Raw genomic sequence first — 142,041 nt, 5'->3', positions numbered from 1 at the left:
GCAGTAAGTAGTCGACAGTGACTACGTACTTCGTTGGCACGAGACTTATACCATTGCACTACAATTGTAAGCAGCTGCACATGATGCAACAGGGTATACATGTAGTTGATGGTACATTGGGCTGTGGAGTAGTGCAGGGCACAAATCTGACAGTCTGTGACATGATCAGATTTCAATGAGCAGCAATAGACTAATAGTCACCAGTGATTGAGCTTAGTCGGTGTAACTATTACGGTAGAACCTGTCGGGGGGGGGGGGGGGCACATTGCGAAACGTTTCATTTGCTCTCCACAGTGGAATGCTAGTCCCTGCTGTTTGCACTACGCTGACTGTTGCCGCAGCATTGCGACTCGTGTGAGCTGAGAGCTGATTGACTGACTTCATTGTTAGTCCCATGATGTACTAAAACCTACTTCCTACAAGCAGTAAAAAGGTTACAACTTATTTACTTATTTAGCTAAACATACTGCAACTGTAACTGCCCTAGTCTTGTTTGTAATGTATGGCATCATGTAAATAATTTTAATGTACCGGTATAACTACCACAGAGATGTAACGCGTTTGCACGTGTCAGTCAATGACTATGTACAATACACCATGTATTCATTGTTTTTGTTACTATGAATGATACTTGATAGTATGACATGGTACTTAGCAGGCTCGCACACGTCTTACTGGGTACCAAGTACATGAACCCAAGTCGCAACATTCGCACATAATCATTACAATGGCATTGTACGAGAGAGTGTTACCAACCTGTTTATCGTCGTTGAGCTTGGGTAGCTTCGTCCTGGAGCTGGGCTCATCTGCCCCGTGGCGGTGCAGCCTCTTCTTCACCCTGGGCGGAGGCTCGAATGTGCTGTACTCTGCGAGAAGGCATGGTATATGCTGTGGCAGTGTTCCCAGCAGCTCTCCTTGACGCGGCTTCACCTGCTTCTCGTCCAGGCGAGGCATCTCTGTCTATCTTGCCGCTGACCCAACCAGTTACCCTCCGTGCGTTGACTCACATCAGGGCATCGATTCTGTAGCCGCTGTCCATACGAATCCTTTCTTTATCTACTCGTGGATGACATTCAACCAAAAATAGGGAGCAAAGTTTCACGAGGATTCAAACACACCATAGCGAAGCGCCACTACTCCACTAGTAGCACACATTGCCACTGATCGCATGGATCAAAAGATTTTGAAAGCCTACAAAGTCGAAGTACAAATAATTGTAGTGCCACTGCCAGCACTAGCGGGTCCTGCCTTGCTTCGTCACTCCCGTCAGTCTAGTCGTGAGCAGTGGTGTCTCTCATGTCAGCTATGACTTACGACATTCGAAGTTCGGCTTATGCCTTAGTTATGGCTGCTATGGCAGTACCGGTATGGCTTATGCCATGGGTCACACTAATGGCTATGGCCCATATTCAGTGATATTATAGGTCGTTTCATGTCGCGTCCTAGACTGCTGCTGTTCTGTCGTGAAGGCAACCAGAGTGTTCACCTGTTGTCACGGAGCCGGAGCTAGGCCAAGAAGGCCGCCTATTCTCACGACACTACTCACTAGTACTAGCTACATCATGCAACGACGTTACTTTTGAGTTTTGTTGTTGCTGTTGTTGGTTGACAGCATGTAACAAGGACTTAGCCTTAGCCTCTTACTCTTACAGTGTTACCAAGTGCCCTCTACCCCCATACTGCCCAGTGCCATTTTGCAGAATTTTTCAGAGTTTTCCGTACTCGTTTTTCAGGTCAACAATTTGACTGATTTAGTGTAATTTGGAAGAAAAAACGATACTGTACAACTATTACTTTTCCAGCCACAGAGTTCACTTGCGAAGCCTACGAATTCAGTACAATTTTCAACTTCACCAGGTCATAACTTTGGTCTATATTTCTGGAATCCGATATCATAACGCTTCCGTGAGTGTTGCATTGGACAGCTTGGAGTTTTGGCTGCCACGTAGATCCTTCGATTGTTGAATTGGCACAACAAAGGATGGAGTTACGAAGGTTTAGCAATTGATCATATACATGATCGTTTGCGTGATATCCGATTGAAATCCGTACTGCGGACAAAACTTCTTTTTTCCGTAAAAATACGGACAAATACGGGCGGTTGGCAACACTGCATGCTCTTAGGTCCGTTAGGACAGGTGGAGGACACCGGTCAGTGTTCGGAAACAGTGACCTAAGCAGGCTAAGGCCTTTCTACAACCATCCACGGACGTCCGTCGGTGTCCTCCACCTTGTTACATGCTATAAGTATCCGTTAGTGTTTTCCTCAACCCAATGCGAGTTTTCCACACCCTCACCGTGCCCCATGTGAGGCATTGCCACGGCATTGCATACTCATACAGTCATACTCACACTAAGTCACAGGCAACCACACGTCTACGCTGCCTGCACTACTGTCTACACCAAGGACGGTCCCAGAGCCTAGCTTGGCCGACTCCCTGGCCGACTCTACTATACATGGTCCCGGACCGCCAAGTGTCAGCACCACTCATAGATCTACATGTAGATCCACGAGCAGATAGCAAGTGTGCACTGATATCTGGATATGAGCGCCACTAACATCTTGAACCGGTAAACCAGATCCGATTGGCATGGCCGGTATAGTATGCTCATCTACATGTACCTATGCCAGGATCGAGTCTATGAAGAGGCTTGCGATGACCATGTCACGGATGACCGTCGTCCCTTCGTTCCATTCGATCTCTTGTCAGACCTTTCGTCGCCATCTAGAAAGAACCTTTGAGTTTGAACTAGTATGCGATCCGGTTCAAAAATTAGCCACAGGCTAGGCCCACAGACATGGTTAGCATTTTACCGTTCGCGCTATTTTCGACGGTCGGCGTGTAGAGGGCGAGTCTACTGTTTTTGATGTGTTTTCGAGACACGGTTAGCAGTTCGGCTTCTGAGTCCTGACTCCTGACGCAACGCGTTAACGATAGACGTGTGACTCTGTGAGGTAACCTAGTCGGAATCTGACCGTTTCGTTCTCCCGCTAAAAAGAGCTTTCTATCGTCGAAACTGTACCAAACCGACGGTATTATTTTGGGTTTGGGGGGTACGCGTATACGAGTGCCGTTGGATCTATCTACAATGTATGTAGCGCGTGAACTGTAAAACGCCATGTCTACACACACAAAAAACGGTGCAGGCCGACCGTCGAAAATAGCGGACTGAAAATGCCACACGTCAGGTACTAGGTGCAGGGGGCCGGGCCAGGGCATTTCGCCTTTTCGGTCTTCGCATCTCGTGAGTCCTGGATTTTCAGGAGTCTGAACTGATAAGTGATAGACTATCTAATAGACCAATCCCGAAAAGATTGTCTGGGTTCGTGAAAGGGGGCACGCGTGCAAGCCAGCACGTGTGAAGTGCATCGTTTTGTATTCAGTTTGTGTGTGTCAGCTCATGGCGGAGGAGAGAGAGACTTTTGCTCGCCGAGCTGAAGCTAAAGGATTTGATGGAGTCCTGCCAGCAGCTAGTCAAAGGACCTTCGGTACCGTACCTCAGAGAGACCCTGACGGAGTTTGGAGGCCAGATAGCTCTCGGTGAGGAGAGAAACATTCGCGTGGCGATCGACTCTCCGTAAAAAATGCAAGCTTCATAGCGCCGACATACTGCAACAGCTACGATTTCAGCTAACTTCTCGATCTGCTGCTTCACAAAGTTCAACTATTTACAAGTCCTGACTGTTGTAGTCTGAAGCTGGAGTCTCATCGCCCACCTACAGGTAGCTTTTGGAGCTGATGGATTTCCCGACTTGGACTCCTTCCGCAAACTCTCGCAACATTACTACAGTGTATGCTGTGTTTCCGCACGTTCGTGTCGACATGTCACCTATACTGTGCATGTACCGGGTCGCGGAGGAGCTTGACGACCTCCGCTGACTCCAGGTTTGTTGTGACTAGAGTCTAGACTCTCTTAGTTCCACAACATAACTAACTTCATAAGGACTGGGATTAATTCTCATTCAGTACTACATGACTTACTCTAATCTCTGATCATCAAGAAGCTAGGTAAAACCATAAAGCCATCACAACAAACAAAAGGGCTAATGCTACGTGGACGATAACGTCACACAAACATACACGTGATATTATGTACAACTTCGTGATGTAATCACGACATTCCCACGGCCACACACAGGTGGAGAGATCAATCACAAAAGACCTGGTGACCAAAGGGAGAAAGATTATAATAGCGCATAAGAACCGCGTATTTAGGTGATTATTATTATTTGGGTATTGTTAATGTTAACTAGGGCAGTCCCCACAGACGCATGTCTCCTGACAGGCTACGCTAATGATGTGACATATCTTGTGAACCAAATTGCGAAGGTACTGAAGAGCAAGGACACATAAGTCATGGAGCCCATACTACACCCTAGTGCCAAAGTAGTGAGTGGGAGAGCAAGTTGGCAGAGGAAAAGAAAACTCGAATAAAAAGGGGGGTGAACATAATTATACAGCTTGAGTGGATGATAGCTGATTGAGACAGACACCAGCATGGTGAACTAAACCAAGTCTGCCTCGTGCAAATCCAGGACACGTCCTAAGCCTTCGATAGCAGCTCGTCTTACCGGTCGAGAAGCTGTTACAGGGACGTGTGCGTCGTTGGTTACAGCGGGAGGCTGTGGTTCATTCGACGAGTGGTCAGCAGGTCGAGCAGACTCACACTCCAACGGATATAGGTGCTGTAGTGAGCGCCGTAGGAGCTTGTTATTGGGCGTCCTCACAGTGGCGGAACGCGTTTCTCCATCACGACTAGCGTGAAGTTCGCTGATGATACCCAGTTTCCACATACCTCTGGGCGCGTCATCCTTGATGAGGCACACATGTCCAATCCTTGGCTTCACGGTAGAATGAGCAACCTGTTTCAACTGCGATTGTTGCCGTTCTCGTAGACTGGTTAGGTATTCAGATCTCCAACAGTTCCAAAACTCATTCAATCGCTTCTGACCTTTCTTCCACGTAGAAAGTAGCAGTTCCGCTGACGACATTGTTGGGGCGAAATCAGGGTCCTCTTCTACATGCCCTTGGGGTAGACTGATTTCGGCTGATAATGATAAGAAGTGGGCAGGTGTCAAGACCGTATAGATCTCATCGCTTACGTACACCAGCGGTCGTGAATTTACTACTGCTTCAACTTCGACGAGAATGGTTGACAGCTCCGTTGTTCCGAGAACTAGTCTGCCAATAGACTTACGGAGGGCTTTCTTCACGATTCCAATCAACCGTTCATAGAACCCGCCCATCCATGGGGAGAGTTGCACAATGCAAATCCATTCGATTCCATGGGAAGCAGCATAATTAAGAGTGTGGTCATCCTTCACAATGGCTTCCCAAGCAAGCTGTAGAGTCGATTTCGAAAGCAGGAATTGCTGAGCGTTGTCAGAGAAGATCTTGCGCGGTACTCCTCTTCTTGCCACAAATCTGCGCAATGCCATCAGGAACTGTTCTGTGGTCATGTCAGCAACAAGCTCGAGGTGGATGGCACGTGTGACCATGCACGTAAATAGGCACACCCATACCTTGTGGATGAGTCCATGTTCTCTGACTGTCATTGGGCCAAAGTAGTCGACGCCGACGTGTGTGAACGGTTTAGACTCAGCTACGCGCTCTGGAGGGTAGGGTGCCATTTTCGGTAGCGAGTACGGCCGACCATTGAACCTCTTGCATACACCACATTTCTTGAGTACAGTCTTGACGGTTTGTCGTCCTCTGGGGACCCAATAGTCATACCTGACTCGCGATAGGGTATGGTTAGTTCCACTGTGCAGCACCATGCGGTGACAGTCATTGATGATAGCTGTGGTTACTGGATGTGAACGAGGTAGAAGGATGGGATACTTCGCTGAGTATGGTAGGGATGAATTCTCCAATCGACCCTTGCAGCGGATGAGGTTATGTTCATCTAGAAAGAGCGCAAGGTTTTGGACCAGCTTGTTCTTGGCGTTGCTTTTGATAGCCTCAATCTCCGGTGTATAGTGTGTTGCTTGAACATGTTGAATCCACAGATGTTTGGCGTTGTCGATTTCAGCAGCAGACAAATGAGTGCCGCATGTGGTCTGTTGACGGCATCTCTTGACAAACTTGATACCGTATGCTGTTACACGGGCTAGCTTCTCAAACGAAGTATACTTGCTCTCATCTATACTCAGCGGTGATGGCTTGCTGCTGGTCTCGGTTTCCGCAGGACCCTCCGCCGCGAATAGTACTGTGGAAGGAGCATCGATGACGTCTTTGGGCCAGTGTACAGGAGGATCTCGAAGCCATTCTGGACCACACCACCAAGCTGTACTGTCTGTCAGTGTGGCTAGCGATGCTCCACGGGATGGTAGGTCGGCTGGGTTGTCGGCTGTACGGATATAGTTGAAGCACACACTCTGGTCTGCACGGATTTCCTTCAACCGATTGGCGATGAAGACAGGGTACGATTTCTCAGTATTCTTAATCCAGCCAAGCACGCACTGTGAGTCAGACCACAGGTGGGTAGCTGAGATGTGAACTGCGCCCAGAAGCTCTTTCTTTAGAAATTTGATGATCCTGGCGCCGATGAGTGCTGCTAGGAGCTCTAGACGTGGTATACTTGTTGCCTTGATGGGCGAGACTCGTGTTCGGCTGTAGATCAGGTCAACTGACGAATAGGCACCGTCAACTTGTCTCACACACAGGTACGCGGCTGCACCGTAACCATCTTGAGACGCATCACAGAAGACGTGGAGTTCATAGGTGACCTTGTCGACGTGGATTTTTGGTCCAATGAAGCGAGGAATGGCAACGTCACTTGCGCAGGACAGATCGGACAGGATATCCTTCCATTCATGAACGAGAGCGTCAGGCAGCGGAGAGTCCCAGTCTACATGTAGCTTCCATATACTCTGTACTAGGATCTTCGCACGCATGATGACCGGGGAGAACAGGCCCATCGGATCATAGAATTGGGCTATGCTGCGGAGGACATCTCTTTTGGTAATGACGGAGTACTGGTTTGTGGTTGACTTTGCCGTCGACAGAGTATCGCGATTGGTATCCCATGACATACCCAGTACCTTCATTACATCACAGCTAGACTTGTCTTCAGGAGCTAGAGCATCTCTGAAGTCAGGATCGTTGGTACCCCATTCACGCAAGTTCATGGTGGCACTGGCAAAGGCGTCCTTTGCCTCTCTGTAGTATGCAGTAGCATCCTGGACGCTGCTCTGCCCGGTGACAACGTTGTCAACATAGATACTGCGACGTACATCATCGCATGTCCCTGTCTGTTGCTGTTGGAGATGGTGGTCGACTGTGGCGGCAAGAAGAAACGGGCTAGCGACAATGCCAAATGGAACTCGGCAAAAGCGGTAGATCACTAGGTTGGCTGTGGTGACGGGTGTTGTAGGATCGCGAAGCCATAGGAACCGTGTTACATTGCGATCTGTCATAGATAGACCTAGCTGAAGGAAGGCCTTCTCAACATCGCTGACAATGCCAATGGGGTGTAGCCGAAATCTCACCAGGATACCACACAGATCCGGCAGAAGTATCGGACCTCGGTGCAGGCAGTCGTTCAGGCTGTTGTGTTCTGCGCGAGTTCTGGCGGAAGCATCATATACCACACGGACCTTTGTTGTGGTACTGCTGGGGCGAACAACACAGTGGTGGGGGATGTAGTGAATCGGCCCATCCTGGTGATCAAGGTTCACTTCCTCGATAATGCCATTGGCTAACTGCTCTGTGATGGTATAATGATACTTCTCTAGCACTTGTGGTGTCTGCTGGAGTCGTTTGACTAAGGATTTGAGACGGCCGAAGGCGAGCTCGTAGTTCTCTGGTAGATTAGGTTGTGGAGTATGGCTATCTTTCCATGGCCAAGATACCATATATCGGCCGTTGATCAGTTGCAAGGAGCTGCGAAAGTGTTCCAGGGCAATGTCGTCCGCTGTCTGCGGATCACTGATGTCATCGGTGATACCAATATCTTCAAGTCGCCAGAAACGTTGGAGATCAAATACTGGGTCTGGCAAGGTGGTAGCATCTGTGAGCATTATGTGGCCCGCAGTGTCATCTGTCTCTGTGTCAGTAGGGCCTGCTGTCAGATGGACAACTTTCTGAAACTAAACGTTGGCACTTCGTATCGTCATCGTGGACAGTAGAATACAATGCACTAATTTTATTTGCTAAAACTCGGAGACTCCCTGGATACTCGGACATGGTTTCGGCACCAATTTATGTTGTGACTAGAGTCTAGACTCTCTTAGTTCCACAACATAACTAACTTCATAAGGACTGGGATTAATTCTCATTCAGTACTACATGACTTACTCTAATCTCTGATCATCAAGAAGCTAGGTAAAACCATAAAGCCATCACAACAAACAAAAGGGCTAATGCTACGTGGACGATTACGTCACACAAACATACACGTGATATTATGTACAACTTCGTGATGTAATCACGACAAGGTTTCCGAAATACTGCCGTCGTCTTCGTTGATGTCTCTGGTGACATTCTCCCCTTGCAGGACGTGCACATAGTTGTCGTCCCGGGGGTAAAGACTATGTTGTCTTTCGAAATAGTTCTTCATCACGTTCGCGCGAATGATGTTTCTCATCATGAACTCGTTCCGACGGTGTGACACGGCGATGGTCTTTGGCGGGGCACTGGCTTGGCGAAAACGATATCTTCTTGTGCAATATAACATTGATCGGCTGCAGATGAGTACAGTCACTTCGTGGTTGATCCTATAGGAGGGCAGCTGCCAGGAAAGAGGCAGGACTCATCGAAGACGAAGCGCTCGCAACAAACAATAGCACTCGAAATATCTCGTGAGATTTAGGGCCTATCGCTTTGAGCCACAGCGCTCACAGCCTTGCCTACTTCATCAAAGTGAGCTCTACATGTTCGTTGACCTCTTCACACTACACAGAAGAGCGAAACAAGGATTATGTCTTAGCATTTCCACTCCAACAGCAGACCATCACCAGTGCGAGAGACAAAACTACAAAGGGCTTTGCTTTCTGTCGCATCGTCCGTCTTGCATGCAACTAACGAGAAAACCGTGTACTTACCCTCGCATTCACACGCGAACTATTATCACGTCCTGTGCCGCATGCTGATCAGGTAGTGCCATGTATGTGTTGTACAGTCAGTGTACTCTCAGTTGACATGCCCCCTTTCGAACCCAGACAATCTTTTCGGGATTGGTCTATTCTTGCAGTAGACATGGTAGGTGTTAGACCAATCCCGAAAAGATAACCTGGGTTCGAAAGGGGGCATGTCAACTGAGAGTATCCTCCGCCATGAGCTGACACAATTATGATACAAAACGATGCACTTGACGCGAGATGGCTTGCCCGCGTAAATTTTCCCCCTTTCGCGAACCCAGCCAATCTCAGTTTTCGGGATTGGCCTCTATTCTTTTCTTGGAAAGAACTAACTTGCGGCAATATCAAATATACGCACTGTCACAGGTCACAGTAATCTAACGCGTGTAGCCCCGGTTATCCGGTTTGTAGCGCCGCGTTATCAATTCATAGTTATACCCGAGTCCTCAGACGGCAGCCCTGTGTTACTATCGCTGCTGGCAATTGGCTGCACTAGATACAGGTACAGATAGGAGGAATAAACACACCCAGAGCTTTTCAAAATGAAAGGCCATCTTTTGCTTCTCGAAGCGAGCGCTCTTCTGGTGGTGCTTGGCGTTCAGCAAGCCAAGTCGGAACACAGCCACACGTTCAGCAAGGACTCGCAGCTGGAGGACAACCCCGGATTTCAGATGTTCACGTTCGACTACGGCTGGAGGTTTCAACTGGGTGATGCGAGTGGCAGTACGAACACGACCTGTCCGGCCAGCGAGTTTCCCAAGAACCTCACCGGTGTAGAGATCTCGGGACTGCACAGGAGCGATGCGCAGACCCTGGAAACGTGCCGTGGTGCATGCTGCCTGGACCCGACCTGTGAGGTGTGGCAATGGGCCGGTACGCCGGACGAGCACCAGCTGGGTTGCTGGATTGGTCAAATGGGCCCCATGCACCACAACAGTCCGCGCTGGCAGAGCGGCGGCCGGGATATCTCCCCGGGACCTCGCCCCACCGCACCACCAGCAACCAGTGGACCAACAAGTCGTGGCTACAACGACTCTTCCTGGGCACTGGTGGACGCACCACACGACGGTATCATTGGTGGCGTGTATTCCCAAGATGCGTCTGGGAGTCATGGCTACTTACCATTCAACATCACCTGGTACCGAAAGCACTTCAACTTGCCGGCCGAGTGGAAGGGCCAGAGCGCGATCAGCGTGTACTTTGAAGGCGTCTTCAAGTCCAGCACAGTCTACCTTAACGGAATGGCCCTGGTGTCGCACGCAAGCGGTTACACCAGCTTCGTTGCACGCTTGGACAACGCCTCGACTCTGCTGTACGGTGACGGGCCGGAGAACGAGAATGTACTGGCCGTCATGGCAACGGCCAGTGGTGGAAGCGGCTGGTGGTACGAGGGAGGTGGCATCTACAGACGCACGTTCCTGGGCAGAACGCCGACGCAGGTGCACTTCGTGGCCGACGGACTCTACGCAATGAGTAACGTCACAGGGAAGATCACCGCGCACCGGGAATCGGATCCAGCGTCCGGAATGGTGGCCAGTGAGGCTGCCATGGACCCCCGTGTTGAAGTGGTACATGACGGGGCAGCGGGAGGTAAAGCAGGCCCGTTCACCGTGGTCTTCAGAATTCGCAACAGTGAGGGGGAAGTGCTGGGATCCACGGTAACGAATCAGTTTGAGCTGGCTCCCGGCGAGACGCTGTTAGCGGGTGGACCTGAGCTCGTTCTGACGGACGTCGAACTGTGGAGCTCAGCAAGACCTTACATGCACAGCCTGGAGACGGTCATGATGAACGGCGACATCATCATAGACAACATCACCAAAACAATGTTTGGTGTGCGTCGGGCACAGTGGACCGCTGATGAGGGATTCTTCCTGAACGACCAGCCGTTCAAATGGCGCGGATTCTGTGACCATAATGACTTTAGTGGCATTGGGACGGCATTATCGGAACGTCTTCATTTGTTCCGCGCCCAGTCGCTCAGATCAGTGGGTGGGAACAGCTGGCGAATGAGTCATAATCCGCCAGCCCCTCCTCTGCTGGATACCCTCGACGCACTGGGCGTCATGGTCTGGGACGAGAATCGCAATCTGGGTAATGAGACCGAGTACATCGATGCACAGCGCGACATGGTGAAGAGAGACCGCAACCACCCCAGCGTCATGTGCTGGTCATTCTGCAACGAGGGCGGCTGCGATAAGAGTGCAGCGATTGGCGCCATCTTCAAGAGGGTCTCGTACGAACAGGACCCAATGCGGCCGGTGACCGCCAACACACAGCAGTATGGGCCAGGTGACTTGAGTGATGTTCTCGATGTCCAGGGCTTCTCACATAGACCCGGGAGCATGTTCGACAGCTTCCACGCTAAGTACCCGTCCATCCCTACCATAGGCTCGGAGTGCTGCTCTTGTCGCACACAGCGAGGCGAGGACGTGGCAAACTCTTCAGGAAAACTGTTTGGCAACTTCAACGGGGATTGCTTGCAATCACAGACCGGAGTAGAAATGTCACGCAAGTTTGTGTCGGGAATCTTAGTCTGGACGCTGTTCGACTACTATGGCGAGCCAACGCCGTACAACTGGCCACACGTATCCAGCTCGTTTGGATCTCTAGACTTGGCCGGATTTGCCAAGGCGGGAGCCAGCTACTACCGGGCCTGGTGGCTACTGAACTCCACTAACATGTCAGCATCAGTTCATGACCAGGTTCACAGGGCTCCCATTCTGCCCGACTCACGCATGGCCAGTCAGAGTGATGGCCTCAAGACCGGCGATGCGCAGTTCATGACCCACATAGTGGAGCACTGGCAGAAGGACATGGGCGGACAGTCGCGCTCAGTGCATGCCTACACGAATGCTCCCATGGCCGAACTGTTTGTGAATGGCAAGTCCTACGGGCGTGTGAGTGTTTCATGGATTGGCTATGCTGCCTGGGACAAGGTCACCTATGCCGATGGCAACCTAACTGTTACCGGATTGAATGCAGCCGGACAGGTGGTTGCCTCACATACAATCATGACTCCGGGTGCAGCAGCCAGCTTGCAAATCTCATTGGATGCACCAAACACGCAGGCAGGTATGGGCGATGCCCTTGTGCTGGATGGACATGACATGGCGCTGGTCAGGGCATCCATCTTGGATTCCAATGGGCAGGTTGTCATGGCATCGGGCCACAACGTCACCTTCACGGTGGACTCAGGACCGGGGCGCGTCATCGGCGTCGGCAACGGTGATCCAATGTGCCACGAACCAAATACGGTCAACTGGCGCAGCTCCTACCATGGTTTGGTGAGAGCCATTGTGAAAGTCACCGAACACCAGACTACCAGTGAAGCGGAGTATCGCTTCTTGAAGCAGGTCGACGCAGAAGGAAACATTCGGACGCGGATCCGTGCCCCCTGGGAACCCCAGCATGCTCTGGAGGGAATCCAGGTCACGGCACACGCGATGCTGAACGGCAAACAGCTGCAGGTATCTATCACCATTCCAGTGTCAACCGACTTTGACCGCCACAGTCCGCAAGCTGTGGCAAGGCGCTGGATGATGGATAAAGAGGATCGAGGTAAATAAAACCATTCCTTGTTTTAATTTCTGACTAGTATTTTGTGCAATGTACTATAATAATATTATATTACACAATAAATCATTATTCTGCTAATGTTACCATCCTTTCTCTTGGCACTCCTTCAGTGTGATATGTTGCTATGTATCACTCTTGCAGCTTGCTGCTGATATCGATCGCCTTTTCTCCCTTCTTGCCTATTGCTCCTGTTGTTGGCTCAAATTTCATGCGATTTTTTTAAAAACTGTTGAACATTTACCTAGTCCTATTGGCACCGATCTTGCCTGTGTGACTGAGTGCTTTGGCTAGACCAGATCTCATGCAATTACATCATCGCCTAGGATGTTTTGTATGGAGTGACACCATGAGCATTACATAATCATTGGTGTTGCCTATAGGCCTACTTGCCCCCTCATACAGAGCAGATAGGCCATCATTCGCGCCACCTCTAGGCTATGGATCACCTTAGGTGTGAAGTGTCAAACATCGTTACATGCTTTGTGGCTGGCCTATGTGAGAAGCTCATGTCCTTCTCCTTCACCGCTCACACCAACCCAGAATGTGGCTCTAAATAGTGCACGTTGGGTGGTCCCTTATTCAACAGGGGCTAGAAAAGAATTAGATGTAGACATGTGAAACCAAGAGTACATTCCCCCCTGGGGGGTCATGTACTCTAGTCTTGAGTCTTGCCTCTTGCCTGAGTCTTGGTGAAACATGTCACCCAGGCCAGGGAATCGACAAAATTATTCATGGTGGTGTTTTTACCCCTAGTCACTAGTGCTAGTACGACTACATTGTAGTGCTTGTCAACAAATCAACAAAAATAATAATTATTCACTTGCTGTGGCCACTACTCACTGTACTAGTACAGACAGTAGTAGTCACTACGGCACTGAGTGATTCCAGTGCTGTTGCTTGGGTGACAAGCTCCAACTCAAGCGCCAGCTTCACGTAGTCGTTGCTAAGGCACTTCACTCCTTCAAAACCAAGAAAACACAAGCAATCAGCCGTCCAGGATCAGTGCGGCTGTGTGAATGGCTGCGTAGATACGATAATAAGGTGCCGGTGCACATGAAAATTAACAACCAGAGATGGCACTGGCGCCATGGCCCTGACTGGGTCACTACCGTTTTCAAATTTCACTGTCAGCAATAGTCATTGTAGAGAAACGATTTCGTCAGTAGCGCTCAAGTTCGCTTGCAATACGCTGGCTAGCAGCGCCCATTTTCTGCTGCGTCCCTTCGTCTAGGGTAGTAACGTCTTCGTTGTTTCTTCATCTCCCCCATCGCGCGGCTGTGCGGTGGAACATCGAGAAGTGCTATTTATAATCTGGAATTTGCTGCGCGACGGTGAAGATGTCTGCGCTCCCAGAGCACCGGTTCATACCGGGTCTGAACGAGGCCAACCAACGATTGCAGTCGCAGGTGGGAGAAGACCACAATGATTGTCATGCATGATTGAAGCTGATAAATATACTCGGACGTAAATAGATAGGTGCACTATTAGATGCGCTGTTGCATGACCAAGGATCCTTTTCACAATACGGAGTTACCTCAAACAGTATGGGACAAGAACCTCAAGAATCTCACACGTACATATATTAATTTACTTATCTGCATCATGCCATCAATAAAGTAATTCCACCTCCAGCACTTTTGAGAACATGCATCATGCCATGGCTGTAGTTCAACACAGCACAGACAGTGACTGCGCAATGATTATGTAGTCCACTCATTCAGTGGCGCAGGCTGACTAGTTCATGGAATACCTATAGTGTAGGCATGATCAGGTAATTCCAGCTTGGATTTCATCCTCAGAAAAAGTGCCGCACACCGGTGGACTGTCTGATACCGGGTATGTACGTAGAGCCTCCACGGTGATAGATAGGAACCGGGTTCGAGGCAGCCGGGCCTATGTGCCTGTTCTGGCTTCCGGCATGCCTCGGTTTCACGGTCAACATTTCGAATATATTCTTATGATTCCGAGGACACCGAGCAGTGTACATGTATTCAGCTTGGTTCATGATGATAAGATAGCAGGGGCGTAGCACCCGCTACGACTGGTACGACCATGGCCGTACCACTTTTCGAAAAGTGTGGTCCGTCCGGAACGTGCGAAACCGTAATAAAAAATCAGTATCCATCGATGCATAATGCGCATCAGACACCTTTTTCTAGACTCGTACTCGTAGATCTGTTATCTGCAGTCGTACTGAGTACTGTACTGTACTCGACTCAACTGCACACTGTGCCAGAAGTGTGCCAGAAGTGTGCCAGAAGTTCCCAGAACGCAGGATTTTGTGTCTTTTTTTTACAAAATTTTCCCGGGGGAAGTCCCCCCGACCCCCCTCCAACACGGCCTTCGGCCACGCCGACCTTCGGTCGTACCACTTCCAAAACCCCTCTTACGCCCCTGGATAGTATTGCATTTTGGACTGACTGGGTTTGTGCTGTGTAACTGGGTTTGTGCTGCGTGGCGCTGCCATGTGTAGGTGCACTCTCTGGAGCGGGATGTTGCACGTGTTGACACAGATCAGGGCCGAGTGGTCGAGCGTATCGGTGTCATGGGCGATCACCTGAAGAACGTCACACAAGAACTGCAGCACACACGGGTAAGGCGTGCTTTTGTTGATACTACCGAGGGCGGTGGTAGTGGCCGGGCTGCGGTGACCGTGTGAGTGTGTGTGTGTGTGTGTGTGTGTGTGTTTGGATGTGTGTGTGTGTGTGTTTGGATGTGTGTGTGTGTGTGTGTGTGTGTGTGTGTGTGTGTGTGTTTGGATGTGTGTGTGTGTGTGTGTGTGTGTGTGTGTGTGTGTGTTTGGATGTGTGTGTGTGTGTGTGTGTGTGTGTGTGTGTGTGTGTTTGGGTGGGTGGGGTATTGTACATGATGAGGTAAAGGCAATTTTGACTTTGAACGATTCTTTGCTTGGCATGCGGTGACAATGTTTACTACCTGTAGTATTTCACATTCTCATCTACTCTTTGTGCTATAAACCCATCTCCATCGGAAAATGTAACCATTGATAACTCTAGAACTCATGCAGCCACCTAGTGGTGGAAAACAGATGCAGCCCCGCATGATCATAGTGAACGTGTGGCATACTTGAGGCTTGCTGTCAATGACTGATTGGATTGCTGGTTGTCAAACTCTTGTAAGTTATGTGCAGGTTATGGTGTTGATTGGTTTGCGTATTGGTCGCTGTTGCGTCTTTCTCCCATTAGCAGTTGATACCTGCGTCGATTGCATCCATGCCTGTGTCCATGCATGCCACATTCCAATGACAATCCGGGTCCCAAGGATCCTTGGAGAGTTAGCCCTTCCCAGGGCATGTGAACGACTATCTGCCATAATGTGCAGGTTTATACTGGAGTGACGTCCATTCCGGCTGCAGAAGTTGATGTCTTAGTCAAACTGAAATCCTGATTCCTGAATCCTTGCTTTCTGTCTGTGCGTGTATGTATTTGTGCATGTGGGTGGGTGTTTTGCCATCTATGTTTATACAGTCACTCTGCGATGCACGAAAACGTGAGCTGGAAACAGACGAGCACATGAAAATCATAGGTGAGGCCTCACCTTATCAGCTTCCACTATAGTGAATCAAATCGTCTTCTTCTTCATCATCATCCTTAACCCATCTGGGTTGCTATGGCAACAATGTCACGCCATTTCGCCATCAAATAGCATGAAGGAAATGGTGGATAATGGTTAGAGTTATCACACTTCAAGTTGGAGCCCAACTAAAGAGCTTGGAAGTACATCATTGCAAGCATTTGGACAGACCACCAAAGTTTGGATTGGCCCATGTTCTCCAAAGTAATGTACATCGTACGGCATGTCTGCTTATTGTGAACTCAAACAATACTAACATGATATGTGTACATACATGCACTTGAACCGAACAATTCTGGCACCTTGAGATGTTTTAAAACATTTTGACAATACATGTTATTTTGTACACGTGGCAAGTTTGAGTCTGATTCTTTGATAGCTCAATGTCCTTGTAACTTTGTATCCTGTGTGTAGCTGAGCAAGAGAATGCGCGCCTGGAAAAGGAGATGAGGCGCCTGCAGGATGAGATGAATGACTTGAAAGGCCGTGCCGAGAAATACGAGGTGACTACACTGGCAGTGCAGACACGCAATCTTGGAGCTTTGATTCTGTGTGTGTGTGTGTGTGTGTGTGTGTGCATGTGTGTGTATGTGTGTACGTGTGTGTACGTGTGTGTGCATGTGTGTATGTTAAAAGGTGTATTTAGATATGATTGCTAACTTTGTGTTCATGTACTTTGAAGTATGGATGTGAAGTTTACTCCCGGGCAAGAGAATGCTACTGCGTGTAAAAAATAGAAAGGTTAAATATGGGTAGCTCGAGATCAGTTCCGGTTGTAGGGGCACACACACACACGCACACACACACACACACACACACACACACACACACACACACCTCAGACCTCAGACCTCAGACCTCAGACCTCAGACATGCCCATCGCGGGAGCGATGATAGCGAACAGCTATGTTTTAGACATAGCAACTTGTGCTGGGATTACACCATTCCACAGCTTGCAAGGCTGATGAATTGACCGCCACTATTTTTAGCCAGGTATCCACCACACACACACACACACACACACACACACACACACACACACACACACACACACACACACACACACACACACACACACACACACACACCAGGCGATGTTAGACACCTACTCACATGTACAATGTACATGTATGTGTGGATACATCTTTTTTTTGCATGTTTTGTGTTGTTTTTGCAGCGAGACTTCCTGAAGGAGAAGAGTCGCTCCGATCAACTGCATAGTGATATGGTGCTGAAAGATTCGGTAAGCTTCAGGATAAACTCATAAGGCTCACCAGTATCCGCACGATTTGTAATAGGCCATTGAAACATGGGGAACACATCCATCATCCATGAGTGTGCTTGTAACCATAACTGCTATGCTGTACACACATCAGGCACAAGTATCTTCAAGACACGTAGCTGCTAATGTGATACATGTACATGCATAGGCGAGTAGATAACCCTTGTTTTTGTCTACATAGTGTTCATCTGTTTCCGAACACGGTGTCCTCCGCCTTGTTTCATGCCGCTGTCAAACTATGAACACTATGTACATGCATGTATATGCACACTTGGGACTGTACTCAGGACCATTGCCGTAGGCCAGATGCTGCTGCACATTAATACGCCATGGTGTGCTTGTCATAATACCAGCAGAGACTGGTCGTAACTCCACAGATGCCAGGAATTTGATGAGGGGAGTCAGGAGTTGCCCTCGAGGTCATTGCAGCTCCAGTATATTCAGTGCGTATGTATGGTGTGTTTCATGACGGTTTGCACTCGCAGAGTCAAAAGGCGTATCTAGATCAGGCAAAACTGCGTGATGCTGATGCCCAGCTGTTGCAGAAATATGCTGCTGCTGATAATGCACGAACGAAGGTAAGATATGGCTTAAGAATGGCAAGAATTCGGTATAATTATAATTGTAGTGATCCAACACCAAACATTCTATAGTAACAGCGTCAGTATGGCTGGCAAGGGCAAACATGGCTAACCTTAACTGACCATAGAAAGAAGGAGATAAAGTAAGCTATTCACTGGTTCAGTGAGGGAATGGAAAAGGGAAATTCTGAAGAAAAAAGTGACTGTCACCACCAGGACTCAAACCAGGGACCCTCGCCTGAGGCCAGTGATGCTTGAGAACCACTGAGCTATGGTGAGCTGTCAGACATTGCTTAATTTGAATGAAGACATGAGGAGGGGTGGGATTGGAGTTTAAATCCGACAAATGTACTTACTGCAACTGAGCAGAATTGGGACCGGCGAAGTGACTGTACGACGGTGTATGTTCAGCTGTGACTGTGGCCCGGCTTGACTCTGAAATTATCATCCACAATCCTTACCAATGGTTTCTACAACCTAGCAATCCGGGCATTGTACAGCACCCGATATCCCAAGCTAGCAATGGCATTGCACAGTACTCGATACCCCAAACTAGCAATGGCATTGCACAGTACTCGATACCCCAAGCTAGCAATGGCATCGCACAGTACCCGATACCCCAAACTAGCAATGGCATTGCACAGTACTCGATACCCCAAGCTAGCAATGGCTTTGCACAGCGCCCGATACCCCAAGCTAGCAATGACATTGCACAGTACCCGATACCCCAAGCAGTATACAGGTGTGTGCAATGTCAGTCCAGTGCCGTCCACCATGCAGGGGATCTCTCCTGGGCCGTGTTGCTTTGGTTTGAGCAAATAAACTACTGTTTGTGGCTACCCGAAGTAGCATTGGGATAACTGCGGTTTCTAGCAACAATAGTATGTCATAGTTTTAAGAAATTAGAGTCCACATGCCACGTACTGCTCTTTTCTCTCCGAAACTCAACACTTGCAAGCCAGATATGAAAGAAAGAAAAAATCACCAGTCACACCACCTGGACTCGAGCGGCATGTGGCCTCTAATTTCCTAAAACTTTGAAATTCTCCGTGAAGTCCAAATTTGAAATTGCAATAGTATGTCATCCGGCATTCGGAAAGAACGTACAGACCTTCTTTGCTGGAGCGGCACGCACATGTGCATAGGCCAGCACAGTGACATAGTATCATTATGCGTATAACTTATTCTACTGTTTTCTTGCTCTGATCTTGCAGGAGATGCAGCTAAGAATGGAGAGGGCCGAGGAAGCATGCGTGCAGAAACGCCAGGAGCTGGAAAAGGAGAATACGGAAAATCTGACAACACAGGCATGTTTCTCTCTGGAGTGTAGCTTGTTTGCGCTTAGAAGGCCGCGGTGTTGGGCATTTGACGAGGACATCAGTGCTATATGTCTACCAATCAAGACCTTGTTCCAACTTCTGTGCGAACAGAGCCAGAATTGTATTGTGTACTTGGTTACGGTGCGTAGCAGATATGGACAATGATTTGCTGCAACTCAAAAGACTTCTCGTAATTCCACATACATGTATTCTGTGTTGCTGCTTACTCTGTGCTGCCCGTCTTGCGTTGCTTACCTGCAGATTGCCCTGGACAAGACTGCAGAACAGTTCCGAGCGGCGCAGGTAGAAAGAGAAGAAATGCTGAAGCAGTGGGAGGCCACCGTGCAGCAGATGAAACGGCGCGATGATCAGATAGACTCCGTATCACTGGTAGGTTGAGATGATCAGATAGACTCAGATCAGACTCAGATCAGATAGACTTGGTATCACTGGTAGGTTGAGATGATGAGATAGACTCAGATCAGACCTCAGATCAGATAGACTCAGAGCAGACTCAGATCAGATAGACTCAGATCAGACTCAGATCAGATAGACTCAGATCAGATAGACTCCGTATCACTGATAGGTTTGCCATACACTGCAGTATTATGGACACTCACATCGTATGCAGCATGGCAGCGGTACTGCTTTCCTGTGAATATTTACATCAAAACCTGACCAAACTGTGACTCAGCCAAAGGGTGGGGGGTTGCTTACAAGTCATGTCAGAAGTGAACACTAGAACACGATCATCTTGTATGTTCACTTCTGTCAGGACGTGTAAGTAAGACCCATGGTAATATCATGTACTCCTACTATCTGTGGTTCTGCCGTGAGTCTTAGTCATAGCCTGTGTGCTTGTGTTCATGTATTTGTCCCTGCAGCAAGTGGCCAACAAAAAATTTGATGTCAGCGAGAAGGAAGAGGGCCTGAAGGAAAAGCGGGTGAGCACTGCAGTAGCGGCTAATGTCTAGTGTGGTATGATTAGTAGCGTATCATTATGAAACGGTCATGTGGTTGCATAGTTTCCCGTGCTTTGTGTGAATGGTCGAGCACAGGAACCACCCATAGAAAGAGCAGGACTGGTATCCAGCTGGGCTTTCACTGCCTGGGTCTTTACCCCAGATCTTGTAGATTTACTCTGCGGTGACATCATGCTGGATCAGCATGATCAGTCGATGGCGACGACTTTGACTCAAAGGGACGTTGTGATTGCTGACTGATGCGGTACTAGTAAGATCAGTGCACAGTTCGCATGGGTGAATGCCGGAACACGTCAGTTTAGTCCCAACGTCCAAAGTGTGTTTTCACGACTATGTATCTGTGTTTTGCAAACGGAAGCTAGGTGCATGCAGCCATCTTACCGAGCTTCTGGATTTATACACACTCAATTGTCACCGGCAATTTTGCCAGTGGTCGGATGTGTCCTTATGTTGTGTTCTAACTACCTGTGGGTATGGGTGTGTCAATATGCTGTGTGCTGCTGCAGTGGTTCCTAGAGCAAGAACTGGAGAACAACCGCGAGGAGGAGCGGCAAGTGCAATGGCATGAGAAGACGGTGAGCTAGACACAGCGGCTTTCAGGATACTCAGTCACGCAGCAGTCTGCCTGACTACTTCATGAAACACTGTGACATGGATTACACAAGCATTCAGTATTGTATGTGGTAGGTGATGTATAACTGCTGTAGCACTTCCTCATCCAACATGTTTCAGTGCATCTCAACTCAACAACATGTACTAGCATTCCAGCACCGATTTACGTGAAGAGCATAGGCTTCTGACTCTGTGAAGTCAATGAATGAAATTATTGTTTTTCAAGTGCTGCTGCTGTGTGCTTCGTTATACAGGTCGCTAGAACACGCGTCGATTTGCAACACGCCGACACTTCTCGAATGCAGATAGCAGATGAGGTAAGGGTAGTGGTTGTCAGGGATGAGATGATTGGGGATTGATCTGTTGGGAGCGTGCTATACTTGGACTGATGCCGTGACAAACGCCTACAGTAACTTATTGCAATGCCTTTCGGCTTTCTGTTTCTTTTTTGCTTCTGTAGCTGGAGACACTGAAGTTCACAGTTGACAAGGTTGCTTCTGATGAAAGATCGACTCGTGCTGAAGTGGCACGCCTCAAGCAGAACCTAGCAGAGAAGAAGAAAAGGTAGGGCTTACTGCTCCCTGGTGCCTAAAGCCATAGCTGCTGTTTGTGGACTACGTAACACCAACTGGACATTCCCCGTCGTCAAACAAGAACATAACGAGAGAGCTTGGAAGCTCAGGGCCCTACGCTATGCTTTTTTGCCTTGATGACCTAGACAAAAAAAAAGCATAGGGATGTTATAAATTCTTTAAAAAAATCCTTTTTTTTAAACCTAGGATTCGAACCCGCACTATTGCGCGCCCTGCATGCATCCCCCTATACACTTCGCATACATACTAATTCTTCCAAGTTGTTTCACATTGTGATCTTGCATTTGAAAGCCCTATTTGAATATGCATTGTGGCCAGCCGTCTTTGATGGCACGGTACGGTAGGGGATAGGTACGGGACAGGTACGATCGAGGGTAATACGACACCGTCTAGCTGCCCGCAATATTCAAATAGGGCTTTCAAACGCAAGCTAATAACGTGAAGCAACTTGGAAGAATGGGTATGAATGCGAAGTGTATGGGGGAATGCATGTAGGGCGATAGTGCGGGTTCGAATCCCAGGATATGCCTGAAAAAAAATCCTATGCTTTTTTGCCGTCAGATACGGATAGCGCCAGGCGTGACACAAACACACAAACAAATACCAAATTAAAGCTGTGTGGACCCTGGCTAGCGCCAGACGCTACTGAAGTAACGTCTTCTGCATAGCTACGGGAATAAATTAATACTAATGTATGCCCTTCAGAAGTTCCCGTTGCGGAATTTGAGGGTATATCATTGCATGACAACACACCGATACAGAGCCTAAATCCCTAAAACTCGGCTTTTACCATCTGTGTGCTACTGCTATACCGGTAACTGTAGGCTGGCAGTCATACAAGCTCAGTGCGATGCGAATAGAGAGCAGCTTGCGATCAGCACAGGCAGAACGTTAGATTCGGAGAACACCGCCCAGACCATGGAGATGATGATAGCGGAAAAGGAAGAGTCGCTACGGCAACTACAGAAGGAACTGGACAAGCAGCATGGAGTGAAGGTAAGCCGCATACATGTGTGTGTTTAGGCCAGATTTGAATACAGCTCATGGCAAGTATGGCAAAATCGGCTTTGCCATGGTAGCTGTGAATACCATGCATGTATCTACAGTGTATTTTATTTACCATCCCAGTTATCAAGCATGGGCAAAGTTGAGGCGATCCAGTTTCATTTCAGAAAGGCTGTAGACTCTGCGACATTTTAGATTCTCTTCTCTGGTAGAATTTTTTCAGGCTTGTTTCTCGTTTCTCAAGCAGAAACAACAAGACATTTTAGATTTTCTTCTTTGGTAGAATTTTCCGGCTTGCTTCTCCTCTGACTAGCGACTGGCCAGGGTAGTCAGTGAATTATCAGTTACATAAGTTTTCCGAGGCCACCACGCTTTACAGCTCCTTCTTTATTTCGGCTCACAGTCTGATAATCTCAAGTAACCTGCCACTCTGTTCTCACATGTACTTGTTTGCACTGGTTTGCACTGGTTTGCACTGATTTCACAGTTCAAGCGATCCCAGGAGCTGTTCGAGCTGCGAGGACGACGAGAAAACATCAAAGCAGAGTTGCAGGTATGTTGTATGGGACAATGATTTTGGCAGGAGCACAAACCTCTAAATGTGAGACTTGTGTTACGAAAATTCTTGGAGGCCATTTACATGTAGCCAGCCTATGCAGACTGAACCTTTGAGATTCCAAAATCCACCTCGGCAATTCCGATCTTGGCCTCAATAGTGCAATTTTGAATTATTGATGTGACTTTGCATCTGCTGCCCCGTACATCGTGATGGAGAAAACCTTAATCAGTGATGTGAAACCTGACCAAAAAGTCAACCCACGCAGTCATCATCGTTCTGCAAGAACACCCAAAGCCGATCTCTTTCTGAATGGACAGTATTAGAGTATTTTGTACTCTACACGTCCGGCCGGCCTGTTTGGTGAGTTGCTGTTCACTTTTCTTCTTCTGTCCAGGGTTCAAAGTTTGCATTCCGCAATCTGGGCAGTACACTGCGCAAGGTGGACGAGGAGACTCGTAAGCAAGCGGAACTTATCTATACACAGGTGAGGCGAAATGTTTGTGTTGCCACAGTGTCACTGTGTGTGTGTGCACGGATTTTTGCTGTAGCAAACATCTGGGGCTGGAGGAGGGGTGTCAACTCTCGGCATCCATATAAATAGCAATTTTGTGCTAATCTACAAGCTTGGTGAGAACATTTAGAAGGGTTCCAGTGCACATCTGGGGTTCCGGCCTTCACCCCTGAAAGTGCCTCATACCCAGTGTACTTACAGTGACAGACAGTTTGAGTGAAGGCATTGACTACTGGCAGTTGTTGCTTTCCCCACGGTGATCTGGTGATCTGCAGGAGTACACTATTCAGCAACTGGAAGGTCGCACGGCACGTCTGGAAGGTGATCGTACGAATGATGAAAAAGTCCAGCTGAACAAGCAGATTGAGGTGAGCCCTGTGTACGCGTATTGTGCTCTCAATCAGCATTACGCCGTGCTCGGGTACCAACCACCCTGACGTGAATTATTTGGTGTAGGTCTACACGCGATGAGGCGTTTATGTCCCCAAGATACATTATTTGAGCCCTGTGCGTGCACTGCTGTAGGACCCTGCACAAGCCTCTTTTTTGGGCGAAAATTTACACAATGGATTAAAATTCAATACAACACTGGAGAAGAAATCAGGAAAATGCATGTGTAAAATACAAGTAAAGATCTTCAAACACAAACCAAAAAACTTCAAATCAAAACTTTCTAAAATGCTGTAAGACCCTCCTTTTTACAGTGCAAATGGGAGGTGGAAGCGTGTGCACTGCTGTATGCCTGTACATGGTGTGACTTAGAGTCCTTAATTTTGGCATGATGAAAGCCGTTGTACGATGAGTGTATCGTCAGGAACCGTTTGCCGGAGTTCGCTCATGGCCCGCGCAAATAGGATGCCTGGCTGTCTGCCCTCACCTGTGCTGTTGCTGTGGTTCTCCAATGCTTGTTGCGTAGGAACTGAAGGCACGCTGGGAGGATCAGAAGATTGTTCAGACCGTCTTGACCGGCCAGCTAAAGAAGATCAATGTACGTTGGTAACTTGGTATACATGTATATCTGACTGCTCCTGGCCAATGACTGTCTGACTGCTAGTGGCTGGTGACTGTCGGATTGGTGCTGTCATTTCAAGTGATGCGATACATGTCCACGTAACTGTTCATCATTGCTAGCCGCTTGAGCGGTGTTGCACATCCAGTGTGTACACAGTACCATCTGCATATTAGAACAGATGCCAGTGTCAGTTCTATAATCTATACATCATGTAAGTTATATCATGACTGTTATAGCTGGTGTGTGTTTGAGTATGCACTGGTGCTCCCAGATTGACACGTGTGTTGTTTTGCTTTCCTACAGGATGACATTCGCCGCTTGACAACTTACTTGGAGAAGTACAGCAGCGAGAAGCAGGACCTGCAGGGAAAGATTCAAGAGATCGAACTGCACAATGACAACGCGGAGCGTGAACTCAAGAAAATGGTGAACAACAAGCAGGTAATCGGAGAACGAGCATCAGCATTATCAGATTCCTGTCCAGTTCATCAGCATTATCAGATTCCTGTCCAGTTCATCAGCATTATTAGATTCCTGTCCAGTTCATCAGCATTATCAGATTCCTGTCCAGTTCATCAGCATTATCAGATTCCTGTCCAGTTCATCAGCATTATCACATCCCTGTCCAGTTCTATATGGACAGACAGTCACAGTGTGTTGCGTGACCAGGGGAGAGGCAGGGACACCCCGATTTGTCTCACCAATTTCCTTTCTGGCTGCAGGGAGTTGGCTGCTTATGTTCCTGTGCAGGATGTAAAGGATTCCTTATGACCTTTAACCCGATTGTAACGAGTGACTTGTGTGCGTGTGTGTGTGTGCGTGTGTGTGTGTGCGTGTGTGTGTGTCTCCGTGTGTGTGTCCGTGCATTTTCTTTTTGTTCGTTCTGATACAGGAGCAACAAGTGGAGCGCAATATACTCAAGTTGTCTCTGAAAAAGTGAGTGACAGTAGTGACTACTAGTCTATTGTATCTTTGAGATAGTAAACCCAGGATTTGGAACAGCTCCGAACAGGCATGGGAACTCCAATTCAATTCAATTTTCAATAGTTTAATACTACATGTACATGTAGCTCCCTACCGATTATGAGTGCTGCGTGTTGGTTGTCTTGAACTGCCGTGCTATGCATGTGTGTGTGTGTGTGTGTGTGTATGTGTGTGTGCATGTATGTGTGTGTGTGTGTGTGTGTGTGTGTGTGTGTGTGTGTGTGTGTGTGTGTGTGTGTTTTATCCTGTTGCCCTCTGCTCTCTCCCACATTGTGCCATCAGTCGAAGGAAAGCCATGAATGCCCGGGTTGGCGAGGTGTTGAGCCTGGAATCTCGGCAGCTGGAGCTGCAAACGGTAAGCTGAACAAGTCAGTCAAGCCCTTGGCCATCACCAAGCACCGATTTGTACTTTTTGGTGCTTAACGTAACACTTTTCAATCAGATGTTTGGTCTAAGGCTCTAATACGTGCTATAGTGAATGAATAATTGTGCTGCCCGGCACGGGTGTGGTCTTCATCCACAGAATCTGCACTAGAAACTGCACCAACAAGTGCAAATAAGTACGAATCTGCTGGATTTCCTTGTGAACGACCCCTTCCGGAAGAGTTATCAGTAGTACCTGTAAGCTGCTACATCATTAGCCTCGTTCCATTCTGCACTGACGCTAACATTTCTTCTACTTCTTCTCATGCACTGCAGGCGATGACTGAGCGAAAGATGAACATCAAGGCTCACAAGGAGCTGCTCGACACCAAACTCAGATCGGTCCACGGGGAGAAGAGCAAGCTAACGTATGTTGCACTCAGTTAAAAGGGTCATTGTGATGCCCTCGTGTGATCCCCTCGTGTGATCCCCTCGTGTGATGCCCTCGTGTGATGCCCTCGTGTGATGCCCTTGTGTGATCCCATTGTGCAATCTCCTCATGCGATCCCCTCGTGTGATGTCCTTGTGCAATCCCCTCGTGTGAACCCCCTATTGTCATACAGCCAACCAACAAGACTCCTTTGTATAGTAATGCACCTACACTCCCCCCCCCCCCTAGTTGTTATGTACATCTTCACAGCTCTGATCTCCACTGTTTGTATTGCCTTCAATATGGTTTGTGTCAATGGCTTCAGGGTGGAACTTCATGAGCGAGAGGCTCGCATGGATCGACTGAAGAAGAGGTTGGTAATGGGCCGTAATGAGAGGTTGAGCCGTATGTACGAGTGTATACATGTGTGCACATGTATGTGTGTGTATACATGGGGAGAGTGCACAGGGAAGTGGTGATGGCCGAATCCCTGAAGGGCATGTATGCATGTCTATATTTGCAAAGTCAGTACTTTCAGGTCAGAATAGAGTGGATAGAGGGTATAGCAGGCCGTGTCGTGTTATGCGTGCATATGACATGAGACTGTGGCATACAGTCATGACCATGTATTGTGCATTCGTGGGTCATAGTGCGCTTATGGGCATCTGTGCGCTTATGGTTATACATGTAGTGCTTTTATGGGCTGTATGCATTCATGGGTATTATGTGCTTATGGGTTATTGTGCGCGTATGGGTTATTGTGCGCTTATGGGCTATTGTGCGCTTATGGGCTATTGTGCGCTTATGGGCTATTGTGTGCTCATGGGATATTGTGTGCTTATAGGTTATTCTGTGCTTATGGACTATTGTGTACTTACGGGTTATAGTGGTCTTATGGGTTATTGTGTTAATACGGGTCATTATGCGCTTATGGGTCATAGTGCGCTTATGGGTCATAGTGCGCTTATGGGTCATAGTGCGCTTATGGGTTATTGTGTTCTTATGGGTTATTCTTAGGTATGAGATCCGGATGAGGCAGATGTCTGGCCCCAGCGGTGAAGAGGCTGAGTCTCATGTGACACTTCTTATCAAGGTACGCCTTAGGCCTAGGCTGAATTTTACTGCTTGGCGTAGTACTGCAAACCCATAATCTTTCTGTGCTATACAACATTAGAGCGAAACACACTCCTGTTATTATTGTAAGCACAGTTCTGGTGGCAGACAAATGAATTTCATTCATTTCTGGTCATAGCCATACATACATGACTGTAGACTTCTCTGATTACAGCATACGCTAGCTTATTATTCACCGTCAATGCAGACATGGAAGATCAGATATTGTCCGCAACAGCTGGATCATTCCGATTACTTTCCTCTTAACCCTGTATGATTATAACAGCCCTGTCTGTTACTGTCAGTACAGCACTGGTGCTGGTCTCTTTGAAACAATATGACTGTTGTTTGCTGGCTTATGCAACACAGAAAGCTCAAGAAAAGGAAGAGCTCCAACGTGCCGGTGACATCCTAGATGCCAAACTACGCAAAGGTCAGAAGGAGATCATTGCAATGGAGAATACTCTGACGTTGCTCGGTCAAAGTAACCAGGCGTACCGCAAGAGCTTGAATCCATTCCAGGCAGGCGGTAAGTTGGACAGCACCCACCAGCGCTAACAACACCCACCAATACTAGCAGTGTTATCAGCTCTATTAGCAATTTAGCACCCATTAGCACTATCAATACCCACCAGCACTATCGACATGATTAGCCCACAATGCAGTGAACCGAAGTAGTATTTCTATCTTGCTGTATTCTAAACAGCAACCCCCGCCTAGAGCTCTGCAAAGCTCCATCAGTAACACGATGCCTACATACAGCGCAAATGCAGCATGCATACATACAGTGCCAGTGCGCACAGTGCAGTCTAGGTGAACTACATATACGATAACAGATAACGGCACAGACAGTACAGGGTGCTGATATGAATGCAACAGTCCATGTCAACGCTACGGCCAGGGTTGTGCTCAATGATGACCTGGTGAGTTTAAAGCACACATCCGTTTCCCACAAAAAAATATCCGGATAGGCGAGGGACCAAAACCATTATTACTGTTATCTACTTTCTGTTATCTGTGCATTCCTAGACAAAGAAGCTCAAGAGCTCGAACGCCTCCAAGCCCAGCTAGATTCTGCTGCAGAGAAATTCAAGCTGAAGAAACGGCAGCTGCAGGAGATCTCAGAGGATGCCGAGGTTAGAGGGTGTGCGGTGCCTGGCACAAGTCGAAACCCCTTCCCAAGGTTCCTTGTGATGCTAGCCAGAGACTAGTATGTAGTCAGCGACTACCGTGTTGTGCAGCATGGACCGTGTGGCCTGTTGTATGAGTAATGTCTCTATTCCATTCAGTGTGGCTTCATTGGATCAAATGATATGTTGGCATATGCTTTCCCTTGCGATGTTTGTAGAAAACTAGACAGCAGGCTGATGAACTGGTGAAGCGTGAAGCCATGCTCATAGAACAAGTCGGCTCTCTGAAGGTAAGACACTCCATCATTTCAAGTGTACCATGATACTTTTACGACGTCTGTGTGAAAACGAGCTGGACAGGTAATGAAAGAGAATTATCTCTTATGTACAGTGTGTAGTCTAAATTTCAATACATACCCGTACATGTAGTAACTCATTCAGTTTGCGTTCTCTACACTCTCTCGTATGCATGTTGTTTAGAGTGAGTCCACGTATGCCAAAAGAGAGAAGGACGACCAGGCGGACAGGAAGGACCGAGCAGAAAGAATGGTAAGAAACCGGGTGGGAAAGCTCCGTGACCCGGCTTAGCAATGGCAGGCCGCGTATAGCAGCTGGTCTGGCTTGTCGGGCTTCAAATTTGCTGGACAGTCAACCAACCGTGGTGTGCCTGTGAGGGAGGCATACAAGTAGCTAGAAGTAGCCCGCGTTGTCAAGGGCATTCGTATTTGTAGTATTTGACAGACATGTTCTAACCGGTGTGCTACACGTCTGAGTGCTGCCACTGTAGATGATGTACTTTTCAAAACATATCCTCCCTTCCCGGATAAGAAGATTTTGTATGGCGTTCTGTGTATGTTTCATTCAACAGGTTGCAAAAGCGAAAAAGGACCTCAGGCAGAAGAACAAGGAGAACTTCGCTGAAATTGAGGTAACACATCCACATATTAAAGATACATGTGCTGCTAGCAAGTAACGTTATGACTGTGCTTTACACGAGCAGTGCAGGACAAAAGTCTGCTCACATACCCCTACTATCGGCACATCGCCCCTACTCCCCTTTGTCTTGTTGTCCAGTGTCATTTCAGTTGTCCTCTTCCCCTGATTATTAGTAGGGCTGTGTTTTCTAGTAAAAAATAAAATAATATAAAATTACATGGTGTTTATCTGTGTTCCGTGTGATACTGCCGTTGCCGATTGTCCACTGACCATGTTCAAGGCCGAACGCGGCAGTCAACCTGGTGAATAATGGCCTAGGCCGGTACATGTATAACAACACAGGGGCGTCCGAAGGTATTCGACATTGGTGTGGCCGCATGAGTAGGTGGGGGTTCGGGGTCCTCCCCTAGGAAAATTATAGGGAAATTGGGCCCCAATAGCCCATATTTCATTGCTTCAACAGTCACAAGATTAAATTATTGGTGCGGCTTTGACCGTACATGCCGCACCGGTTCCGACGCCCCTGCAACAACTCCCCTGCAACAACTCCCCTGCAACAACTCCCCTGCAACAACTCCCGAGTAAACGACACAATCTTCAGACCTACAAGTGTAGTGATCACTAGAATGCATACTTTCAACCTCACAAATACTAGCAACTCGCGGATAAGGACACTTTTCTCATGCACAATTGAGGGTGGCTACTCACTACATTGGCGATATTGAGGGTGGCTACTCACTACATTGGCTATATGTACTGCTCGAACTAGATGCTGAACCCCTCATGCGTTCCTGTCATTCATGATTGATATTGCTTATGGCTGCAGAAAGATATCACGGCGCGTGAGGTCCGTGACTTCAACTTGACGATAATGGAGACCCTTGGAAAGATTGCAAAGGAGCAACCAGACACAGCGGACACCATCTTTCTGCTATGCTCTCAGGTAACAACTAACAAGGCCATTTCTCTACTCGTATATGTACAACACTTTATGCGGGATAGTGTACATGGTAGTGTGCATGGTAGTGTGTGTACAGTGGTGTGACGGGGACCATGAGAGTAATGGGTGGCAAACCCCTGAGTGTATCCAGTTACCGTACTGTAGCATCTGTATTAGAAGTCACCGTCAAGTGTGATACCAAGGTGTTAAGAGAACTTTCTGTATTATCATTCAGAAATCATTTCATACTGGCCACACTCCTACACTGTATGTGGCTGTGTCATGTGACTATGCATCTCTCTCTCTCTCTTTCTAGATGGATCTACCTGCTCCACCAGCACCTGTTGCCAGTGGCAGTTCTAGGAGCAGTTCTCTGGCTGGCAGCAGGCAAAGCAGCGTAGGCTCAGACAGGTTAGTACGTTTCTATGGTACATGCTTGGCATTTCTGCCCAGGAGCATCATGGGATGCATCTACCAGCGTGCATGATAGTGTCACCTTGGCTCTCCCAGATATAATTCATCCCTTTGTGGGCCGCTTCACCCATCTGCAATAGGGCCGGTCAGTTGGGTTCTTCTTCTATCTTGATGTAGTCATTCACGCAGGTACATGTATGTATGCCCACTTTGCATCACTTAGCTCCATTACTCAACATGTGCTCTATGTTTGAGGCAGAACTTAGTCAACAAGCAAGGAGAGTATGCAATTGCGTTATAACTGTGTGCTGCAAGCTTTCCCCTCCTCAGTTGTGATCATGAAGTGATAAGTGTAAATTTTGCTGTTAAACTTGCCGAATTTGGGTTGTCTTTTTCCTTTGGTTCTTGCTTCATGATACCGTACTGGCAATATATGTTGCCGCGTAACGCGTAACGCAGGGGGGTGCGGCGTAACGCGCGACCAGGCTAGTGCGACAAATTTTCGTTGAGTTCGTAACGCGCGTCCGGCGGGGTGCGGCGATCTTTTCATTGCAGTTTGCACTGCAAAAAAAAGGCTGAAAACTGTGAAAGCACGTGTACCGCGTGGTGAAAAGTTCAAAACTGGACGCAGCAGGAAGTCCTGACACTCGAAGGTGCATCATTCAGTGGTTGGCGATCTCAATGGTTTCTTCTTTCCCGAGGTCGTTTTGCGAAGAAGAGCGATGTGTTTACCAGTTTCCTTGTGACAATGCAGAAGTCTCTATTCGCCTTCGGCGTGAAGAAAATCACGCCCAAACATCATGACTGTGGATGAAAAGAAAAAATGATGCGGCAAAAGCAAAAAAAATGATGCGGCAATAGCAAAAAAGTGATGCGGCAATAGCAAAAAAAGGACTGCGGCAATAGAAACCTGTGTAACGGCTCCTGTGCGACTTTGCATGTAACGCCCTGCGTGCGGCAAACATGTGCCAATGTAACGCTTCATGGCCTCACTGCGGCAACATATATTGCCAGTACGGTATCACGCAATTGGCGTTGTGAATAAACCCGTTGTCTGCAGTTGGGGGCAGGGCAGGGGAGTGTCAGGAGCTCTTATCTCTTCATAGACCTTGCAAGTCGGTTACAGAACCACTGAGCTAAGGAAACCTGCATCCACTAACTTTTTAAGAACTGTTCAGTGGAAATCGATGGTGAGGTTTCTGTAAGATGCTCCTGACTTCACTGTTTTCTTTATACTGTAAAACGTGTTTATCTGTAAAGTGTACAATGTAGTTTCACTGATGGCAGTTTGAAGCATGTTGCACTGTTGGCATATACACTAGCGATGCGGTATGTGCTGTGTTGCATTCTTTGCATTGCCAGGTCATCTCGTGTTTCATCGCTAGCCAGTTCGCGCAGTGGCAGCACGGGAAGTGTCGCCTCAAGCGGCCGCGTTACACAGATATCGTTCAATGGCGACAGCAAGTCCGCATCTCGCAGCGCGGGGCAAGGTAACAAGCAAGCCATGTTCAACTTAAAATGCTTGGTGGGACCAGTATTTGAATACAATTCCTGTCTCAACTTTGGACCAGATGTGTTCAGAAGTCCATAAGGGGTGTAGATAGTGTCCTCCATGGGTTGGGTAAAACCAGTTGGGTTTGCATTTGATTCCCGTATCGCTTTGCCAGAGGTGTTTGGCGTTGCTAGATGACTTAGTACTTCCGGCGTAACCAAGGTCCAGCGCCCTTTGTTACAGCCTATAATGGGGGGCTGACTATGGTCACATAATATACCATGTGATGCATTGTGTGAGAGTGGCCAAGATACATAGGTCACATGACTGCATAGCAAGAGTCCTGGCCTAGGCCAACGCTGTCTTACAGGCATGCTCTCCTGAGTCTTTTCATGCCTGCACGTACTTTAGCGCATGGACGATTTCTAGTCCATTTCAAACCAGTACATCAGCGTATTGGCAAGGTCTTTGGAGGTAGTTCTTTCCTTGTCTACTCATAGCTTGACACATCTTAGCATTTACTAACACAACTCCTTGTCACGGACTGTGTGGTTCCACAGCATCATCCGGTTCCCTGCGACGGCTGTCGTCTTCCTCTCGGGCATCGTCTTCCACACCTGTGTCTTCAGCTAGAGGCAGTCAAAGGCACCTGTAAGGGCTATCTGTTTGGGCAGCTGAGGCTCTTTCCCCTTCCTGCTAAGCCGATCAACACACAGCACTATCATGCCGGATGGAATAATGCCATTTGTCTGAGGCAAGCTCACGCCCTGTTGAGAAGGAGCAATGTATGTACATGCTATCCTCGTCCCCAGAACACCACCAAGACCTTTATGCCGTATACATGTACATCTGCCGAGGTCCGTCAATGCTTCCGAAACTTGATTGTGTGAGTCGGACACTAGATTCTGTGGCTCTGGTGCTGGGATATTTGAGATTTTGCCATCGCTGGTAAGTAACATGAACAGCAGCAGTGGTGGCATGGAGTTCATCACAAAGCCATGGTGTGCAAGACTGAGTGTTGCACGCTCACACCAGTACAGGATATGCTATCCGCAAAACAATGCCGGCAGCAATGCATGCATGACTGAATATGCCACCATTACATTCATGGTCTCTTTGCAGTTCTCTATCAGCATGCACGCTCACAGTTATTGATTCAGCTGCTGGTGGTCATCCTCGGAACAGTCCTGCTATCCCAGTCCACTGCTCTGTTCATTCTATTCCGATTATTTGAAGCATCAACATGATCGATGCCTAGCTTGTGGCATGCACAATCGTGACAAATGTCCATAGCATGTGTGCATGGCTATACTTGAAAATGACTAATTGATTTTGTCGTCAATGGCTTCTACTTTCATGATGTAACACATTTTATGAACGCCAAATTGCATGCATTATCATGCCAAAGATCTATGGAGCTACCTAGTGCTAGTACTAGTGGGAACTAGGATTGACTCTGAGTGTGATCACATCAAGTTGTGTTGTTACACTGATGTAGGGCAGGATACAAGGTATACAGTCAACTTCACTACTAACGACTTCGGATATAACGACAATTCGCGAATAACGACATAATTTTCATACCCAGAGCAAAGTCCCATCCAACTGTGACACATATAATGAGACTTCGGGTATAACGACACTTCGCGAATAAGAACACGTTTCTGATGCCCCGCCGAGTGTCGTTATACCGGTAAGCAAAGTTGACTGTACATTCTGAGCTACAAAACGGACTGACTAGCAGAACTGTGCGGAGTGGAGAGCTAGGGAAGCTAGCTTTAATAAGTACGAAGTAGGATCGGCCGAAGCAGGGCAACGGCTGTGGGAGTCTATGGTGGTGCCTTCCTGTGCAATGAAAGATGTGTAGGAGCGGAAAGAGAAATGAGCGCTAAGAATGGTCCAGCTAGTACTCCTCTAAGTATGGTTTACATCCGAGGCATGAGATGATCATTTTAGAGTGTGACAAGTAACAATACATGACATGCATACCCTATACTGGTTATGCGAATGATTTCACGTGGGTGAGTCATCGGAACAGCTTATGGGCGCTAATTATACGTTACTCGTTAGTGCATGGCAGGGAGACTGAGGGAGTGCCTTGTGCCAAATTTGTGGCTTGCTGATGCCCGACAAGTTAGTTAGTTAGTCCGAGACTCTGATATGGCCCTCGCCCTTGGCGGGAGCGTCGCTGATCATATCCTGGACAACGAGACAGACCTCGTTCTAAATTGGTACATGTATAAAGCATGAATCCATACGTAACGTTGTATGGACTCACGCTTACCAATACTTTGAAGAGGTTCCAGTGAAGATTAATCTCAGAATCTCATTCCGCTGTACCCATGGTACCTCTCTCTCTCTCGATACTGTACAGAAGCCATAACTTGGCATAAGTCACGAAGTGGGAGCTTTTAAATTAAAATTACTATCCTCCAGTGCACTAGTGGTAGTACTAGTAGCTAGCCTGCAGAACTCGCAGCATGCATGCTCAAGGTACCGGACGGTAGCTGCAAGTGTGCCGCTCCCGGCCGAGGTCGGCATGTACTTGCTTGACGAAGCGCCTTACTCAAGTTACTGCCTTCAACGAGTGCAGTAACTGTTGCAGATTCTACGTGTGATGCAAATGGCTGCATGTACGACTCGACTGCCAAGTAATCCAACGGGTAAGACAAGCTGGGACTTTTGCAAAGATTTAAAAATCTTTGCATCCTAACAGCTAAACTGGTAAAAGTTAGTAAAAGTCTTAACTCCAGCAAATCGAGAAGACGGACTTGAAGCTGGCGCCGGCGGGCACTGAACTGACAATGTTAGCTCAGCGGCACAGTCTCAGTGCCAGTTTTGCCCGTGGTCAGATCACGGAGAGCCCCAAGACATGCAGCTGCGCAGGTGCATGGGGCGTTTCATCAGTTTCATGCATGCCGCGGTCACGTAGTGCGGTGGCAGAAGTCAGTAATGTGTACTAATGTAATGAGCAGTTTGCAGCAGTGACAGTAGTTTGTTGACACCGTGCGAGGGGCAGTCAATTATTCTCACCTTTTAGACTGAATTAGGGCAACATCTCACAGATCTGCAAAGGAGCAGTATTACTATTAGCAATAGGCAGGGCACCGTGCATACCTGGCCGCTGATAGATGGAATTCTCTTCCAACGGAGTGCCAGGCGCCTAGGCAGCCGCCTTCGCCATATTTTTTTACAGCTTTCTACGCAGCCCCTTTGCAACACATGATCCATTGATGGCATAGTAAGGATAATTCTTTGTTGCCATGATAGTATGCAGCCTCCAGCCTCCTGTTTCTTCACTTTTTACATAGGCCTAAAGAGAGGAGATACACAGTCTGGGGATTGTCCTAGAAAAATACACTGTGACAACAACAACAACAACAACAACGACAACAACGATCACCTTTACAGCACAAGCGTCATGTGATGCCCGTGGATAGTGGCAGTGCATCAAACCTGAAACACCTGAAACTCACGCGGAGAGCTCGCTCACGCGACGCTCAGTCTATACTAGGGAGTCGTATAAAAACTATTATCTTGTAGTTATATAAACCCCTGGTCTATGGCTTTGCGGCGTAACTCTATCACTACGACACCAGTGCCCTGACTACTGATAGGGATAGGGATTATGGACTCCTACTGATATGTGCAGTATGTTGTTACTTACCCGGACCCACCCAACATCGCACAACTCACAGAAAACCTGATACTGAGTACTAGTGCTGTAGTGCTGTTTAGTACTAGTACATCTATTGTCCACTGGATCCCATAGTTTTATGATAATGGTCCATCGCACTGCGGTCAATCGGTTACGGTGTATGTACGTGTACATGTGTGACTGACTGACTGACCGGCTGCCAAGTCAACATATTGTAGACTGTTGCGGTCGTCCCTTGCTTGTGCTGGCCATGCGCCAGTTACCAGGTTACGTTACTCGAGAGTCTTGCCAGACGTTGTCGATTGCACTGACTATCCGTGCAGTGCTGTGGGCCATCCAGCCTAGCCTGCATGCTCTTGCCCCTATTTCTGTTTATATTCGCTCGCCAGTTATTCGGAGGAGACTTACTGTATACGAGTTCCGCAGTCAAACTAGTTCAAAGTAGTTGTACGTCTTGTGACCGACTGTGCGGTTCCTGTCGAAGCCTGCTATGGTGTGTGCCAGTTGTGCATCCGATCCCCGACTCACTGACTGTTACTTGCGTATGCCAGCGTGACGGTCACGGTCCATCGTGCCGATACTCGATATAGTGTTCCCACTGCACTGGGGAAATGTAGAAACCCTGTCCGTTCGACTGCAAGGCAGGTAGATACGCGGGTTCGTAGATCTGCTGATAGCAGTACAGACTGTCAGTGCATGCAGTGAGGTGCAATGCGCCTCTACAATACTAAAAATCTTGTCCATCAATGCGGCCGATGGCATCCGCAAGGAAGCTTCAGCGATTCCTAATCCTACTGCATGCTAGCTGCTGCTGGCGCGGCGACGATCATTTATTGTTTTGGTGGTGCGTTGACGCTTTGCGCAGACGGGACGGCCCGGCCATTGGCGGCCAAGAAGGACTTCACAAGCCATGAGTCGGATGACCGCATTGTAACGCAGCTGCAGCTGCAATCCAACATTACACCGATTGCGATTATGTGCTTGTTGATCTACTACTACTAGTAGTAGTAAGGTAGTAGTGTATGACAGTTACTGAGTATTGTGTTTATCATCTGTCCGATGGTGTACAGTAGTGGACAGATGACTCCAGTCCTCATAGACCTACGTCTAGACATGAGCCTGATCTGCTGAGTGGTCCCTGCAGTCGGATCTGGTGACGGTACCCGATCCCTGACCACTCATACTGGTGCCCATTGCTGGTCGACACAGTGACTGAGTACACCGTCATTGATTGCTGATGCCAGCTCTATCGCCAGGATCTGGATCACGAAAATGAACCAGAAACAGAGGACTAGTTGCTATTGACCGAATAAATTCGGCAGATCTGCAGACGAGGTGATCCGAAATTTATGCCTGGCCGAATATTTCCAGTTTTGAACCCTCAGTGCAGCACGGATGCAGGTGTGTAGTACTGGCAGCAAATCTGTGTAACTACCACCACCAGCGACCTAAGTCCTTGGGACTCAGTCTTGTGATACCAAGAGTACATGATTGTAGTCTTGATGATACTGATCATACCGCTCTGCTAGCTCAGCAGTCAGTAGTAGTAATGCACTAGTAGTAGTAGGGTAGTGTGCCTTGCCTGAACTGATGAACTGATCATAAACCCCGGCAGTGCTGGATGTGCATCTGCAATGGAGCTGAGCAGGAAACGTGTGGCAATCGTTGGCGCTGGGGTGGCAGGGATTTGCAGCTGTCGTCATCTTGCAGGCCGACCAGAATTCTTCGATGTCGTCGTGTACGAGCAGAGTGCTGGGATCGGTGGAGTGTGGGTCTATGATGAAGCAACAGACCAGCACACCCAGGTCAAGCCACCACCGACACTGAGCGGCTCAGAGCAAGCTGAGGACCATAGCAACCACAGTAGCGGCAGTAATGGCGCTGGCCCGCCAGACCAGGTCTGCAGTAATGGCGCAGGGCCGGTTGAGATCAGCAGTAATGGCGCAGGGCCAGACAAGGTCAGCAGTAATGGCACAGGGCCAGACAAGGTCAGCAGTAATGGGGCAGGGCCGGACAAGGTCAGCAGTAATGGGGCAGGGTCGCACAAGGTCAGCAGTAATGGGGCAGGGCCGGTTGAGATCAACAGGAGGCGAACTCAGTACAGCACGTGCAGTACGGAGGACACCGGATCTCTGATTCACAGCAGCATGTATGCCAACGTCAAGTAAGTACATTCATGATCAGTGACACTGAAGTCTGCATTTGCCAATTGCTCACAGGACCTCACTGAATGCTTTCCTTACTCACAGGTGGTCTCCGTATTCACGGTTCTATGACTACTTCGAAGTACGTAGAAATGATATCGGATCAGAGTGGTATCTGTGACAGGGACTATTTAACAGTGCATGTACAGTAGAGTCGCGCGCTGAAGAACGTGGAGCCTGAAATTCTAAGAACGCCACAGCCTAAAGCTAAGAACGGCGGTGTTGGTTTTCTGGCGCTTGTGGAATACATAACTACGTTCTTGGGCGCGCGACTCTACTGCACATGACTAGAGAGTGCCCATTGGGTCCTTATCAACTCCGGCAAGAGTCCCAACAACCATGACTACAGAATGTAGGCCTGCTTTAAAGAGTAGCTAGTGCCTTGTTTGACGTGCTGCAAGACAATGACATACCCACTACCCAGCTCAGCAGTGCTCTGCTTCTCTCTGCAGGACCAACCTGCCAAAGGAGGTGATGGCATTCCCAGATTTCCCCTTTCCAAGCGACCTACCTTCCTACCTAGGCCACAAGGAGATACTCCAGTATCTACACAATTACGCACGGAGACACGACGTGATGGCGCACGTGACACTAAACACACACGTCGTCACTGTTCAGCCCGTACTGGGGGATACTGCGCCAATGAATCATACTGGTGTGCAGGGCAATGATACACACAAGGTGTTTGCTAAGAGTGGACCCCAATGGCGTGTCACCACTGAGTCTAGGGATGGCTGCATGCACGAGGAGACATTCGATGCTGTCCTCGTATGCAATGGGTAAGCGCGTGATGATGTGCTGACCTTTGTACTGTAACGATGTGCTGCATGCCTTATGCAGTAGTCTTCGATGTCTGCGTTTAAGGTTCCATTGAGCGATCACCCTCTTATAGTCAGAGGAAATTGAGACATCCCATATCATCAGTCACGCTTGAACTGTACTTGGAGATGCTTATTGGTAGGCTTATGGGGGGGGGGGGGGGGGGAGAGAGAATGTGTTGCTGATCTCTACCACTGCATGGAGAATGTATGGCTGAGCTCCACTGATGACTGTGTTCTCTGACTCTGACACTGCCGTGCTGTTCCTGATACGCACAGGCATTTTTCAGTACCACTGATTCCGGCCATTTCTGGGATGCATCACTTCAACGGTCAGATCATACACAGTCACAACTACCGGCGACCGCTTCAGTTCAAAGGGAAATGTGTGATGGTCGTCGGATGTGGGCCCTCCGGATCTGACATTGCTCTGGATGTTGCGACAGAAGCAGGCCGGGTTCTGCTCTCAGCCTCTCTGGACAAGTGGATTTGCTGTGATCTGCCGGAGAATGTTGAGATGAGGGACTGCATCGACCACGTGAATGCTGATGGGCACATTGTCTACGTCGGCGGTAAAGTGGAGAAGTCCAGCATTGATGCCATCCTACTGTGCACGGGGTAATGCATGCATCTACTAGTACACTGAGTCTGTGATACACCTCCCTGACCTTGCCACACCCGGTGTCCAATGCACGTGTACTGTGTGTATGTGGAGGACCACTTAGGCCATGCATACACACTGTGATATACTAGTACCTCCTTGTCCATATATTATAGGTACATGTACTTTGATCATATTACCTGGGATGTACTCACTACTGCATGATGGGATTGAAGAGTGCATGACTACACGCACATGTTATACAGTTGGAAGACATGTGCCGGCTGAGTCCAGAACGTTATTAGTCAATACTTTACTTAGTAACTGTTACATCAGTAGTCAAATGCGAATGAGGGTGCCCGACACTTCTTGTCGCAAAGCAGCTCACCAAATGACATTGTGCAGCCCCCCCCCCCCCCACACACACACAGAGGCAGGCAGGCAGACACTATCGATGCAAGTGTGCCCAATGTACCATTTGCAGAGCTGATCACACACACTGTGGGCAACTTGAACTTGATGGAATGAGTTGTTAGGTGTGACTCTGAGTGTCACGCCCAAGGACAGTCATTAGACAATTGAGTAGTTTTTTGAAGTTTCACGCAACAGGGTAATTATCAGACATCATCTGCCAGTGTGTTTTTGATGATTGCACCCTTTGGCATGAAACTCGGATTAACAACCAACAACTCGTTCCATTTTGCCGTCCTCAGTGCATGTGGGTACAACATACAGATTTCATGACCCGTGTCATGTGATGGTAGTGCAGTTGAAATCATGCACCTGGTAGCTCAGTCAAAGGTGAACTGCCATATCTCTGTGGCATAGATGCAGTATCAAGTTGTCTGTAGAACAAAGATCGTGATCATCATCGGAACTGATATGGAGTGTTAGTTCCACTTGGCCTCGCTTGTGCTGCTCTAGCTTTCAGCCCCATTCATGGATTGCACAATGTGAAGACTGAAAGTTTCATTTGCCCCGTATATTAGTGGCATAGCTGCTGTACTGTACACACCATACAAACTACAATACTAACCTGTGTTTGTATTCTGTGTTACCAATAATTCTCCTTTTGCAGATACGCATTCTCCTTCCCATTCCTGCACTCTTCGTGCAATGTTGCCGTGGACGGGTACCGGCGTATTCGCCCTCTGTACAAGCACCTCGTGCATGCCATCCATCCCAGCATGTTCTTTGTCGGCATACCGTACACGGTGTCCGAATTCCCCCTGATCGACCGGCAGGCACACTACATAACGGCAGTGCTCAGCGGTCAACATACCCTTCCATCGACTGAACGCATGCTGCAATGGCAAGCGGACGACCTGAAAGTCCGGGAAGAAGAGGGCTTCACGTTGAAGTACTCTCACTTCCTTGGCCCCAAGCAGTGGAGCTATAACGCAGACTTGGCTGCATCTGCCAGCGTCCCAGACCTGCCAGCACACCGAAGGAGAATCCTGGAGCATGTCAACAGGAAGCGCCGCAGCGAGCTCATGACCTACAAGACCTTCAACTACAGAGTGACACGTGATGCAGAGCAGGGTTTTGACGTTCTCTAGCAACAGCATACTGGTGGGTACTGGTGTCTTGGTGGGTACTTGTGTACTGGCGTACTGGTGGGTACTGGTGGGTCCAACTTGCCTCTAGCTAACTACTCAGTTATACGTACGTATCTTTCCAGTGGATTGTCAAACTGGGAATGTTTAGGAACCAAATGTGTGCACATTGACTTATGCACAACGCAAAACTGACCAAGTTAAGAATCTTGGTCTGCCTTCTGTGTAAGGTTTGTTGAGCATAGCTATACTGTATGAATGGCAGACAGATCATGTGACTGTCCACATCATCGTCGACTTATATTGTGATTTATCTGATAATTATGATGATGCCTGTTGATTTCATTTCCAACCGTCTAGTCTTGCCACTGACTTGTCAAATTTTATCAATTGATGGGTGTGTGTGTTATTTCCCTAGTGCATTTACACTTAACAATGCCATGTCACGTGATGGTAGTACCACGAACAATCCATTGCGGCTGCTCAGGCTGATGATATATTGCAGGTTTTTGCATTTGTGACCTTAGTAGCACTAGTGATGTCTACCTGATTGAGTCCATCATTTCTTCAATTCTATTTATTGCACGAGCCCCCTACCACAAACATACTTATACAGTTAATCAGACCCGCTTATCCAGTTCCTCGGTTACCGATCGGCAGCTAGCACTTGATTGGAGCAAAATGAATAAACACCATTCAATATAGCACATTTTTGGTTATCCAGTTTCCATGCCTATCCGTGTTGTGGAGTCTGACCTATCCACTCATTTGCTTGCGAGTCACCTGGAAGGCCTGCACTGATGCCTGATGCACATACTTCAACCTGTAACCAAGAGTACACAAGGTCTTGCTGTATCTAGAAGTATGCCACCCAACCCGACAATTTTCCTGGGTCATTTTCCGGAGCCCCTGACTGCGCCGCAGCAGTGTGTGTGTTGTTTTCAAATGTTTACATAGCTATTGTTACGAGCTTAGTGCCCATTGCTGTCTGCAATGACTATGTAGATTAGTGTGTGCACGCACCACTTGAACAGTAATACCGAGAGTACTATACACACAAAACACAGGGTCTAAAAGCTAGCTATACAGTAGCTGTCCGGAGATTGAGCATTGGGTATAGTAATAGTATTATACTGGCAATATTGTGCTCCTTCGACATCAATCGTGTGTTGGTCGTCTCAATACTGAATTGGTAGCAATAGTACATCTTCAAAGGACGTTCAATGATTATGTGTGTCACGTCATCCGCTAAATATGCACGAGTAGGTCTATTCGTATTGTCAAGAGTCCATAACCCACCGGGTTATGGACTCTTGGTATTGTGTACACGGCTAACGGTCCCGGCACATCCGGCGGCTCGGCGAGGTCAAAAATAACCTTCCGTTATCAGTACGGACAACGCTACTTCCGGTATCAAGTTCAAAGACAGTTAGACGACGCTACCCACTACCTTTTGCGTCGTCGATCTGCAAAGAACGAGGCTGTACAATATCCATTCGAGTGACCACTGACTGACACTTGACAGTCTGTAGACTTGCAATCAAGAGGAATAATTATTAGCCTATTTTGTGCTTACCAAGTCTTGACTCTTGGTAATGGCCGCCTGCATGCAAAATCGCGCCTACGGGTGCGAAGGATTCCGAAGCGCACGAAGTGCGATGCAAGTTGCCGGAAAAGGTGTGAGATGAGCTGATGAAAGCCTGGGAAGATTTCACAGATCGCCAGGCATGGGCATGGGCTGGCACTGGCACGAAGCCGCCTGTTGGCGTTGCTGCTAGATACTACAGTATCTTGCAGATTTACCACCGCGCATCCCGCCAAACTGCATTCTGTGCCCAAGCTTGGTAAGCTTGTTTGTAGAATAGTTTCTTGTGAGCGTCTTTCCCAGGCTTTCTGGCAGTCGGCGGTGTCCTTTCTAAACGGTCACCTTTGTCCGCACACCACACAGGCGGCTAATGCCGAAACGCTCGGTAGGACCCGTGGAATCCTATTGCGATGTTTAGACTTACCGACTGCATGCGGTGGGCAGCTACAGGCGTCGCCGTCGGTATTGCAAGCCAGAACGCCGTATGGCTACTTTCATGCACCTTTGCTCTGCTCTTCTCCTCTATTCCTTTCTGAGCACTAGTACCCGGCATTGGCTTTTGTGGCGGTTCCGGCGGCTGAGCTCAAGGAAGAAGCGAGAAGGCCAAGCACAACGTCACCCAGCGGACAAGCTCGCGAACTGGGTAGGCGCTGTGTTGTCATAATGCATTCTACAAGTTGCGTACTTCAAAAGTACCTTGTGTGTGTGTGTGTGTGTGTTGTGCGTGTGTGTTCATGTGTGTGTGTTCATGTGTGTGTGTGTTCATGTGTGTGTGTGTGTGTGTGTGTGTGTTCATGTGTGTGTGTGTGTGTGTGTGTGTGTGTGTTCATGTGTGTGTGTGTGTTCATGTGTGTGTGTTCATGTGTGTGTGTGTGTGTGTGTGCGTGTCTGTGTGCATGTGTGTGCATAATTATGTGTGTGCGTGTGTGTAGGTATGTGGGTGCACATCCAGTGCATTTGTAGATTTGCGTGCGTCTCTTGCGACGGGCGTATACATGGTACATGGTATACATGGTACATGGTATGTGCGCATGTGTGTTCTGTGTGTATGTATATGGTGGCCTAAGTCCAAAGTGATGCACACGGGCCATACACCAGTGACCTTACTACATGTAGCCCACTCCAAAGACAAGTAAGACGCCCACGCCTGCACTCCTGCACTCCTGCACTCCTGCACGCCTGCACTCCTGCACTCCTGCACTCCTGCACGCCTGCACTCCTGCACTCCTGCTGTACAACATTCAACAAGCTGGGTATCTTGAGCATAATTATAATCAGGACCACCGGAAGCAGTTTTTGATTGGTCCGGTAGTATCATGGCCTGTCATACCTTGTGTGTGATACGGCGGGTATAAATAACCTCCACTGTAGTAAACACACTGTTGGCGGCCGACAAGTTGGTACGGTGATAACCTGACCAAACGGACCGAGTTCTGGCAGGCCTGATAATAGACATGTATGCCTGGTATCAGTGATGTGCATAGCTGCTTTTGTGCAGTCCGTACAGTGCAGTGCTACTCAATGCAATCCTATGCAGTGAGCCAAGCACCGGTCACCATGGTGACGGTGCAGCCCTAGACCTGCGAGCACTGCGATGCGAACTGGTGCATGCACTGATGCAGGGTGCAAACTCGAGTCTCGACTCGCATGATCGGATTTCACTGCTGTAGTACCTGCACTTTAGTGCAGGGTTGTGGGTTTTGTGAGTTTCTAAGAAAAAAACTGTGTTCGCAGAAGTACAGGTTCCTGCACGAGTACGAGGGCAGTACCGCGGAATCCAGCCCGCACCGCGATAGCGGCAAGGGCTGCATGAACAGCGGTACTGGCCGAGTATGAGTGACTGGAACGTGTCTCCTGTGTGCACCCAAGCCAAAGACCGAGCATGCATGCGCGCGCACACCATACAATCATGTAGATCTACATAACTCGCTCTTTCCGTTGTCTTTGTATTTCGCCAAGTCCGTGAGCCAATGAACGCAGTGGATTCCGTTCCTGCCCGTCACTTGACGACGGGCAGTGGAATCCGTTCTTGCCCGTCGTCACTTGACGACGGGCAGTGGATCCAGTTCCATCACCTTTGAGCAGGCAGGACCGCGCTTTCCAGCCCGCGCAGTTTGATCTGCCATTGGTCGACTCCAAGGCGACAATCACGTGACATACAAGAATCATGCTTATACAGGGAACACGCCAGAAAGAGTGGATTTTGGCAAAAGTACTGGAGTACAGAAGGCTGTGATCATTTCGTCGGATCCACATCAAGATCCAGATCCAGGTCCCAGATTCACTGGATCCATCAGAATCTATCGAACAGATTAGGTACATACTAGCTGCTACCATGGCCATGTTGAGGTAGAAAACCACAATCAAGAAGATACTCCGGGTTCGTCACTCTTCGTACTCCGACTAGTCTGCATGGTGCACCGCTTTTCCACGTGTATGTGTACAAAATGCGTATAACAATGATTGTTACCTGCCAAACATATACAAACATCTTGTTTGGCAAAAATGAATCCGTTGGATCCGGTCAACCCTGCTCCCGGGGCAGGGTTGCTGGGATCCAAATCCGAGGGATCGGGATCCAACCAATCAATCACTGCAGATCGAGTGCATCCATGGATCTGGATCCAACCAAACGAGCACGGCCTAAGTCAGATAAGAGTGTACAACTCCCAGAGAAATAGCACATGGTGAGGTTTTTTTGTTCAGGTCCTTTCCCGAGGAAAACGTGAATGGGATTTTCGGTCTTTGACCACTTCCTGGTGAGCTGATCTACTCACCTCCCACCGCTTTAGGAGCTGCATCTGCGCCTTGATCCTTGAAGGGTGCTGGCATTCCTACGGATGCGGAAAGGGGGGCACAGCGCCCCCTACTCTGTTTGCGCCCCCCCCCCCCCCCTTGTGAAAAAGTGCCGCCAGCGCCCCCTACTCATTTTCCGCTTTTCGTGTTTTTCATGCAATCCAACGAAACTGCAGTCGACAGTCATTAGTAGATGGTTCATAAAGGCACATTTGTCTGGAGCGAAGTTGGGGATTCGCCCCATACGTTGTTGCACTTAGCATGGCAAGACAATTTTGGAAATTGGAAAAATGGGATACAGGGTGACTGTTTCTCATGCCCCCCCCCCCCCCCCCCTACTAGTTTGACCTGGCTAGAACCCTGAACTTACACTCGGCTACTATGTGACAGATATCCTAGGATTCATGCATGCTGACCAAACAAAAAAGACTTCGCCGCGTACATGAGTGAAGTGTATGCAGCATAGGCGGTACGGAATTGCACACTCTGCTTCGATCATGTATAAAGCAAACAACTGGAATTGGTCGTGAATTCCAGAAACGATCTACTCGGGGCAAAACCGTGGAAAGCGACCACACGTGTGACTTTGTGTACAAGTTGCACCTGTGTACATTCAGCACATGCTTGGAATCAAGAGTGCACCCCAAAGGCAAACGTGACTTCCGAGACAGGAGTGCTAGAAATTCTGCTTTCACTTCAGAATCAATGGAAATGGATTTCGACAACACAATTTTGTCTGTCCTCCGTGGATTCCGCGATTATAGAGTCGCACAATTGTTTGCGTAATCGAACAAGAATCGCATGTTCTTACAACTTCCGCTTTGATGATGCATAATCCTTGATGTTTAGCTGGCATGTGTCCACTGCAAGATGGGTTTTGTGCACTCTTGCTAGCGGCTGTCATGGTAATGCCAATGCCTACTGTACGTAGATGATGTGCGAAGACTACAGTGCTGCTCAGTGAAATTCGATTGCATGTATGCCCTGCACCAGTTCACCATTCCAGTGTTCACAACCTGGTCTAGGACAGCACAGCGCCCGGCAAGGCATTGATTGAATTTGATTCGCTTGATCGATTTCATTGAGCATGCAGTTCGGTAAATCAGTAGACTCCGGGAGGGGTGTGAGCCAAAACAGGAAGTTGACCGACCCTGGTTCGAGTCCTGGTGGTAACAGTCAATTTTTTCTTCAGACTTTTGCCGTTTGTGTCTTTCCCTCAAACCAGTGAATACCCTGTATTACGTTCATGTTTATGGACATGCATGCAATTTGCGTCGTCTAGCATAGCAAGCTTCACTCTTTTCGGAGGCGTTCCGAGTACAATGAACGATGTTCGCTTCAGGGACTACAAAACAATTGCGACAGCCCCTAATCATTCATCTGTCTGAAGAGCTGTTTTGTTGCGTACAATTCTTGGAATCCAATAGATGATATGCCCAATAACGTGCAACTAGACTTGGTAGGGCATTGCAGAGTAGTTGCATACAAATTTCAAGTTGTAGAGGTACCTGTGACTTTTGCTCCTAGGCCCTGCAGAGCTCAGAGCCTACCATGTACACATTGTAGCACAGTTTGTATGCAACTGGTGTGCAATGCCCTCCCAAGTCTAGTTGCACGTTATTAGTTTGGCATAATAAGCATAAAGATGATAATAGGGAGGTTCCGGAGTACGATTTTTCGTGCCAAAATCCGTAGAGGCGGTACGGATTTTATATACGTCGTTTTCGAGCAGTGAAATGTTCCGGAGTACGGAACTTATGTGTTTGCCGTCATTGCCTAGGTTACGATCGCAAACACGTCACATTCCCGCGCTATGCCTTTTTATTTTGAAAATTTGTACCGAAATCAAAACTTCCTGCCGAAAATCGATGTTTCTCGTGCCAAATTTGTACGCGAAAAATCTTTCTGCACCCGATGACGCAAAATCTCCATACGAAACATGGTTCGTGTGAAAGCCAGTCCACACGGATTCTCCGTGCCGAAAAATCGTATGGAGCACGCCTGGAAAAAATCCGTAGCGCCCCTACGGATTTTGGCACGGAAACTCGTACCCGGAACCTCTCTATTATCTTCTTACATGACACGTGATCGTTGCCGGGGCCATGGCCAATAGGCGATCTTCCCGCCGCGGGCATAATCAGGCCATCAGGACCGTTTGAACGTCATTTCGGGAATGTTAGGACCGTTTGACGCCATCTCGAGAATAATTTTTCGACCTTTGACCTTCCCTAATATGTTGCTTCGCGCTGTAAGAAATCAAATCAAGCACGCTCTGTCTGTCCCAGGTCTCCAATAATGACCCAGGGTGAGGCCTGTTTGAAATAATAAGAGCACAGTATCTAATAGTAGCGGGGGCCACAGTTGGAGTATACAACAAATGTAGTAGCCTCAGGATTTATTGCAATTACATACCAGGTATAAAACCTCAGCTTCGCCTCGGTTTTTATACATGTATTAGTATGTAATTGCAATAAATCCTTCGGCTCCACATAAACTGGAGTTGGCTCAAGTTGATAGTGGAGCATTGAAAAAATATTAGCACAGTCTCTAATAGTAGTGCATGTAGAGCTGTCACTGACATAAGAACCCCGGGCTCTTACTAGAGAGAATACGGTACATGTAGTTCGAGATAATTGTCCACGCAAACCACAAGGGGATAGGTTTGTGTAACCGAAATCGAACTGCACGTGTAATATATGGAATTCTGGAGTGGACGTGTGCAATGGTCCTTATGCACGCTGTACGGATGTGTGAAGTCCCATAGGTGTGCATATGCCCGGTTGGGTGTAACCGTGTTCTTGTAAGTATTTGACCAATGTAGCCCAATATTCAAAGGAATATAATCGCTTTTCCACCTTCTGCCTTCACCACTTTGAATGGAGCAAATGCCTAACTGTATCTTCTTCCGAAAAGAGCAGTCAGTCGAAAACCCTTCTGGGCATGTTTTGCCGTGGAAATAGCAGTAACCACTAATCAGGCCCAAACCAGGATAGGGTCCTGTACATTCGACCAGGATTCTATGGGATTTCGTTTATCTGTACTACCAAGAGTCCATAAGTTAATAGCCCCCAGAGTGTGCAACGCCACACAAATCTCTGTCACGACTCGTTTTCAACATTACGTCATTTTCATGTAGCTGCGCGTGCAGGCCGCGACATTCGCTACATAAAAATGACGTAATGTTGAAAACGAGTCGTGACAGAGATTTGTGTGGCGTTGCACACTCTGGGGGTTATGGACTCTTGGTACTACCAAGAGTGCAACTCGACGATACCCCAGCGGAATTTTTTTATGACATCAGTCTTTGGCGGCTGTTTGGCTCGCTGATGCCATCATGCGTAGCCAGAGATCAAAGTACAAAGAATTTGTACATCACAGCTACAGTAGGCGAAGCAGAACAACGGACGATAGATCGATGTGTCCTGAACCTGGTGAACTCTCACCGTATCTACAAAAAATGCGCGGGAAAGCATACGCACTTGATCATACTTCAGCCGAAGAATGACGCAATAATAAAATTCCGCCGTGGGTGACCCATCGCAGCTCGACACACTCTTGGTTACGTACTCTCGGTACTACTACATGTATACCCATGCAAACAAGTTATTTTCGGTGTAACTTTAAAAATTTCGGCAACTTCGGTAGAGAAACCAGGCACCTAAATGTAGATTATGCCTATAATGGCACTGGACTATGCACTGTAGAGTACACCCTGGGCTGGGGGTTATGTACTCCTGACTGTATGTCTGGCCCCGGGGAAAATCGCGATTTCGCGGCCGCGTTTTTTTGCCATTTTTTAAAAGACCGCGATTTTCCCGCGTTTTTTTTAACTTTTTTGTTGCACTACAACGTACACACAGTGCACTGTTCGGTCAGCAACGTCTCATCGTGGCAGCTTTCCACTCAAATAATTATGACGAGTGCTTACACCAGAGACTTGTAACTGATTGATTTCACTACATACTCACTGAAAATTGCCTCATATCAACTGCAAACTTGCCGCATATCAATAATATCAAGAGTACATAAACGGTTTATGTACTCTTGATAATATCAAGAGTACAGTCATAACCCCCAAGAGTGTGCAACTCCAGCTATGGGGTCTGCGACGGCAGAACTTCACATCACACATTATTAATATTTTGCACTCTGTGCATGATAGATACAGGGTTGTACGCAGCCCAGCTTTGGGTACAACTCTCTTGTGGTCACTTTGCACTGTTTGCCAGCATAACCTTTTGAACCATGTCATGTGATGTGAAGTTCTGCCGTCGCAGCACAGCATAGAGGTTGTGCAGGCAGTTGCACACTCTTGGGGGTTATGTACTCTTAATAATACGAGGTGAATAGCAATTTCTGGACATGAAAATAAAATAGAGGCCCACTGGCTGTGTGTTTTACATTTTTCATATCTTTTTGTATCTATTGTATGGCCTAATCCTTCATCTTTCCAAATATGTGACAATTGCTCATGCTGTGATCCCCCAGAGACTTTATAGCAGGATGTTTTCGACAGGCCAATTTTTTGGCCTAAATTTCAGTGTTTCGAATTCTGGACATGAAAATAAAATAGCGTCAATAGGCATCCTATACTGCACCATTTTTGTTATTTTTTCTATTGGTGGACTGCAGTTGGCCTCTTCACACTTCCAGCTAACAGGTCCAAGACTATACAGAGTCTGAAGTGAGGTGCACATGGGGAAGCCAACAATTCGTCCATTACTTCTTATTTTACTCAAAATTCAAAATTCTCATGCGACATAGTACCACAAAACTCGTTGAAATGCCTCCCAAGAAAAGACTATCAACAAGGCACCGACACGAGGAGAAACTACAACAGCCCAGCTGTCAACTACGAGGTGAATTGCTATTTCTGGACATTGGACATTTCTGGACATTTCGAGTAAAATAATTTTTCGTCGCGTGTAGAATCAAGTCAGTCAGGTTGATGAAGTTTTTTCTTTTGTTTTTCGTGTAGAGAGTGTCTGTCGTATAGCGTGTACACAGTGACAACATGGGGTGACTGGTGTGTGGATGCGGTACGCTTGCATTTCATGCGTCCCCAAACGATCAAGCTTTCACAAGGAGCAATAAATAGGCCACGCAACGCCCTCGAGTACCAATTTTCGACCCTGCCAGTCAAAGTGATCCCAACTGTGCAAAAGTACAAAATGAAACTTTATGTAGTTCTTGTCATATTTTTTCTTCCGTTCTAAAACTCAGCACACAAAATGTCTGACAATTGTACATGTGTGTGCGCATGCATCAACTGTATAAAATAATAATAAGGCATGTATCATGCTGAAATGCAAGTATCCTAATGGGAAAGAAAGACAATTTTAAAATAATGACAACAATGACGAGTGACTACAGGAGAAATCACCTCTGTTTATTCGAGAGCAGATGCACCAGAAATGATTTCAATGAGTTCGCGAGTGATGACAGCCTGTCGAGTACGGTTGAATTTCAATGTCAATGTGCTGATCATTTCACCTGGAAGAACAGAGGCGAAGAAACACAATAAGAAGCCAGAGTGAGCATTTTGCACGAGATCCAAAACATGTTTACGCCGCAGCCTATGCATACATGCAATGAATCAGAATTCTTGACCGTCATACTGTATATCACCTTATTTTCGGTGTTGTAAAATTTCGGTAAAAGCCAACCCCTGACCTTTCGGTGTAAGGATAAATTCGGTATGCATGGCACCAAAAAAAAAAAAAAAAAAAAAACGCTCTTGCACTTATCTCCGCCAAGGCCAAAAGGCTCCACATATGTATACCGGTACATGTTATGTATGTACAATGTACTACATCATAGTACATGTACCGGTATACCAGTAGTTGATTTTTTTAACTTGACAGTGGTTTTCATGATTTTTACATATTTTTGGTAATTCGGAAAATTTAGGTGTAATGTTAAATTAGGTGATCCAGGACCAGCACCGAAGTTACCGAAGTTTAAATTACACCGAAATAAAGGTGTTATACAGTAACTTGCACAGAAATTCAAAATTAGGGGTCAAACAATTACCGGTAGTTCAAATAATCGGATGCTCGCTCGGAAAACCAGGATCGAGTGAACATGCAAAGTTTTGCACTGAATCGTTAGTTAGCTTTGTTAGCTACCTTTAAATAGGGCATGTTCGATTGTACAAATCCATCAGCCCCAGACCCGGATTCGCCAAATTCGTACATGTTCGATTGTACGAATCCGGATCCAGAGAGCACGGATTCGGATCCAGTCAACCCACCTCCCAGAGACGGATTCGACGGATTCATTTCCATGGCACGACTCGTATCTACTCAAAACTCCCAATATGCGTACAGATACTATGGGATGAGCTGTAGCAACGCGGTTGCTAAGGCCTTGAAACAGATTATCGGTTGTGCGCGGGGATCGGGATCCAGTTTCCACAATCGAATGCAGCCTTATGTAGGTGGGTGGGGGCTGAAAAATACTAAAACTTTTCGTTCTGTAAAAACAATCGGTAACCCAGGATGGGCGCTTACGTAAGATGGTATTGTGCGCAATATTCAGGCCAGTTTTTAAACATGTCTTCCCCTGAGAAATAGCTGTATGGCTCCAGTTCACAACAAGCTCAAAAGCAGGAAAACTGCGCAAATATTTTGGCCTTTTCCTCAAGGATGTGAAAAAACCAGTACTGGATTAGAGTACTAGATTAGTTAGTGGGAATGCGGTACATAATGTGAACATTGCGAGCAAGCGTCTATCATGAACGCCCATCATGAATAAGCACCTACATAGTGCGCTGAAGTTTCGATATCTGCATGCTTCGAACTCGGTACATGCCAGGTAGTGTTTCCTTCGGGTATCGCGTTTGGGTAGTTTTCTACGAAAACACGGGTGCCCTATACGGAAACATTACTATGGAAACACCATGTCTCCTATCACTTATGGTACAAACTGCAAGCATTGTAATCCTCTCTTCAAGAGCACTCCAACGAGCCCAGAGCCAAAGCTATGGTAGAAATTTTAGTCTTGTACACATGCACGTGCATAATGTTTTTTGACAATGTGTTACCCAGCAATCCATGGGCAGTCCTACTTTGAACATATTCTTCAGTAGAAAATTCACTGCATGCTCATACTAGTGTGAGAAGCTTGTACAAGTGCCGAGTACGAAACGTGCGTTCTGTTCCAAATAGGCTGTGCACACCAGGGTGGGTGCTTAGTTGCAGTTTTATGGTCCCTGTAGTTACGTATACTTACTTCAAAGTAGACTACAATCCATCATTTCCACGCAACAAGAAAGTACACAGCACCAGAATTACAACTCCAAACTGGCCTAAAGACAGGAATAGTAGACCTAGTAAAGAGGATGAAAACTTACCAGCGTTCTTGCTTGCACCCTCCATAGCAGTCATACGAGATGACTGCTCAGCTGCAGCACCGTCCTTCATAGCACCGTACACCAGCGCAGCGAGTGAGAACTCTGTGTAGTTCTCCAGAACAGACGCATCAACACTGTCGTACACGGACAGAGAGTCTGCACACGCACACACACCACATTCGAACAAGAACAACGACAAACACAGAACACAAAGCAAGGCTTGATTTGAACAAATCACATTCCTTTCTAAAACTGATATTGTTTACAAACCTGTGTACTGGAGCAGCAAATTAGCATACACCAAGCCTGCAATATATCCAGTCAAAGAACAGTGGCCCATTTAATTTAGAAAGGGGCAGCCTGGGTGTGGGCTTAGCACAACTATAGTATGTAGCTCTCGGGTGGTTGCGGAAAGAGAGGAAAGCAAGGATCATACTACACTTGGGCAACACCCACGTGCTGTGCAATGAAATCCGATCGCGTGGGTCAGGTACGCGCCCTGCACCAATGCACATCCCAGTGTTCACAGGTCTGGGACTGCACAGAACACGGCATGACATTGACTCACAAGATCAGATATCATTGAGCAGCACTGTAGATGATCCATTGAAAAGCTTCATAAACACTAGTGGTGAAACGAATGTCAAAACCTACTAGTCGAATATTCTTCAGCTTAACAAACGAATGAACGAATATTCTTTTGGTAACACAGATGACATCACATGCCCTCCTCTCAGTCATTTGATGGATATTGTCAATACTAATATATTATTAGGTATGACAAGCGGTAGTGCCACGTACAATATACTGCCACATAAGGCTACTTCGAAGTTCATAAATGTTATGTGCAACATTGGCAGTCCAGTATGGACATACATGTGCGAACATGCAGTACAAAGTCACCGGCAGGCTGTACGCACTGCACTGTACCGTGTTCGGCGTGCATGTATGTACAGGCACTGCATTCGAAGTGACGTAACGAATACTTGAATGTGACTTAACGAATATTCGAATGTGACAAACCGAACGAATGTTCGAATATTCGTTTCACCACTAATAAACATCAGTGGCAAGTACCTTTTAAAATCAGGGCAACACACATCCTGCAGTGCGCGCAGGAGCGGGAACGCAAGGTACTGTAATATGATATCCACCAACCTACCACAAAAGTGCTTGAGAACAGGACATGATGATGAAAACAAAGCAAAGGAACTCACCAGCCTTCGACAAAGCGCCGGGTGAGATGAAGCCCATCTGCGAAGCCTGGAAAGCAACAACAGACTTGAAGCGGTTGTAGAAGATTGTTCCCTTGGTGAAGGGCATTTCGCTCTCAAGAAGCTGTTGTGCAACAAACGAGGCGTCGCTGAAAGTGGGTGGCATGCGGCCGTACTCGTTGAAGGTGACAATGAACTTGTCAGAGTGTTGCTTCTGCAAAGCACAGCATGATGGGACAGCAAAATGAACAAAAAACACGGACCATCAGTAAGACAAGTCTTTTATGCACAATAATTGGACATGCTGAGCCCGTGAACGTTTATTCAACCATGTTCGATTGGGAATAAGGGCCAAACGCTGCATCGCCCATGCACAGATAGTTCTGCACAGAAACTGCACCGACTACCTGCATTGCGCAACAATCGACCGACTTTTAGTGTACCAAGTGCCATATTGGACCTGCATACAGTGACCAAAACTAGCCAAAAGTGCCATCTTGGCTGATAGGGTTGAAGTGCGCTCTGAAGCAAGTGCATGCAGTCAACAGAAGTGACAAGTGGCAGTGCAGGATTCGCTGCACGCACAAAAGTATTCTGTGCTCCACACCTGTCAATATGAATACACGGAATTACAACCATGCACATGCATGTAAAAGTAAACTTTGCACGTCCACGTTGCAACCCGCTATACAATTGCGTTGAGAAACACAACCAGCTTAGGAAGTTTCGCTCCTACCAGGCCACCACCATGCCTGTAATGCAGTCAGACCTCGCTTATCCGGATCCCTCGCCATCCGGAAGAAAAAAGCTGGTTACATATTTACAGCATACGTGATGCATCTAACATAAACGGTGTTCGGTTATCCGGTTCCCTCGCCTATCTGGATATTTTTTTGGAAAACGGATGTGTGCGGTTAAGCGAGGTCTGACTGTACCAGGGTGGCAGATGCAGCGCCTGGCGGTGAGGGTGAGGTGGTAACTCTCACAACCAATGCCCCGACAAGGGGGCGAACCTCGTTAGCTGCATCCATGTCACTGTAGAGGCAGAAAATTTCGTCGGTCAATAATTATCCAAAGAAAAGGAGTTCGTCCGGTTGAAAATTTCGTCCATGGATCATTAGAGTGTATAGAAAAGCTGGACAAATCGACATTAGTCCTACATTTAATTTAGTCCAAAAGCTCCTTGGACGAAACAGACGAAATTAAATTCCAGACCAATATTTCTGCTTATACAGTACCCTCACTCCGAGTAGTGAGTATCCAGTTGACTGTGGGTGTCGGCGAAGTTCCTTGCACGTATAGTGGTTCATGCATGCATCACCGCATTTGTTAGCACAGTACACGCTCCCTGCTCCCAGCGCGGGTCTCGAACTTGTGATTCGCAGGCAAGCCCACAACCACCCGGCCAAAGCACTGGTACTTAAGATCCGATATGCCAAGAATGTATGGGACCTGGTTCTAAAGACCACCTGGCTGTAACGACCACTTATGCTTGCACGGTGGGGTGCCAAAGCACTGGTACTTAAGATCCGATATGCCAAGAATGTATGGGACCTGGTTCTAAAGACCACCTGGCTGTAACGACCACTTATGCTTGCACCGTGGGGTGGTCGCTTAAACCAGGTTTTACTGTACAACTACAGCAAAGTACATGTATACAGAAACCTCTCATACTGTGAATGACATTGGCACTGAGAGCACCAAGAAACACTAGCACAACATACCTGGAGCATCTGGCGCGCCTTATCTCCGAGCACCATCAAGGAGGTCTTCTCCTTAGTCTCAGCAAGCTCGGCACGGACAGACTTGACCACGCTGCTGTGAATGGCACCGCACAGACCACGGTCGGAGGACAGCACCAACATAATATTCTGTGCTTCAGGGTCCACCCTGTCACTCTCCTCTGGCTGCACACGGTCATACAGCACTGAAAAGAGAAGACAAGAAAAGTTCAGAATAACCAGACAGATGCTCCATCAACTAGTAAAAACTGTCCGACTTGAAGTGAACGTAACAGGGTATCACTATGTGATGTTACCATGTGGTTCAAATCAACATGCGAACATATGCATGCCAGCACACACCAAAGGAAAGAATCTTTCTTGGATGGCGAAAGCATACCCACACAACCGAATACTACTGAGAAATTATCAAAGTAGCCTAAGAGCACTACTGATAAAAGAAAGACAGCACTGGGGTTTACAGTCAACACATGCTCTCACTTGCATGCACCACACAATTCCAGCGCGAAGCGCACACACACGCACGCGCGCGCCAGCACAAACTCCACCGAGCAACACATGTGTAACAATACAAAAATGGGGACATGACATATCATCACCCATGTTGTGAATAGCACACAAAGAAATACAGCAACAGGAAACTTTTAACCAATAAGTCTGACACTTCGTGGTATAGGGTGATGTACGCCTTCAGATAGCGCTAACAAGTTTGAAAACAGCATAATTATTTGACTACAGATTGCCCAAAACAGACGGACGGTGACAGTTTGCCCCATGATCGGGTCAGAATACATGTAGAGCATTTTAGTGGGTCACACCGAAAATCCTGGAGTGCCAAGTTACGCAAAAACGTGCAGGTCGATATGAGAAAACTCTGGCGAACACACCCACAGTTGAGCGACCATGTGTTCATTTTGCGGAGCTTGACAGTAAGCTGGGAAAGGCCAGTTATGTGATTATGTGTGGAGCTGCATAATGTCGCAAACCACCATGGCAGACAAGCATAGCACAACGCCCCTGATCTCAACGTCCTTGCGGGGCTCACAGACATGCACACGAATTCGAGAAGTTATTGCATGACCACACACGTAACAGCCAGTGAAAGCACAATATCTAAACCCCTGAACTGGAAAACAGGCCTCAGGGATGAGTCTGGTTCATACTTTGTATTGTATTCGGAAACAGGGTGCAGCATGTATGTGGCACACACAGTAAAGCTACTCAGCTGTGACTTTGATGGAACCTTGATGTGGCATGTGTGTACCCTATAAACACATGCAATGATTTATATAGATATAAGCGTGCTCGCGCGTGATGTGTGCTATCAAGAGCACAGCTACATGGGAGTTATGCTACACGAATGACTAGTGAATCTGCCATATGGACAGTTTCGCATGCTCTGGTCCGTGAATTATGAGACCCTGCTACCCACAATAGAATGTGAACTAAAGCACAAAATGTAACAGATCCCTGGACACCACGACCAGCATCACGTGTTGCAACATCCTTGTTGTTGTGTGCAGCTCAAAAGTTCACCTTCCTTCACTTATACTCCCCTTCAACGTACTCATGAGTAGAGTCATTACTAAGTACAATATGAAATTACTTGAGAGAACATTACTAGTTCACAAGGCATTACTCAATGCACAGTATTGTAAAGTACAGACAATTTCGAAAATCTCACCATTTGCACCAGCACCAAAGGCACGAGCTGGCTTGAGGTCACGCTCTGCTCTGGCGAACTTAGCCGCTGACACCATCTTCATAGACTTTGTGATTTTCTGAATGTTCTTAACACTCTTCAAGCGGTTTGAAACTGTGCATAACAAACATTTTCAAATGTGCTTGTCACTCAGTCACCTAAAAATTCTCTTGAGAATTGTATTATTTCTTTCTTACTTTCTTTCAGGGTGGCCATCTCCCTGGCCGGTTGTCTGTCCAACAAAACAGCATCAAAAACCTCCTTAGGCACAATTCAGCTACATCCCAAGCTCTCCAGAATGCCCTTACCCGGCCCGAAGGCCCGACGAGCGGACACAGCGACACAGTACAGAAGCCATTTCACCAGGAACAAGAAGCCCCAGAGCATGCGCACTGACAGTGAAGTCACTTTCAAAATGATGTTGACGTCATCTTGCGAGCAAAAGAGTTGTAATCTTACGACTAAACTGGCAACCCTTGGCGCCTTGGGGGCTTCATCAATGCTTTGGGAACCGGTGGGTGTTTTTTTTCGTTTTTTCCCGTTGTCGTTGTTCTCACCTGGCTATACCCTCGGCCTCCCCGGGTCAACAAGCAAGGGTTTTTACTTTCTTGGCTGGTGAAGAGTTTGGTTGCTCAGATCATCATGCAGCAGTCTGTGCATGTCCTTGCTCGAGTCATTCTGTCTTGGGTGAGGATGAAACACTTCCCTACGACTCCGCTGCTGTCCGCAAGCAGCTTACTGGAGTGCAGATCGACAGAACCAGCAGTCAAACCGACCGTAGATGCTGTCCTCAGGCAAACCCAGTGGTGAATATTTTTGAATTTTCATTACATGACTGAGCTGTGAAGATGGTGAGGATATTGATGTCCCGCAACGGTGAGCGGCAGTGCTTAGGAATGCGGATCTGTAGCCATTGGAAGCCAGGGAGTTGAGCTCCCTGGTACGCTGTAGTAGCTGCACTGATCATCTCCCTTGAAATGAGGCGGCTGTTGATATAAGGAGGGAAAGAGGGGGGCATTGTAAACCACACAGATCAGCTCAGTTTCTTTTGTGGTGGCAGATTGATGGAATCAGGGAATGCTCTCCCTTCGGATTGTCTGTCGCCGGGCACAATCTCCTGCCTTTCTTTGCTCGTACTAGAATTCATCCCTTTTAAAGGGGATATTTGCTGAATGGAGCCTCCGAATATTGAAGACATGTAGGGTTCCCTGTAGTAAGTCATCCCTTGTTTGTTGGAACTTTCCCAGTGAAACCACCACACAAGTAAATTCTTCTACTACCCACTGTTATGCACTGCACGTGTCAATCAGTTTACTGTAAAACCGGAAAGTCTGACGTTTTAACCCCCAATTGTTTTTCGTTATTTGAAGAAACGTTATCGCGAACCCGGTTCGAGATGTCTGTGTAAGATGCGCATACCGGTATTGATGCATGTTCTGGGTGGCCAGGTAGTACTGTCCCCGGGGAAAATTGCGATTCCGCGGCCGCGTTTTTTTCCGCGTTTTTTGCGATTTTTTAAAAGACCGCGATTTTCCCGCGTTTTTTGAACTTTTTTGTTGTACTACACGTGCACACAGTGCACTGTTCGGTCAGCAACGTCTCATCGTGGCGGCTTTTTACTAAAAAAAAATAATATAATTATGACGAGTGCTTACACCAGAGACTTGTAACTGATTGATTTCACTGCATACTCACTGAAAATTGCCGCACATCAATATTATTCACCGCATATTTACCGCAAATTCACCGCAAATTATGCCATTATAATGCCGCGTTTTCCCCCGCGTTTTTTGCGATTTTTTCCGCAATTTTCCCCGGGGACAGACTGTAGTAGTAGCCATCGTTAAACTTTCTGCACGTTCTCATGCCTCATGACGGTAATAGAGGAACACAAGATCAAGCAAGGCTGTGTTTCACACCTTTTATTACTCGCCGTCTTCTACTTCAGAAGTAGAAAGTAACAATTGCTTAAAAAATTGTAAAAATTATCAAAAATCTTTGAAATATAAAATGAGCCTTCACCTGATTTCGAGGCTTCTTCAACGACCTAAATAGACATGGAGGTAAATGGTGTCATATCAAGAATAGTATACGATATGCATGATATGAGGGATACATGAGTGGTTAATGTTTCGTTGGGTTCTAGTTTGCGTGGTGGTATATCTTTTTGTGGATAGAAGGAATATTCAATATACTGACCGCCTCGCCAGGATCTATGATTTACTATGATGCGATTGGTGGTGCAGTACCAGGTGCACTGGGATCAAACTAAAAAGAGCAAGGCAGGGCATGCCAAGCTTTGTGTGTGTGTGTGTGTGTGTGTGTGTGTGTGTGTGTGTGTGTGTGTATGTGTGTGTGTGTGTGTGTGTGTGTGTGTGTGTGTGTGTGTGTGTGTGTGTGTGTGTGTGTGAGAGAGAGAGAGAGAGAGAGAGAGAGAGAGAGAGAGAGAGAGAGAGAGAGAGAGAGAGAGAGAGAGAACAACCCTACATAGAAAACGGTCGAAGCTACACAACAATACACACTAGAGGGGGAGACTAAGACACCACGGCTGTACCATATCAATGGCACAGAGCAATGTACGCAGCCAGACAGTAGGATAACTAAGGGAAGGAGGTATAATAACTGTTATGTACAGACTATTCCAGTGCACTGCAAGCTACTATTGAGCACTCCCTAAAATTGTAAACATTCCTACTACTACTGTACAGCCAAACTGTCATGCTGCACTTGCCGCAGGTAGTCGTACACGCACAGCGGGCAGGCAGCAGCCAGGCATGGTGAGTGCAAGTAGTGGCCCTGCAGTTGATACGCTGTGTTGGATAGTGACACAGGTAGGTTGGACAGCAGGTCACGGAACTCCGGCACAACGCTGTCATCAAAGTTCTGAGAGCAACGAAAGAGGAATATTTCGCAGAACACAACATTTCCAGGAGGTCAGGTGTGGCTTGTCATATACACAGAGTCTCTCTGTCTATGAAGACTGCAATCACATCTGATAAGACAATAACTCTATTCTGATGAAAAGTTGTACACACACACACGCACACACACACACACACACTTTGTTTGATTTTTAAAAGAGGGTGACGAAGTTCCCATGTCAATACTTGGCAGGCGCAAACATCACCCCCTTTACTTCATGACTGGCATGGCATATCCTGTATGACAACATCGACGCGCACTGTGCTCCCTCTTACTTTTCTAGTGAAGGAGTGTCCACAGCTAAACACGACTAGATCATTAGTGCTCTTGCTAGCAGCATTGCCCCCAATGCCGGACAGTCGACGAGGAGGCGATGTTGAAAATTCCTGTGTATGGCAAGGAAGCATAACAAACACATACACAAAACACTTGCTGAATGGTGTGTACACCCGGGTGCTTTGGTAGTTTGAACAAGAAGATGTATGTCAAGGTTACGACTGCAACCAAACTAATTGCTAATAAAAGCTTCTACAGTGCTGCTCAATGAAATCCGCTGGAGTGAGTCAACGTTGCGCCCCGCACTGATGAACATCCCCCAGTGTTAGTGTCAGGTCTAGTCACGCACTGTGCCCGGCGCCGACGAGTACTTGACTCACGCGATCGGATTTCATCAAGCAGTACTGTAACAGGCTAACAGCACTGTACTAGCCAGCTTGGCTATTCCAAGCAGGAACATTGCAGGCAGAACACTATCGGCCAAAGAAACAAAAACAATCACCAAGCAGGAACATTATATTGCAGGCAGAACACTATCACCAAGCTGGAACATCGCAGGCAGAAGAACACTATCACCAGATGCACTTGACTAACAGCAAGCGATGCTGAAGAAGTTACCTTTGCTGCTGTTGCTGTCGATTGAGACGAGGATGATGGGGCTGGCGTCAGTGATGATGATGGTGATATGGTGGCCATGTCGAGAGCAGACTGCGGTACTGTGATGCTGTGGTTCTGGTGGAGGTTTTTGCTGAGATGTTGGAGAATATCACTCCATAATGATTGCTCCACGTTGCGACCACTGGCTGCCAGCTGGAGAAACATACAATCCACACAATCAACAACGTTAGATGTTCACGGCAACTACCATTGAAAATTTGAAATAGCCCTCCATGTATGCTTCAAGTCACAGTAGTCTGCAACGTTCATTTGTGTATGCTTTACACTAGTGCACGTGCGATCAGGAAAATCTCTGCAATAGATCGCGTGAGACGGAGTGGAAACTGACATGGACTAGGTGTAAGATGAAACATTGAGACAAAAATGGATGCCTCTATCACTGCCCCCCCCCTCTCCCTGCATACTAACATCTGCACTGGATCTGCCACCTCTTGGTAGAGAAGATGCCGGCGCAACGTTCGCTGGCCCCAATGCCGTGACCTGCTTGACTGTCTGTGCCACCACTTGAAGATGGAATGACGAGCTAAGTTCACCAAGCAACCTGACCGCTGAATCAGCACGTGCCTTTGCTGTCTTCTCATCTCCACCTCCACCTTTGTAAGCACTCGGTGGTGATTTGGAACTACTGGAGAAGAAGCGAACCACACAGAACAAACAACATAAAATCAATGCCCTGAAGGGCCTGAACTGAAGCAAAAAAACCCAAAAGCAATCGAAAGCAAAAATCCACAGAGCTGGCCAGTGAAATCCGTTCATTGCTAGAAATGTGCACCGAAGTTCCGCGGTGCATGGTGGCCTTGTGAACTGAGCTGGACTACCGAGCTGCAGGGCCTCAGGGGCGGCTGAAAGTGCACCCATGGTCGGATTTCACTGGCCAGGACTGCAGTAAAAACTCCATACTACGAATAGTATAACCATGTTAATCTGATTTCTGGTTGTGTTGCTAGCAGGCCTACCAAGCTCTAGAGTGTGCGTGGCAGCCTAACCCTGGATCTTGTGCCTGGACCAGCACAGCCCAGTGTACACAATTTATTTAGAAGTACACAGCATTTGGTCTCTGCATGGGACTAGCGTGAGGTGTGTGCAGGCGTGAATGCTCCCAGCACTGCATACATGTAGTCATGGCACTGTATCGTGGACACAATACACCAGGGCCGCCGGAACCGGTCCGGTGATAACTGGACCAACTAAAAAAAAAAAAAAAAAAAAAAAAAAAAAAAAAACTCTGGCTCAGGTCACCCTGGGATTCATCTAAAACCAGGGACACTCAGAACAGTTCATGACTCTCAATGCAAGACCAAGCCAGGCATGCAGCAACATTGAAGCACGGTCCACTGACATTTCCCTGCTAAGAACATGTTGTTCTATACCCATAATACCATACCCAACTTACTGGACAATGAGATTACTGAGCGGCTCTGCGAGGACAGAAAGATGTCGACGCAGTGCAGCTTCCAGGTTGCTCAGTGGCAGCGAGACGCGCTTCCAGAAGCTGACCAGCTGAGGAAAAGTATTTCACAAGGCACCATACAATTACCTTTTAAAACTATGTGCTATTGCTTGTGTATACTTGCCAGCATAAGGACTAAATTCACTTTCTTGTGTGGGTCCCTTAGACCAAGGGTGTTGAACTGTGCTCGAGAAACTGTATGTTTTGAGGTGAACTGTGCTCTAGAACGAATGTGTGTGATATTAGAGCAGGAACAAGGTGAAGTCAGTTGAAATCAGCTGGACAAGTGGAAGCAGAAGATATCTAGCTATGAAGTCTCTACTCACAGCTAATATCAGCTTTGTCAATTGGCCAGTGTCCAGAGCAGTGTCAACAGCATCTCCAAGGATATAGCTAAGGAGCACACAAAAGCAGAGAAGCACATGCAAGAGGAAAGGCTTGATACATGCTCCCCATCATCTTCTCAGCATAGCAATCATACCCCCGCACACACAGCAATGTACACGCACAGGCGCATGCAGCAACAACACCATGAACAATACAATAATTACGACCGTGAAAACATACCTGAGGTACTTCTCAAACAGGATTTGCACTTCATTCAACGTCTCATTGGATGACAGCTTGCACACTGCCAAGTGCTCCAGGCGGCTTTCCAAAGCCTGAAGTTGCATGGGAATACAAGAGCAACAGTATAGCAGGTTAGTGCTTGAGTGAAAGCCGTGGAACGGCCGATGCTCTCTGACCAGCTAGTCACATAACGTTAAACCCGGCAGAGGACATGTCACAGATTTCCGTGGATCCTGTTCGACTGGGGTCAATACCAGTACCGTAAAGTACGGCGAGAGCACCCCACCAGATTTTACAGCCAGGGAAAGGGAATTCGTATGGCAGAGCGTAACAAAGTTTGTACGGTGTGAGAACCTTAGTGTACTAAGGTCATGCTTAGCATGTTTTTGTGTGGAGCTCAAAGGTAAACTGAGTACGGATTGACTGCACAGCGTGTGATGTATGTACAAGGTACGTGTCATATGACTTTCAGACAGGACACCACCTCCACAGCACGACCACGAAAGGACGAGTTGGTGGGGCGCTCTCGCGGTACTTCTTGGTACATTGTTCCGCAAGAGTACTCAAGAGTCAAGGCATAAGCATTCACGGCTTGACAAGCCACAACAAAACTGTCTGGTAGTCGGTTATCCACTACAGTCTACTGTTCTTCTTAGTACTGTAAACCATGTATTAGGAGATTGCCTACAATACATCATGGTGAGTCGGATATCTCCACCAGAGGCATGCTGCACTAGCATACAGTTACATGTATACCAGTGTACAGTACATACCAGTGGCCACAGCTGTAGTTGATCACACATGTCAGCTGCACTCTGCCATTGTTCCCAGTCCATACATAACCTAGGTCAGACAAGGAGCAGCAGCAGCAGCAGCAACAACAACAATGGGATACACACTAAGGTGCGTGCAAAAGCTAGCGAGTGAAAGCATTGTGCCGCAGCATGTAGCAGGTGCGCACAGTGCATGCATGCATGCACTGTGCCTGTGGATACACTCACTCCACACAGTAACTTCACTTACCTGTATGCATTACATACACACGTCTGATTCCTAGCAAGACATTCCTAATCTAATCTTCAACTAGTGAAATTTCGTTGTTTCTTTCATTGTTGGATACATGTCATTAGGGCCATGCAGTATGTGTTAAGTGGGGATATATCTGTAAACTCCCAGATTGTTATAATCAAGAGTACATAACCCCCCAGAGTGTGCAACGCCGATCCAGCTCTGTGTAGGGTGTTGGTCGAGCGGAATCGGATCTTCTGATGTCATGCGTACACTTCACACCAGCGCAAGACCGGTCTTGAGGCAGGGCACCATTGTTTTTGATCCAAGAGTACCCGCGACTCCCCGGGTTCCCCTCAGATGTGTACGGTATTATGACGCAAAGATCCGATTTCGCTCGACCAAGACCCTATGCAGAGCTGGATCAGGCGTTGCACACTCTGGGGGGTTATGTACTCTTGTTATAATCTATTGCTAACCTACAGATTTAAGATATTCGTTAAGTTGAAAACTTAAAATACTTTTTTAGCAACTCATTACAGTAGAATGTCTTGTGGTGGTAATCTGTACACAGTAGAATGAATGCTAACAATTCCAGCAGGTGTATAGCAACTCTCTTCATGCTAACTACAAATTCCTTCCCTCAAAGGTAGTAGTACAGTGAGTACAGTATCGGCTGCTAGTGGGCGGCGGGCAGCGGCAGCAACTCACCGAAGAAACCGCAGAATGCTGTAGTAGCCTTGCAAGTGCTCCAGGCAGATTCTCAACGCCTGATCACCATACGGTACACCTGACAGGACACGCGTGTGGGCACAAGCGCACAAATATGGCATTCAGATGTATTGCATACACGCACGCCTAACACCAACTGCATGTTAGCACCTGCTGTGTTCATGATCACACAGAGCTGAAGACCCATACAGACATTTCAAATCACGTAGCTGCCCTTGGCAACTCGGAACGAGGCAGTGTACGACCGGGTCGATCTGGGGAGAGAGTCAAAATTTGTACTCCAAACCACTTATGGAGCACCTACGTTATCAGAGCCCTATCTACATACTCTACGTAGACAACTTTCCGCAAGTGGAGTGCAAACTCGCGAATTCACGGTTTTTCCCGCCCACCAACGTAAAGTTGCTCAACTTTACGTAGTGCGGAACCTCTCTCTTTACTCCAAAGAACACACTTTACTGATACTGCAGGTTACAAAACTTGCTCCACGTGCCACCGCTGATAACGGTAGAAGAAACAAGCGTGAACAGCTGCAGCGTTTGCTGTACCCTACGGAAAGAAATCACAACACAACCGAGTAATGTGAAGAGGTTCTTGACGAGAGTTTGTTGCAACAGACGTGTGTATGCAGGACACACAAGCAGCGCAACTGCACCCACCTCCAAAAGAAGCCAGCTCTGGCAAGTCAAAGTCGATGTCCAGGTCATCTTCCGTATCGGAAGGATTCACACCAAATGATGATGGCACACCTAACTGCTGTGAACCAGGAGATACCAGACCAGTGGACTGAGATAAACCTTGCAATGGTGTTGGCTCCTCCAAGTCACTGCTGTTCACCGCAAAGTGACGTTTGTCCATACCAAGCTGAGACGAAGGGAGAAGGCACACATATCAGAATAATTGTACACAGTGCTGAAGATACGCATGCGAGCGCATGTGCACTCACAAATACATAGATGTAGGTGTTGTGCGTGCCCGAATATTCACATATCAGAATATGGTTCATATTATGTACATGTACCTACAAATGCAAATCTCCTGCAAAAAGTGGCAAGTGTATGCATACACAAAGAATAAAGTTGAGAGTAGCAGGGTCCAGGGTGCCATTCGCACACAGGGTTGTTGACTTCACAAACCAATGTAAAAAGATATGGGCACACAGACAGACAGACAGACAGACAGACAGGCAGGCAGACAGATGGACGAACGGACGGACATACATGCATACAGACAAACAGACATGCAGACAGACAGACACACGGAGAGACATGCTGGAACACACAAAGTACACACTATACGTACCTGTCCGCCGTCACCCCGACCCCACACCCAGACTTCACCATAGTGGTCCAGTGCCACAGAGAACTGATCACCAGTTGCCATAGAGATGATGCGCCGGTCCTTCAGAGAGCTTATCAGTTTGGGCGTGATCTGAGGCAATGATATAGACAGATGAAAGAAAAACACATGCTGTGTCGACCACAGTGTGCAACCAGAATTGTTCGCAGGAAAGCGTAACTTGCCATTCGCCTCAGTTTGTGACACTGATGGATAAATAGAAAGAGTGGACACGGTTAGCATTTCAGGCTGCGTTGGTTTCTGTCCACTGTAAAACCGGAAAATTCCGGTGGAGATATATTTCCGGTACCTTCGGTACTGGTAATTTTTACCTAAAATAAAACACGACCTAAAATTATTCAACCATGCCATTCCATGCGCCACACAGTGTGCAAAATGCATTTTTGGATCTGGAAAACCGGTTTACCGAGATTTTCGCGCTACCAAACCATTGATTTTGGGAAATACCGAAAATATTACACCACCGAAAATTACTGGTTTTACAGCACTTGATAGAGTGGAGTGGAACAGGCTTTGGCAGTAGATGGAAGTTAGTGAACGCAAATCTACCCATGTCGGCAGATCATCGATGTAAAACCTGTATATTACCCAACTCTGCAACATTTACAGTGCGGCGTACGGAATATTTGTAGAAAACAGCTCTCACGGTCATTATGCGTACAGAAATGTCGTACCTTCACCGACGTCTACCGACTTCTAACTTTGAGAACAGGTTTATACACAAAGCCAATTGCGTGAAACCGTAAAGGTTACCAGTCTCAAACACTGTGAAGCAAGACTTTAGTCAACTACACACCAGAAAAAGTATATCCAGGCAGAACACAACACACTGTCCCATTTATATAACGTTATTTGCCGTCATCTGTTAAGTCTTAGCCTGCCCAGTGTATACAGCATGGTGTGCATCTGCTCTGGGTTGATACATACCTGAAAATTCCTTGCGCCTTGGCCTAGTTCGCCATAGTCATTAGCACCCCAAGCATAGAGATGACACGAGTCAGTGAGTAGTAAGCCATGGCAGCTACCACAGGATATCTGTATGATGGGACACATGCACACGGACAAACACAACATCAGCATGGATACACAGACACAGACACACACACACCCACCCACACACATACACACACACACACACACACACACACACACACACACACACACACACACATACACACATACACACATACACACACACACACACACACACACACACACACACACAGAGACACAGACACAGACACACACACACACACACAAGCACGCACACACAAGGAGATTGAGCATTGCCATTTGCAGAGTTCCTAGAAGAATTGACCCTTGCCAAGACACACGAAAAAGTGGAACCTGCTGAAAATAAACATGTACAGATAGATCATGTGAGTGTGAGTATGGTCCAGAAATGCAGGAGGATAAGAAATAATCTATGCTCGTACCTGCTTAACCTTGCCTTCAAAGCCACACTGGATCATCTGTGGAACATTCAGATTGCAGTTGACCAGTTCAGTGATGTTCTGACGAGATCGGATATACCCTCGAAGCTGTCCTCTCTGCACAGCAAAGGTAGAGATGGAGACAGAACAGACAAGGGGCAGGAAGAGCAATGGAAAGAAGAGAGCAAAAGAGAGAGAGAGAGAGAGAGAGAGAGGGGGGGGGGGGGGAGAGAGAGATGTTTTTAGAAGCAAGCCAGGCCTGCGTGGAAGATTATAACAAAATTACAAGTCAGTTGTTCTTGGACATAAACACTATTGCCAGAACATGTCAAAGAACAAATGCGTGCAGTGTAGGTGTGTCTTGCCAAGATCGTAGCTATTGAGAAGTGGGCCGTACCCAAGTCCGTGCGAGATGTGCGTGTCTGTCTGGGACACATCAGGTAATGCCGTCACTTCGTTCGTGGAATGGCCCTGCGGTCAGCCCCGCTGACTGTCAAATTCGACAAGAACGTGTCATCCACACGGACCAAGAGCTGTGACGTGACACCCAATGCTCCGAAGCGGTAACTTTCTACAGCACCAGTGCTTGCGTATCCTGACTTTTCGGATGTGCCCGGTGGATTTATGTTCTTGCCTACTTTTCGAGTCTACATCCTATGTTGCTGATGTTGATGGCCTCAGCAAGGCACTTCACTTCAACCACCTGAAGCCTGCCTGCATGCCTTTGCCTTTCGCATCAATGCCTCTGGAAGATCCTGTTCCTGCAGCCACTCTGTTGCCGTTCACTACGCCTATTGATGTTCCACTCAGGTCCCATTATGCTCCTCAAGCCCTGGACTTTGATCCTAGTTAACTATCTACAACACCCTAGCAGTCAAACAGAGCCCATCTTGCTCGCAATGCTGGACTGCCTGCTCGTGTTACTGATGTAGTAGCGATGCCCAACACCGCCACACGCATGCAATCATCAACTCACGTGTGTTGCTTGCAGATTACGGCCCCACTGGTAGATGTCACCACCTTCTGTAATAGCCACCTGTACATCATATCATGCATGCATATACATGGCATGTGAATAGAATGCATTGCCACACAGATAGCCGATCCACAATACCCCCTTCAAACATGCATGCACGTGCACGCACACACGCACAAAAACACACACATACACACACATTCACGCACAACAAACTATACTGAATGCACTGTTAGCGCTCAAAAGGTAGATAGGACTACTAAGCAACGGCAGCCAAGGTATAACTCGCAGAGACCGGGGAGAAAAGGACTAATGCACAGAAATCCTCCCATCACAAAATAGTAGAAAATACCCATCCTTTAGCATAGCCACCGGGTTAGCCGATCTATTTACGATTAGAAGCAAGTGGCTTACCGTGAAGAAGTTGCCACACGCGATGTGCGTGACGCGCTCCTTTTCCAGTGACTTGACAAGTTGCGGCGCTGACTGCTTCATGTTGTTGCCGAGTCCCAGCTGGCCATACTGGTTATTACCGAACGTCAGCACTGCACCGTCGCGAGACAGCAGCGCCGAATGGCAGTAGCCAGCCGAGACGGCCTTGATACGCAGATTGCCGACGGCGGTGATGCGCATGGGGAACATGCTGTCCTCGCAGCTGCTCAGCCCCAACTGGCCGTGCACGCCCCAGCCCCAGCTGTAGACGCGCTGGTCACGCGACAGCGCCATGCTGTGGTACTGGCCGCACACCACCGTCATGATGTTCTTGTCGCTCAGCTCGGTGATGATGGACGGCCGTGTACGCCGGTCCCTGTCGCCCAGGCCCAGCTGACCGTACTTGGACGAGCCCCAGGCGTACACGCCGTCCTGGCACAACGCTAGCGTGTGCTCACAGCCGCAGTCCACGGCCAGCACCTGGATGCCGTGCATGTGCAGGATCTCAACGCGCAGTGGCAGGGTGCAGCCTTCCTCTTCAATGATGTCACCGTGGCCAAGTCTGGTGATGCCGGTGATGATCGGAAAAAAAAGAAGCAGCAATACACACGTACGAATACGCACATGTACACACGCACATGTACACACGCACATGTACACACGCACATGTACACACAGACACGCACACACGTACACACGCACATGTACATACGCACATGTACACACAGACACGTACACACGTACACAGCACACAGCACATAGCATAACTGTATGGGATGACATGGCAAACACAATCACACCATACAATGCTGGTGCAATCAAGAGTACATGAACCGTTTGTTGTACACTTTGGCAGAGTGAGGTGAAGCCTGAAAATAGCCATGACTTAGACCTCAACCATACAACCTACAGAGATTACTACTTCTAGTACCGGTATGTGATTACTATAGTACATCATAGTTTGCTATGCCTAGTATGGAGTGGCACCATAAACACCAGTTTGTCACTCCATACAAAGCATACAGAGCTATGTCATTCACATGACCTCTTTAGAGTAGTAGCATAAAACAATGATCATAGTGAAGTAGGAACGGTGTCACTGCCAAACGATGGTCACAGTGAAAGAGGAATGGTGCCAAAACAAGGGTCACGGTGAAAAAGAAACGGATGTTACTGTGACTCCCAGTGCACTCTTAACCAGATTCACCCCACAAGCCTGTCCTATCAGAACCAGTCACTATATCCAAAGCAGGAGAACGAAATGATCGTAGTTCCTGAACTACTGAACAGTCAATAGCATGCTCAGGTATAGGTTAGTTGGCAGACAGAGGTGTGCGTGTACAGTTGTGGACCGAGTGGACATTGCTTGCACAGGTCTCTCACCTGCCATCCCTGGTTTTACCCCATGTGTGCAGGGCACCACTGGACACGGCAGCGGCGTGCAGTTCTCCACACGCCACAAGCTGTGAGGGGCGCTTTGAGTGCGTCATGGGCAGCTGAGTGTGACGCTTCCGCCTCGTGCCATGGATCTACAAGTGGAGAAAGCACGAGCACAAAACACACGCAAGCACGGATACACACACACACACACACACGTACACACACACGCGCGTGTGCGCACACACACACACACACACACACGCACACATACATTTGTCCTTGCCCACTCCAGACCAGTAGAGATTCCTGAGACTTGATGACAGTAAAAGTTAAAAACAGAAGATGAACGAATCACAGCCAATAATTTGCTGGTCAAGTGCTGTCACTGCGGAGTACAGACTGATTGGAACTAGCACCTACGAATTGCATTTAAAGGTATCCTGCAGGTACGTGTACATACCGAATCGCTGCGCTGCCTTGCCAGGTGGCGAGAGATTTCCTCATCAATGCCCGACATGATGAAGGCTCTGTGGATGCACAGTGCACGCAGAATCAAACAAACACATATGCACATACGCACACATGCACACACAAACACACACACATGTGTACTTGTAAATACAGCAATATCCTAAGTCAACACAGACATGAACACATAGAGAGCGTGAAAGTTTACAAGCGCAGGGTTAGAGAGAATAAGACAGCTAGCTGCTAGCATGCTGGTAACATACGTTTCAGACACGCTGCTGACGGATCTTCGCTGTCGCAGAAGTAGCAGGACAGCGAGAAAGAACTCAACATACGCTTCACCAGTGGTTCTCCGAAGTTCTTGCTACAAGTCATGAGTAGAAATAAGACACACACAAACACACACTCAACAACTAGACAAGTACTTGACCTTCAAAATGAGAGAGCTTTCGCACATCGAACCTCTCTTTGCTGACCATGCTCACACACATGAGAACTCTCACTCAAGTATAACTACTTTGAAGTACACCAAGAATGCTCATGGAGACAAGGAACTCCATACAATTGCTGGACACTAGCTTCTTGCGCTTGACAAGACTGATAAGCACCTTTGTTTAAAAGACTTAGAAACAAAACAGGCGCATGCCTTGGCTGCAAACAGGCGCATGCCTTGGCTGCAGCTGGATCTACTCTATGCACTCCAGTCTGACAAGGCTGCAAGTACATGTAACACAGACACACTGACTGACTGATCTATGAACAATGAGAACAATCAGAAGGTACAGGGACACCAGACAACGCAGTGGTGATGCCCAGCATACTTACCTGTGTGAATGATGAATCACTCAGCACAGAATTCAACGATGACAGAGACGCTACTGACACATTCGATCCACGTCTGAACACACCAACAAACAACAACAATCTCAACATGTTCAGTTCATGGTTGGTAATCACCACCCCTACAGAAACCTGGCAGTGTTGGTGCACAATGGATGGGGCTATGCATGCTACAGTTTAGTTCTGGGGCATGCAAGAAAAAGAGCATTACATATACCGGTAGCACGATGCATAATAGTGATAATACCCAGCATGAACAAGGTACAGCCAGCATACATGGAACTACTCTGGCATACATGTACATGTACACCCTCGTTTGAAGATTGAATCAAAGCCCCTTGGTTACAAATTTAAGCAAAAGTCCTCTGAACACTATTCGCATCGCCCCCAGTAGCAGACATGTATACCGGATAAGCGCAGACAGCCACATACCGTGCATGTTTGCGCTTGGACTTGGCCAGCCGTGGGCGTATGATGGAGCGACTCGGGTCAAACACCCTGGCCAGACGCAGCAGAGAGGAATGCTCCAGCTGCGGCAAGAGCTGACGGAGGAGAGGAAGATGTGAGGACAACTTGTCCAGCTGCAGCAGTGGCAGACAACAAATAAACAAGAGTGGAAGATCATCATGATGGTAGCGCCAGCCATTGGCATACCAAAATAAAATGGACTTACAATGTAGAATCATGCACAGTAGAGAACAGGGACCAAACTATTAAGAAAGGCAAAACACACACACACTGGAAAAATGGAAAAGACTGGGCCAGGGAGCTATTGGTACATACCTTTAGGTATTTGTCACTACTAGTACCCCCCTCCCAGACTATCCCTGTCCACACAGGTGGGACTACAAGTAGTATCTGTAGCTGACTAGCTGATGCTGACAGGTTAGGTGGAAACCAACTAACAAAGATACCAGTAGTCAACATAGCATGCAGTACTGTCTGCATATTTGTGTGAAAGCCCAGCTCTTCAAAAAAGGTTGTGGAGTGTGGACACAAGCAAGCAGTAAGCAGAGGGAAGCTCAGCACCATAGTAACACAACTGATTATAATATATTGCGGGGCCCCGAACAATACCACACGACAACATGGACTACTGATTTCCTACACTACAACAATACACTAGACTGGCACGCCAGTGATGGATGAAAGCACTGTCTTAGATACGTACATCAGCCAGGACAAACTGAATAACAGATGCAGGTTGCAGACAGCGCAAGAACACACCTAGCCACAGGAAAAAGACACAGCAAAAACAGACAAAAGTCAGGTTGGGGAGCAACACCTCTCTTGCAGCTCATCGACAACTAGATGAACTAGATCTAGAGATTTCCAAATGGCAAATGGCTGCTGGCTGACTGAAAGACACCCCCCCCCCCCCCCTCCACACACGCACACACACATGCACACACACATGCACATACACGCACACACATACCATGCACACATGCAAACACATACGAACACATGCGCATACACATGTGCCTTTGGTAGGTAAAACACATGTGGCCATTCACAACACTTCAAAGCAAACTTACCATCCCTGTAGGAGGATAAGCCGCGGGCACCACCCCGACTGATGATAGTGTCACAGGACGAGCTAGGGATCTCTGCATGCCCACGTTGTAAGAGCAGCTGGAAGCCATCAGAAGCCAGTCCGCGCGTCTGCACAAACAAGAAGCCGGAATACGGACACGTTCGCTATGCTTGTTCACTTTATCCGCAGTAAGATCTCAAATGCACTGACAGAGGTCCACAGTTGCAGCAGGGTAGTTGTGCCCAACAATAGTCCAACCAACACAGTACAGGTGTGGCAAGTGAAACACCTGTACTAGCAGACTGCTGCTGCTGCTGCTGCACATTCACCTGCTGCCACGGCCTTCCCATAGTACAATGTACTGTTTGGCATGGAAACACAACACTCAATGCACCCTACTAAGATGCACCGTGTACAATTGTACATGCATGGATACTAAACAGAGTTCAAACGTACGTGTGCGATGTCCAGGACCAGGCCAGCAAAACCATGGTCCGCCAGCTGCGTCATGGCTTCCATTGGGTCGTAGTTGAAATCATCCGTGACAAACCGCCTACACACAACACAGCACATGTTGAACACACAGAGATCAGTCCACCGCGAGCTTAACGAAAAGTTTGAATCTAATATGTTGCCCTGAGAGGAAAGATAGGACAACAAAGGACACACACAAAAAACACACGTGCAAAAGGGTGCCGTAAATGTGCAGGGCTGCCAGATATCGCTACAAACATGTATCAGGGTTGCACAGCAAATACATGTATGGCCAAACACAAAGAGAGCAGAACGGTAAGGCACCTACTCAAACAGTTCAATACAGTACACAAGCAACACGACCATGGATATGCACACAAGCAACACGACCATGGATATGCACACCTGCATGCATGCATGCATGGATGGATGCACACAGGTAAACTGTACAGCACACACACCGCATGCTTACTGGAGGCGTGAGAGCAATTTGGTACGTTGGCCACCTTGGTCCGGGCAGGACAGCAGCTAGAGCACACAGCAAACCACAGAACGTAGTACATGAACATATACCGTAAAGTACCGTTGATCCGCCCCCTCTCTAATTCCCGCCCCCTCTCTAATTCCCGCCCCCTCTCTAATTCCCGCCCCCTCTCTAATTCCCGCCCCTCTCTAATTCCCGCCCCCTGTCGATTTTCTACCTGTGACGCGATTTCGGCGTATACAACGAAATACGATGTTGAAACGACGCTTGCACTGCTGTACACAATACGTGCCAATCCAGGATGAAAATGTGCACAATCCAGCACATCGAGTCTGATCCTCCACGTTGTTGTACATCGTACTGCGCTTCACTGCCTTGATCTAATTCCCGCCCTCTGCCGAAAAACCAGCTGGGAAGCGACATGGCGTGGGAGGAGGGGGGGGGGGGGGGGGGGGATCAACGGTATTTTACGGTACATGTACATGTATACTGTATACAGTACATAGAGTTGTGGCTAGAATGAGCCAATTTAGGGTATTTTGGAAATGCAGTGGCTCTTCCCACAACGTCAAAACCCACATGGTATAGCTGCACAATAAATCCATTTTAACACACTCACACACACACACACACACACACACACACACACACACACACAAACCCACACACAGCCATGCACGCATGCAGGGTGCCTTACCTGCTGAAGAAAGACTTGGAAGAGAATGTCAGAGAGTTGCTTGCTTTCAGGCCCACTTGTATCAGCTTTCATAACCTTACAAGAAGACACGAAAGCCACAGCAGCCAGAGAGGGAAACAAATGCAGAGAACAACACAACCGAGGAGCATTCATATCAGGGAGTACATGTAGTTTGATTCATATTGAGTAAAATTAACATTAGCGACCGGGAAGTACGCATAAGACGAGAGCTGACACTCACGAATGCTAAAGCCAGTAAAGGACAGCTGGGTCAGTCCGCATAGACTGGACAATGCACCAATATGCAGAGTAATGTGCACATACAATAGATGCAATGCTGTGTGTGTGTGCCGTAGTTACGACGTAAGCCGTATTACACTGTCCGGGCAGATGCCATACTCGTGAAAACAGCAAGACTGCGCTGTAGTATGTATTGCTACAGCAGGCAGATCATGCCGTTAGCCTTTAGCCCCAATACACGCATATACTGTATTTTCGGCAATACTGGCTGAGGCACTTTATATTAATAGTACTTTGGGAGCTTTAAAATTTCACCCAATTTTGACAAAAATCCACACAAAAGCCCTGAAATAATGAAGCGCTTATTTCAGACAGGCAGTAATAAAGATCGGCTCTAATTTCCGAAATACGGTAGACATATACATATCCCACGCACACGCAGAAGTCATGGAACCCTGCAGTCATGTAACCATGCATGCTTGAAGCAGCGACACACACGCAACAGCTGCACTCTCAACTGTCCTGGAGACCCACTGACCTTCTGCAGGTAGGCCAAGGCAGCCTCCATGTGCTGCGATGATGCTAGGCGGTTCACCAAACTAACATGGGAACACTGCAAGCAGCCACATCACACAACATCACACAACATCACACAACATCACACAACATCACACAACATCACACAACACCAGTGCACCAACATGCATGTAAGAAGCACAGCACAGAATGGCAAGCCAGCATATAGTAGCTTCAAGCAGAAGATGAGCTTCTAATCAGAATAACGTGTCCCGGAATGGCGTCCATCTACACAGAACTCTATTGTGCCGGCAACGAATTTCCCTGTGACAGTAGAGCCATGGCGTTCAGTCACATTTTGCTATGTATAGGAGGTTCTTGCCATGAATCCGCTCGATTTACATCAGTTTCATTTCCTGTGCTGCATGAGCAGAACCTAGAGAACAAACTCGCCTCCAAATCAGCTGGGCCACTGCAGAAGAGCATTCCTCCAGACTGTACGAGATATATTAGGAACATGAAGTTAAGAAACGGGTCTATCGCACTGCACAATCGTGAGCAATCATCAGTATACAGCTGACGATGCAGTATACATGTACACATACACCAGACACTGGACAGCAAACTGACCTTTGAGAGGTGATAGTACTTCATTGCCTCGCTGACCAGGCCGTCTTGCAACTTCTCATCAGCTGCAATCTAGATACACACATACACACACACATACACACACACACACACACACACACACACACACACACACACACACACACACACAAACACACACACACACAGTGACACACAACACACACACACACACACACACACACACACACACACACACACACACACACACACACACACACACACACACACACACACACACACACACACACACACACACACACACACACACACACATACACACACACGCGTACACGCCAATAACATTCACAAAGCAACTGCAACTTGGTACAAGGTCTCTGGACTCCAAGCGTACTGTGTCATATAGACTCTTCATATGCAGGACTCAGTGGATACACCACAAGAGAGAGAATGTTGGAGCATTGAACAACATGAAGTGACTTCAATATTATTCCCGTAGCTATGCAGAAGACGTTACTTCAGTAACGTCTGGCGTTAGCCAGGGTCCACACAGCTTTAATTTGGTATTTGTGTGTTTGTTTGTTTGTTTGTTTGTGTCACGCCTGGCGCTATCCGTATCTGACGGCAAAAAAAGCATAGGGATGTTATAAATTTTTCAATTCTCCTATTTTTTCAGGCCTATGCTGGGATTCGAACCCGCACCATCGCCCTACATGCATTTCCCATACACTTCGCATTCATACCCATTCTTCCAAGTTGCTTCACGTTATGATCATGCGTTTGAAAGCCCTATTTGAATATTGCGGCCAGCTGTATGTGGCCAGCTGTGTTTGATGGTACGGTACGGTACGGGAGACGGTGTCGTATTACCCTCGATCGTACCTGTCCCGTACATATCCCCTACCGTACCGTGCCATCAAAGACGGCTGGCCATAATGCATATTCAAATAGGGCTTTCAAATGCAAGATCACAATGTGAAGCAACCTGGAAGAATTAGTATGTATGCGAAGTGTATCGGGGGATGCATGCAGGGCGCGCGATAGTGCGGGTTCGAATCCCAGGTTATGTAAGGAATTTTTAAAGAATTTATAACATCCCTATGCTTTTTTTGTCTAGGTCATCAAGGCAAAAAAGCATAGCGTAGGGCCCTGAGCAAGCTCTCTCGTATTATCATGACTGCTGGTCGGTTTAGGGACCATCCGTAAATATAGATATTTATTTAGAAAAGAAAACTAGTCGTTTAGGGGGGAGGGGGTTCAGCGCCTGTTCGTTTCTCGAAAAATATCGATGTACATTTTGCATGCGTGAGCATGCCCAGAAAAAAGACCAAAAATATCGATACTACGTACCATTTTGCATGTGTTCGTTTCTCAGGGAGGGGGGGGGGGGGAGGGGGTTGAAGAGAAACGACTAGTTTTCGTTTCTAAATAAATATCGGTGTTTACGGAAGGCCCCTTAGGGGCCGTCCAAGGTTACCAATCATATTTTCAAAACGAAAAGTTTTCGTTTGGGGGTGGGTGGGTTTAATGGAGTTTCGTTTTGAAAATAATTATTGATTGCAGATGGAGAATGCCCAGTAACTTCTGGGTACCGAAAATTGACATCAATATTTTACTGGAATTCGTATTACCTGCAGAAAAGGTGGGTGGGTGGGTGGGGCTGAAAAATACTAAAACTTTTCGTTTCGTAAAAACAATCGGTAACCCCGGACGGCCCCTTAGTGAGGCGGGTGGAGACCGAATTTCCACCATAGTACTGTATGAATCAAGCTTAGCATACAGTCCCTGATGATGTGTACCACCTACCTGGTAGAGTTTGCACACGTCCAGTTTCATCATCACACCCAGACAGTCCGCGTCAGTCGTGTCACAGTTGTGACTGCTTAGCAGATCCAGGAACATGGCCTCCGGGTCGTTCCTAACAGCACAGATACGCCACACAGTGGGTGCACGCAACACAATGCGATTGAATATTATGATTGCATGGTGCATACACAGTATTGATATGAAATAACGCCAATACACTTGACGGACGGCCATGCACCTGTAATGGCCAGTAGAGGCTGATTTTGATTGCACACCACTCACGTCTGCATGCAGTGGTAGAGCCCATGCGTGGTGACAATCACGCAGCCAGGCAGGCGAAACGATGGCCGAGCAGACAGCGATGGTGTTGATGCCAGCCCTCCTCCGCTGACCGACAGGAGAGGAGATTCGTCACTGTTGGGCTGCGGCGAGCAGGCATACACGCCGAGAGGATGTTCCCCGTCCGGAAATGAGAAACGCTGCACGGCAAGATCACCGCTTGACACAGACTGAAGAATACGCCAACCAAACACACGCGCACACATACGTACATGTACATGATTGTATACAACATCAGACACAAGTACACCAAAACAGTTAAAACACACATACATGTAATTTGAAGTACAATACACAAGATGTATGTACTATCACTCAGTTCAATTGGAAGGACATGTTAAAAATCAGGAGGCTCCATTGAAGCTTCTCTACCATAATGGGAATGAGTAGCAGTGTGGCACTTTGCTTGGAATTTTCACTTTTGCCTTTAGAAATTCACTATAAATCTGCTAGATTTCAGCGTATACCGTGGCTCTGTAACTTTTTACAGTGTAGATTATATTCTTTGCCTTTTGCGGCTAGTACCCTTATTTGATTATCCTTAGCCTTGTTTTCCGCCATGTAACGCATTCTTCTATATTCAGATTCTCACCGTACGAGTACACTATCTGTACAACAATCATACAAGTGGATACAACTGATTTCTAGTTTCCCACTTTTAGCGTTCTGGCTGCTGGTGAAGAAAGCAGTGTGGTAGTTAGTTTTGAGAAAATTCCTTTCTTGTCCAGGATGTGTTCTTCTTGCTTGAGATAAGTCACAGAGGTTCTTGCCATTCTGTTTTTAGAATTATGTTAGAAAAGACAATGCAGAGTCCTGCGTGGTGTTAGTGTGATAACTCAGCCTGGTTTTACTCGAACTTTCCGGTTTTGTGGGAACCGGGTACTAGTAGTCTAGTAACCAAATCCCGAAAGCATTGCCAATGGCACCACACATGTTAACAAAGAAGCATTACTCCTGTTCAAGTGGGTAATGCATACCAGTACGCGCATACTTACACGTACTGGTGGGCTTAGCCGAACACCCGGAGAAGCAAACTGCATGGACAGCACATTGAGTACAGCAGCTGACGGAGTCTCTGGCTGTAAGAACATCAATGAAGGGCATACACACACGCGCACGCACGCACGCATGCACACACGCACACCTCAGACCTCAGACATGCCCATCGCGGAAGCGATGATAGCGAACAGCTATGTTAGACATAGCAACTTGTGCTGGGATTACACCATTCAACAGCTTGCAAGGCTGATGAATTGACCGCCACTATTTTTAGCCTGGTATCCACCACACAGCTGTTTGAAGTGACTTTTTCTGGCCAGTGAATCCCTATTTTTCATTTTTTCCATTTTTTTCTACACACACACACACCACACCATACTCCGGCATGCACTGGCTGTTGGTAACCACCCAGGAGAATGAAAGAAAAGTCAGGAAGAGTCCGAGAAAGAGAAGAAAGACGTGTGCGACCACAATCGTCGGGAATTGAACCCGCAACCTCTCGATTGGAAATCGACTGCACATACCACTGCACCATATGGGACACACACGCACACACACGCACGCACGCACGCACGCACGCACGCACGCACGCACGCACGCACGCACGCACGCACGCACACACACACACACACACACACACACACACACACACACACACACACAAACACACCACTTGGATAAGGCCAAAACGCAGCCAAACAATGGCAAATGTAAGCACCAGAATCCATCGTGATAGAAAGGCTCTATCCAAAGAAGTGCGTCTGGTACATGAAAACAAGCGTGGTGCCCTGAGAGGTGACAATAGACTGGAATAGAGTGAGCTGCCGTACATTGCCAAACATCCAGCCTTGTGGCCGGCACAACATCCAACAATCGAGGAGTTATTTTTCTCTTTTTGACAACGTCGAAACAGCCACTTCCAGAGGCCAATCTATCTTCACACCCCACACTCTAGTCAAATGCCTAGAGTTGATGATAACCTATGCGTTGCCATCGAAGCCTATTCAAGTCTGTGAAGGTAGCCTTAAAGTGACTCAGTCATGAACGAACAATCACCTGCATTTGTCTCTCCTATCCTTTCATTTTATTCCATACCTGTGTGCCCTGCCTGTCCTGCCTGTGTGTGCCAGAGTAACGTTGAAGCTTAGAGAGCGTGTGTGGGCAGGCATGTATTTACCGCCATATTGCCAGGCGTGTATTTACCACTACTGTAAATCGTGAAATTTAGGGGTCACACTTCTGTACAACCATCTCGCGGCCATTTTGAATTTCGCACGTGCCAAACACGTGAAAACCGCACCGTACGGACCAATCACGGTACGTGAATTTTTAAATTTTTGAAAAAACGACTGTAATGTGTATTTGATTCCAGGGCAGCGACTGTTTTTCTGATCAGCCTGAAATTTGACATGCTGGATCCTACCCCTATTCCGCAGACTTCTATCGAAAGAATTTTTGAGAAAGGCCAACAATACCCAAATCACGGAGCAAGATACGATTTCGGAGTAGTTTCTCAAGATTTCTCTTCGCTTCGAAGAGAATTTTGGGGGAGAAGAAAAATAGAAATCTATGAATCGTCTCGATAGAAAGGAAGACAAGTCCACAATAAAAAAAATAAGCCATAGTTTGTCCAAATCGATGAAGGAATGGCTGCACTGGACTTTTTCGTAGCCATGGACGTTCTCACCCCGATGTACCTGGCTCGACTGCACCTGCCTCACGTACTGGACTGAACGACCTTGTGTTGGCCCTGTCTTGGGTGGATGCACGGGTGCCTGGATTGTGCTGCACACCGTGGCTCCTACCCTCCCTTTCCAGCCGAGCAAGAGTTTTGTCATGATCAGCTCTCGCGCGGTGGCGCTTCAGCACGTCCTGGTACGTCTCTGAGGCAGTCAACGACCTGGCCTGAGATGTGCCCTGCCTCAGTAGTTTCAGCTGCTTCTTGGCTTTCTTCAGCCGCTCTGGAGTAATGGTGGACGCGTAATCCTGCATTGCTGTGGCCAGCTGTTGTGTTGTAGCACCTATCAGTAAACACAAAGAGAATGACCAGCAGAAAATCACACGCGTGTGAGGATAGCTATTGTAAGCAGTCTGTTCAAGTCACCCTGGGCCAGGCTGGGCACCATTGCTGGCTTCTATGTACGTACGCATGTTGGTGAACAGAGTGTGCTGCGTAGTATACAACTTGTCTACAACTTGAATCATTGTAAACAATCTTCGACACATCATCTGTATGCATATGACCAAATCGCTGCCAGGTCGAATACTTCACGTTTGTAATGGTGATAAGCGCGTCTCTACCGTGCAAGATACGTGTGCTGTTGGATCATTTTCTTACCTGTCATCCTTGTCCTTTTGCCTGATGAACCGGCTGTGGCGTCATTGCCGTGGATGACGTTTTCCACGAACAGGTGTGTTGCCTGTTTCGTCATCTCGGAATCAGAGTTCGTCAGGTGGATTCCTGCCAGGTTGAACTGCCGCTCTGCCATCACGTTGTTCACTGGTAGAGCAAACACATGTGTCGCGAACCACTTCCACGCATGTGGCTCCTTGTTCTCGTTGGGCACTGAGGGGCTAGTGCGTTGCGCTATCAGCTCAACCTCTGCCAGCATTTCATCTGGTATTGGCCACCTTTCTGCCCATTGCTGGAGGCCCGGTTTATCTGCAGCCACGATTGCCAAGATTTCCAGCTCATGAAACCAGTGCGTGCTCGGATGCAGCAAGAGATGTTGTTGGCGCTGAAGCAACCCGTTCTGGTAACATATTTTGGCAAGTGTGAACGGACACTTGATGGTGGTGGCTGCACTGATCAGCTCGGCCCAGAGCTGCTCCTTCAACGGGGACGCCAGGATTGAGGGAAACTCCGCCGGACAGGGGAATGCTGCGCTGGAGCCTGTCACGCGTCCATACGCTCGCCAGAAATGATGACGGCACTTGGAGTCCGCCCCCATGCCGAATGCCAACGGAAACTTGAACCAACGCACGCCATGCTTCTGCAAGACAGTTACAATGGCACTGGTAAGTGGCTTGACGACATTATTCTGGTAGTGCTCTGCTCTTTCTGCTGTTAGATTAGAGCTCATAGCACGAGCTGTCAGTGGCATTGCGAAATCTGGCTCTACATCCATTAGGATAGCTAGCTGTATGTCCCGTAATACCTGAACTGGCCATTTCCGCGCTAAGTAGCCGCTTGAAAAGCCGAGTTCTGTGTCGGGGAGCTGGCTGGCCCGAAGAGATGGCATAATCAGCCTGTCCAGTATCTCCAGTAATGTAACACGTTCTGTAGCGATGATGGGATTGGCTGACATTCTCACCACTTCTTCCCAAATGACGTAGTGCGTTTCCTTCTTGGGAAGATACTCGAGCATACATTTGCCCAGCTGGATGCATGCCGTGCCGTACTTTTGAAACCATTTCAAATTTTCATGTATATATGACCAGCGGGTGTCGATGAACTCTTGGGGCAAGGGAGGTGGCTTTGCGAGGATCTTGAGTGAAACGTATAACGATTTGTAGTACGTAGGCTTCTGGTGATGCAGATACGCGATTTTGTACTGCATTTGGCACATGTTGAAACTTGCCATTGGACCTCGATGGCCGAATCCGTCGACCATTGCCGTTTTCAACGCAATGTTCAACACGTGCGGGTAGCAGCCTATGAAATGGGTTTTATTCTTGAATAGGCCACCCAGTGCGACGGCATGCCCCTTCTTGTCTCCGGACTGGGTAGATGCATTGTCTCCCACCACTCCACACACTGTTCTGATTCCATAAACATTCTTCAGGATGTGATGGTCTGCCTTTGCCTGGTCTGCTCCTCGTCCACTTGCAACAAGTGTGTCCGCTAATAGATAGCCTGCGGGGCAATTTCGTTTTGCTGACCAGGTGTGCACCCCCACCATGTGCCGGTCTTCTCCTTTTTTGTTCGAGTCATCGGCGAACACAGCTATGTCGTATGGCGTTGAGGAGAGGGTGTCGCGGAGGATAGCCTTGTCAACCTCTCCTAGAAGCAAGTTCCATTTGGCCAGTGACGATGGGGAACATGTTGTGCCGAGATGGCTACAGGGAGCTTGGCCAGTCAGTACATGGTGGCTTAGATGTATTGCCAATGCTGCCTTCTGGTTTGACAATATGCATGCAATCTTGAGAAACCGCATCTGTGCCATGAAACGCGGGCAATGGGCGTTACTGCCTTGTGTCTTGGCAGAAATTATGCATGGCTCCCCTGTTGACGTTGGTGTTTGCTGTCTTTTACTCTTCTGTTTTACTTGCGAAATTCGCAGACCCCGGATTTCCAGTTGCTGCTGCTGAATTCGGAGCTCGTGCATCTCACATTTCTTCTCCAGTGCAGCCAGTCGTTTCTCCAATGACTCATTCTTCTCATCACTGCAAGTCGTTATCCGGGCTGCGCATGATGGATCGTCTGTAGGCACGTTCTGCGTCGATTCGCCAACTGTCTTGACAGGACTTGGCACTGGTGGCACCACTTGTATCTCCTCTTCATCCGCATGCTCAGTTTGGTCTTCAGACACAACCTAGCACAAAACAACATTGTGCAAATAATTTTGTTTATACAACAGAACATAACTCTTCAAACTGTTATAATTAGAAGACTTTCATATTTCTTCTCCTCTTGTGCTTCATATCGCGTACAACATGCACATATTATAATTAGAATACGCTAGTCTACCATTACCGGTATTGTATTCATCCAACACGACTGAATTGTGTGCAGTCCAAAAAATTACGTATGCTTGACACGGTACGATATCTGTGTGATTAGTACTGATTACCAAAGTTCCACATCAGTATTATGACATGCACACACATTGTGTGTGCATGCACGTGTGCTTGTGAATGCATACATAATGTGTCATTGAGTATTACATTGCTGTTGAAGGGAAGTACAAGCAAGGGATCTATTCCCATGACGTAGATGATGTATGCAGGTGAATAACTAAGTATTTGAAGAAGAAAAAATTACCTGAGATGTCTCTTTGGTTGCTGGTTCATCATCCTGTACGTACACCTGGCTATCTATATGTACGTGTTCGTTTCTCTCGGGACTGGCTGCACGACGCTTTTTCGTACTACTGTATTGGCCAGAATGCTTCCTCTTGCGGCGTTTCGGGTAGTTCACTCCCGACCTGTCCTTTTTCCTGTTCGCAGGCATAGTGCAACTCGTAAAAATAGCTCCGAAAAGAGTTCCGCATTCACTAACACCAACAAGAAGATGAAGGCTATCGGAAGAAAGAAGGAAGAAAGAGTTGATTCAGCTGCAATCGAGGCGGGAAAACGGGTCAGCTGAACCCGACATCGTCGTCGTCGTGCTGGCTCTCCACCTCCGGGAGACATCTAGGCTACTAAAGACAAAAAGGGGAGACAAAATGTCTCGGCGTTGCTGCTCCAGGCCGACTTCCTGTAGACAGACACCAGACAGAAAGTTGGAAAAAGGAGGTCGAGACAAGACCTATCAGCTCCTTCCAGGAGAGAATCGAATACAAGAAGCAGCCGACTGTCGAGTCGAAAGAGAAAGACACCGTGTTACGATGTACTTGTATGTCTGATGTTGTTTGACTTGGAAGTAGTTGGAGGAGATTTTGCCTTGCGGAGCTCGATCGCAGGAGTCAGATCGATCCACGATTTGAAAAAAAAAGCGAGGCCCGCGCCTCCTTGGCGGCTTGGCACGCGAGGATAACCCACGAGGTGAGCACGCTCCGAAATCCAAGATGGCCGCGAGATGATCACCGGTGACGCATCCCGGGTGTGACCCCTAAAATTATTGCCATGGTCTAATTTCTGCGAAATTCGCGACCGCGTGGAAATCGCGAAAATTAGACAGCGCGAAAAGGAGATCCATGAAAGGTTTAGCAAGAATGCCACAGGTTTTAATAGCAAGAATGCCATTCAGCAATCGCAAAATTAAAACCTCGCAAACCTGTCCGGATTCTGAAAACGCGAACTAAAAACGCCGCGAAAATTACACGCTTTCCAGTATATGAATGGACCGGTATGTTCTGTATATGTAGGTATTCAGCCGGTTACCCAAAACACCACTGACCTCAGGTTCTGGCTCAGCTTCGGACAGCTGGACACTACTCCAGGAACCGCTCAGGCCTCGCTGGGACTCGGACATTTCGGACGCTGCGCTGACGCTGTCCGAACTAGCCGACTGCGACTGCAGCTGGACGGCAAACATCATCAGGTCGGTGATGCACAGCTTGCGAGTGGCCGATAGCAGGTTGTACGTGTACAGAGCTTTGCCTTGCAACTCCACGTCGGCGTCAAACAACTGTACAAGACAACAGATACATGCAGGACTCGGCATTGATAAAAAGCAAAACGGCCCAAAAAACGACAGTGCACTTTACTGGACAATATACTCTAAATGGTTCGGGAGTGGAAACATCTGAACATGAACGAAGGCACAAGAAATACGCTCACATCAAAATACATCAATGTACAACAACCACTGTGGCAAATACAGTGCATACAGTGCTGATGCCATTCCATACCTGCAGAGTGTTGTTGGAGCTGTTATGAACAGCCATGAAGGTTTGACTGCCACGGTGCTGTACTGTCACAGCCACACCAAGAGGGAGCTACAGCCACACACATGCACACACACACACACACGTACACACACACACACACACACACACACACACAAATAACAATGGTGAGCAGTCTGGACGACAACGAAACCACTGCCAAGTAAAGAGTACCAACTCGGATTAGAATGAAACAGGACATTTGGGAAACCGTCACACAGCAAGTTATGTAGTGCAGCGAACTAAGGCACTCTTACAGCGACTCTACATCCGTAACAAGCAGCTGGCTGGTATTGTCAACGACCAAGCAGCCAATATGGTGGCTGCATGTTGCGAGCTGGAGAAGTGTTTGCCAAGCATGTACACTGTAGCTTGTACATACCACCGTCTCCCAACTGCAATAAGACATACACTGGATATCCCTGCCATCTCCAAGCTGCTGGCCCAGTGCAGGAAACTAGTTGGGCACTTCAAGCACAGCAAGGCAGCTTCCCATGCATTACGTGAGCGCCAGGTGCAGGAGGGCATGTCCAGGACATTAACTCCCATCTAAGAAGTGGCCACCAGATAGAATTCCACTTGTGACATGCTAGCTCGCCTGGTCACGCTGTGTGCACCTAAAAGTTAGCAGGAGTCCTCACTTACCAAAACCATCTGATCAGAGCCTCAACAAGGATACAGACAAATGGAAGCAGGCAGAAGTGTAACATTTGAGACTGGTCTTTGTGATGTTGAAGTCCTTTTCGCAGGGAGTTGTCAAGAACCATTTCCTTCGGATATGTCTATAGCCAATGCCAGTGAGTGAGTGTTTGTGGATCGTAGCAGGGATGCTGCAGAAGCACTGACTGAACTGCTTGACCCATTGAAAGCAGTCACAACCAGCCTTCCAGCGTCCAGTAGATCATTTTTCAAACACCCACGCTATAACCGATACCTACTGTACATGGACTACATGGAATCGGTGTTACTACATGTACACTGTACTTGGGAGTAGTACTAGTATTTCACTTACTTGCATAAGCTTGGGTAGGAATGGCATCTGCACCTCGTCTCGATGTAGGATGTTGTTGATGGACTGGCCGGGGTCCATGCTGACTACCTCACCCGTGTCGGTCACACCGGAGATGATGTCAAAGCCGTGCGCTACCACTAGCTCTGTAGAGTCGCTCTCCAGCAGCATTCTAAACCAGCGGCCATCGGACGATCCAATCTAGTACGAGCACAAACGGTTCACCCACAGAGTGGTGGATAGGGTTAAGCGTTATTCATCATCATTGTTCAATACCTCCTAGGCAACCAATATGAGATCCACTGGTATGTACAGAGAATCCATACACCGGCTTCCGCTTTCCTTCGGCATGTCCCAAAATAGTCTAACTGGTTGTTAAGAACGGCGGACTACCCAGCCTCAAGAAGATAAAGGTGAACATGTAAGAATACTCTTGGCCCTTCCCCAACTGCCAAATTGTACTCAACTGCCACAAAAGTGAAGATTGTGAAGCCACAAACAGATGTCCCTGCACTGTTCAACGTTCTCTCATTACACACAGCGGAACACATTCAAGGTGCTTGTGGGAGTTGCCCCAAGTGGTTTTTGTATTTGTATTTGTATTTACGGATTCTCCACAGGCCTTAGCCTAAATCGAGGGAGTCTCCGTGGGGGTGTGATATTCTGTGGTGAGTTGTACCCTGGCTCCCACAGGGACAAACAAATCGTCGAGGAGCCACATCTCCTGGCGATAATATGGTGCTTGCCAACAGGGGATTCTTGATTCAAGACCTAATGCTGAATCTCCCCCCTTTCCTCATCACTTACCAGTAAATGTGTGGTGTTTAGTCTGGAGTTGATGATCAGCTGCATGGACTTGACTACGCAGCTGATATTGGTCTTAGTGACATCACGGCGCAGTATGATGTCAGTGAAGACCAGATCGCCACCAGCCGATGCACTGATAACCACTGATCTACCACCCATCGTACGCCACCAGATCATGCATGTCGGTGCAGCTAAAACATAAACAATACAAGAACGAAAGAAAGAACAAGCCAGAACTCCATTATCCTGGAGACAAGAAGCCAACGACGGCAAGAAAGAACACCAATCCATCACCAACAACACACAATGCTTCGCTTGGAGCTGGGTACAGCCAGCAAAGGCAAGAAAGAACACCAATCCATCACCAACAACACACAATGCTTGGCTTGGAGCTGGGTACAGCCAGCAAAGGCAAGATGTGACTAAGGCTGCGTTTACACGACAACGCTGGGGGCGAAAACGCAACGAAATCTTTTCGGATCCATGGTTCATTTACACGGTACGCGGAGCAAAACGTAAAAGTTGTACACCAAAACGGAAGAAAACCAAAACGCTGGCCAAGGTGGAAGAATTTGAAAACGGAAATGTTCTGCCGGATAAATTTGGGTGTGTAAACAGTCGAAACGGTGTGCTGGCCTCGTTTTCCGTCACGTTTGTTTCGTTTTCGGCCGTTTACACGGATCCGACAATCCAAAAAATTGTTTTTACAATTTTCGTCATGTGACGTGTGTTGTCGTGTGCCTGTTTTCAACCATTACTTGAGTGTGATTGGTGCTTCCACGGCAACACTTGGCACATGACGAACTTTGGCGGATCCTTTGCTCTCGTGTAGACGCTTGAAAACGGAACAAACGGAGACCACCTCGGATCGGCTTTGATCGTGTAAACGTACGAAAACGAAAAAAGAAATGCGGGACTGAAAACGGAAAACTGGCCGTGCGTTGTCGTGTAAACGCAGCCTTAGAATACAAAGGCTACCCACTAATTCCCTGGATTTTGAAAGCAGGGCAAAAAGATTGATCCACCAGGACTCGAACCCGGAACCTTGCTTGTCATGAGTGTACCTAAATATCCAATTCTACTACATGAGCTCTAAACCATCTGAGCTATGGGACCAGGCTGAACCTAGAAGGCGCTAACAATTTTTGTCACTCCCAAGTCCTGGTGGGCCTGGCATTTTTTCTCTTTCAGGCAGTTCATTTCTCTGACTGCTCCTCTGATTGTGAAGTTCTCCCAGTCCTTTCAAAATTGTAATATAATCAAACTAAGGAATAAGACAAGCGCCAGGCTCTTTACAATGAACATTCGAAAGTTTCCACTAGCACTTGTATTGCCTTCTCTTCAGGTGGATACAGGCAAAAGAAGAAACTAACCACTACAATGCTCTTAAAACAACCCATAGCCTGATGATAGGTGATACATGCAGCAGTAGCGTTCAATAGGTAGATTTGCGAGAACAAATGCAGAAAAAGGAGCAAAGTGAAGATTCCCGCGCACATCCTACAGTTCTGCAGTTATACACTAGTGATATATGTGTGAAGAGGTGTGATCAGCGTGATACGCATTGTGAATTTGTGAAACAATTTTAGTAGACGACAAAAGAACCGAACTAGAGATGTGTGGATGTCCCACCGGACACCCTGGGGGTGAATGAGTTCTGTTTCTGCTCTCATAGGTTTGGTTTTCTTGTGTGAATATCGACAACTTCCAAAACAGTCAGCATGCCATTGCATATCATGGAGAGCATGGGCAAAATGCTGAACTGACCTCTCTCATCCATGGGCATGATCATGGTGATGTCATCAGTTGGTAGTTGAGATAAGTGAGCTGAACGACCCTGTCACCACAAAGGCATATAGAAGCAAGACAAAGCACACGGAGAGAGAAAGCAGGGGCTGAAAAGCCAGCACAGACACAGGCCTGTATGCTCTGCTAGTGATGGGTGCATGTATAGTAGTGTGTGCTACATGGCAACTGGCCACTGCTACATGTTTGTGTGCCAACACACAAGCTGAATGCCAGAGACACAAAGAAAAGCTCCCATTCTCAGCAAGAAGAAGACTGGTGTCGTGGACCTCCAAGTCATTGCACTGCATTACAATTTACAAAGGTATTAAAGGCTGCGGGAAGCGAAATTCGGATAAAGCTACATGTGTACAGTGAACTTCGCTAATAACGACTGCGGATATAACGACAATTTGCGAATAACGACCGAATTTCCATGCCCGGAGCAAAGTCCCATCTAACTGTATACATTCAACTTCGGATATAACGACTATCTGAATAACGACAATTCGCGTATAGCGACATGCTTTTAGTGCCCCGAGGTCATATTCACTGCTTGAATAACGACTTTTTGGGCTTTTGACAGCTACATGTACATTGTATTTCAAGTACCTGTCATTCAAGTACATGTACAGTGTACAGTGTACATGTACATGTACATGTACACTGTACCTGTCATGCAGAAGTACCAGAACCTATTATCTGGCTATAGCTATGGTGATGGATAAAGAAAAGAAAATGCAGCCAAGGGGGGGGGGGGGGGCTTTTTCTTCCTTTTTATTTTGCTTCAAAAGTGTTGGATTTACCAGCACACCTACATGCATGTACATGATTGTACAGTAATCATCATACATGTACATGTCTCCGGCCCTGTAGATGGCTCAAAAAGGCATATTTTTCAATTGATTTCCCTTGCATATTGAATTTTTAGTTCCTTTCAACTGTAACATGAAAATAAAGTACACATTGACATAGAGCAAGAAAAGAGCTTGATTTTGATATGCGTGTCATACTATACAACATATGGGTTCACATACATTCAAATGGGACTTCGGTTATAAGGACACTTCGCGAATAAGGACACTTTTCTGATGCCCCGCCGAATGTCGTTATTCGCGAAGTTGACTGTAGTAGCAAATGGCCATTCAGCTTCGATGTCCTGAGCTCTCTCTCTCCCTCTCTCTCTCTCTCTCTCTCTCCTCTCTCTCTCTCTCTCTCTCTCTCTCTCTCTCTCTCTCTCTCTCTCTCTCTCTCCCCAGCACACATGCAAAGAGTCATCAAAACCGGGCGGCGGAGCAGAAACTTTACATGGGCTCGTGTTTCACAAGGCAGCACGCTATTACATACCGTCACTAGTGAGAAAACGGGCACAAGGGCGATGCTGGCATCACGACAGCCGCATGCCAGCCACTCGGCACTGGGGTCGAGGACCATACAGCAGATAGCCCGCTGTGGTGACACAAACCACTTCAGTTGCTTCAGCTTGACACTTTCTTGGCAGTCACCTTCCATCACTGAAAGCACAGCAAAAAATAAATAAATTCAATCGAATAAATTGCCCCTTTACATGCACTTTTTTACATGTCCATCTCGATGCTACTGGCCGCATTTCAATTCTTCAACATAGCTTTGGGTGGGTAAGTTGACAAGCTGTCGGCCATACAAAGGTCATTGCGAAGGCAGCGTTCACTCCAGCTGGCTGCCAGGCCACCCTGCAGTGACTAGCCAGGCTGGACATGCCTGGCACACCAGTACATGTAGACACACAAAGCAAAACACTCACCCCCTGAGCTTGGGTCAAACCTGAGCAGGAGATTTCCATCGCTGCATCTCAAGACCAGTAGCTGATGGGCAGCGTTACTGGATTCACACCACACAGCATCACAGATGGGGGCGCCGCGCCGCTTGCTGCTGGAGCTGCTCTCACTCAAACCAGCTGAGAGCGAGAGCGAGAGAGAGAGAGAGAGAGAGAGAGAGAGAGAGAGAGAGAGAGAGAGAGAGAGAGAGAGAGAGAGAGAGAGAGAGAGAGAGAGAGAGAGAGAGAGAGAGAGAGAGAGAGAGAGAGAGAGAGAGAGAGAGAGAGAGAGAGAGAGAGAGAGAGAGAGAGAGAGAGAGAGAGAGAGAGTCGATAAGCACACAGAAAGTAAGGCCTGGTGCAAATTACTGGAAAAAGTGCATACAAGTAAACGCTTCTGTGAAAGTTATACTTTGCTGAAGGCTTGATGTCATCTTCATTTGGTCTGCCAATTCATATCACTATCCCAACTCTGTGAGCTACAATGTGAAAGTTCTGTGAAAGTTGTCAAGGTGATCGTCTTTGCTATACGAATATCGGGTACATGCTTTTGTATTGCAAAGACGCTGTCAAGCTCTCTCGTTTTGCATGTGTGTTCCGTACGCCCGCCATCACATGACAGAGCGAAACGGGCCGGCGGGGCACCAGGCGTGCACGGGCATTCACCCGTGACACATGACTAAGCATGAGCTCACTGAATGGTTAGCTCAGGGAAATGATCATGATGGTGACAAGCATAGCGAAGGGTCCTGAGCTAGCTCTCTTCTTGTACTTCGAAGTACACTCATGTGTTTGTGTGCTAGAATAGTGGACCTTCAGAAGTAGTAGTTGTGGTCGTCACTGTTGCCTCTTGATTTGTGCGAGGATGATTTATTATTATTTTTTCGAGCCCGAATGTACAGTCGCTAGTCGTGTACATATACAGACGTTTTCGGTACTTAAAAAAGGAAAGAAACAAAATAAAAATCCCTGTGAGATCTGGAGCTTCAGCCCTGCACGTTCTGTTCCTTGGACAAACTACCACATGAACGAGACACACTTACTTCGATACTGACTGCTCGGGTGAACATCTAGCAGGCGAACCAGCTCGAACAAATCGTAGGACCTCATGTCAATGACAGCTGCTCCAACGACAACTCGACAGCTTGGCTAGAAAACGGCTACATGGCCAGCAAAATCTGCTTTCTTTGTGTTCCAAACATACTCAAACTAATAGTCTTGGTCTACACAAATGGGTATTCACACTGCGATATCGTCGCGAAAATGTTGTAACTAACTTACATGTCTTGTACTTTGTACAGAAAACAGTTTGGATCTTGGAGGAAAAAATCAAATCTGAGTTTTTGTAGTCTGACGTTTCATCGATCAGAGCTAGAGATCTGCAGAGCTAGCAGCCTTTCGAAAGCGTGGGGAAATTTTGTGTGGCGTCCTCTCACCATTTTAGTCGCCATGGAGACTCTATCAGCTGTTCATGTTCAGCTGATCGATTCGGCCACGTTGTACATCATGTACATGATGCGTACATGATACATCTCGCCAACATTTCAAATTGCGAAAACAAAACACCTGCTTTCGAAGAATATTTCTTATGCCATTTGCAGCTTGACCTTGTACCTTTTCTAACTGAAGTGCTAGCTTGCAAGTAAGAAGCTGTGTCTCCAGAATGGAAGACCAATATGATGCTTGTTTCGATGCCGCTGTGGAAATAGCCCGCAAGGCTGGCGAGATGATTCGAGAGGCTTTTCACAAGCCCAAATGCATAACTGCAAAAGGCTGTGCAACAGATTTGGTGACTGAAACTGACGAAGCCGTGGAGAAAATGATCATTGGGCACTTGAGAGAACGCTTCCCAGATCACAATTTTATTGGGGAGGAATCCACAGCGGCTGGAGCTCGCTGTGTGTTTGACGAACGACCTACATGGATGATAGATCCTGTTGATGGTACAACTAATTTCGTTCACAGATTCCCATATGTGGCAGTGTCTATCGGGTTTCTGGCGAAGAAGGAGTTTGTGTTTGGTGTTATTTACAATGCACCACAAGACATAATGTACACCGGGCGAACTGGCAAGGGTGCCTTCCGTAATGGTGAGGCAATAAGTGCATCAGGCGTGCAACAGCTCAATCAGTCACTTGTCCTTCTGGAGATTGGGTCCAGCCGGGAGGCAGAGCATTTGGATGAGAAAGTGCGCAACTATCACAACCTGGCAAAGCACCCGGTGCGCAGCATTCGCTCGCTGGGCTCTGCCGCACTGAACATGTGTGCGGTTGCCAGCGGGGAGGGTGAAGCGTATTGTGAGACCGGCATGCACTGCTGGGATGTTGCCGCTGGCACTGTCATCCTGCGTGAGGCCGGAGGTTACGTGTGCGATCCCGATGGCACGGAGCTGGACGTCATGTCCCGACGATGCCTTGCAACGTGTTCGGAGAACGTAGCCAAGGAGATGATCTCAGTGGCCAAGTACAATGCGCCACTTGCAAGAGATGATGCAGCGTAGGAGGACATTGAATGTGCATTGGTATGTGCTACATGACAAGACGCCGTACCAAGCTATTCATCGCTACCGGATGTACTCCGAATAGGAAGTTTGTTATGGCGTCAATTGTTTTAGAAACGCCACTGGTTAGAATGGTCACCAAGTCGACAGAACTGTCCCTTTTTCCATTCTTTAAAAAAAATTATTGTTACCCCCTGTGTCAGAGAAGGCTAGAATCATGAAGACCCGGCTGTGCCTTCGAGCTTGCCCATCGCAAGACCAGGTATTTATTTTGGACTGAACATCTTTCGTGGTGGGATTATCACAGCGGTACTGTTTTGTTGCGTGGCCAGTGCGCAGTATCTACAAGTAGGGTGCCATTTTGTAAACTACAAGGAGACCAGTAGGATCCGGTCTGGCTTGGTTTAGATTGTCTTTAAAATACAGAAAAAGAACAGAATTAGTTTGGATGTTTCTGCACAGCAATCTAAATTAATTGCAAGAATGAGCTATGACATTTTCTTGCTTGGTGACCATTTTCTGTGCTACGAGTTGTTAGATGCTGCTCAAGTTGAGCTTCTTATGTTCTAGCCAATCTTACTCAAGCTGCTACCTTTCTTCCTCATTCTTCTTTTTTCTCTTTTACAAATTATTAATTTGAAACTCGGGTATTGAGCCAATAATAAAAGTAGAAAGGAAAAGGACATATGGAAACGAGCGCTACGGAGATGTGTTGAAGCTAGGTGTCAGGACGTCGAATGTCTCAGTACTCTGTCAGTTTGGTGCCTAGTTGCACTTTCTGACTGTATAGTATCTAGTTACTCATTTCCAGGGTTATGTACGCTTGATACTGCATAATTATGTTCATATTCGGACTTCAGAGTCGTACAGTGCACATGCAAGGATGTCGAGCATGAAGTAGGGCAAAGTACATACCAGGGAGTACTAAAAAATACTCCTCGGTGCGCACTACTACTAGCAAGAGTACATAACCTCTCCACCCGTCCCAGCGGGATGCGGAGAAGTACAATTACCACAGTGGTGGCAAGTGAAGTCTGATCACATGTAGGAGCTGTGAGTTGACACTATTGAAATTATGTACTCTACACCAACACAGCACGTGACCACACTATCCTCAAATCATGCATACTGGTACATGTATCTACCACTGCAGACTGCAGTATACTGTAACTGTAACTGCACCGGCCCGAATACATGTACACAACCCCCGGGTTGTGAACTCTTGATGAAACTGATCTTCACACTTCGCTGGCATGCCCACTACTCGCTACGATTCGCTTAGGAACCCAAGGGTCGCATTTCAGTTGTCACCACTGTAGTATGCGCAAGATACAGTACGGGGAGGGGCATGGAAGTGACCATGCTTCGTAATACTCATGGTGACACATGTACATGTACCATCATGAAACTCTGTAGTCCCCACATAGACCAGCACACAATGCAGTTCTCTGTCCACCTCACTCACGGAGCCATTCGCTCATAAAATTATATGTCACAGAAAATCTGGTGAAATCAGCTGCTTCAACAGGTGATAGAAAACTGCATGAATGAAGGCTGGAAGAAATCGTCAGAGGACTAGTGCCTGAAAGCTACAACTAACGGAGAAGAGGGTAAATTTCCTAAAATATAAAAATAAAATCAGACTGTCATGGTAAATGTTCAAGTGACTCCTCGTACTTGGTGCACTGGGAGAAAGAACATGGCCCAACTGGGAAAAGAAGTATTGATTCGGGCCTAAGCACGGGTGTAAATAGGCGATGGAGCAGCCTACCGAATGACGGCATCCGATAAGGATAATGACACAACTGGGCCCTTCGCTGTCTGCCACGGAATGCCCTTGTAGCCAGCTGTCTTGTCCTCGAGTGTGCGAAGGTCAGGCTGCATGTCAACACACAAGTAGAAGAAGAATGAATGGAGCTAGAAGCAACCTGTATTCCCAATTCAAGCATATGATAACAACAACAACCTCCTCTCTCTCTCTCTCTCTCTCTCCATCTCTTCCTCCCTCTCCTTCGCTCACTACGCAAGTTGCAGGATCATGGAAGTAGAAGGCCAGAGGAAGATGTCATCACCAATTCCACCAAGAAACCAAACCTAAGGACACTATGGCCTCTGGCTACACTGAAAGGGCGCGTTCAACGTTCAATTACACATTCTGGACCAGGCTTGAAAATTCCAAAATGACCGGATTACGGCCATACAAATTAACGCCTGGAATATTATAGCAGTAAATTCTGTACATGGATGCGTGGGTTGAGAGAGCGTATGCAAAATCTGCCAATTCTACCTTCACTTCAGAATTGGTGGACTTTGCTACGGTGGATACTGACGATGGATTGTGTAATCAAACGATGCATACAGCATGACGAATTCTAGAGTAGACCTAGCTGTGTGCAATAGAACGCGCCCAGTGCATGCTGCCACAAGAAGGCACACCTTGCGCAACCGTAGCTCCATCATAAATTTACAGTGCTAGCGATATTCCCTACCTGGATCTGTTCGAATACCTTCTTCTTTGGGTTCAGAACCTGGTCGGGCTCTGTAGGGAAGAACAGACACACACAGGCATTAGAACTTAGAGACATGCAATGTAACTATGTAACTCACAGTACTTTCTTCGCAGGATGAAGCGGCTGCAAAGGACACAGACTGCTCGTTATATGATTCAGAACTAATCATATTTCAAATTTAGGTCATCAGGTCTGATACCAGTGCAACATTCTCAGCAGCAAAGTAGTGAAAGGCAGGGGAGCTTGGCTGCACCGAGACATTGCCTACCTCCACACTTCTCATGCTCAAAGCCTGGAACGAAGACACGATCACCGGGAGCGCAGTCTGCTGGCGGAGTCAGCACATCTGTTGTGCCATCCTCACTGAACAACACAGAACACAAGACAGCAACAAATCAACAATACAGATGTGGCATCTTTCATAATCCACAGCAAGAAGGCAGCAATGCCTGTGTATGTACCTATGGTGAAGTAAAATAAAGACAACACAACATAACAACAGTAAACCAACAGCAAAAGAGCAGTAAAGCACGGAAGATCATTGTAAAGGCTGGAACAGATACGCTGGCATGGACATGTGAATACACAAGGACAACAAGGACAACAACTCAACTCAAGGACACAATAAGGCAGATCACACAACATACCTGACAGCGCACATGACCATGGCATGCGATTTGACTCCGCGCATGTTGACAGGCTTTAGATTGCACAGCAATACTGCCAGCCTTCCCTGCATCTCCTCAAGTGGTACCTTGCCAGCAAGACCACTCACAACCGTACGCGGCTCTGCAACAACACAAGAAAACACCCGGAATTTAATAATAGAAAAACTTCGCAAAAATGTCCCATGGGCATAAAAAAGCAGATCACAGCTGAGTTGGTTGAAATTTCGAAATGTAAACTACGTGCATTAATACTTGCTCTCAGTGGCCATGCTTCAAACTCACCTGCTTCGCCGACGTCAACAGACTCGACATACAACTTGTCTGCTTCTGGATGCTGCATAAACAAAATATCACACACAAGCCAAACAAAGAAATAAAAACCAGAATACATGTACAACGAATCGCACTCCCCCGGAGATGGACACTGGTGCACGAAATTCAATAACGTAAACGCCGTTCATTGCTTGCGGCAAAACGCAGATAAACACCTCAGCGGTCCAGTACACACATGCCGAGAACACCAGGCCAGGCAGTAACAAGGCGAGCAGTACTACACCCACTGTACGTACTCACTACTCACCATGGCTGCCGATACAATACGGCCAACGCGGAAGTCCAGACGCGAGACGTCCACGGCCCTATCTGCCGCCTTGGCTGCCTGCTGCTTAGGCGCCTTGGCCGATTTAGCTGCTGCCTTTGCCTCAGCAGGAGCAGCTTCTGCACAGCACAACACAATGCAGCACACACAATACCGGAAAATACCATCGGGTTATTTCACTAGCAAAAACACAGAATTACTACAACTCACAGAGAATGGACAATAGAAATACACCATGGATGGAGAAAGCTAAGGGATGTAGGGGCAATGTGCTGATGTGATGGAAGAAATCTCATCAGGGATCTGGTGATCATAGGCATAACCAAGCTATGATGCTAGGGCAATGGAGTCAAAATGGACAAAAGCAGCAACACACGTAAGTCATAAGAATGAAGCTAAGTCGGAAGAAGTATCGCGATTAGCAGTTCCCAAATGATAGCTGTGATTGTGAATCTGTTCACAAAGCAATGCACTTACTCTTTGACTCTGGGTAGGCGCTGTGCAGGAGCTCCGTCAGCTCAGCACTGTTATCAAACTTTGCACGGATAGGATCCATCAGCTGTGTGCACGCAAACAGACATCCATGGTCAATACCAATTACAAACCGCGGAAGACTATACAGAAACCATGCAGCCAGACAATTACCACTGGGAAACCGGATAGTAGTCGCCATGAAGATTGTGATACTTTCACCATGTTTGTAGATCACGCGATCACAAGATTCGGAACGTGCAAGTATGGAACAAATGATGTGAAGATGCTCACTGACATTCACAGCAACGGGGGAGATTGCAGTTACAGACATCCATCAATGCATCACCGACACAATTTTTTTATTGCCTTTTAGCAGTGATAATAGGTCAGATGACAACTAACAGTTATCTCGTACAAGCCCAGAGGCACCATAATGGTACGCCAAAACCACAAGCACCCACTAAAAGTTTAACAGTAAGGGGCACCATCTTACCTTGTTCAATGCAATGGTAACAGCATTCTTCAGATCCAGAGGGTAGACCTCTTTCTTGGCAAACGCATCTTCTAGTGCTTGGTAGTTCTCGAATGTCATGTTTCCACCATGCTTCTCTTGACGCTCAATGACAAATTCTATCATGCACAAAAAAGGGTGAAATAAATACCAAAGGCGGATGTGCATTGTCGTGCGTGATCCACATCGGTACAGGCATGACGTGTCTGTGTTGCTTATCAGTGAACGCACTTAACTAACTGTACAAGTACATGATGCCAGAGTGAAGGTGCTCGACAGTGAAGAATTGCCACACTTCTAGCCCACATGATATTGAAAAGCTAGACCTCATCTCGTACCTTCACGGCCAGAAATGGGAATAAGGACATATTTGACGAACATAAGCACTCCGTTTTCAGCCACATTGCCCTCCTCGCAGAAGGCCTGTACAAACAAGAAAAGCAACCATACATTTAAATAGCAGTGTTGGGTATGTAGACAGAGAAGTGCATGCAGACAGGTACGGGCACAACTAGGCATACGCGCGCGTGCACGCACGTACGCACATACACAGACCAGGACGAAGGCACACACACGAACACACGGACACATACGCATACACCAGCGCGGCAAAGCTACCTTTCTGATCTTCTTCTTGACATCTTCTGCAGTGTCCAGCATATCAATCTTGGAATCAGCATCAGATGAGCTCATCTTTCCACCAGTCAAACCAGGAACTAACAAACACACACACACACAACACAGAGAACACAATAAAAGTTAAAACAGTGAATGATGTTGAGCAGCGGAAATCAGGAACGTACAAAGTAAAGCCCACAAACAGAAGGGCGAACAATAGGGCTTGAAAGTGATGACGTCAAAAACGGCCTGGGAGTAGTAAGTTGACATCAGATTTCTATTTTGGATCCACTAAGGTGTGACTTTGCTATTGCCTCAGTATGTGGGTCCATAGCAACCTGCTCATGTCGTATGCAGGTGCGACTTTTACTTCGCCAACAGTTGTCACCCCGCGCCCACTAGCCAAATCAGTCAGTTTCACTGGCTACATCACCTTGTAAGACCGCTTGAAATGTGCTTGGATCCATACAAAAACTGGATCCAGGTGGATCCAGTTTTTGAATTTTTCAAATTGTTGCTATGCCATTGCTATGCTGTGACGTAGCACTTTCAAGCCCTATTACGTTTGCGTAACTAAAAGTTTCACTAGAATGGATTTATTCATAACACCAATAGCGTGAAACCACGAACTAAGAGTTTCACCACTGGTATACGTATATACATGATGTGTAATGTAAGGCTGTCATCACACTACGGTACAAAGCGCTGCGCCTACGTCCACGTAAGGAGTTTTTGGTCGGTTGTCATGATGGTCTGTGCACGGAATGAAAACGGGAGCAGAGGAAACGCGAAACGTAGACGTGGTGGGGAGAGGGGGTATGCAACTTTTTTTTAGATGAGCGTGCATATCTCCTCCAGTATTTTCCAAGCGACCTTGCACGTGCGCTTGAAATTCAAATTTCTCCAAAAACGTGACAGCGTGTACGGGTCAAGAACTGTGGTTGTTTGATGACACACCCACCCGTTTTGGATTTTCATAGTAGACATAGACGTAAACGGAAGTCAGAGAACGTAGTGTGATGACGGCCTAACCGGTCGATTTATCTCCCGGTATGCCAGCACAACAAGACCTTACACAAGCACCACTGTTCATGTGGGACTACAAGTACCCATGGACTCACCCATTGGGTTCATCATGTGGATGCGCTTCTTGTAGCCAAGCTGAGGCAAGTACTTCTCAGCATAGGTGAAGATCTTACGCTGATCAACACCGCCGAATTGTGCGTCTACATCCAAGTACTCCTCATCTAAAGCCTGAACAAGGAAAGGAAAAAAGAAAGAAGAGAAGAAGAAAATTTAAATCACAATAGCCAGAAACTGGTCAGTCAAAAAGAAACCTCTGTGTTGTTGTTGTTGTAGAAGAACTGGTGTTGGAGACCTCCATCTCCCCCAATTCTGATCCTACCTGAGAACTCCCGCACGGCGCTCTCGATATTTCTGAACGTTCTCAACAGAACTTGTGTCGGAGAACTCCACCTCCCCCAATTCAAGGGAGATGTCTGTAATCGTCAGTTCCGTCATCAAACAAAAGGATCTCTTTACGAGTGGGTGGGTTGTGATTTTTTGCTTGTTTCGAAAAACAAAATGTACCTGACAACAGGGTTCAAGCACTACTGCTCATCGCGGGTGCTGTGCCTGCACTGCTTACCTGTAGACCGGGGTACAAGAGACCGCTAAGCAGTGGATGCTCCACTTGCTTCACTACTTCTGCACCGGCCTTCTTGGCATCATGCTAAGCAGCAGCAGCAGAAACCAAAGGTACAACAGAATCATACACATACATCGGTAGTTCTCTTGCTTAGCATACATCCATTAGAGATTATCCCAATACGTCATACCAAGAGGACATACTCTTGATCATACCTCGGTCGAAAGCATGACCAATATTCTGCTCCGGGGTGATGGTGTGTGGTGCAAACAAGTGGAGTGCTGTCAGTATGCCCTTCAACAGAAATAGATCACGTGGGATGACACGTATCCAACAAGCAATGTACAGTGAATTTGCCAAGTGAGCTGCAGGACACGTCACAGCCCGTCCAAGTCCAGGATCACAGTGCTCAGCCGATAGCAGTAGCACCCAGCAGAGCAGAACTCGCCTAGAGTACTGTACAGTGAAAATCATGCCTGCATACAGTCTAATACATGTGCACACACACACACACGCATGCACATGCACACACACACACCTTTGACGCCCATCGCCGGAGGCGATGATAGCAATGCTACGGCAGAAGCCATACCAACTTGTGCTGGGATTGCACCATTCAACAGCTTGCAAGGCTGAAGAATTGACCGTCACAATTCAGCCTGGTCTACACCATACAGCTATTTTGAAGTGACTTTTTCTGGCCAGTGAATCCCTACACACACACACACACACACACACACACACACACACACACACACACACACACACACACACACACACACACACACACACACGTACACACACACATACACACACACACAAGACACACCACGTAAGCGCACGCACATGCGCGCGCAAGAACACACACACATACACACGTACACACACACACACGTACACACACACGCATGCAGGGAGAAACTGACCTGAGTGACCGTCGTTGACAGGCGGAAGACATCTAGGATGTATTTCCTACACAACACAACACAGCACACACATTATATCAAGAAAAAGGTACTGTTGAAGAATTGCAGAATTAGAAACGTCTATAAGCAGCGGTGCCTCATCCGGAAAACACAGCCTCGAGCGCCAACATGGGATGAGGAGAATACATGTAGACAGGACTAATCCTGACAGCAGTACGAGTACATTGCTTTCGACCTTGAAATTCCCACTCGTAAGGCCCCATTGACAGCGGCACAGTTCCTGCTGTTTGGCGTGTCACATGACTGGCATGTCACCAGGGCAGGGGTACAACTGACAGGCATGCCACCAGGGCAAGGGTACAAATGAAGGGCATGTCACCAGGGCAGGGTACAAATGATGGGCATGTCACCAGGGCAGGGGTACAAATGACAGGCATGTCACCAGGGCATGGGTACAAGTAAAACTAAAAGATCGCTCCCTGGCACACCTGCATGTGTTCACGTGCTTCACGAATGTCATTGCACTCACTCTGATAGCTGGTAGGAAGTACCTCGGATGAACTCCAACTTGTCAGTGCTAACACCGATGGACTCCAACATGGACTGTAGTGAGGAGTAGCACACAAAAACACATGTCATGCTACGCTCAAGATCTTTCCATGGCAATGTAGGGCTTCTCAAAGATCCTTTCCAATCCAGGACACTGAAAATATCGGCGTATCAAGGTAACACACTCACCTTGATGATCACTTCGTAGTACTGTACACGCAACTTCAGCAGCTCCCAGGGTGCTTTCTGATTGTCCAGATAGGCATGAAGATCAGCAAACAATATTGTCACCTGTTACAACACACACACACACACACACACACACACACACACACACACACACACACACACACACACACACACACACACACACACATGCACACCCACACGCACACACACACACACACACACACACACACACACACACACGCATGCAAACACACACATACACACACACACACACACACACACACACACACACACACACACACACACACGCGCACACAGTTGATGGTAGCCAGCACAGGAAAGGTACGCATGAACAACAAGATAAAAAGTCCAAATAACACAACCAGCATTGCTCTACTAGCAGTATGTTTTGCAGCACCAAGATACGATTAGACACCGGTGTCTATTCCAACAGATCACTACTTGCAGCCTATAGGTACTTGGGCCCAATAATGCAAACAAACAAACACAACACCCTACTAGCCTAACACAACATTACTGATCAGCTTTCAGAAAAGCCATGTTAAATTCATAGCAGCACACAAACAATGAAATGAGAAAGCAACCTCACAAAACAGAACAGAGTACATAAAAGTTGGCCAGCTTGCCTCAAGATTATAATGTTTTTCGGCATTTAGTTCCCAACAGCAGAGGTGAGTGCTTCGAGTAAAAGTGATCGCTTGAACCAATGAACAAAGCACAACACCGCACTGACCTTGCATCCGGCACGGAGAAAGTCCGCAATCTTGCACATGGGCACAAAGTAGGCAACATGCGGTCGGCCTGTGGTAGCAGTGCCCCAGTAGACCTTCAGGTCGCGCTCCTCGAGAACTTTCTTCAGAGGCTCCGCTCCAAGCGTTTCCTACAACACACAGGCAGGCATGGGTCATTACCCGAGTCCAATCTCAGCACCGCCAGAGCACCTCCGCACATCACGCGCACACTGTATGCCTTCTGTCTCTAATTGTTCGGCTACACATTCCACTGATAACTTAGCAGATATCAAAAGCATAAAGCTCTGCACAAAGCTGCAGTTGATACTCTAGTGGTGATGTGCGTAATGCAAGCAGGATACGAAAGGTGCTTTAAAATCAGTCAGTTGCAACTTGCATGCGCGACAGAATATGATCAATATGGCATTCCACGGGAACTGAAACTGTGAGAAACTGGCACGATGTCGGCCGCACTTTCCGTACCAGAACTCAATCAATCATATACATGTACACAATTGTCAGTACCTCGTGTGACAGAACTGCAGCCGTGACTCGGACATTGCAAAGAAGTATGATGAAAAATAAACGAATGTACAGCCAAGAGTCACTGAGTGAGTTTGATACTGCCCCCCCCCCCCCCCTCACTCACTCACACACTCACACACACACACACACACACACACACACACACACCCCCCACTCACGTAAGAATCAAATGTTTACAAAATACCGAAATTTGGTTTTTTCGCGTAAAATTATAAAATCCTCAAGTGGCCTGATGATTACATGGCATGTATGTACTTCGGTTTTATAATTTTTTACTAACTCAAAGATTTTCTTGAGAAGTTGAGGAGAAAATAGATTTTATAGTAAGAAAAAGGACCAAGGAACTACAAGTTACGTCAGTACCGTCGGTCAGTGTCGTGCAATGTTATCGCATGAGCTGATTGTTTAGTAACTGGTGGTGTTAGTGGACATTATAGCGTAACTTGTAGTCTCTTGGTTCTTTTTCTTCACTATAAATTATCCTTGGCTCTCCATCCGAGAAAATAGATCGATGAACAAATCGTGTCAATTGGACAGGCTCGCCATTAACGTCGCACATCTTATAATCATTGGAGCTGATGTAGCTGAGCCCAGCAGCGCTTTGCGCAAGCATTCAAAACAATAAGCCTTTTGCACGTTGTACAGATGCACGAAATCCTGTAGAATACCGTAGAACCTAATGGGTGTTGAATGTGCAGGACCCTATTGTGTTTTCTGCTATTTCCACTAAGAAATGGGCCCTGAAGGCATTTCAAACGAAAACCTTCTGACAAAGATCTAGGTAGTCATTATTTCTAACCAAAGTGAAGAAGCTGGAATAGGGATTGTCTGCCCTTAATTATGAGGCTAAAATTGGTCAATTGCGCATGCATAGCACTACGCCCCAGTACTGAACTTCGTACATCTGTACAACGCGCAAAAGGCTTATACAGTCATGCACATGCACACGTATCAACAGCATCATGACATTATAAATTACTGAGTATGGAGCTACTCCATACTCAGTACTGAAGTACTCATACTCAACGTTTTTTCCTGAACGTTCGAACCATTTTGCAAATTGTCTGTACATGTGAAAATGGTTTACCCATGTTCTGTAGCTTTCGACTACGTGGTTCTCGGCTGTAGTTTATAAGTAGAATTGTACTACTGTAAAACATGTAATTTTAGGTGTGTCATGACCCGAATTCGACTCGTCGTGAAAGCGACCACGCATTGAGATTCAGCAGCCAAAGCTGGGCTCCGAAATATTCTAGAGTTCTGTAAGAACCATGATTAGTCCTGCGAAGGATTTGGCACTTTCGTTAGTTGAGCAATCATGGCTTACAACTCGTGGCCTAGAGTCGCAAGTGTTGTCGTACGTCGGCAACACCTTCAGTACAAGTCGTCAGCATTGTGCTCACTACACTGTTGAGCTTGAGGGGACCATGCTTAGTCCTGCAAGGGAGCTGATACCTTTGTTAGTCGAGCAAGAATGGCACCTTTTCTCGCGTCGTACGACGTAAAGAGTCCTGCAAGTGCTTCGCGCACTGCGGACTCCGCCAGCTTGGCCTAAAAGCCGCCTTCTCCAATGAATAAAGTATCTTTGATCGCTCCCCTTCAACCATCGACTACCTTGTGTGAGCCGGAAAACAGGTGAGCTACTTATCTGCTTGAGTCAACTATATTGATTGGTTGACGACCTGGTGCCACTAGATGGATCACCAGCCATTACATTTGGTGCTGTGACCAGGATCAAGCGATAATGCTAAAACATTGTTATGTGTGTCTCCTTCTTGAACAGAGTCGAGAATGGCTGACAAACAGCAAAAGCGTGGCCCACCCGAGGCGCGACTCCCACGACATGCCGCGCATCAGCAAGACCTGATCGTTGCCTTGCAGGCAGGTGCCTCAGCATTGGAGGCCTTGCATCGGCATTCACAGGCTCAGAAGCTCCGGGGTATTGCAGGCGGGCTGACGTCCATCTTGATGGCATTGAAGAAATTCTCTGCAGCAATCGAAGAGGGGCCTCCCCCGAAACGGCAAAAACCCGCAACGGCGGCAACGCCTCCCAATCGTGCACATACAGATGCAGTTACTGCAGCCCGAGACGCCGCAAAGGCCGAACGCGAACGCCTGACGGCAACCACCGACGCGGCCGTCGACGACGCCGCCAGCTTGGCCTCGGCCGAAGCCGAAATATTAACTTAATTAACAATTCTTGAAAGATGGCCCGAGACGCGAACTTGAACAAACTTGGGTTTTGTGTGTCAAAGCATGAGGGTTGATATTGGACTAGTGGTATAAACTAGTTCCAAGGACTGCATGTACAAGGTAGTCAAACGGGGACGCACCCCAGCATGTTGTGTACAGCTCTGCACTCTTGAGTCAGGAATGGGAGAAGTCCGACTAGAAGTTGTACTCATAGTCAGACGAAAACAGCGTAACCTGGCCACATGGGGTCGGCAGGAACGTTTCAGGCTAAGCTTCTACGGGAAGCGAATAAGGGGTGACTCGTCACACCTGAGCGGTACTCGAGGACCAGTACGGTCACTTGGGATAGCAACATTACACAGTGTACTACTAACACAGTGACTGGCGACAGTCCGTATTTAGATTGTGTGCGCAGGCTCTGCGCAGGCCGCACCGCAGTGCCGAATGCGAACTGGCGCTGACACGTCAGCAGCCCAGGGATAAAAGAGACCGATGTGGGGCTAAGAAATCATTCCACCTTCGGGTCTGCACTAAGAAGCTTCACAGCCTCTCCTTCAAGCTTTGCTTGCCTCTCGTGCTTATTAGCATCCGTAACTTGCAATAAATTGCAACTAACATGGCTCAAAACCGGCCCGCGGCTGGTGCCAATGTTGCTGCTGCAGCTAACGCTGCTGGGGGAGCACCGAATGCTCCAAATGCAAGGCCTTCCATCATGCCGGAGGCTTATACAGGCCAAGGTGATTGGTTGGAGTACCTTGAGTATTTCAACCTTTGTGCCACGGTCAACCAATGGAACGATGCGCAGCGCGCACAATTTTGGCAGTCCGCCTTCGCGACGGGACACAAAAATTTCTGGGCTCTGTCCCAGCTGCAAGGAGAGCCGTTTGGGCCGACCTGGTGGCGGACCTCACGGACCGTTTTGCTCCGGTCGTACCCAACTATGCAACCTGCCTTGCAGGACGAACTGGTCCGTGATCAGTTCCTAGATGCCGTAACCCCAGAAAGGTTGCGTATACGGTTGCACGAAAATGCACCGCAGACGGTCCAGGGGGCTGTCGAATTGGCTACCCACCTAGAGAGGGTATGGGAGCGCGATGAGCTCGACAAAACAAATTGTCTGTTACAGACGTATGACGCAGACCGGTTACAGCTCGTCACCCCGGCTGTGGAACCGAAGCCACCCGCTCGTAGCGAAGTTTCTGACTTGGCTAAGATGGTGGTACAGCTTACCACTAAGGTCGAACACCTTATGGGTGCTCGGGGTCCACCTCGGAGCGGACTAAGCCGCCCCATCGTGTGTTGGCATTGTGGCCAACCGGGACATATCAAGCACCACTGCCCTCAGTGGGTAGCTGAAAACGCACGGGCTGTAGGTCCGCCTAGAGCTAGGGGTAACCCTCATACCGGGAACCCATTTTCGGGAAACGGACAGTGACCATTAAAATTTCGGTGCCAGGGATGTGATAGAGTGGTCCCATGGTAACAGGACTTGGCCAAGCATGCGCATGCTCCAAAGTTGTTGCGCAATGATGTAGTGCCTGTTGTTGTGTTGAGCCCGATTTTGATGGCGGCTGGTATGTAGTCTTTTCCTTTTTGTACTTCCCGTTTCATGTTTGTTCAGTCCTAATAATTATAATATTCCCGTCCTATCCGGTTGTGTTGCTGTGGAGTCCGGGAGGAGAGTTTTCAGTCACAAGTGGTGCCGAAACCCGTTTGCTGAACCTAGTCTTATTCGTTTTTTCTGACAGTGTTTTTGGTCGACGGCCTGTATAGTGATGGCGTCGGGTCCTCGCGTGGACAATTTGCTGCGACCTTTTCGGGGGCGCGATGATAATCTGGATGAATTCTGGCAGAAGTTCCAGGTGGTGGCAGGCATCCAGAAGCTTGAGTCGTCAGCAGCCCGGATGGCCGTACTCCCATTGTATTTGTCGGGTGATGCATTCACTGTTTGGTATGAGATGGCCAGTGGTGATCAGAAGGACGAGGCCAAGGTAAAGCAGCAGCTCGTGGAGTCATTTTCAGTCACCCCTGCCGATGCCTACCACCAGTTTGTCAAGCGGAGGAAGCGTGCGGACGAAACTGTCGACGCCTACTTGGCGGATCTTCGGCGGCTGCAACGGCTGAGTGGACACAAGGAGGCAGCGGACGGCAAGGACCCGATCCTCTTGGAGCAGTTCCTGGTGGGGCTTCCGCCTCACTTCGCCGTGCAGCTTCGTTTGGATGCAGCCTCTCAACCTGCTGGGGCTACGGTAAGCTCAGTTGCAGCCCAGGCCCGTGCCCTTTGTGCTGCGGGCAGCTTAGTCAAGGAACCCGTTGCTGCTCTGACAGCCAGCCCTGCTCGACGACCCAGTGGCAGTTCCACCCCTAGTCGCCTCTGCTATGAGTGTCATCAGACTGGGCATTTGCGGCGCGATTGCCCGAACCGGCAGAGACGTCCTCCTGTTTGCTTTCATTGTCAGCAGCCCGGCCATGTCAAGCGTCAGTGCCCTCAGCTGAAGTCTAGTGGTGGTGCCAGTTCTTCTCAGACGCCCACTAGTACCGCCTGTGCTGCGGGCTCGGGCTCGTCGACCACGGGCAATGCCTGCCTCAGTGTCGTGGCAAGTCCCTGTTCGTCGCTGCCCAGGATTCATGTCTATAGTGAGGGCCAGGCCAGGCTGCGTGCTGCCGTGGATTCCTGCTCTAGTAAGTCCTTGATCAGCTATCGCGTTGTCTCCGAGTTGGGTGTACCCGTTCAGCTCGTAGAGTCCAACCCGCGCATTACCGCCATCGATGGGCAGGAAGTTGTGGTGTCTGGGCAAGTCCGGTTGACTGTTCATCGTGACGATGACAAAGTGCACCTGCCTGAAGTTACTGCTGATTTCCTCGTTGTCGACACCTTGGATGTGGTTGACGCTGATATCCTTCTGGGACTGGACATTATCTCCTCCGTGGGTGGCGTGCACCTTGGTTATGCCCCCGATGGTGTCCTCGCAACCGTATGGTTTGGTCGCCCGCGTGATCCGTCAACTGCATCCGATACCACGTCCGAGTCTGACAACCCGGAGAGCTCCGCTAAGTTGCCACGCGATGTCTCTGTGTCACGAGATGGGCCGAATGTCACCCTGTCCATGGGTGATGCTGAGGTCGCCTTCGACGCCGAGCGTGGTTTTTGGGAAGTCCAATGGCGTTGGTCGGCAGGCGCACCACCGCAAGCCCCTATTGGCTCTGGTATTGGCGAATACTCCCGCCAGAAGTTGTCACCGGAGCAGGAGGCCAAGTTCCAGGCCGAGATTGACCTTTGGCTGGCGGAGGGATGGCTTGTACCGTATGATGCTGATCGACATGGTCCACCAGGCGCCGTACTGCCACTGTTGGCTGTGTGTCAGGAACATAAGCCTACCACACCCGTGCGTCCGTGTTTGGACTACCGTGCGCTGAACGTTCGGATCATCTCCAGCCCTGGTCGGGAGGCACCCGCGTGCCCTGAGAAGCTTCGCGAGTGGCGGCAACGGAAAGGCGCGTCCAAGATTGTCGACATCCGTAAGGCCTTCCTGAATGTTCGCATCCACCCAACCCAGCAGCGGTTCCAGATGGTCGTTTGGCAAGGACGACAGTACGTGATGGAGCGCATGGGCTTTGGCCTTGCCATTGCGCCGAAAGTCTTGGACACTATTGTGAAATGGGTGACCCGTGACTTCACCGACACCGATAATTACATTGATGACATCATCACGCCGACAGATCAGGCGGAGGCCCTTGCGGACGCGCTGACCGCCCATGGATTGCCTACGAAACCTGCTGTGGACGTTGATGCGACTCGCGTCCTTGGTCTGCAGACGCACGATGGCCAGTGGGAGCGACGCGAGCCACTGCAACCCCCTCCTACCCAGATGACTAAGCGGAATGTATTCCAGTGGTGTGGTCAACTGACTGGTCATTATCCGGTCTGTGGCTATCTGCGCCCTTTGGCTAGCTGGCTGAAGCGCTTGGCGTCTGCAACAACGGATGCCTGGGATGCAGCTGTCCCCCAGGAGTTGTGCGACCTTTGCCACGATGCGGCAAAGCGTGTGGAGGGCGACGACCCTGTTCATGGAGCCTGGACTGCGGACGATCCCCAAGACTGGCGTGTTTGGTGCGACGCCTCCAGCATTGCCTACGGTGTCGTGCTCGAAGCTGATGGTACTGTACTCGAAGACCAGTCGTGGCTCCGCGGTGCCACCGATAAACGCCACATCAACGTCGCCGAGCTAGATGCCGTGGTAAAGGGCCTCACTCTCGCGTCGTCTTGGCGTATCCCGAAGTTGTGCATCATGACCGACTCCCAGACGGTGCATGGGTGGCTGCGTTCTCTGTTCGACAACATCAAGCGGGTTCACGTCAGTGGGTTGCACGAAGTCCTCGTGCAACGCCGGCTGCAGGTTATTCTCGATATCGTCGACTCGTCCGGCATGAGTGTTGACGTGGTCTGGGTACCCACACAGCAAAACATTGCTGATCAGCTCACACGTGTCCCACCGCCGTTCCTCCGCTTTGCCCGCCAGACTGCGAAGATGTCTGGCCCGATTGGTGATGCCGATGTCGTTGGCGCCGCTGTCGCTGATGATGCCGCCTGGCGTGTCCTAACCCTGGGCGAGATTGCCGCGGCGCAGCAGCAGGACGAGGTGATTCCGGTTGTCGTCGAGGACCTTGTGGCCGGCCATGCTGTCCGTTCGCCGGCATTCCAGCGTGTTCAGCAGCAATTGACCGTCGTGGATGGCGTGCTGATGCGGAGCGTCAAGCTACCCCCTAACGAGGTCATGTCAGTACCAGTCGTGCCGAATGACATCGAAGAGTTCGTTCTTCGGGGTGCCCATCAACAGACTGGCCACGCCTCCTGGGAGGTCATGTGGCGGTTTCTCCGGGGTGTCTGTTACTTCCCCAACATGGCCGAGAAGTGTCAGGACTTCATCCGCCGCTGTCCCCCCTGTACGGCTGCAAACCCTCGTGGTGGCCCCGGTGTGCCACCGACACGACCTGTCTCCGCCAACGGCCCCTGGAGTGTTGTCTCCATCGATACCTTGGAGCTTGGTGTCAGCCGTTCTGGTTACCGCTACGTACTCGTCTGCATCGACCATTTTACCAAGTGGGTCGAAGTTGTCCCGATGAAGCGCCACTGTTCAGCGGAGGTCGCTGCTGCCATGGTCTCTATCTGCTCACGATGGGGCGCGCCTGAGGTTGTGCGTAGCGATAATGGCACTGAGTTCGTCAATGCCATTGTGTCAGCCCTGTTCAAGTCCTTTGGCGTCACGGTCCAGCGGGGCGCTGTTCGACATCCCCAGTCACAAGGTTCTGTGGAACGTTTCAACCGGACGCTGTTGACGATCATCCGCAAGACGCTCGAGGATGATGACGACTGGGAGACTGCCCTCGAGCTTCTGTTGTTCCACTACCGTTCTCGCCCGCACACCGCTACGAAGATTAGCCCGATGGAAGCCATGCACGGCTGGCAGCCTCACCGTCTTCTCATCGAACAAGATTCCACTGAACTGTCCGACAGCGCCTGGGTGGACAAGTTGCAGCGGAAGTCTGCCCGCCTGCGCGATCACCTCGAAGTTGAGCTAGCACGGCTTGACTTCCTCGATGCTCCCGTGCCCGAGTGTCCATACCCCGTTGACACTGCCGTCCTTCTTCGGCGTCCGGAGCGGCATTCGAAGATTCTCACCCCCTTCGAATCTGGATGGCACGTAATCCGCATCATCTCCCCGTCGACAGTCCGTATTGCCACAGCTGATGGTCGCTCCAAGCTGGTGAACGTGGATTTGCTGAAGAGAGATCCACAGGCTCCTGATGCGCATGGCCCTGCCGACGCGCCGGCGGCAGTGGAGGCTGACGACCGGGACCCCGTTGTCCAGCTCGTGTTGCAGACGCCCCCCGTACATGATGCCATGCCTGACACGCCCGTCCATGGCTATGGTTTGCGCGACCGTTCCAGTCTGCAGGTCCCTGGTCGGTTCCGTACGTAACTCACACCGTTGTGTTCATTTACTGCAGTTTCTTGCTGGTTATTCTGGCCTTTCCCGCATCCATATGACATGCCTTGTAGAGTCCTATTACCACTGTGTGTGTGTCTCTAGTTTTGGTGCAAAATCTGTTTTGTCCAATGCCGCTCGCTCGTTAGTCTCCGTTTCCTCTTCCATGTACTGCATGTGTCATTCTGGACTTTTTCGTGTGACGGTACATTGCACCATATGCTTTGTGGCTGCTCGTGCCGCATCTATTCTGGTTGCGTGGGTATTCTCTTTTCTATTCGGTTCCGGTATGGTTGCCCTTCACTTGCTGTTTGCCATCTTTTATGTATATCCGTGTGTATGGTCCATCTGCGAGACCGTTGTCTTCTTTCCCGCATTTTGTGTCCCTTCTTTCCACTTTTGTCCCCTTGGAATGTTTCTTTGCCCGTTCACTTTGGTGATACAATTTCCCTGTTACCAGGCGGAGGAGTGTGATAGAGTGGTCCCATGGTAACAGGACTTGGCCAAGCATGCGCATGCTCCAAAGTTGTTGCGCAATGATGTAGTGCCTGTTGTTGTGTTGAGCCCGATTTTGATGGCGGCTGGTATGTAGTCTTTTCCTTTTTGTACTTCCCGTTTCATGTTTGTTCAGTCCTAATAATTATAATATTCCCGTCCTATCCGGTTGTGTTGCTGTGGAGTCCGGGAGGAGAGTTTTCAGTCACAGGGACCTGCCAGGTTTCAGGTGTAATCTAGAATTAGGTGACCAGCGTTCCCTCCACATACAGTGCATACTCTAGTGCCTTTTCGGTGTAATTTTAATTTAGGTGCCTGGTTTCTCTACCGAAATCACCGAAATTAAAGTTACACCGAAAACTGCATGTTTTACAGTACCATGTGTACTCGTGTTATGTCGCTTTGCCTCTCTGTATCGTCAGCTGTTATAATTACCGGTATGATCGATGTATTCATCCGCTTCCAGTTATATTTTTTGAAGTAAATAGTTGACATTTCGTGTGTTTTTAGGACTGTTTTATTACATGTATATTCCTTTTGCCTATTCTGCAGTTGCACGCGTGTGTTCACCTCATTGGCCTCGCTCGTTCCTCATTTCTTTTATTCATTTGGCTTATGCGAAGACTAGCCAAGCTTGTTTAGTGACGTCAACAGGAACAAGCACAATAATGATAATAATAATAATGGAGTTTGGAGGCGGTGGGAAAACAGTTTCGTAATAAGTATTCGCATGCAACGACGCAAATCCACACAATTCAGTAGACACTTCTTTTCCATCAAACGTTTTCTTTCCCTTCTCTTCAGGATAGTACAGGGAATGTTGTAAATTTGAAAAAAACACATAACTATATAGAGAATGAAAGAAAGAAAAAAGTCAACACTTCAACATAGGTGTTAAAATGATTAAAGTGTTAAAAACTCAAAAACAAACAGCTGCAAGTTGTAGACAAACACGTTGAACACATCAGGGAACACTTGTCACACTTTCACGAGGTGTGACACCAAACAACTGCAACGATAACACATTCTCCTTCTGTACACATAGTTCTGGATCTAGTTTACGAATATACAGTGGATATCGGTTATAAAGTCATCGGATATAGTGATAAACCGGTTATACTGATACAAGATGAAAATATCAAAAGCAAAACCAGAAAAAGCCAGTCAAATTATCATTATAACCAATATATCGGATATAGCGATAAATCGGCTATAAGGATACAGAATCACAATTCAAAACACCTCTTTGTACAGAAAAAATATCGGCTATAATGATAGCAACACACGAGTGAAAGATATTGGTGTGCCAATTTGGAGCCATACGAGTGTTTTTCTAGTGCCGCCACAACTCGTCAATTCTGGTCTGCTGCTTCCTGGATGATGCCTTGGCGGACAGGAAGTTCTCCACTCTGGAGAAGCTGGCGTGCATGCTGGAGTCGGCATTGCTAGCGTACAGCGCCAGACGAACGGTGCTTACAGCCTGCAATAACTCGGCAGCAGACGGAGGTGAAGGCAATTCCTCGGCCACTTCATCTTCGTCATCTCTGTCAGAGTCTGCAGTTTCATCCTGCAGTGCCTGGACAATTTCGCAGACATCGTCACTTGGAGCAACCCGGCATGGCTCAGTTGAATCCAGTCTCTCCAGCTCTGTGATGTCGGTCTGAAGAGTGTCGTCTTCGTCAACAGGCACATCATCAGCCACAGTGGGACCCATCACAAACCCAGCCTTCCTCCAGCAATTCTGGATGGTCGCCTCCGAGACAGAGTCCCATGAAGACTTTGCGTACTGCAGGCAGTGAAGAATGTTCACGTTCTTCTTGAGCACTGCAGTGTCCAGCTTCGCCATCGTAGGGTCATCTACAAACTGAACCACCTTGCGCAACATGAGGCGGCGGTACGTGCACTTGAATGATTGGATGATTCCGGCATCACAGGGTTGAATCACGGACGTCGTGTTTGGTGGCAGGAATACAACGCGGACATAGTCCAGACGATCAGCCACGCCATCAAACTTGTGCCCAGGGCAGTTGTCCACCAGCAGAACAATCTTTTTACCCTTCCTGCGGAATGTTCTGTTGGTGTCCAGCAGCCACTCCGAAAATATCTGCTCGTTCATCCAGGCCTTCGGATTGGAGCACCACTGTCCTCCAATGACAGCAGCTGGAGTGCTTTTTACCGCAGCAACAGCACGGGGAAGCTTCGAATTGCCAATCGCCAGAAGAGGCAGTCTTTCTCCAGACATGGAGACAGTGGTGGCAAAGGTGATTCGGTCTTTCTGCGTCTTGCTGCCTGATAGCCGTTCATTGACGCAAGCCAACGTTCTCTGCGGCAGAGCTCTCCAGAAAAGACCAGTCTCATCCATATTCCAAACGCGCGTCGGATCACCATCGACGCTGGCAAACACCTCTGGCCAGGTGTCCTCCATGAAAGCTGCAGCGGCAGCGACGTCAGCATCAGCAGCTTCGCCATGAGTCTTACGTGACTTTATTTTCCTCTTGGCGAGGAAGCGCTGCACAAATGATCTCCACGCTATGTCCGTCAATGGCAGATCTTTCCGTTCAACCAGATCCTTCGCTACAAGTTCATCAGCTATCTGATGGCCCTTCACAATCAGCATGTCATACGTTATCGTTGTGAGTTTCTTTGAAAGGCACGCTTCGTGAAAACTCTCCAGGCCTTTCTCTAACAGGACGCAGTTGCTAGACCGATTTTTACGGACTCCTTTCAAACTGGACGATGCCACGTCCATGATCGACGACTTGTTCTTCAGGATGGTAGAGACGGACGACTGCCCGATTCCAAAGTGCCGTCCAATATCGCCTTGCGTCGCTCGAGGATTTTCTCCGCATAGTTGAGAATTTCAACCTTCTTCTCAACGGTCAAACAAACTCTATTTCGCTTCGCACTAGCCTCCATCATGCAAATCACGAAATTCAGGAACAAGAAATACGACTGAAACTCTCCTTGACAAGCAGGACAACAACCTTCAAACGGGGAAAGTCAACAAGGAAAAGGCTGACCATGCCCCGCACTACACATGTTACGCTTGCTGCATGCAGAGTGTGCTGCACTCAGCCTACAGCAAGGGTAGCTCGCGTAGTCCACTACTGCTCGCGTAGTCTCCTTACAAGACATCTATCGTGTACATGTACTATCTACACTGTACACTGTACACTACTCGCACCAGTACGCTACACTAGCGCGATCGAGTACCCACACGTGTATACTGTGCATGTACGACGCGCACTGTTGAAAATCGCCTGTAGTGATATACCGGTTATAGTGATAACATGTGAAAAATCAGAAGGGCACGTTATAACCGATATCTACTGTACAGAGCTTCTAACACAGCAAGATGTAACTTAGACCTTCCAAGAGTCAAAATCGAAAAGATATCATCACTATACAACTTACGACAACTAGCACTGCCCGACAAATGACGCTTGATGGACGATGTCCGATCACTTAGCTCTGTCACCTTCGACGCCTGCCGTTGTTCTCTTCCGTTAGGCTTGTTTGGTTGGTTGCTCCTGTCCACACCTCCAACGTCCGTTGACTTCATGTCCGTTTTGTTGATTTCATGGCCGTTTTCGTTTCACTTCTTGGTCTTCCTAGTTTACTCTTGTTGATCGTTTGATAGTTGTCGTAAGTTGTATAGTGATGATATCTTTTCGATTTTGACTCTTGGAAGGTCTAAGTTACATCTTGCTGTGTTAGAAGCTCTGTATATTCGTAAACTAGATCCAGAACTATGTGTACAGAAGGAGAATGTGTTATCGTTGCAGTTGTTTGGTGTCACACCTCGTGAAAGTGTGACAAGTGTTCCCTGATGTGTTCAACGTGTTTGTCTACAACTTGCAGCTGTTTGTTTTTGAGTTTTTAACACTTTAATCATGTTAACACCTATGTTGAAGTGTTGACTTTTTTCTTTCTTTCATTCTCTATTATAGTTATGTGTTTTTTCAAATTTACAACATTCCCTGTACTATCCTAAAGAGAAGGGAAAGAAAACGTTTGATAGAAAAGAAGTGTCTACTGAATTGTGTGGATTTGCGTCGTTGCATGCGAATACTTATCACGAAATAATAATGGAGCTACTCATTATCAATTTCTCACCTGCAAATTCCTCGTGATCAACGAAAACTTCTCGTCCGCTGAAAGAGGCGACGCCGCTGCCATGTTTGACTGCGGGATGTTTTCCAATTTTACTCAACCAGAACAGAACCAATAAAGACGGGGAAATGGAAGCACAGCTTGCTCTACTGTAAATAATTTCATGAGATGATGACACTACATGCCAGCTTGAAATCAATGAGGTTTCGTTTGAGTTGAGTTTTGACTTGAATGAAGGACTTTCTTTGCTTTGTGATTTGAGAGGGTATGCAGACAAGTGCGTAACTGCCATGCTGTTATCGCTAGTAGTACATGTACAGCTTTAGTACGTAGTAGAGCTATCTACCAGTCGCTAATCACGGGCCGGGCCGGGCGCCGATATTCCGGTCCATGCATGCGGCCACCACATGTATCGCGACATGCATTACATCAAGAGTAGATAAACAAGAGTGTGCAACTCCGGATGGATTGGCCCACGGCGGAATTTTTTGTTGACGTAATCTTTTCGACGACGCACGCGCTGCGAGCCTTTTGGAGAGTTTTCCCTCGTGCACTTGGCTGGGCTTTACACTACAAGGTCGGTGCCCAGCACGTGCTCTCACACTGCTCTGCGGCAAAGCCGCGTTTCTCTGAAAAAAGGTGACGTAAACAAAAAATTCCGCCGTGGGCGCGGGGTATCTGCAGATTGTGCAGGAGAGATCCGGAGTTGCACACTCTTGTTTATCTACTCTTGATTACATGCATGCATATGCATGCATGATGCTTTTGACAACACAACACAAGAATTGTCACGTAGATCTACGTCATGTCATTTTCCAAGAACATGATTGATGTTTACAGGGTAGTATTCAGTGGTATTACTGCTGCAAGAGTTCCCAGTTACCAGTGTATGCTTTCAAAACTATGCCCACAGCCTACACAGGGCATAGACACTGTCATTATTATCTGTAAACAGGATGTTTAGAAAAACTGTAAATGTAAAGTATTTTCAAACTTGTGTCCTGCACCAGGTTAGGACTGAATAGCCATGTACATGTATAATTATGTAGTTTGTTCCGGTATGATGCTACGTTGTAGGGTGCCATGATTCATGAACTGGACCGATACTGTATCATTCCCGACTACAAGACTAGCTGATGTGAGGGGGCTGCAGTGCTGGACTACAAGTGATCCCAATTCGGACCTGGTCAAAGGTGAGATCAGTGTGCGTAAACACAGCAGATGGCTGATGCGGACGGGTTCTTCAAAATAAGCTAAGACCGGCATCCACCCTCGGCAGAGATGCTACGTATATCGGCAATATCTATTATGTATTGATTACCCTCCCGCCAGCTTGCCCATATCAAACATTGGCCGTTGTGTCCCTCCCTCGTCATGCACCCGCATACACTAGAGCTGACTGGAAGCCACATTTACACCCGCATACATTTTATAGTTGACTGGAAGCTAACTGTTACATTGCAGCATTTGCTGCTCAATGAAACGGGATTGCACGAACCAAACTAGTGCTGGGTGCCGTGCGCAGACCCAGACCTGCGAACATTGGGCTGTGCTCGCCTCTCGGCGTTTTTCATGAGATCAGATTTCACATCGATCACAACTGTATCTAGACAGTGGCAGTGCGGTCTATGACGACTAGTACCATGATCATCCACACCGTTGGTAAGAATTTTAATTCTTAAAAAAAATACAAAAATTGCTTGAAAAAGTTCAGAGTAATAGCTATGCCGTGGTCCACACTGAGATTTATACATGGTTTAACATTATTTAAATCTCTAGTAGGAAATGGAATAAAGTGATTTTCTTTCCTCAACATACTGATGGCGAAAGAATTTTTAAATTCTACATGAGATCCTATGGAGCTACAGCTAAAACTACATGTACTTGAAGTAAACAGCTGCTGGAACTTCAAACGATAGCCAACAGTACATGTACATCCAACAGGAAAAAAGAAGGTATATCAAATTAATTGTAAGCTGATCTTGACCAAGTGTTTGCAAAGAGTGCAGTTGAACTGATGCTCGTTGCACTGCTAGCTTGGCCTGGCCAACTCAATGATTTGCTAGTATTAGTCAATAGCACTTTGCCAGCAAGCGAACGATGTTGTCTAGACCATAGACCAACCTGGCTAGGAATCAAACGGTGGAGCTGCCGCTCTTTGGCGGATCATCCTCCGTGCTAGCAGTAGTTTGTGCCGGCGTCTCAGTAGCTGACGCTTCCTCGGTGGCCGGCGCCTCTGCAGCTGTCGTCTCTTCGCTGGTAGCAGAAGCATCTTGAGCGGCACTCTCTGGCTTGTCGCTTTCGCTGGCCACAGGCTTGGTTTCGTCGCCGCCATCAATGCTTACCTCGATAGCTGGTGGAGATTCTACGAGAAAATGTTAACACAAGAACAAAAACATCAACACGCCATTACCTATTATGTGGTATGCGGGCGAATTATGTTAGACAATGTAAGGATCCCACACCCTCTGTTAGGGGCCGTTTACATGAGAAAAATAAGCCCGAGCTTTTCGCCTGGGGCATATTTTTCAACCGTTTACATGACGGCTGTACAGGGCTGAGTTCAGGTGGGTGACTGCGAGTTCTGCACACATTTTGTTTTTCAAATCGCACATGAAGGCAGTGGTAAATGTTCAGGAATGATGAAGTTTGGATCAAGAAGTGCCTGCTCACGCTTCTAATGCCTTTCCGATTGTCACTTATTTTTTCGAAAAGGCGAAGCCTTCACTGAACAGAACATCAGAAGAAAACTTGCCAAGAAGACAAACAATAGAGACACACTGTCCACGGCGAAATCCTTTCAGGTTAACAAGGAAAAATCGAAAATACCGAAAAACTCGCTGATAAGCCCAGGTCTTATTTTCTTGACCGCTTACATGAGAAAATAAGCCCTGGGGGTTGGATAAGCTCGGAGGTCAAAGGTAGGGCTAGTTCAGCTCGGTGCAAGCTGAATAAGCCCGGCCCACCATGTAAGCGCGCGCTCTAAAGTGACTGGGTGACAGATCAAGGCGGGCTTATCGCAATCCTGGAGTTGAATAAGCCCGGGCTTATTTTTCTCATATAAACGGCCCCTGAGACTCATTTTGGCCACGTGTGTAGAATTTCACATCCAGCCAATGCCACAGCTGTACCTTTCCTGTCTTGGTACAGAGAATGTTTCAAACTGACTGACATTATCAAAGGGTAATATTCCAAAACAAAAAGTCGACGTGGAGACAATAATCCTAATAATGCAACGAACAAAACTATATGCGCACTCATATCACAACCATAGCAACGAATATAGTATTCCAGAACGTAATATTCCAATCTTCCTTTCCATAATTCCTCGCGCGCGTCCTTACCGCAAGGCTCCAGTGACCCAGGACTTGGTGAAGTGGTCTCCTCTCCGCCGTCCGTTGTGTCTATTGGAAGCCACGTTGAATGCACACAGCCATATGCACAGCACACCAGTATACGCGCACACACACACACACACACACACACACACACACACACACACACACACACACACACACACACACACACAACACGCGTACAGTCACCGCTTATTAACACCCGTGCTTCACTGATTCATCAGCAATAGAGGCATTGCGCAAAATGAAAACTCATAAGGTTAGGACATTACGGCCCTTAAAAGTAACGACTTTTCGCATGATCTTTCGGCAACTTTTGGTCAAAAAAGAGTAGGACAAAAAAATGAACTCAGCAATGAAATCAATTCTATTTTCGTGGTCATCACAGCACTGCTACATACTTATGTATGATACATGTGCACCAGGATTACCGCTGCATACCGATTCATGTACTAAGCAGTATGCAAGACTGCAGAGACCTATTTCTTGTACATGTATTCGGATGAACTTGATGAAACTACTTTCGAGAGCTCCAAAAAGAATAGATTTGTGACTTTTTCGTCGCTCCGCCGAAAGCTACGGAACGTTATCCACAACTTCTCTAAAGGCAGATAACAGCCTTCTTGCCGATGATATACACAAGATTTGCGTTGAAGTGAAATGCTGGAACTCATCCATGCATCTGAACATGCAGTACAGTCAACTTCGCTTATAACGACATTCGGCGGGGCATCAAAAAGGTGTCCTTATTCGCGAAGTGTCGTTATACCCGAAGTCTCATTATATGTATTACAGTGGGATGGGACTTTGCTCTGGGCATGGAAATTCTGTCGTTATATCCGCAGTCGTTATTAGCGAAGTTGACTGTACATACACGTTCCTATACCGGTATGCGTACCTCCGACTTTCTTTTGCCGGCGCTGTAGCTTAGCTTGTAGCTCACTGCTGACACCAGACGGCGATGGGGTGCTGCGCGGGCTCGCCGTGGACTTCGTACTGCGTAGCCTTGGTCCCAGTTTCTGAAAGGAAAATAGCGGAGAGCAGTCAGCATGTGCGTCAGCGCAGGCATACCTACGTGTGCAGACTAAGGTTAAGGTGAGCACAAAAGAGAATGTTTTCTGAGCCTTTTCTCTCCCCCCCCCCCCCCCCCCCCAGAGATGATGTCTGTACAGCTCTGTATTCATAAGACACGTCCTCTTCTCCTACATCTCACGCTGTGGACTCAGGTATTTAGAACTGATCAAATGACGGGGCTACATGCACATGTTCAAGGCTTAAGAATAACCGAGAGTCTAGATGTACCGGTATGTTTGTTTTAAATATTAGCTTTATTTTACTTCACCTCACGTAGGCAAATCTGCCTTCTCACTGGGCGTATGCCATAGTTCTCACAAAATGATGAAGATATGTCGTGAATAACAGCTATGAAACTATGCATGAGTAATGGAATACCTAGCACAGCATTCAGAATGGTTGGTTGCAAGTTGCAACTCTGAGTTTCACGCTAGCGGCTAGGCGATCATCAGGCAACAGGACATTCTGTGTTAGAGAGCTTTCACCCCGGGTATTGTGCACTCTTTGAGCAGTGGAAGTTGCTTACTGTGTAAATGAATATCTACGATTTGTAGTCAGTTTGAGAGGGGTGGCTTGCTCTTCATTGTGCTTTTAACTGCTTGAAAAATAGATACAAAACCATGAATGTGAGCGCGCACTCACACATATGCTCTGAAGGATGGTGGGAGTGCTTAGAATCAAGGTGCTTCAAAATTGGGATAGGGAGTAGGGGAGGGGTGGCAGCGCAAGACTCTACAGGATTTTCTGCACGCGTACATTACGGTACAACGTGCATGAGGCCTATGTAACCTGGCATGTCGTCCTATCCATGGCATGCCAGGCTAATAGATGTCAAGTAGCAAGGCCAAACATACAGCCGGTGCACTCTCAAGCTCTCTCACTTACAATCATCTTTGCAATCTCCGCCATCGCATCACCCTTCACTTCTTCCTTGGGTGCTTCTGCCTTGCTCTCCTCCTTCTGCACCGCCAGGGTCAAGAAAAAATGCAAAAGAAATGAATATGGAGACGGTATGCAAGCAATATGTTTGCACAGCAAACTGTAATCCGCTGTGCCTAAACATCCCAAGGTGATTTCTTACCCACTTGTAGCCCCGGCGCTTCAATGGCTTCGCAAACAGTGAAGGAAGTATGGAGTGCTCCTTGCAGCGAGTATACCTACTGCAAGTTGTATCCGATAGACTGCAACTTGACATGCTGCCCTGCGCCCACATGCATGACCAGATTCAGAGGCATCATGTAACTCACCGCTGACCGGAGTCCCGTCTTGCCTGATTTGATGCGTTCCATCATCTCCGCCATGGCATCAGCACGCACATTCTTAGCTGCAGAAGCCATCGGAGAGAGAGAGAGAGAGAGAGAGAGAGAGAGAGAGAGAGAGAGAGAGAGAGAGAGAGAGAGAGAGAGAGAGAGAGAGAGAGAGAGAGAGAGAGAGAGAGAGAGGGAGAGAGAGACCCACAGTCAGTATTGCACTGTACATATGGCATGCGTCAACCAATTACTTGATCAACATTACTATGGTAGAGCCATCCAACACTATTGCATGGAGGCACATCACCCCATATCACCCTGCGTAATGCTCTTTCAGACTTCCAGGCTACACCAACAAGGAGAAGGGTATGGTCATGCAAGAAACAGTTTCCTTCCTCCGAGTATGAGTCCAAGGAACACACACACATGCACACACACATGCACACACACATGCACACATGCATACACATGTATGCCGTGCATACACACACACACACACACACACACACACACACACACACGCGCGCGCACGGATGTGCACACGGACACACAGACACAGGCAATGGTGCACTCCACTAGCTCTTTCCTGGGTACGTACTTTCCTCCTTCTTCTTCTTCTTAGTAGCCGCATCGCCTTTTACAGACTTCACCAGTTTTCTAAGGCACAGTGAACAGGAAAGCATCATGATTCATGATATTGAACTAACTCTCAAAAACTTCAACTACAGATATCTCAGTATGCAGAGAATGCTGATTGCCCTTTCTAAATAAAGCCGAGCCTGATAGCCGAGAATTGTCTATATACTCAGTAAAACTAGTGGTATACCGTGAAATTCCGTAAATAAGCCCACCCTAAATAACGCCCATGTCCGATAATAAGCCCAGTTTTAGGCGGTGTACACTTCAAGTCTGTTTTAGCGCCCATGCCCGAAATAAGCCCAGGGCGTAAAGTGTTGTGCCTTGTACTGACCATAGCAAGTGGTTTACCTATCAAATCTGTAATTTATCGCTACATTCTTGGTTACGACCAAATTTCCAGCTGTGGTTTGATGTACCTGTACCGCGCTCAGTATGAATGGTGGTTCACTGAAACTAGTGGGTTGCTGATAGATTGATCTTCTGCAGATTGCGTCCGAAATAACGCCCATGCCCTAAAATAAGCCCATGCCCAAATATACGCCCGGTTTTTGACGCTCTGCAAAGTATACGCCCGGGGCCCGGGGCTTATTAGCAGAATTTTACGGTAGTAACTTAGGGGTCATCCGTAAATATAGATATTTATTTAGAAACGAAAACTAGTCGTTTAGGGGGGAGGGGTTGAGCGCCTGTTCGTTTCTCGAAAAATATCGATGTACATTTTGCACGCGTGAGCATGTCCAGAAAAAAAAGATCAAAAATATCGATACTATGTACCATTTGTACGTGTTCGTTTCTCAGGGAGGGAGGGGGGGGGGAGGTTGAAGAGAAACGACTAGTTTTCGTTTCTAAATAAATATCGGTATTTACGGACGGCCCCTTTAATAGTAGCGACTTCGGCGATGTTTTTATAAGGAAGTTGGTTGATGAGGGATGAATTCCCCGAAAGACTGTGCAGGGAATATTAAGCAGGGAGTGGTGCTTTCCTGCAGGTTTTCCGAGTTGAAGGTTCGATGGACTTCTCGCGTGCTCTGGATGTTAGTCGTGCGTCAGTCAAGTGTCAAGTCAAGTCGGCAGGAAAAGTGTGAGCTCCAGTGCACACGGCGCCCACGATTTAGTTGACAGCCATTGCATTCTTCTATCCTTTAAACTGAAGCAGCTTTCCAGTTTCTGCAATGATTTGCCGTGTTGTTTTAAAATTGATGACACTTACCCGATTGGCATAAGTGGAGGTGGTGGAGGTGCCAGTGGAGGTGGACCTGAATCAAAGTGGCCACACATTAGAGACCACCAGGTCACAACAAATAGTTTTTATTTACTTTAAAACAAGCAGAAAAGGTGACAAAGCATAGTAAAGAGAACCAGTGTATTGTGTGATCAGTTGCCGTAGACTCTTCTTTCGCCAGGTTGGAAAGTGCTTTACATTCAACTCTCCTAAGTGGAATTGCTAATGATATGAGTCGGGTAGGCATGATGAATTAGCAGCTGTGTCCGCTGTGCAGTGCAGTTTCAATATTCGGGTACTTGCCAGCAGCACACATGCCTGTGTTTCGGCCAACTGAAACAACTGAGAGGGAGCCCGGGTGGGGTGGGAGCACAGGGACAACTTGCAGGCATAGCAACCACTGTATCACAGCTGACAATGTCTTGACCAGTTAATCTATGCTACTCTAACGTACAATGAGCCAGCCAAGATACTAACGAAAATCCGGTGGAACAAAAAGTGATTAAATGTCTCTACTCACGAGTTTCATGCCGAAAAGCAACTTTCATTATATCAGACGTTAAATGACTTGTATGGGATATCCAGCGTAGAGAACATGTGCTTTATAACATTATATCCGATGCCAAGAGGACCATCGTACTTGTACTATCCAGGGTACATTTATACTGATTTTGTTGTACGTTTTTCCCCACTCTACCAACATGACCCAGTACTGGTGACTCTCAGCTAGGTGTTACAAACCTGGCGGTGGCGGAGGAGGAGCAACAGGTGCGGGAGCAGCTGACCCGCTGCTGGCTGCAGCAGCAGAAGAGGAGCGGGCAGTCTCGATAGCAGCTCTTAATGACGCCACCTCCTGCTCGAGGATTTGCACTGGAAAATAGCAGACAGGACAGTATAACAACGTGTCACTAGTATAGGCCGATGATCAACTAACTTTACTTCTTATGATGTCGTAAAATAGCAATGAAAAATATCAATTGTGCACTCATAACCATGTACAGTATAAACAATTAAAATGAAACAATTCCAGAACGTTTTCGTGTGACTATTATTCACATTTCTCATAATACCATTTGTAATTCTCATGAACGGCTGCCGGCCTTACGGTGTGCCGAATTGTCGATTAGATTTCACTTCAAGGATGTCTGTTGTCAGTGTAAGTGTCCCGTACCTCGTTGGTTAGCCAGATCTGCTTTGTGCTCCGCATCCAGCGCCTTCGTTTCCATCACGGAGCACTGCTTGTCAGCAAGAGCGAGCTTCTCTTCTAGAGCCTTCGCCTCCTCAAGCTTACCAAGACGTGAAATTTCCTCTTTGAGGTCCTCGACCTGCAGATAGTTAGAGCCGGGCCATTAGAACCATGTACACACAGAATAAGGTGCCGAAACTCGTCAGATAACACATGAACAACAAGCCATCATTACACACCGTTTGCACTGGCTCTTCACGTCTTCATGCAGTCAACAGGAGTAACGCCACACGCTGATCCCCTCCTCCCAAAGCCAAGAACAAAAGAATCAGAGACACCGGCAGGCACATACCTCCTGGGCATGGGTGCGCTTAATCTTGGAGACCTCGTCGTTGACTTCTTGCAGTTGCAGGAAAGCCGCGGCCACACGCTCATTCTCCGTGGCCGTGTTCAGAAGCAGTGCACTCTGGCGCTTCACAAGATTTGCCTCTTGCATTTGCTACAAAAACAACATACATGTACATGTACATACAAAATACTATGCCATAAAGTGTGGTACAGAAGTTGAGCAAGGTACACCTTGACATGTGCAGAGCAAGACTGGAAACACGGCAATACAGCTGAAGTGCAAGTTTGGTGACGTCAGTGTTGAATCTAAAAGGCAATGGTAGAAAATACCTTTGGTTTTCATTCAAGTTTTCAACCCCCTTGCATACTATAATTGTCTGTGCACGTAAACCATGCATGTTCAGTGCTGGAGTCAGTGCTGGAGTCAGTGCTGGAGTCAGAGCAGAGAGTCAATCGGCATGAAACAACGTACAAAAGGTTATGCAATGCAGCACGCTTGCCAGCTGACTCAGCTCAGCCAATCATCCTTCCTTACTGCCCCCCCCCCCCCATCTCTCTCCTTCCCTGATTCTGCCATACATGCTCATGCTCATGTACTTCATTTCGGCTAGGAATGACACTTAGTATGGCCATTGCGGCACAAGGCCAAATTAGCTCTTTTGATAAGAACACAGTTGGTGGACACATACTCAGCGGCATCGCTACTCACCTTGGCAGCGTGTGCTTCAGCAGCGAGGCGAATTTCTCGCTCCTCCTTCAGCTGATTCTGCATCTGTTCGTACTCGTCGAACGCAAGTCGAGACACTATAGTGAGAATATCAAAAATCAGGCATGGACAGAGCAGGAACAACACTTCTCAGCTGCACGCTGGTGGAAGGGCTATTATTACCAATCATTCCATACTCATCGTTAGGCTTCCAGTTCAGCTTCAGATTTCAATCATGAAAACAGCTAACGTATCACGTCTATCATGAGTGCACTCCTGCAGGACTGGTTCGGCCAGCTGACTACGATCAGACCTTTCCAGAACATGCATATTATAGATGTTGACTTCCCACATTCCCATTGTGCCTTTCATCAAAAACAGTGCTGCTCCTTGTGTGCTCCGGATGGCACTCGGGAGTCCACCTAGTGCGAGTGGATTCGGCAGAAAGCGTAAGCTCCAAGTTAGTTGGAAGCAACCAAGTTCTTCTTCGATGGGGCTGGTTAACTGCCAAGCAGCCCTGGCCTGGCAAGCTGGGCTGCCTGTAACGTCCCTGGCATATACGATCAAGACTCTGGCTCGAAACAAACGTGGAACGGGCTCAAAAAGAGTAATGTCTCAGAGCTTACATTCCTTCAGATGATCCAGTTCATCCTTCTCCTTCTGCAGGTCACGTGAGGCTTGCTCCTGTTCAACTCTCATCTTGGAGAGCTGAACAAAACGAACAGCAGATCACGGCAGAGCGACAGAAACCACACGCACCAGAGAAGGACTTGATTGGTGCATACATGTACATGTATCAGCACGCTGTAGACAATTTCAACACGTGCTACTGGCGTGGAATTAATGTCACTCTGGCATCATGAGGACAGCACACACTTCGCCACGTACCGGTGAAACTGGGATATACGTACGTAGGGTGACGCACAGTGCGCGCAACAGTTAGATACCCATGCAAATGGGCTAATGCAGGAGTACAGTGTGCACACGACATACTACATTGTTGCCCCCCCCCCCTTTACTTACCTCACTGACCACTTTCTCCAGTTCGTCCCGGGCCTTCGCAGATCTCTCCTGTGCCTCTTCCCATTGCTCGTGCAGAATAACTACTCCTTTCTTCAGATCTTACTCATACCACAAGTAATACAATGAAGGAGAGAGAGAGAGAGAGAGAGAGAGAGAGAGAGAGAGAGAGAGAGAGAGAGAGAGAGAGAGAGAGAGAGAGCAGGACAAGAAGCCATTAGCTAGAGGCACTGAGGACACATCATGATATTGTTTGCACATGCCTCAATACAACAACCAATCAGTAACGCAGTAGTGACTGCCGCTAAACGAACATTGATTTTTTCGTGTATGCGTGCGTGCGTGTGTGAGGGGAGGTGGTCAGAGTGTAAGACAGCTCAACTAACTACTAGTACTACACGCGCAGCTTTTAAGCAGAAGTACCTTTCTTCGACGGCTCATCTTCATCCAGGTGTGATCCTTCCTGCAAAGGCATACCGTCCAAGCACATGCAGACAAGAACATCATCGCTACGATGCCCGTCCCAAACGGGCTGGTACGCGCACACATCACAATCTATTCGGACTGTTCATTTTTGCACTTCAGTACGCTGGCACGGCATGAATCCGAGCGAAGCCTTTTTCGGAACATCTGTTTGCTGCTTCTTTGCCATCTCTCGCTAGTTGTTGTTTCATCCATGAGTGAAGAGTGTTTCCTTTCTGTCGTTCATCATCCTTGTATTTCTTTTCTGTATTCCTATAAGACATATTCTTATTCCACTACATGTACATGTTTGAGCTTTGTCGTGAGTAAATCGGTTGGATCAAAACAAGTACTGTAATAAATTATATGCAGCAACACATGTCCCAAGATAGGTTCTCTAGAATCGAAATCATGCAGAGGGACGGTTGTGTGTGTGTGTGTGTGTGTGTGTGTGTGTGTGTGTGTGTGTGTGTGCGTGTGTGTGTGTGTGTGTGTGTGTGTGTGTGTGTGTGTGTGTGTGTGCGTGTGTGTGTGTGTGTGCGTGTGTGCGTGGATATAATTATTATGCATGCAGCACAGTCTGAGTACACATCCATGAACTCACTGATATAGAGTCAGTAGGGATAGTACCACCCGCCTCCTTTAGCTTTGCAATCAAGCGGCGGTTCTCCTCTAGAACCTCTTGCGCATACTCCTCAGCCTTGTTGCGCAAATCCTTCTCCAAGTCCAGCTTGTCTTGAAACTCCCCGTACTCTTCAAACGCCCGCTGGCTAGCTAAAAGCATGAACAAAACAAAACAAGACAGGTGCAATGCTGTGGTGTCATTTCTATGTGCGTTGACACCCGGTGATAGGCTAACACCGTACTTGCCAGGAGTACAAGCCATATGCACACTACAGACTACCAAGGTAACTTGTACACGGAGAACTTGTTCTTGGGTACTTGAAGTACCAACGCAGGGCTTCTCCGGAGCTGAGAACATGTCCTGAACTACTAGTAACACATATTGGAAACGTAGTGATTAAAACAATCTTCAGGCTTTACAATGAACATTCCAACGTGCCCAGTTGTACCTTCATTGCATTTTCTTCAGGTGGATATAGCATTACAGGCAGAAGAAGAAACTAACCACTACAATTATCTTTAGAGACAATGTATGAGTGATAACTGTTATAAGGAGCAGTAGGGAGATTATCAAGAAGCGTCGGAATACCGAAAAAAGGAGTAAAGTGATGATTTTCACAGACATAGAGACATGGCCGATCCGAAGTTATGCATTAGTGGTGGACGTGTACGGAGGTGTGAGCAGTGTGATATGCATAATCACAAGAACACCTGGAACAAAAATAGTGCTTACTCTCTCTGAATTTCTGCAGTTCTTCTCGCACTGTCTTCAGCTCCTGCTTGGTCAAGTCGTGCGCACGTCTCTCCTCCACACACTGTGCAAAGTGCAACATACATGATGTACAGAAGAAAATGTTGAACGGTCTCTGCTGGGATGACAGCTACACAATAGCTCAGTGGTTAGAGCATCGCTGGCCTCAAGCGAAGGTTAGAGTCCTGGTGGTGACAGTCAATTTTTTCTTTAGACTTTTCCCGTTTGCACATTTTCCCTCAGACTAATGAATACATAATTATACATATACCTATATGGGATCATCATAGAACAATCGGGGCTCTGCATCTTTCACGTAGCAGCACAATGAAGAAAAGTCTTCCGGCACTACGGTTGCCAGGTATCGGCCATGTGAGAATCTCGACTCGCCAATAATGAATCATCAAGAGCACTGAGCCTCTATGAGACTCACAACGCACATCTGCGATCATCATATTGTAGGAATACATAATACGGTTCGTCGGAAAAAAGAAAAAGTTAATTATCGTGTCCATTCCCGAAGGGAACTCACGACGGCCGCTAACACCCGGTAAACCCTAGCGACAGATGCAGCGCCTAACGGTGGGGGTGAGTAGATAAGTTTCACAACCACTGGCACAAGTGCCGAGAAACACCACTAGCCGCATCCATGTGCCCCTTGTGCCTTGTGCCTGGCCACAAGTTCCCAGTTGACTGTGGGTAGCAGCACAGCTGGAAAAACCGCTCTGTTCGTCGGAGAAACCTTCCGTTGAAGTCAAAAGTTGACGTTACATTTAGGAACATGTAATACCCCTGACCAAATTCAAGATAGGAACAAACTTCTGACTCCTCTCATCTCACGAAATTGAACAAGCGTTTATATACGTGTACAGCAGTTGGCAAAAGACAGCGGCAAACGATACATCAGTATGTGTGTGTGGGGGGGGGGGGGTGGCCAGCTCTCTGTCTGGCTCGCTTTACTGGATTCTACTATTTCTAGACTGTATTCTTCAGGCTCACTTCAGGCTCGACTCGCATTGCAAACTTCTGTTGTTATTGTGTTTCCTACTTACTAACTACTAAAGAAGAAGACTACTGAAGACTAGCCGAAAGGGAAAGGCACCTGCGTCTTATAACAGCAGGGCAACATAAAGCACAGCAGGCCGAGCAGGGCGGCATAAAAGGCACAGCAGGCCGAGCAGGGCGGCATAAAAGGCACATGTGAAACCAGAGACCCGGACCCGTCAAAGCATGCAAATGAGGGCCGCTCTATCGCCTGACATGAATGCATACAAACCAGTATACATGACCATGCGTGCACATCTCCCCCTTCACTCACGAAATGGCATATGAGTGAGTACATGAGCAAGGCAGTGCAGCAGCAAGAATGAGCGCACCGGAAGGCAGCATGTGGAAAGTGCAGACGGACAACCACAAGAGAAAACATCAGACACATCAGAAAAGACTAGAGACAGCACACCAGTGTCAGAGCACCAGCACTCTAACTAACAGAACAGCGCAGCTAACTGTCTGTCTCGACCGGGCGTCGCCTCACTCCACCGGGAGCGGAATGAGGCGTTGGATGGCTCGCCGGTAGATCTTGCCCCGGATCTCAACATCCACCACCCTGACGCAACTGTCTGGTCCGGGGAAGACACGCCTCACCCTGCCCAGTGGCCAACTGCCCCGGGGTGTGTCGGGCTCGATACACAGCACCACCTCATCGACAGCGATGTTCTTCTGCGTCTTGCGCCACTTCCTGCGCTGGTTCAGCAGTGGGACGAACTCCAGGAGCCATCTCCTCCAGACCTCCTTCACTGTGCGCTGCACGACGGCGAAGCGATCTCTGGGGTGGACTTGCTCTGTGGCGTTCAGTTTCTCTTCCAACGGCAGAGGTGGGTCGCAGCGTCCTGCGAGGAAATGCTGCGGAGTCAGCGGCTCGAGGTCGGCGGCGTCGGCACTGACTGTTGTCAGCGGACGGGAGTTGATGAGGTCCTCTGCGGCGACAATGGCGGTGTGTAGCTCCTCATCAGTGAGCTCAGCGGTGGCCAGTGCGGATCTCAGAGCGCGCTTCGCCGCCTTAATCATAGCTTCGAAGACACCTCCAAAATGCGGTGCTCTGGGTGGGTTGAACCTCCACCGGATGTGTCGATCAGCGAGACTGCGCGCGATCTCTGCGCGATCGAGCTGCTCCACGGCTTCTCGTAACTCCCGCTCAGCCGCGACGAAGTTGGAGCCGTTATCGGTGACGATGATGCTTGGCGTGCCGCGCCGCTTAACAAACCGGTTGAACGCCATGAGGAACCCCCCGGTATCCATGGAGTAGGTGAGCTCCAGATGGCAGGCACGGGTTTCCAGGCACGTCATGAGACAGAGGTAGCGCTTCGCTCGGGTTCTGCCTCGTCCTTGCTTTGTCTGGAACGGCCCGGCAAAGTCGATGCCGCAGTGCGAGAATGGTTGGAGAGACCCGGCAGTCCGAAAGTCCGGCAGAGCGCCCATGATCTGCGCCGCCGGTACACCCCAGTTCTTCCGACACGGAACGCACGACTGGCGTGCCGTCTTGACTGCTGATGCACCGTTTACTATCCAGAACCTCTCCCTCAGGTTGGACAGCAGATGCTGAGGTCCCACGCTGTGGCGGCACCTCCGGTCCTCCTTCTCGATCAGCAGCCGCGTGACAACGTGCTTCTGAGGCAGGATGATCGGTAAGCGTACACGATATGGCAAGTGTTTCGCAGCCTTCAAACGGCCTCCGACCACCATCAGCGGTTCAGCATGTTGATCTAGCGTCGGGGTTAGCGCCGCCAGCGGGTCGCTAGCCTGCATTGGCTTTCCGGCAGCCAGGCGCTCCAGGGTTGGGCCGTACGCGTCCTTCTGCGCCTGTCGTATCCAGTGCCTCTCAGCGCGGCCTACCTCACCCGCCGTCAGCTCTGGCACGTTGACAGTAGGGTAGTTCGGGTTGGCTGCTCGCGAAGTCGACACTGCAACGGTGACGTCTTGATCGCTGCTGGTATCCTCCCCCTTCATGCCGACGCGCGGCTTGCGACGGCATCGGCTGACAAACCGGTAGCACCACGCAGTCACCCTGAGCAGCTGCTCCCAGGTGCGGTATCTGGATGCCTGGAGGCGAGTGGTTGGCGTGACGGCAAGCGCGAACGTGGTCTCCCGCTGGATGACGCCTGGCAGACCTTCTGTGGACGCTGACTTCTCAGGCGGCCATACGTCTGGTTGCTGCGACAGGAACGCGGGTCCGTGCCACCACACCCGGTCCTCCGCCAACTCCTTCGCTGGTAGCCCACGGGTACCCTTGTCGGCGGGGTTCTGCTTGCCGGGTACGTGCCTCCACTGGGAGGGCTTCGTGGCGTTCTGTAGCTCTGAGACGCGGTTGCCGATGTCGACCTTGAACCTGCGGCTGTGCGAGCGGATCCACCCCAACACGTTCATGGAGTCCGTCCAGAACGTGTGCTCGGCGACCGGGATGTCCAGAGCGTTGCCAACTTCGCTGCTGGTCCGCAGACCCAAGACGGCGCCGCGAAGCTCCAGCTGGGGGATGGTCTGCCGACGAGCCGGGGCTGTCTTGGCCTTGGCCATGGCGAGCGTCACCCGCACGTTGCCGGCTGCATCCTCTGCGCGGATGTAGGTCGCCGCAGCGATGGCACGGTCAGACGCATCCGTGAACGTGTGGACGGAGAGGATGGACTCTGTAGCCGCCTTGAAACTGCGTGGCGCGTTGATGGCGGCCAGGTCGGGCAGCTCGTCAAACCACTCCCTCCACTTTCTGGCGTGTGTGGGAGGAAGCTCGTCGTCCCACGCCTGGTCCAGCAACCAAGTGTCCTGCAGCAGCACGCGGGCACGGATTGTGAACGGCGCAATTTGCCCACGAGGATCGAACGCCGACGCCAGGCCGCTGAGGACGGAGCGCCGTGTCAGCTTGGTGAACTCTGGTCGCTTGAAATGAAAGCTGAAGACGTCTTTATCCGCTGACCAGGTGACTCCCAGCGTCTTCGTAGTAGGCAGAGTGCAGTGGATATGCTCACCGACATTGAGTGTAGCGGATGCGGCTCGATCAGCAGCTGGTATGCTCTGCAGGACTTCCGCGCTGGTGGACAGCCACTTGCGCAGGTGAAACCCGCCGCGCGACAGGATGTCCTGGAACTGGACGCGGCTCTCCACTGCGTCGGCCACCGATGGGCGCGATGTCAGCAGGTCGTCGACATAGCGGCTCCGCTCCAGAGCGTCGGTAATTGCGGCTGAGTATTGCGGGCCGAATCTGCGCAGTACCTCCTGGACTGCCTTGCCCGCCAGGTAAGGCGAGGCCTTGATGCCGAACACCACACGCTGAAACTCATACACCCGCGGCTGGTTGTCGTCGAAGCGCCAGAGAAACCGGTGGTATTTGCGGTCCTCTTCCCTGAGAGCCACTTGGAGAAACATCTCCGAGATGTCAGCTACAAGTGCTACAGGCTCGGCACAGAACCGGATCAGTACCTTGACAATGTCGGTCTGAAGTGCCGGGCCGCTGAACATTTCATCATTAATCGATCGCCCGTCCCACTTGGCCGCGGCGTCGAACACGATCCGCACCTTGGTCGTCTCCTTGTCGTTGCGGACGGCCGGAAAGTGCGGCAGGAACCATTGCTGAGCACCATCGGCGTCCACCTCCCTGCTGGGCACTTCACGGATGTACCCCTTGTCGAGATGGCTCTGCATAACGTCGTGGTACTGCTGTTGTACTCTCGGGCGGCTGTTCAGTGAGCGTTCCAGGCTGCGCAGTCGTTGCGCGGCTTGCGGCCGGTTGGAGGAGATGTTGGGTTCGGGATCAACCCACGGAATGCCCAACTCCACCCTTCCATCGACGAACCGGGCCGTTGCGTTGGTGCGCTCCTCCACCTGGCTGTCCTCAGCAGATGGCATAGCGTCGTAGCAAGGCGGCCGTGCGCCGGCTGACTCCATGCCGAGATGGTTTCGGACGAGCGTCTCGAGGCTCAGATCCTCTGATGTAGGCGTGACGACTGCTGAGAAGCTGGCAGGGGCCAAATCTGCTCTTCCTGGGCTCAAACACACCCAGCCCAGTGGGGTGAGTCGGGCAATCGGGTGGTTAGGCTGCGCTGTAGTGGCTTCCTGCCGTACGGTGTGCAGCTCGATGGCGTTTAGACCGATCAGCACGTCGATCCGCCCCTCCACTGAGGGGAACGGGATGTCGCGGAGATGCTCCCAGCTCTGCTTGCTCTGGCTCCAGTCCACCGGCTGCACGCTCGGGCACACTGTTGGCAGCGCCCAGGCGCGGAACTCCGATATCGAGCCGTCAGCTTTGTCGACCGCGACGGTGACGTGCTCGTACGTACCGGTCACTTGCCCGCCGCCCAGGACGGACGCCGTCAGCTGCTTTCGTGGGCCACACACGCCAATGGCAGAAGCGGTCTGCTGCCTGATGTAGCTGGTGGACGACGCAGGGTCCAGCAGCGCAGTGCCTTGCACCCTCCTGCCGTTGTGGCTGAGGACAACAGGTACCGTCATGAACGACAGCGGCAATGCTTCGGGCGGTTTGTCCTCCTCACGCCGCTCAGCTGTTGCCATGGCGGTGTCAAGAGCGGACATCACGTGTGTGGTGTGTGCCTCCGTACACGACTCGGTTGAAGCGTCAACTGTGACGTGAGCCGTGTGACGACCGTGTCTCTCCGCTGGTGCTGGCTTGGTCGGCTTGGTGCCACCGGGCGCATCTCGCTTTGGCCTGTCGGAGTGCAGCAGTGCGTGGTGTCGTCGTTGACAGGCGCCACAGCTCATCTTGCATGCCGTGGACCAATGGCCAGGCGACAGGCAGCAGCTGCAGATGTCCTTGCAGGCGCGCACAAATTCCCATCGCTGCTGAACCGTCAGAGATTTGAACCTCGGGCACGCGCTCAGGTGATGCGTGCCCTTGCAGCTTGCGCACTGGTCTGGACCGACCGCGAAGGTGAAGTCTCCTGACCGTGGCGGACGCTTGGGCGCGACGCTGGGTGGGCATGGCTTCTGGGACTGCACGACTCGCCGTGCACTGGCTGGCTCCGAAGCCGCGATCCGTTCGTTCACCCTTGTGAGCTTGTGAACGCGCTTGAGCAGGAACGCGGCAAATGCGTCAATGTCACACTGGGTGTCGTCCTGCTTCTCAAAGTAAGCTGAAAGGACCGAACGCGGCACCTTCTGCGTCACTGAGAGATACAGCTCTCGCCCGGGCGCTATCCTGGCCACCCGCAGGTTCAACAGCGTGTTCCTCAGCTTGACGGCCAGCGTCTTCAGCTCATCCAGCTCGCGCTCCGTGTTGATTCGCGGCCAACTCATGAGCTCGCGTTCCTGCTGTTCGAGGCTACGGTCTGTGCCCCCGTACCACCGATCCAGCTCCTCCATGATGGCGGAGTAGGCGCCCGGGCCGTCTAGCACGTCCGCGATCAAGTCTTCGGCCGCTCCGTCCGCCAGTGCCTCCCGCAAGTGCGCGAGCTTATAGTCCTCTGACAAGAGCGGGTTCTCGTGTACTAGACGGAGAAACCGCTGACGCCACTTCACATAGGACAGCATCTTGCCATCGAACTTTGGCAGGTCCAGTGGCTTCAGGGACCTGCAGACTCCCATCTGGAACATAGCCGCTCCGTCTGCCCAATCGACTGCTGGGTCGGTCGCCCTGGTGGGCGGGAAGTAGGGTTCCGCTGCAGGGTTGAGTCCCGCTTCCTTGGGCTTGAAGGCCTGCTGGACTGGACGGAGTCGCAAAGGCACTGGCGGGACTGGCTTAGGTGGTGGGCTGGGTCCCGCTCCCTTGGGCTTGAAGGCCTGCTGGACTGGACCAAGTCGCAAAGGCACTGACGGGACTGGCTTAGCTGGTAGACGTCTGGGCTTCGCACGTGGGGCTGGGGTTGGAGCAGGTCGATACTTGAGCAGGCTTGCTCTCGGCACTGGAGCTGAGGTGTTGGGTTGCACTGCAGGCTGCACTGGCTGTTGCATGTTCGGCTGCATGGGCTGCTGTGCAGGCTGTGACCCAGACCCCTGTTCTAACCCGGGCCTGCGATGAGCCACTGCGCCAGCACCTGCGTCGCTGAAGGCACTTCGACTGAAGTGGTTGGCCAGCCTGCGCTTGGCCTCCGCGTCCGATCGCGCACGACGACTTCCCACGCCGCGTGGCCAGCTCCCACCATCGACATCCTCGCTCTCTAGCTCTGAGCTCTCTGGCTCTGAACTCGAGGTATCCACAGCAGAACTTCGCGCTGCCCTGGCACTGCTCGCGCTGGCCAACTCCTCCGCCGCCCTCGCCTGCTCGACTTCGAGCTCCTTTTCCGCCAGGTCGATTTGGAGGTCGATCTCCCGCTGCTTCAGAGCGGCGATCCGCCGTGCAGTCTCCAGTTCTGCCTCCTTGTTCCTACGCAATATCGCAGCTTCAAGTTCAACGCCCCCGACTTCAAGGCTCTCGCTCGCGGACGTCCTGCCGCCGCTCCTGCGTCCCGACCGCCTCGGCTCTTGGGCCTGCTCCCCATCGGAGAGGAACCGCTTGGGCATTTTACCTAGGGTTCTCCTGCTACTCCTTCGTGGGAACTCCATGACAGGCAACGGAAACCGAGACTTTCTGCTGGTCGTGATCCGGCTCGAAGGACCAGTTTATGGCCAGCTCTCTGTCTGGCTCGCTTTACTGGATTCTACTATTTCTAGACTGTATTCTTCAGGCTCACTTCAGGCTCGACTCGCATTGCAAACTTCTGTTGTTATTGTGTTTCCTACTTACTAACTACTAAAGAAGAAGACTACTGAAGACTAGCCGAAAGGGAAAGGCACCTGCGTCTTATAACAGCAGGGCAACATAAAGCACAGCAGGCCGAGCAGGGCGGCATAAAAGGCACAGCAGGCCGAGCAGGGCGGCATAAAAGGCACATGTGAAACCAGAGACCCGGACCCGTCAAAGCATGCAAATGAGGGCCGCTCTATCGCCTGACATGAATGCATACAAACCAGTATACATGACCATGCGTGCACAGGGGGCACAGCTTATTGTATTCCTGCAAACCTACAGTCTACGGTACTGCTGGTCTGTATGGCATGTAGGACTGCTGGTCTGCATCTGTACCTGTTCATGGTTATCATTGCACTTCGTCTTCAGGTCTTCAAACTCTTGCAGTGCTGCAGATCACAACAACAACGACGACGACAACAGCAACAACACATCCAACTTTTTCATTATTTTTAATACTCTATTTTCACAAGTCGAGCAGCGTGGGTGAATACTCTGACATGCTTAGTAGCATGACCATCCTGCTTAGTGGCATGATTCACACTCGGCTCACATTCCAGTGCATGATTCACACTCGGCTCACACAGAAATAATTCGCTCAGCCATCCACCATACCCCTCACCATCTAGATATATCATGTCTCTATCCGGCATCACTGAAGAAACCAGAAACCCCACTACATGTACTACATAGACGCACAACGAACACACGGAATATGGTGGACAGTTACTCTTAGCTCGTATCCAAATAGTCCCTTTCCTTTCTACATTTATTATTGCCTCAACACCCGATCGTGATCGTAAAGGAGACTTTTTCGTTTCATGTAAACGATCAATATTAAACACTTCTAGATCTCAGCCGGCAGTCTTGTCCGTAACGTGGGGACGGCCAACATGTTCATGTGAATCTAGATGGGTATAGTATGATCGGGCGCCATAGAACACTTCGCCATAGAACACTTCGCCATAGAACACTTCGCCGAAGAACACTTAGGCTGGAAAACGGCACAAATTGAAGAACAATCCAGGCTAGATTTCAGATCTACAACACATGTACTGCTTTTTACGTGGTGTGATCGCATCACATGATGCTCTCCACGATCGCGGAATGAGAACAAAACGACTAAAATCTGAACATTTTAGAACAATGCCAGGCTGCGCCTTGAGCCCCTCCGTTCTCCGGCGCCCGATCTTCCTGTAGTGCACGTACAGAGAAAGTCTGTCTCTCATGATACGTTTCCTGGTGACTACTATGCGAGCATGAAACTCTGAATTGCAACTAATTCCGAGTGGTCTTTCGTCCTCCATGTGCACACATACCAGTACAGTAAAACCTGTAACTAAAGACCACCGTGACTAGTGACCAGCCTGCTACTACAGACCACCGTGACTAGTGACCAGCCTGCTACTACAGACCACCGTGACTAGTGACCAGCCTGCTACTACAGACCACCGTGACTAGTGACCAGCCTGCTACTACAGACCACCGTGACTAGTGACCAGCCTGCTACTACAGACCACCGTGACTAGTGACCAGCCTGCTACTACAGACCACCGTGACTAGTGACCAGCCTGCTACTACAGACCACCGTGACTAGTGACCAGCCTGCTACTACAGACCACCGTGACTAGTGACCAGCCTGCTACTACAGACCACCGTGACTAGTGACCAGCCTGCTACTACAGACCACCGTGACTAGTGACCAGCCTGCTACTACAGACCACCGTGACTAGTGACCAGCCTGCTACTACAGACCACCGTGACTAGTGACCAGCCTGCTACTACAGACCACCGGGACTAGCGACCAGCCTGCTACTACAGACCACCGTGACTAGTGACCAGCCTGCTACTACAGACCACCGTGACTAGTGACCAGCCTGCTACTACAGACCACCGTGACTAGTGACCAGCCTGCTACTACAGACCACCGTGACTAGTGACCAGCCTGCTACTACAGACCACCGTGACTAGTGACCAGCCTGCTACTACAGACCACCGTGACTAGTGACCAGCCTGCTACTACAGACCACCGTGACTAGTGACCAGCCTGCTACTACAGACCACCGTGACTAGTGACCAGCCTGCTACTACAGACCACCGTGACTAGTGACCAGCCTGCTACTACAGACCACCGTGACTAGTGACCAGCCTGCTACTACAGACCACCGTGACTAGTGACCAGCCTGCTACTACAGACCACCGTGACTAGTGACCAGCCTGCTACTACAGACCACCGGGACTAGCGACCAGCCTGCTACTACAGACCACCGTGACTAGTGACCAGCCTGCTACTACAGACCACCGTGACTAGTGACCAGCCTGCTACTACAGACCACCGTGACTAGTGACCAGCCTGCTACTACAGACCACCGTGACTAGTGACCAGCCTGCTACTACAGACCACCGGGACTAGCGACCAGCCTGCTACTACAGACCACCGTGACTAGTGACCAGCCTGCTACTACAGACCACCGGGACTAGCGACCAGCCTGCTACTACAGACCACCGTGACTAGTGACCAGCCTGCTACTACAGACCACCGGGACTAGCGACCAGCCTGCTACTACAGACCACCGTGACTAGTGACCAGCCTGCTACTACAGACCACCGTGACTAGTGACCAGCCTGCTACTACAGACCACCGTGACTAGTGACCAGCCTGCTACTACAGACCACCGTGACTAGTGACCAGCCTGCTACTACAGACCGCCGTGACTAGCGACCAGCCTGCTACTACAGACCACTTCGCCAGGCACGGACGGTCTCACATTATGGTTGTGCAGTGCAAACCTCTAAGGATCACCTGCCACTAAAGACCGCTTTCTCCGGTCCCAAGGCGTGGCCGTTAAATACAGGTTTTACTGTATAATATGTAGTGATAGTAGTATGTATAATATATGTACTGCATGGTGAACAGTACAGTGAGATATTGCGCCGAAGAATGTAGCGGCTCAGCCAAGGTGCAGCCTAGCATTGTTCTAAACAGTTCAAATGTTAGTCAATTCACTCCTATTCCGAGACCATGAAGAGCATCATGCGATGCGATCAACCAAGTGGAAACAAGGGCGTAGCAGCCAGCTTTGGCCGGACCGGCACAAAAGTGCCCAGAATGCAGGATTTTGCAACCAAATTTCAATATTTCCCGGGGGAGACCCCCCCCCCCCCCCCACCGGACCACCTCCAACGGCGGTGCCACGCGCCTGGGAAAACATGTAGAAAATAGTAAATGCGTTCTTGAATCTGAAAACAACTAGCCTGAATTGTTCTTAGTTTTGTGCCATTTTCCAGCCTAAGTGTTCACAACTGGCGTGTGTACGCGTGAAACCACGCGTTTGTGCGTATTTTTGCTGGCTTTTGGGGCGCCATGCGTACGGAAACGGGCCGAAATGGAAATTCCAACATAATTCCAACATGTTGGAATTTTCAGCGCGTATCAGCGTACATGCCAGTCACTTTGACTGGCGGGGTCAAAAAATTAGTACTCGAAGGTGTCCCACGCGCTAAATACGACTGGGATAGCTGTTTTTTTTTTTGTGAAAGCTTGAGCGCGCGTTTGGGCAAGCATGAACCGCAAGCGTACCGCGTCCCCGCGCCAGTTGGGAACACAGCTTTAGTGTTCTTCGGCGCCGGATCATACTGTATCTGCGGAATGAAGTCCTAGATTGTATATCTACACCATTATTGGCAATAACGTGGACTTTAAAACTTGTTTTAAAAGATAGCACCTGCTGCTTGAATTGGCCTTTCTAAATCACTAGTAAGACTGAGAGAGGCGTGCAGCACACCACCACGCAGACAAACTACAATGTAGATTATGTAGATGTACCTTGCTTGGCAAGGCGCTTCAGCAGCTCGTACTTCTTCTCAGCTTCTTGCTGCCTCCGCTTGGCCTCCACTAGCTGCTCGCTAGGTTTACCCAGCAGCCCGTCGTGCTCGGCAGAGGCATCGACGCTTTCGCCTGCTTCTGGTCCTGGCGGCGGCGGCATGTTTCGTCCAGGCTACGAGGATCTCTAGGAGGCGCTACTCCCTAGTGCTCACCGAACTACACGTAACGATGTTTTTAGGTTTGTCAATCACTAGTTGCCAATCAGCTAGCTAAAAAGAAGGACCTGTTTTTTTGTCAGTATTCAGCATTTCAGGACTTGAGCGCTGCCTGTTGCATTGTTGGCGACGTGGGCTGTCCAAAAAATCGAGATACAACTACAACTACTTACAAGCCCAGTCAGCAAGCGACAGACTTGCTCGCACTTTTTTAGTCTTGGCTTGCATGGCTGTGCCTGAGGCTGATGTGATCTCCAGAACGAACCTGATGTCGACAGGACTGTAGTGTAGAGTGTAGTGTAGTGTATAAACCACAATCATGATTGCTACATCGTACAGCGTGAGTGACTTGTGTGTGTGTGTGTGCGTGCGCGTGTGCGTGCCTGTAGTTGTGTGCGTGTGTGTGTGCATGTGCGTGTGCGCGGGGCATCCAGCCTGGGAGTAGTAAAAAA

General features: G+C 48.4%; 11 protein-coding genes and 1 long non-coding RNA gene across 16 annotated transcripts in view; 5 read left to right on the top strand and 7 right to left on the bottom strand.

The window, feature by feature from the left end:
• LOC135810469 (uncharacterized) overlaps window positions 1–1,264 on the bottom strand; it is a 7,112-nt gene extending 5,848 nt beyond the window's left edge. The window contains exon 1 of the mRNA XM_065323959.1: window positions 757–1,264. Coding sequence (XP_065180031.1) covers window positions 757–954 — 198 coding nt within the window. The 5' untranslated portion in view covers window positions 955–1,264. The remainder of the gene's footprint in view (window positions 1–756) is intronic.
• A 3,243-nt stretch (window positions 1,265–4,507) lies between these two features.
• On the bottom strand, window positions 4,508–8,023 carry LOC135810468 (uncharacterized). Its single transcript, XM_065323958.1, has one exon. The coding sequence runs from the start codon at window positions 8,021–8,023 to the stop codon at window positions 4,508–4,510; it is 3,516 nt and encodes a 1,171-aa protein (XP_065180030.1).
• Window positions 8,024–9,624: 1,601 nt separating this feature from the next.
• Window positions 9,625–12,648, top strand: LOC135810467 (beta-galactosidase BoGH2A-like). Its single transcript, XM_065323957.1, has one exon. The coding sequence runs from the start codon at window positions 9,625–9,627 to the stop codon at window positions 12,646–12,648; it is 3,024 nt and encodes a 1,007-aa protein (XP_065180029.1).
• Window positions 12,649–13,752: 1,104 nt separating this feature from the next.
• Window positions 13,753–33,919, top strand: LOC135809428 (coiled-coil domain-containing protein 39-like). Its single transcript, XM_065322779.1, has 32 exons — window positions 13,753–14,064; window positions 15,132–15,251; window positions 16,144–16,201; window positions 16,664–16,752; window positions 17,427–17,492; window positions 18,017–18,109; window positions 19,327–19,419; window positions 19,693–19,821; window positions 20,316–20,375; window positions 20,921–20,989; window positions 21,281–21,343; window positions 21,487–21,590; window positions 22,444–22,615; window positions 23,112–23,177; window positions 23,578–23,667; window positions 23,970–24,062; window positions 24,611–24,682; window positions 25,010–25,147; window positions 25,599–25,642; window positions 25,973–26,045; window positions 26,390–26,481; window positions 26,809–26,856; window positions 27,501–27,576; window positions 27,966–28,125; window positions 28,626–28,732; window positions 28,945–29,016; window positions 29,207–29,275; window positions 29,595–29,654; window positions 30,489–30,605; window positions 30,919–31,013; window positions 32,379–32,506; window positions 33,069–33,919. The coding sequence occupies exons 1-32, from the start codon at window positions 13,996–13,998 to the stop codon at window positions 33,161–33,163; spliced, it is 2,880 nt and encodes a 959-aa protein (XP_065178851.1). The 5' UTR covers window positions 13,753–13,995; the 3' UTR covers window positions 33,164–33,919.
• Window positions 33,920–36,556: 2,637 nt separating this feature from the next.
• On the top strand, window positions 36,557–42,069 carry LOC135809427 (uncharacterized). Of its 3 annotated transcripts, XM_065322777.1 has the most exons (5): window positions 36,561–38,124; window positions 38,155–38,330; window positions 38,823–39,149; window positions 39,468–39,806; window positions 40,868–42,069. In XM_065322777.1, the coding sequence occupies exons 1-5, from the start codon at window positions 37,801–37,803 to the stop codon at window positions 41,346–41,348; spliced, it is 1,647 nt and encodes a 548-aa protein (XP_065178849.1). In that variant the 5' UTR covers window positions 36,561–37,800; the 3' UTR covers window positions 41,349–42,069. The 3 variants fall into 3 exon arrangements, with proteins under 3 accessions (XP_065178850.1, XP_065178849.1, XP_065178848.1); XM_065322776.1 differs by having other exon boundaries at window positions 36,564–38,330; XM_065322778.1 differs by lacking the exon at window positions 38,823–39,149 and having other exon boundaries at window positions 36,557–38,330.
• Window positions 42,070–50,865: 8,796 nt separating this feature from the next.
• On the bottom strand, window positions 50,866–58,165 carry LOC135809426 (ATP synthase subunit gamma, mitochondrial-like). The gene is made up of 7 exons (XM_065322775.1): window positions 58,047–58,165; window positions 57,936–57,970; window positions 57,721–57,852; window positions 56,019–56,221; window positions 54,298–54,508; window positions 53,081–53,236; window positions 50,866–51,219 (listed from the first exon to the last, which is right to left on the bottom strand). Exons 1-7 carry the CDS (start codon window positions 58,094–58,096, stop codon window positions 51,116–51,118), a joined length of 891 nt encoding a protein of 296 aa, XP_065178847.1. The 5' UTR covers window positions 58,097–58,165; the 3' UTR covers window positions 50,866–51,115.
• Window positions 58,166–59,645: 1,480 nt separating this feature from the next.
• On the bottom strand, window positions 59,646–93,239 carry LOC135809421 (uncharacterized). Of its 3 annotated transcripts, none has more exons than XM_065322770.1 (38): window positions 92,951–93,239; window positions 91,896–92,048; window positions 91,460–91,626; window positions 90,095–90,164; window positions 88,328–88,518; window positions 87,524–87,721; window positions 86,476–86,562; window positions 86,022–86,252; window positions 79,957–80,040; window positions 78,905–79,131; window positions 78,623–78,734; window positions 76,841–76,909; window positions 76,233–76,307; window positions 75,455–75,529; window positions 74,746–74,801; window positions 74,256–74,352; window positions 73,801–73,927; window positions 73,434–73,489; window positions 72,695–72,843; window positions 72,248–72,320; window positions 71,686–71,786; window positions 71,415–71,481; window positions 70,958–71,103; window positions 69,557–70,136; window positions 69,143–69,202; window positions 68,170–68,283; window positions 67,661–67,768; window positions 66,677–66,805; window positions 66,034–66,238; window positions 65,354–65,432; window positions 64,408–64,477; window positions 63,632–63,726; window positions 63,391–63,457; window positions 63,008–63,114; window positions 62,023–62,239; window positions 61,555–61,746; window positions 60,936–61,046; window positions 59,646–60,621 (listed from the first exon to the last, which is right to left on the bottom strand). In XM_065322770.1, exons 1-38 carry the CDS (start codon window positions 93,015–93,017, stop codon window positions 60,436–60,438), a joined length of 4,998 nt encoding a protein of 1,665 aa, XP_065178842.1. In that variant the 5' UTR covers window positions 93,018–93,239; the 3' UTR covers window positions 59,646–60,435. The 3 variants fall into 3 exon arrangements, with proteins under 3 accessions (XP_065178842.1, XP_065178843.1, XP_065178844.1); XM_065322771.1 differs by having other exon boundaries at window positions 62,023–62,236; XM_065322772.1 differs by having other exon boundaries at window positions 79,963–80,040.
• On the bottom strand, window positions 81,644–84,288 carry LOC135809422 (uncharacterized). The gene is made up of 2 exons (XM_065322773.1): window positions 82,299–84,288; window positions 81,644–81,981 (listed from the first exon to the last, which is right to left on the bottom strand). Exons 1-2 carry the CDS (start codon window positions 84,286–84,288, stop codon window positions 81,644–81,646), a joined length of 2,328 nt encoding a protein of 775 aa, XP_065178845.1.
• Window positions 82,836–84,725, top strand: LOC135809424 (uncharacterized). Its single transcript, XR_010552194.1, has 2 exons — window positions 82,836–82,978; window positions 84,244–84,725. It is a non-coding gene; the product is annotated as an uncharacterized LOC135809424 (long non-coding RNA).
• A 218-nt stretch (window positions 93,240–93,457) lies between the features above and the next one.
• LOC135809423 (inositol monophosphatase 1-like) lies at window positions 93,458–95,104 on the top strand. The gene has a single exon (XM_065322774.1). It carries the CDS (start codon window positions 93,571–93,573, stop codon window positions 94,405–94,407), a length of 837 nt encoding a protein of 278 aa, XP_065178846.1. The 5' UTR covers window positions 93,458–93,570; the 3' UTR covers window positions 94,408–95,104.
• A 747-nt stretch (window positions 95,105–95,851) lies between these two features.
• On the bottom strand, window positions 95,852–117,382 carry LOC135809420 (tyrosine--tRNA ligase, cytoplasmic-like). The gene is made up of 17 exons (XM_065322769.1): window positions 117,188–117,382; window positions 103,853–103,999; window positions 103,099–103,200; window positions 102,890–102,963; window positions 102,361–102,406; window positions 101,435–101,518; window positions 100,908–101,040; window positions 99,787–99,884; window positions 99,507–99,591; window positions 99,151–99,287; window positions 98,661–98,742; window positions 98,166–98,302; window positions 97,868–97,919; window positions 97,565–97,706; window positions 97,186–97,280; window positions 96,897–96,946; window positions 95,852–96,285 (listed from the first exon to the last, which is right to left on the bottom strand). Exons 1-17 carry the CDS (start codon window positions 117,248–117,250, stop codon window positions 96,175–96,177), a joined length of 1,638 nt encoding a protein of 545 aa, XP_065178841.1. The 5' UTR covers window positions 117,251–117,382; the 3' UTR covers window positions 95,852–96,174.
• A 1,465-nt stretch (window positions 117,383–118,847) lies between these two features.
• On the bottom strand, window positions 118,848–141,757 carry LOC135809419 (shootin-1-like). Its single transcript, XM_065322768.1, has 18 exons — window positions 141,375–141,757; window positions 137,885–137,937; window positions 129,805–129,886; window positions 129,052–129,221; window positions 128,409–128,448; window positions 127,989–128,086; window positions 127,592–127,673; window positions 126,969–127,063; window positions 126,264–126,410; window positions 125,897–126,050; window positions 125,467–125,595; window positions 124,714–124,759; window positions 123,463–123,521; window positions 122,862–122,938; window positions 122,500–122,574; window positions 121,439–121,559; window positions 120,529–120,588; window positions 118,848–119,549 (listed from the first exon to the last, which is right to left on the bottom strand). The coding sequence occupies exons 1-18, from the start codon at window positions 141,532–141,534 to the stop codon at window positions 119,320–119,322; spliced, it is 1,878 nt and encodes a 625-aa protein (XP_065178840.1). The 5' UTR covers window positions 141,535–141,757; the 3' UTR covers window positions 118,848–119,319.
• Between the last annotated feature and the right edge of the window lie 284 nt (window positions 141,758–142,041).

Source organism: Sycon ciliatum, chromosome 2, assembly GCF_964019385.1.
Source record: "Sycon ciliatum chromosome 2, ocSycCili1.1, whole genome shotgun sequence".
Classification (NCBI taxonomy): Eukaryota; Metazoa; Porifera; class Calcarea; order Leucosolenida; family Sycettidae; genus Sycon; species Sycon ciliatum.
Note: the sequence above shows the minus strand (reverse complement) of the source record. Positions and strands in the feature narration are given on the sequence as shown.

Coding starts and splice junctions, on each gene's coding strand:
- LOC135810468 (XM_065323958.1), bottom strand. CDS start 8,023: ATGCTCACAGATGCTACCACCTTGCCAGACCCAGTATTTGATCTCCAA.
- LOC135810467 (XM_065323957.1), top strand. CDS start 9,625: ATGAAAGGCCATCTTTTGCTTCTCGAAGCGAGCGCTCTTCTGGTGGTG.
- LOC135809428 (XM_065322779.1), top strand. CDS start 13,996: ATGTCTGCGCTCCCAGAGCACCGGTTCATACCGGGTCTGAACGAGGCC. Junction 16,202..16,663: donor CGAGCACATGAAAATCATAG/GTGAGGCCTCAC, acceptor TCCTGTGTGTAG/CTGAGCAAGAGAATGCGCGC. Junction 16,753..17,426: donor GCCGTGCCGAGAAATACGAG/GTGACTACACTG, acceptor TTGTTTTTGCAG/CGAGACTTCCTGAAGGAGAA.
- LOC135809427 (XM_065322776.1), top strand. CDS start 37,801: ATGGAGCTGAGCAGGAAACGTGTGGCAATCGTTGGCGCTGGGGTGGCA. Junction 38,331..38,822: donor AGCATGTATGCCAACGTCAA/GTAAGTACATTC, acceptor TTCTCTCTGCAG/GACCAACCTGCCAAAGGAGG. Junction 39,150..39,467: donor GCTGTCCTCGTATGCAATGG/GTAAGCGCGTGA, acceptor TGATACGCACAG/GCATTTTTCAGTACCACTGA.
- LOC135809426 (XM_065322775.1), bottom strand. CDS start 58,096: ATGGCTTCTGTACTGTGTCGCTGTGTCCGCTCGTCGGGCCTTCGGGCC. Junction 54,509..56,018: donor AGGCGCGCCAGATGCTCCAG/GTATGTTGTGCT, acceptor TGTGCTTTGCAG/AAGCAACACTCTGACAAGTT. Junction 53,237..54,297: donor CGGCGCTTTGTCGAAGGCTG/GTGAGTTCCTTT, acceptor GTGCGTGTGCAG/ACTCTCTGTCCGTGTACGAC.
- LOC135809422 (XM_065322773.1), bottom strand. CDS start 84,288: ATGCACGAGCTCCGAATTCAGCAGCAGCAACTGGAAATCCGGGGTCTG. Junction 81,982..82,298: donor CAAAAGGACAAGGATGACAG/GTAAGAAAATGA, acceptor GTTTACTGATAG/GTGCTACAACACAACAGCTG.
- LOC135809421 (XM_065322770.1), bottom strand. CDS start 93,017: ATGAGGTCCTACGATTTGTTCGAGCTGGTTCGCCTGCTAGATGTTCAC. Junction 92,049..92,950: donor CCCGAGCAGTCAGTATCGAA/GTAAGTGTGTCT, acceptor TCTCGCTCTCAG/CTGGTTTGAGTGAGAGCAGC. Junction 69,203..69,556: donor CGTGTGGCAACTTCTTCACG/GTAAGCCACTTG, acceptor TATGATGTACAG/GTGGCTATTACAGAAGGTGG.
- LOC135809423 (XM_065322774.1), top strand. CDS start 93,571: ATGGAAGACCAATATGATGCTTGTTTCGATGCCGCTGTGGAAATAGCC.
- LOC135809420 (XM_065322769.1), bottom strand. CDS start 117,250: ATGGCAGCGGCGTCGCCTCTTTCAGCGGACGAGAAGTTTTCGTTGATC. Junction 103,201..103,852: donor TTCTCCGTGCCGGATGCAAG/GTCAGTGCGGTG, acceptor GTGTTGTAACAG/GTGACAATATTGTTTGCTGA. Junction 97,707..97,867: donor TGTTGACGTCGGCGAAGCAG/GTGAGTTTGAAG, acceptor GTGTTGTTGCAG/AGCCGCGTACGGTTGTGAGT.
- LOC135809419 (XM_065322768.1), bottom strand. CDS start 141,534: ATGCCGCCGCCGCCAGGACCAGAAGCAGGCGAAAGCGTCGATGCCTCT. Junction 129,222..129,804: donor ACTGCAGAAATTCAGAGAGA/GTAAGCACTATT, acceptor TCATGCTTTTAG/CTAGCCAGCGGGCGTTTGAA. Junction 128,449..129,051: donor TCCCTACTGACTCTATATCA/GTGAGTTCATGG, acceptor ATGCCTTTGCAG/GAAGGATCACACCTGGATGA.